Source organism: Drosophila eugracilis, unplaced genomic scaffold (assembly GCF_018153835.1).
Source record: "Drosophila eugracilis isolate 14026-0451.02 unplaced genomic scaffold, ASM1815383v1 contig_75, whole genome shotgun sequence".
Taxonomy (NCBI): Eukaryota; Metazoa; Arthropoda; class Insecta; order Diptera; family Drosophilidae; genus Drosophila; species Drosophila eugracilis.
This window is the reverse complement of record NW_024573645.1, coordinates 192,211-328,850: the sequence shown is the minus strand read 5'-3', so window position 1 is coordinate 328,850 and position 136,640 is coordinate 192,211. Positions and strand designations below refer to the sequence as shown.

Here is a 136,640-nt window from a genome sequence, read left to right as displayed (position 1 = left end):
TTTGAAGTGAAAATCGCAGGGGATTGGAAATCGTCAGGCGAAAATTCTTCTATTTTTTTGCTGTTATGAATTCTATGCATATGTTTGTGTTTGCGAAGAAAGAGCGAGAATTCTCTGTCCGGATAACGGATCTTCGATCTCTATTGCGTGTGCTTGTGTGTGTGTTTAGCGTAGTGTTTTCGCAATTTAAAAATCAATAAGAATCGAGGGAAAAGCATTATGTAGTGTCTTTAAACTTTAACTGGGCAAAAAACGGAAAAGAAAAGAAATGCATTTGTTCGACAGCCACGTACACACATTGTACCTGCACTCAGCCATACAAACAAACATACGTATATGTATATAGCGGCGGCAGCGACGCCGGCAGAATCAAAGCAGAGCGCAAATCGCAATCCAACAAAAACAAAAGGAAAAAAACACCTTTTCCACCACGTTGAAATTGTTATTGTTTTTCGGCTTTCGGCTACTTCAACATAATATTCAATCGAAATCAACACATTACTCGCACCTTATTAAATCCACACAAACGTACATACATACATATGCATAGCGAAAAGTGACTGACCAGTAAAAAAAAGTAAAGAAAAAGACGACTGCGATAACCAATCAATAGAAAATAAAAAACCCGTCGGCACGTGTGTTAAACAAATTCAATTTCATTGTGCAATATAATAATAGTTTTGTTTCCCCTGCAGTCAATGTAATATACAAAATATCAAGTGAACTTCTAAACATATCACATACACAAATACATATCATCTATAATTAATAATATATTAAAAAATCAAAGGATAAAACGGATATCGCTGGTAAAACATTTGTGAAACAGTAAGTACATATTTATTTTATATATTAGAATTGTTAAAATAAATTCATTTTTAAAGAGCTGCACTCGTGATTATGCTAAACAGAAAACGAAAACTATCAAGTCAGCAAAAAAGTTTTTAAAAGAGTATTGAACTCAAAAACTATTTGGAAAACGATTTTTATGTTCTTGTACTTTAGAACTTCTCTTATACATTTTCTTTCTGTTTAAAATGTTATCTAAAGAAGTTTTGAAAAGAAAATATAAATAAAAGTATAATCTATCCTTAAAGATAGTGTTGTAGAAGTCGACTATCAATATTTACTAGTTTTCAAAGTTCCCCTAATAAATAATATTTTATTTAATACATATCTCGTAATCAAAGTGCGAGTATCTCTTACCAAATCGCGTTTGTTTCCAATTGGACTTGCAATTAGTCATGCTTTCATTATCTGAAAGTACATACATACATAAGTATATAATGCTTAAATTTGTTAATGTGAGTTTGAAGAAAACAATCACTCAGCGGTTTTGAATTAAGAATCTTGAATGTAGATTGCATATATATAGACACTTTTTCCAATGTGATCTATGGCATTCAAAGTTTTGTTTTCGCACTGCAAACTTTTAGAAACTAGAAAAGACTTAATTTTTGATCTTTAAATATAAATTTTGACAATGTTTTGAGTATCAGAATATTCTCAGTTCGCTGAAAAACAATCATTCAGCGTCGTGTGTATAGATTGTATCATATATAATTTATTTTTATTGCCTGCGAATTGCAATTTTGATTATAAAAAGATTTTCGTTTTGATTGGCTAGCTATAACTTTTATTAAAGAGTAAATTTTGTGATTTTGGAAAACATTTTCTTAATCGTTTTGAAGAAAAGCATTGGGGAAATGCATTTTGTTTTTAATTGAGATGTTTTAAGCTTTTGAAAAGTGTAGAATTCTTGGAAATCTTTAAATATCTCGTTCTTATAATTACGATGTCAGATTTAAAGATTTGGTTTCTATAGGTAGGTAAAACTTGTTTGTTTAGAACCCAACTTATTATTTTTGAAACTTCAGATCCAAAAAAAGTCTTTGTAGAATCCAAAAGTTCTCGACTTGGGCTGACTTTTTAAAAGAGTTTCGACAGTGCCTTCGATTTCTACCACACTCTCAGGGGGCTCTCTGTTGACCACGGCTACGGTAGATTATTCCATACTCACCTCAACCTTAAATTGTTGATTCTTCAACTTGTCAAACCGGCTGACAAACCGACCGTCGCTCGTCCGTGTCCGTGTGTCTGTCTGAGGTGCGCTTGTGTTGGTGTGGCGCCATTCCGACGACGCCTCTGCCGCCGACATCGTTACTATTATTTCTTTTATTACGTCAGTGGCGCCAGGCGCTTCCCTCTCGCTCGCACGCCCGCCGCCCTGCCTTTTTTTTTACTCTGCACGCAAGCATTCTGTAAGTGTGAGTGAGCGAGAGAACTGCGAGTGTGCATGAGTATAGGTGTGTGTTGGTGTTGGTGAGCGTGTTTGTGGGGCTGATTCGTAATTTTGTTGCTGTTCGCTGCTGTCGTTGTAGTTGTTGTTGTTTTTTTTGTTGTTGTTGCCGTCATGCCGGCGGCGCCACTTTTGTCGTCGATAAGGAGCACAAGAAATGCCAGCAACAAAATGGAAATGCTCGCATGGGCCACACACACACGTACATATATGTTTGTATTTGGGCTGTTAATTTGCGGCGCTCCTCGCTCTGTCCCCCTTTCCCTCTTTTCCCAACGTCTTTGCCCCTTTCCCCAACTATCGCTGTCTCCTTTCCACCGACAGCTGATGCTGCCGCACAGATCTTTTGCATATTGCACTGGCGTCGTCTGTCCGTCGGTAAAAGGAGGGAAGGGGACATTACTCACTCAAGCGATCCACAGGCAGATTCCTTTCCTTCCACCAGGGGCATAGGTATGGAAACCGAAAAAGGGGTGAATTCATTTTAATAATCTTTTTAACCCTGATTTCTTTGCAGTTAAAGTTAGGTTACATTTTTCCCGGTTATTTTATGAAAATAATTGATCAAGAAAAACAAAATAAAAAAAATATGTGATAAAAAAAGGAAGTGTGGTATAAAAAACCAGTAAACAGTAATCTAAACTTGTCCAAAACTATTTTAAGAATTTCGTTATCTGTTCATAAATATGTTTTCTTTACAAGTTATAAAATACCGAATGTTTATGAGGAATCATTAGCACCCAAACCCTCTTGTGGACTCCACCCCTGCTTAGCATAAACACGAGTGCATTTAACGATACTTGGAAGACCAATTAGGCCAGTGACTAATCAACATATTCCTCTTTTATTGCAGAGTGCACACCACTGGACAATACATATCAAACCCGTCGAAAGCATATCAAAGCCAACGAGTGATACGAGGAGTATAAAAGAGTTCCCAATAAGTTCCCGAAAAATTTCCTGGACCCCTCGTTTCCTTCGCGAGTAACCCAAGTTCCCAGATACTACCCACCCGTAGAAACGAACAGAAACTGAGTTAAACTACCGTGACTAGCCGGCCCCGTAGAGTCCGCTTAACAAGTTAGTCAACTACAAATAATGCGCATACAATAGGATCGATGTTACCGCAAAACTGTATGTCCCTCCATGATATTCCCACGCGAAAAGAAGAAAGATCTATGGCGTTATGCGTCCAGAATCAATCCGTGTCCGAGCGATGGGATGCCAACATCACCCCCCATCCAGCCGCCGCCGCCGTACAGTTCGATGTCCTGCGCTATATCCTGCACCGGCTCGGCCTCCCAGGTCGAAACCCTCTACAACAACAACAACAACAGCCACCCGTACCGCCGCCTGCCAAACCACAAGGATACGCTTTCGCCGCCTCCGCCAGCATCCGACCACTGGTGCACCGCTCCTTGTTGCAATTGCGCAGGCTCCGGCGACCACATGTTGATCGATGGAAACGATCAGGAACGGAATCCGGAACGTGTACAGGTTCAGCAAGTGGACCGGCGAATGTTGAGTGCCACCACATTTGCGACCATGTTCCGGAATTGTTGCGGCGGCTCCACGGATTCCACCAACGGATCCACACCCAAGATTCCAACCAGAGCCAATGCCACCCATCATCCACAAAACCAAATCCAGAATGGGAAACGGATTCGCGAGGATTTCGATGCTCTGATGAAGCAACTGAAACGCAAGCAGATGGCCGAACTCCTGCTGGCAGTCAAGAGTCGAGTGGATCCACCGGCCAACACGCCACGGGATGTCTTGGCCACCACCGCACCCACCTATCTGCAGTGCATATTGATACAATGTACGACGGAAACGGATCAGGAGCAACACGTGACCGCCAGCCGACTGTTTTTCTGGCCGGGATTAAGAAGTGGCGAGGAGCTAAAGCGACTGCCCATCTGTCCCGCCGCACGCGACTGCGTTTATACGTGTTGCAATCCGCTGCACTGGTACCGCATCCTGCAACAGCCCGAAACAGGTAGGAAATGGGTACTACAGTCACAAGTGGCTAAGCGTTATTCAGTTTCTAAATGGTTTTTGAAATAAATGTGAGAGTGTATTTTCAACTTCATAATTCTTCTTAATATTTAATATTTAATATTTATGAAAGATAGGATTTTGCAATTATTCGTCAGGGGTTAACGATAACGCAATCTATTTACTGAACTTTTCAAACCACTTCCCCTTTTTTAGACTAAATCAAAATTAGGTTTAGCTTGCCAAAATGCCAGACAATGCCCCTCCTTGTGATCCTTGTAAAAAATTCGTTTTGCTTCTTGGAAAACGTTAATTTTATTAATTTCGCTTTGGGAAAGGTAAGGGAGGGGAGTTTATGTTTATTTACTGGATTTAGATTGTTCAAAATTCATTTGCAATTGGTTTCTCCCCTAATAAATTCGTACCTTATCCGAATCTTTATGGCGGTTGGAAAAGCTAATAGCAATCTAAGCGCCAGCTGCCCCAATACTTGTGCCCACCACTGTAGGTGCCGACATACACACACAGACGCACACCAATGAATTGGGTGCGGGTTGTGCATGTATTTGGTGGCGCCAGGGCACACAGACAGGCTGCGGCGCACTCACACTTGCGAACTGACTCTGCGGCATGCGAAATCCATACGAAAATGCCGTCGCTCGCCAATTTTTGTTGTTGTTTCCTTTTATTCGCAAGCGAGCATGGGTTGCATTTGTGCATTAGTGTGGGTATTTGTATTTATGAGTGAGTGTTTTTTCGGTCTGGAGACCAAGAGCGTAGCCAAAAGAGTCAGATACAAGGTGCATCTGTATCTGTATTCGGCATTAAATTGCTCCCGCAGAAGACCGACTTTCAAGTTCCTGCACGGTAAAGAAACGAGCTATTAAGTCAGGTGAAAAATAAAGATATATATTGTTTTTTATCAGCTTGATGAGACGAAGATGAATTTCACATTTTTGCACGTACATATAAAGAGCAAAACATGCCAAAGAAATTCTTTTATATTTGACCTAATTTAAATATTGTTTTGATGTTTTTTGTTCAAAACAATATATAAACATCTGATTGATTATGATATAGGCTATATCGTTTAGCTTACAAGCTTTGAATCATGATATCGGAATGATTCTAAGCTGTTTACTAGGATCAAAAAACTTTTCTTTCTGTGTGCGCTCACTGTGCGCCGCCGCCTTGACTTTTGGCCAGACACAGACACAAAGCCAAACACAGACACCGATACCGATACTCACACACCCACCGTATCCGCCGCTCTCCGGCTCATTTATTCCGCTTTATCACGGCTCGCACACTCGAACACCAACACACAGGCGCACACGTGGAGATGCAGAGAGTGTGAGAGAGAGAGAGCGACGGAGAATGTGCGTGAAAGCGCCACGCAAACGGTCGGCCCAACATGACGGCGACTAAATTCTTTTCAAAATAATTTGCGTAAATTTAGAAACTGGCGCCAGGAAATAATCAGGCGTCGTCGCCAACGCAAACGCAAAAGCTAAAGCAAAGTCGGCGGAGTCCGTTACCCATTGCCCATACCCATTACCCATTACCCACAACCCGTACTCATCCAAGCACTCGAGTCATTCGAAATACAGTCCAACTTCTATGAATCAAACGATCGTGGCAAGCTATCTTATAAAGCTTAAGCGAATTTGAAATTCTTAAAACTTAATAAAAAAGTATTCCTCTTAAAACATGTAGTTTAGAAGCTTAAAGAAACGTTATTAAAATAAAGTATTTCAGGTAAAGAAAGTTAGACCACGATAATAATTAAATCCTGGCCTACCTTTTGGCGTTTATCCAAAGCAAATGGTCCTGGTAAAATTATATATGGCTTAAAACAAAAAAAAAGGAAAAACCATAAAAATCTTGTTTATTTAAAAATCGTTGTTTTTTTTTTGTAGAGAAAACCAAATTCTGACTTTTATCAACATAACAATATTAGTTGCTTAGCAACAAATTCGACTTAACGAAGCTTTACTGTAGCTGGGGCCCGCGGCATATCCGTCGCCACCAGCTAGTTGGCGCATCGTTTAGAGATCCCATTCGCACTATGTACATTCGGGCAAACATCGGAGCATGTGCATGTGCATATGTACATTACATACATGTGCGCTTTCCGATTTGTTTGTTTTTATTTTTAGCACGCGCATGCACACACTTCGTAGATCTAGCATTTGTATCTGTGAGTGCTATACATCGAATGCAGATTGAAAGATGCACCCTGCATATACATCGCAGAATTAACTTTGCATCATGGTTAGCAATAGATAGATAGATGAATGCAATTTATTTACAACCCATTATAACCCCGGCCACCAGTCGTAGTTTACTGGGCACATTGAACGTTATCTAGAACGTGCGTATTACTCGGCCGAGCTTACAACTGTATATGGGTATACGGATTGCTGTTCTAGTGTTAATCTAATCGGGCTATTATATCAGCACTAAACTGCATGCATGTAATGCTCCTACATCATCTGTGTGGGTTGTTTTCATCAATCGGCATGTCTAACCTCAAATAGAAACCAAACACCTACTTGAGCGCCATGTGCAGAAAGAAAATCGGGGGGTTTTCTAAGAAAATCTATAACAATTTGACTTATCAAATTCTGGAAAAGACAATTTACCTTTATCAACACAATTCCCCGAAACTTGTACACAACTTACGCCATAAATAATATTAAAAGTTTTAAACACAAAATAATTACAAATTGAATATTTATTACCTCCAATTCTTATCTTGCATTTTATACTTTATTTATTTTACTAACACATTTTTGTAGTAAAATGAACATTAAAATTAGTGCTAATTAAAACATAAAATGAAAATAGATTTAATATCAATAAAAATCGTTGTAGAAGCTATTAAAAAGTGTAAAATAAAATCCCTAATTAGGGTAATTCTAAAGTAAAAGAGGATTTTAAGATAGCGAACAAATTAATTAGGGAATTGCATACTTTTTACTCGCTGATGTTTAACTTAATAGCGACTAAGATTAAGATCAACTTGCGTTTTTTATGCCAGCATTTTCAGAGTCTTCCCCTAACCGATAATCACTGTAGATGTGATGGCAAAAAGGCATGTCTATACCGACATTCCTGTGCACAAAACACAATCTTTTGGGAAACATGAAGACTCTGTTCGTGCCGGTCTCCAGATACAGATACAGATACAGCCTCCCTTACCTGGCTGCCTTACCTGTGCCACTTTACCTGTGCCTGTGCAACAGGCAACAAGCAGCAAGCAGCAGGCACCAGGCAACTGGAAAAAGGCAACAGGCCTCTTTCTGGCTTTCTGGTTGCCTTCTGGTGGCTGTGTCATCGTCGTCTGGCTGGCGGATGGACGACGTCCCGACAGTGACTGGTTTTTTAATGATGGCGCCGAACACATTAAACAAGTCGATAATGTTATTCCATCCGCATCGGCATCGGGGAACACAATTCCAGGAATTGTAACGACGAGTGGTCCGACGACCGGTGCTTTAGTCTTTGGACATTGCGGCACCAACGACTCCAACGTCCCGTCCCTTCCTCCTAGCGAGGCACCCATAAAAAAGGATCATTTTGCGTGCCTCGGCCCCATCCATCCGATCTCATTGAGAGGTGCGGTTCTTGCCCATAAAGCTTGGCTTTCGTTTGGTTTGAGGTTTTTGTGTGTTCCTGGGGATCGGCTACACAGATACATGTTTATGTTTGGCATATTTGCGCTGGTGGAAACGTTTCGGGACTGTTCAATGATTTTCTAAAGGGGGAACTTCACTAATTACGTTGTGTGCTAGGCATAGTAGGAAGAGTTGAGGTTTTCTTCAGCTAAAACCATTATATCTTCGGTACTTAAAGTTGCCAATAATCGAAGGGAAGGAAAATAGGATAGAACGTAAACCAAATTTTAATTATTTTCAAAGAAGAACTATTGCTAATATGGTTTTTTGCCATTTAGGATTTTCCATAAGATCTATATATCTATATGCATATATTTTAAGATTCTAAAAGAAGTTAATGTAATATCCCTCATTCATATCAAATAACTAACTGCATATAAGATGGCAGCATAATTAGACTAATTCAAATGCAAAACATATTTCCGTATAATCAAATCCGAATCTGAATTAAAATCTGGAGCATGGGCGATAAATAAAGCCCGTGGCCACTTGGTGGAATTGGCATGCTTAAATTTCAATTACTGGAATCTGAGTCAATGGACGGGGCACTCTTCTGCCAGAACCCAGAACCCAAAATCCAGAACCGTGAATATTCAGTTGACTATTTCACCGACTGGTCATACGATCCATCCATCAGTTTGTTGACGGCGGCGCTGGAATGGTTGGCTCTCCCTTTGGTTTCAGTTTCGGTTTCGCTGCGGCGCTCGTTTTTTGTTTTTGTATATATAAATTTTTTTTTAAGAATTGTTAGATTTTCGACGTTGGCGTCGATGACGCGGCCGCTCGTAATCAGGTTTAACTGGTACATTGGAGCTGGGGGGGCCGGCAACGGCGACGGTGGCGGTGGCGAATCGCCACGATCTGGGTATATATTTGAGTCGAGCCGAGTCGCCGGGCGCCGTTGACGAGGCACATCAAGCGATTTATGCGCCGTCAGAATACCAAGAGCATTACCACAGATCTTCGATCCCCATAACGAAATCTGGGTTTACCTGTTGCACTTGATGGCTACTCCTGGACTTTATTGTCCACTTCTTCTTTAATGGCGATTTTTTGTTTGCTGAATCTTAATTTGCTTTAAATGTATCGCATTGATTTGCATTCAATTGAGGCGAAGTTAATCAATGCCATTTAGATGCAAAGCCGATTTCGTTTATATCTAGTTTGTTTTACATATCTGCTGCCGTGCCCCTTTAAGTCCAGCAAATTAATCTTTGACATCATTTTTGATAACATATTGGTTTTAATTGATTTTTCATTTGAATATTTTATACAAAAACGTAGAATATTCTATTAAGCACCTATATAAGCAGTTATTTTAGTAAACTTTTAAAAACATTTTATTATTTATGACCCTCTTGCCAGAGCTTAAACTTGCAAGTAATACATTAATGCAATGCTATTAAATGTTAATGCGACGTTTCATAAATTATTTAATTTATGGAATTGAATGAGAAATATCTCTCGATCTTGGCAGGCAATTCATTGAGGCTTTTGTTTGTGCCAATCTCAGCCAGCAAATACGACCTGTTCCGTTTGCTTTTTTGGGAGTGAAATGAGTAGAATGAAAACGGAGTAGAATGTAAGCTAAGTTATTAAGCACATCGCCATAGGAATTGGAGATCGGAGACCAGAGACCAGAGACCGGAGATCGGAGATTCGCCGCACATCAAACGATTTCTGCGCCAATAAAAATAAAATGTCCCCCAGTGCGGCTGCCTGATATGCAAAGATTATTTATTTTTATATTGCCGCGCTGATGTTTGGCTTGCTTACGCCTGGGTTTGTTTCGACTGCCTTTTCTTTTCCTCCTCTTGGCTTTTCTGCCCATTGTTTTTGTTTGGCTTTGTTGCTCTCTCTCTCTCTCTCTGTCTCTATATCTCTCTGTTTTTGTTTCGCTTTGATTTGATGTTCAAATATTCGAACACTACTAGTATGTATTAGTTTTGGCGAACCATGATCTCATCCTAAATGCGCCCCAACTAGAAGACGCGCATTTATAACTCGAACTTTTGATTAACTCGAAATTGTTGGTAATCATCCAAATGGGCATTGCCATTTCGAATTGGTTAAAACTGCATTCAGCTGATAAGGTTGCGATTAGGCTTTTTTATGTTATCAAGTATTTGTGAAGTTATTTCATAAACTTGGTTAATTTATTTTTTTAGTTATATTTTTTAAGAAAATCGAAGAGTTTAACGTTATCAAGTTATTAACCAGTTGATATATTTTAGAGCTTTAGCTGTAGTAGAAGACAGCTCTCATATTAAAATTAAGATTATATTAAAATCTTTATCCTAAAATTATTTAATATTTTGTGTTGAGAAATAAGTACAAAATTGAAATACTACTGATATTATTTATAAATTAGTTCTAACATTTAACTTGTAGATTGAGATAAAATATTTTATTTATGTTAAAAAAACGTGTTAAAAAATTATAAAACAGACATGCAACTATCCCACTGAATTCGTATCTTCAAGATATCTAATGCAATTTTTGGATTATGCCATTTCAGAAGCCCAACCGCCGCCATACCAACGCTCAAAAATGCTGAGACTGAGAGATGCAGGTAAGCCGGCTCAACTATATAGTGTTTCGATCCGGGTATACTGATGATCCCCGATTTTTGCAGATTCCGAAGAAGACTCGCAGAACGATGCAAAGTCGGCGGCGCTAAGCACGTGGAGTACCCAAAGCAGCAGCATTTCGAGCATCTTCAAGCCCGCTCTCTTCGAGTCGTTCACCACTGATGGAAAAGGTGAGTTTTGCATTTAAAACACCACTCTCTCTCTCTCTCTCTCTCTTTTGCCTCTGCCCCGCTTATCAGGTGATTGGGAGAGTGCAGAGAAAGAAAAATTGTATCTGATATTGAATAAAATGTTTAAGGGCTACAATATAATTTACAAATATCAATAATATAATAAGCAAAATTATTTGTTTTTTGCAAAAATAAATAATTAACTAACGTACTTTTTATTAGTACATATAAAACGGATTTTGTTCAGTGTAAGAAAGTGGGAGAGCAAGCAGTTTTGCGATTATTTTGCCATGTAGGTGTGTGGTCTTCGTGCGGTTGTGTGTGTGAGCGGGTGCTCTCTCTTGCGGACAAGTTGTTGTTGTATAGTGGCGCCAGCTTGCCGCGTCAGGTCGTCACTTTCTATATTGATATTAACTTTTAAGCGAAAACAGCAAAAACGAAATGAAAATAAATAATGAGCGAAAAACAAACACGGGCGGCGGCAGACCGACCGAAACAGAGAGAGAGAGAGAGAGAGTGAGGTGAGTTGGCGCTCTTGATGGCGCCACAATCTTAGTGCTAACTTACAAGAGTGCTTGAGATGGGGAAGGGGGTTAGAAGGGGTTCTACGGGTCCTACGGGGGCTATGATATCATTCACGGCATTACCATTACCCGGCAACTGAGACGGCACCGTGAAACAGAAACTGGCCAGAACTCACTCACACACACATACTTCTATACACCATCGTCCATTTGGCTTTTTTATGGCATTGTACTGGCGACAAAACGACGGAAAACTATTACATTTAAATGGACCGTTAAGTTGCGGCTTTACGACGATTGGGTGACAGGCCAGTTAAAAATATATTGAAATTCCAAATTGATTGATTCCCATCACAGTTTTGACAAGTAGACATTGTTTGCATACACTTTGAACTCGGAATGGTTGAATGTAGTGGTTTATCGGTCACGGTTATAGTTATATGGTACCAGTTCTAATAAATATAAGAAACAATTTGAAGCTTTAGAGCTTTACTGGGGAGTATAGGTTTTTAAGATACAAAATGCAAGTTTACTTTTATTTTTTTTTTGATTTAGTAAAGAACCAATTATCATTACTTATGAATATCAACAGTTTTAAATAATGCTGCATTCGAAATGAAAACTTCCATGCTGATTTCTTAAGCAATCGATTTAATTATCTAATTGCATTAATGCAACTTCATCGCCGGTGGGACTCTACTAAAATGGAGCACAGACACACACTCACACACACACAAGTCGAACATCCGTTTTTCCCCGAAAGGGGGATACCACACATGTGTGCCACCAACAAACTTACAGGCCACTGCCTCGACCCACACATGCACACAGATTGAAGATAAAATATTCTAAATTTAAAGATGATGTAGCAGCCCGTGGATTCGGGCATCTAACACAAATGCATGTACATTTATGTACCTACTTACATAAATATTAGCAAGGGGAATCAACAGCCATGAAGCGGCGCTACGAATTTTACAAATATGTACATATGTATGTAGTACAGGAAAAACTGCAGTAGGTGAATCTTTCAAGCAGAACCCTCCTTACATACCAAACGTTTCAGAGTTGAATGCGTTTCGCATTACACACATTTTCCAAATATTTCCTGTCATGTAGCACTAAAAACCCCTGAAAAGGCATATTGTGAAAACTTATATCCCAAAAGAAATTCCATATTTTTCCTATTTTCTATCTCCAAATAAAAATGCCTAACTTATTTATTTATCTACGAACAAAAATGATGAAAATATCGCACATAAATTGAAAATTATATGGCGGAACCTGCCGAAATTTCCAAGTAAATATTCGATTTGAAATCATTTAAGGTTGCGCAAAGGGGCTAAAATTATTTTTTCTCAATTTTCCATCTCCTAGCACCTATCCCGGATCAACTTCAATGGCCCACAATCTTGTCGAGTTCTCGCGTTCTCGAGCTGAGCGAGGTGGCGACGCCAGCCTGGTGGGGTAAACAATTTTTCGTGGCCATGGCGAGACGCGACGGAATCGCCGGCGTCGACCTAATTAGGTAAACATCGGACAGGCGCCACTTGCAGCGTCCAACGCCCCCGCTGGCCCCCGTCATTGCCCCCTTTTGCCACCCCTTTCGGCACATTCTTTGCCATGCAAAATTTTAAAAGCCGTCTACGGATTTATTGCGATATATTTTTACTTGGCGCCACTAGCCGCCCGCCTGGGCTTGGCCTTTAGCGCCTTTCGGCCTTTTCGTTCCGATTTATTCTCGGCGAGCGCGTGCTGTCCATTGTTGTTGGACGTTTTCCCTGCGATTTTCCCCTCGAATCGCTAAGCTGAACGATTGTTGTGTTTTGTGAGTGTACTTGCCGCCGCCCAATGCGCAACACCACCATTTCTCGAATTGGCTCTCCACGTTTTGGCCAACTGCACCAGCAATCGACTATCGACCCGCTGGCATTGTTGCAATTGGCAATTTGGCCACCATGGCGTATGCGCGATATTTGCACTCTGTTGTCTGACAATGCTCTTTATGCCATTGTTGATTGATAAATTCCCAAGACAAGGGTGTGTTTATGCTGACAATGGTGTCATCTGAAGTAGGTATTAACAAATATTTACCTAGAAATATATACAAATACATATATATACATTTTGATACGGTGGCGTATACGCAATGTTTGCATTGCTACGTCGGATTTTACGACTGCAAAAGTCAAATTCAGCGCATTTTGTTTACTAATTCCGAGATATTCATAGGTATATTCTTTTAATTAAATATAAAAATTTCTAAATTTATGAATGGTTTAATGTGGTCATAAATATCAAATAATTTGTACTCAAAGCCCACACATTACCAACAGATTCAGATTCTCGTGATGGCAAGGATTTCAAATAAAGAGTTGCACTTGTTTCTCGCTTTATTATTGGCCCGACACGCGTTCGGAATCGGAATATACAAATGAACCCATAAACAGACTCTGTGGGTTTGCGTACTATATACATACATACATATGTATATATACAGCCATACACGGCCGATATATGCGCGAATGAATACCACACATACACACACTCACACTTATACACATACCAAATACGCGACGCCGGTCTGTTTACGTAATGCCCTGGCGCCAAAATTATTACCATTTAAATGTCTGAGCACAAAAGTGAGTGTGAACGTAATGTGAATGCGCCTGTTTGAATGTGCGACTCGCCGTATTTGCTGTATTTGCCGTCGTCTCTTCGTTCTTTCTTTCGAGTATTTTCAAACGATATGGCAATATATATAGCCGTTAACTCCCCCGAGATCCCCTCAACGTAATGGACATTTTAAATCACATTTTATTGAGCGTCAAAAGAGTTATTACCGTTTTAGCGTACAATTTGTATGCGGCTTACAAGATTGCAATTTAAATAATAGTTATTAATGGGAATAATTTTATCGCAGGCATAGTTAAGAATTTAATGATTCGACTATCTGGCCAATAAATTAGCAAGTTAACTTGACATCGTAATCTTTAAGCATTTACTTGAACGCCCAGTAAAGTGACATGACAAGACATGAACTGTAGCTTCGTGGTAAATAATGTAAAAAAATATATATGATGAACTGTCTACAAACTTCCTAATGAATATACCATTCGATACTATAGATTAGCTATTAAAATTGTAATTAATAATACTTTCATCGATATAAATTATCTATAAACATTCTATATAATTTATCTAAATAATTTCGTTTTTCTTGTATTTTTAAGATCACAACATCAACAGTAAGGTGTGGTGCCAAATCGCCTACTGGGAGATGGCCCACCGAGTCGGGGAGTTCTTTCATGCCAGAACGAAAGCAGTCAATATCTACACGGATGGGATCGTAAGCAGTGAGGGGGATAGCATGTGCCTACGTGACCTTACTCCCGCAGGCAACCAGGTCCACTCGGATTCGGTGCAAACGACGCGACAGAAGGTCGGATTAGGTAAGAAGAGAGACTATTTTATCTAGGAAACATAAAATATAATCGGATTATGCATTCCAGGTGTCACATTAAGTCTGGAGAACGGCGATGTTTGGATCTACAACCGCGGAAATAACCCCGTTTTTGTGGATTCTCCCACATTGGCTGAAAATCTGGACCGCGTGTGCAAAGTGATGCCCGGCTACTGTTTGAAGGCCTTTGAAACATATAGGTAAGATGATTTTTTTTTACTAAATCTAAAATACGGAGACTAATTTGTTTATATTTATTTCTTTATAAAGGGCTCAAGTGCTGAGCATGAAGGAGCAAGGGCATCACCAAATGGGACCCGTCGATTACTTCAGCATAAAGATCAGCTTCGCCAAAGGCTGGGGTCCCGCCTACAAAAGACAGGACATCATGGGCTGCCCCTGCTGGCTGGAGGTGCACTTTAGCCATCTACGGTGACAGTACCTGCTGCAGGCCCTTTCGGTAGGACCTTATCCGTCATCCCAACACCGGGTAGAGCCATTGGGTTGCGGATGCGGTTGCGACCAAGTGAGCAGCTGGCGATCACGCCAACTGCTACGAAAGGCGCAGAAATTGCTGACCAGGCTGTGCAAACGGGTGTGCGCACTGACGGATTATCCTGCGACGAGGACGAGGTGGAGGTGTCTGGCGGGCAGGAGATCAAGCCGCCAGTTAACCATTAAACAACCAATAATTTGGAACAACAAAGGACTGCAAAAGAAATCATTTTAAATGTTAATATCCATAATTACGAAACAAGTTTCAATTACTGCTAGTAGACACATCGAAATTAATTTTAACGCATCTGAGTCGCATTAAGTGAGAGAAGGAGGAGGAGTCGAGAACTCGGGTCAAGTCGGGGCGAAATACATAGTAATTGATTGTTAAAAATACTTAGCAAAAATTGAAATCCTGTGATTCACACTATATATATATTATATACACATGTAGAATGTACCGACGCATGGGGCTAGAGGTCCATTGCCAGTAGCTATATGATATGTATAAATATTTAACTTATATATACATACTTAACAGAAGGCACATCAGGGTTAACAGTTTCGAGAATGGCAGATAGTCTAGTTACGATACAACATTCAGAAGCCACTACCTTTTCTATGCGACGTTTTAAAAAATAACCTAAGCCCATAATTTATACCCCACCCAAACTGAAACCAAACATCACTGAAATACAAATCTGTTCAGTAGAATCTGCATAGATGATCCTAGGTTAAATGATAAATGATACAAAAAACCCAATTAACTAAATTCAATAAGGTTTTAGACTCTAGCGCATTGGGATTCAATTTTTAAGAAAGCATACGTCATGCTCGAACATTATTTGTTTTATGTTGATATTTTGACTGTTTTCGTTCTCATAACATACCCCATTCATTGTTTAAATGTATAAATAGATACGCACTAAGTTACTCACAGTAGCTAAGTACCATTAAATACTTTTATTTAAATCAAAAATCATCCTTCGTCTATTCATCTTTTACAAGCCCCAACTTCGGTTGCATTTCCACCTGTAGGAAATGCCACTTCGAGGATTTGGTGTAGTAGTAAAAAATCCGTGCGCTAGTTTGTTTTAACCTCTGTACCAAACAAAGAACCGTATGTAGGCCAACCTAGAATCCCAGCCTGGTATTTCTTCTAAGAATAAATGCGATCCACGTAAAACTATTGTTACCATTTTTCTCACTGTTAAAGAAAGACCGTGTTCAGTAAAGTCATAAAGAAAATAGCTACGTGATTATTGTATGTATATTTTAATTCCAAAAAAGCACTATAAAAAATAGTAACAAACTTGAAACGTACTCATGAGCAAAGTTACTGGGATGATTTTAAAAATTTCTCCGCATGTAAAATTACATTTGTAAAGTGTTCTGTTCGTCAGGCATAAATACATACGATAGCTTCAATATGATCAAATATTTAATCAGTGCAGTTATACTGTTAAGTTTAAAAGATTGTAATAAAATTTCAATATATTTACAAAAACAATCCGGATACTAAATTACCTTTTTTTTGAAATGGCTGAAATCATCCAAAGTAATAAAGGGGGCAATTGAAGTTTCTTTTGGAGACATTACACGTGTCTATATTATAGTGTATTATCAACATATTTTTTTAATGATTAAAACTAATGCAGAATCTATTCAATCACATAGTCCTCATCAAAATCGTATTTTTCTGCCTTTTGAAGATGATGAACCTAAGCTAAAGTTGTCCAGAACGTCTGTTATTTTCGAGATTTTCTTCTCATTTCGAACAATCTGTTTCTTCTTTTGCTTTTGCAGTTGTTTGATGCCTTTATTCAGGGATTGGTTTTCTGCAATTAGGATAATATAAGAAGTTAATACCATTCCATGTCAAACATTTCTATTTGTTACCTTCCAAGAGCAGACTAGGATCCACCTTCTCCTTTTCTTCTTCCAGTTTTCGCTTGCGGCCCTTCGCTGGTTTTTCCTTCTCGTTTATGACCAAATTGGCTGCTAATTTATCGGCAGGATTCTCTTCTTCGCGCGGTTTTCTGATCTCGAGCGGCCCCGTAGACGTTATCTCCATAATGTCATCAGTTTTCACAGCGCAATGCTCTAGGATCTCTGTCTCCATGGACTTCGAAGTTCTCCACATCGAATTCGCGAGCCTCAGAGTGCACTATTGAGGCACTTATGTGCACATTTTGGGCTTCTTGAACTTCTGGAGGCTGTGTGCAGTATTTGATTTTGCCTGTGTTCCAATCATTTAACACGCTTCGGGCAGCGGCCACAACATCCGGAACTCCCTTTTTCAGGAACTTACCTGTAATTAGAGTAAAAACTTATTATCTACCATCTGAAATTATGTATAGTACTTACCCATTCTGGCTGCCTTTTTGGCGAAGAATTCTTCGAATGTGTCGTAGCTTGTAATATCGTACATGGTACAGAAATAATCCTTGCTGGCGCGCTTTAAAACACTCTCAGCAATTGTGAACGGATCTTTCACATCACCCACGCGCTGTGCATTCTTCAGAACAGCATGCGAGTTCTCAGATCCACTGGTGAACACGATGCCGGGGCAATCAATCAGTTTTATTTTTGAATCCAGCTCTACTTCTTGCATTGCTCTGAAGAAATTATTGAAAATAATAATTAATTATATGTAATAAATCAGAAACCATCAAAAGAAGCTAGAAAATTAAAAGAATCTTACTTTGTGACGCCTGGAGTGCTGCCCACCATGCAGGATCTGCCGCGTGTCAGCGAGTTAATGATGGAACTCTTGCCCACATTGGGTATGCCAACGACGCCCACGCGAATCGAGGTCTTAATACCTTTGTTGCGGCAGTAGTTGCCCAGCATAGACATCAGCAATTCGGCGCCAATGCAAACAGATCCCTGCATGGCCTTTTCGGTCTTCATCTCGCGCAGCTTTCGGCGTCCCAACCGGTTGGCCTGATCTTGTGTGGATGCCTTAAAAGCGGTCACGGGACCACTACGACGGAAGTATTTGATCCAGTTGTTCAGGTTCTCGCGTGGCACCAGATCGGCTTTGTTGAGCACCAGGACTAGACGCTTGTTGCCTGGAGCACCGCGAACTGCGCGCTCCACCTCGTTGCAACGAGTTCCCCAGTGGGTCACGTGCATCCACCACCTCCAGGACAACGTCAGCGTTTTCTATGACCTTTCGGAACTCCTTAAAGTACTGTTTTAAGGACTGCTCCTTGGTAACAGCATTCTTGTACTTTTTTTCGTCCTCGTCCTGGTCATCGTTTTCGTGCATTATACCGTGAACAGTGCTCCGCATGTCTGCATCCTCGACCATGGACTCCAGCGACTTGAACTTGTTCTGTGCTTGCTCGCGTTCCACCTTGTAGGCTTCGCGGCGGGCCAAACGCTCAGCCTCTTGGCGCTGTTTTGCCTCCTCCACTTCCTTAAGAATATCATCCTTGAAGGGACAGATGTTTGGGATCTGGATAAGCTTCTGTTTCTTGCTGCCCTTCTTCGGGTTCTTCTTGGCAAGACGACGTTCCTTTTTGTTGTGATCGCGCACCTTCTTCTCGATCTTGTGCTTGAGGCGACCGGTCAACCTCTTGGATTTTTTAGCTGCGAGTTAGTTACAAATAAGTCTAATTTTATTAACATAATTTATATAGGATATACTTACTCTTCAACCTTTTCAGAGCCATTTTAAACGAGGATAACCGGAATCAAAACCAACTTTAAACAAGAACACGTGAAAATACTCTTCCTCTTGGTTTGTTGGCAGTCACCACGACGCGCGGCCACTTGTTGTAGCGAGTTTGCCAACACTGACAGTGTTGCCGGACTGGCGGTGTGATGTAATTTGGTTATTGTCCACCGTCTCGGAATTAAATTAAAAATGTCACTTAAAACTGTTTTTTTAAGTGCTCTTAGGAGTATTACCTTGCCAGCTGTGCCGCTCCAGACTTCCAGGATTCACACGAGCTCGTGCTGGCGAAAGGCAGAGGACCGCAAGGAAATGCTGGCATCTTTACCGGCCAAAGACGAAGGAACAGTGGGTGAAAAGACCGTGGATATAGACACACTTATCAATCGGTGGGTAATTCACAAAATATCTATTAAACAGTAACTAATGTCTAGCATCATTTTCACAGTAAAGCCAAGTTCTTCCCAGATGCCAGCACCGCCACCCAGCTATTTAATGGAATACCCTTCAACGAGCTGCCCATCTGCAACATTCGTGTTTCGTCCAACAACACAATTATTTCCGTCACGGATCACAAAGGTTGCTTAAATTTCAAATAACTAAATCTAAAAAGTGGGTATTTATTAAAATATAAACTACTTTCAGGAGTCCTCCGGCTGATACGATCCTGTGGCATCGAGGGATTCAAAAACACTCGCAAGGGAACAAACATCGCTGCTCAAGCTACAGCTGTTACCATTAGTGGAGTAAGTTGAACCCAAAAAAACAAAAATATTTAATAAATGGTAATACTCATGTTGTATAGCTAAAAGAATATCATCCGATTGAACATATTGATTTGATATTGTTATCATATAAACAAAAGGATAAATATAGAAATATGCTTAAAAGCACATATTTACCATAAAAAATTGTAATATTTTTTTACAGAAAGCCGTTGAATTGGGTTGGAAGACAGTCCGAGTGAAGGTCCAGGGCCTTGGCCCTGGAAGAATGGTATGTTCATATTATAAAGTCTTCCTATCAATATAATTATTCTTATTTCTTACAGTCGGCTATCAAGGGACTTCAAATGGGTGGACTGAATATTGTTTCCATTACCGACAATACGCACGTCTCATTTAATCCCCCAAGACCGCGAAAACAGAGGAGTCTTTAAGCCACTACTTGTTAAGACCTTTGTTTATAAACAAAATACAAGAATAGTCGTTAAAAAGAAAATTAAAAATTTATCTTTGAAGTTAAAAAACGACTCCGTCATGATGAGTTAGTACTAATGGATGAAACTTGATTTATGGTCGACTTTCCAGTCACACGACTAGGGCCTAATTTTTGGGCAGTTTATTTACTGCGCACTTGTTAACTACATAATTTTAGTTTATACCAGTGCAAGTTATCAGTTTTAAACACTTTTGAATTAATTTTGTAAACGTTTTTTTTTTTATTATCTGCTTATATTATTTTCTCTTTCTTAATAATTACTATGGATGCACATAATTCCTTTGATAATCCTACACTTAAAAAAGTACAATACGCAAGTTATCAGTATAACTTTCCTTCCACTAATCAACTATTTACCCTAATCAATCTTTATAAAATGGGCTGACGAGCGCCAGTTAATGTTATGGATGCCATAAAATCAGTTTGAATATATATATTACCTAGCGAACACACTAGCAATATTTTAATGGAATGCTGCTTCTCAACATGGAATTTTAGGGAAAAACGATCAGGCTTTGTACAATGAATGATGTTTTTGGTTGTGGCTAAGTATGAGGCTCGGATTCGTATTGTCATGTTGATGCAGTGGTCAGTTTTCGCAGACGACCTTCGATGTGATTGTAAAATACTTTCCCTGCTGTGCTAAGTATACATGATCTTCGCGCTTTGTCGAATTTATGTCGCGTATCTAATGGGCCTGGCTCTTCCTGCTGAAAAGACAATGGCGGCGTTCTTCGAAATTGTTCCTGCATTTTCGCCCACGGGCAGCTAGGATTGGTTAGCTCCTCGGATCTGATGGCGGGAATTTGAAAAGAATGTCGTTCTATAGGAATTTCTGGCTTCACATCTATTTCAGAGTCACAATTATTGCACCCGTTCATTCCGTATGAAGTATGGAATTGCATATTGGACGCCGTTCCAGGATATTGTGGACTTCCCGTACCGCATGGATTTTGTGATAGATTCCCGTGCCTTCCCTCGCCGTTATTTCCATCCGTCTGAGGTGCATCGCTATCTTCGTAGTCCATAAACGTAGGGGAACATGCGGGCTGATAAATAACGGCCGACGCATGACCAGATCTTCCTGATTTCAAAGGCGTTCCCTTGGTCCAGGTGTTCGTTCTTGGATCGTAGACCTCAACGATCGACAGGAAGTTATTGCCATCAAATCCACCAATTGCGTACAGTTTACCGTCCAGCGGTGTCAACGAGAGAGCACTACGAGCGATTTGGATTGGCGCCACCATGTCCCAAGTATCGTTTTCGGTATCATAACGCTCCACGGTGGCTAGTTGCCGGGTACCATCAAAACCGCCCACCACGTAGATATACTGGTTTATTGCAGCCACACCTGATTGTAATTAAATCGGATTTTAGTCGAAGTTCAGATAACAGGATAGTTAATTATTCTTACCCGCTCCACTCCGACCCGTTTGTAAGCGTGGCAGAAAACTCCATTCGTTGTTCTCCGGATGGTAGCATTCAACACTGCTCAATCGCTCATTTCCATCGAATCCACCAATGGCATAGAGCAGACGATTTACCACCACCACACCCACACCCAAACGCTTGGCCTGCATCGGTTGTACGAGAGTCCAGCGATCGAGTTCCGGGTCATAGCTGAAAGGGAATATCATTATTAAACAATTTATACAAATATTATAATTATCTCCAAAAAGTGATTATATTCTGTTTTGTTAAAATACGTTCCGCGATATCGAGTAATTTAAAATAACTACATTAGGATCTATTAGAAATTGAAGAATAATACTCACTATTCCACTGTGTTGTGGTACTCCGTCCCGGCGGATCCTCCTACTGCGTACATTAACTCGTCCATTACGGCCACTCCCACACGATGGCGCGGCACGGACATCGGGGAACAGGGTCGCCACGTCTCGCTAACCGCACTATACCGATCAACCCAATCCGAATCGTAGGAAGAACCAATGTTGTTATTTCTTCCTCCAACCGCATAGAACTTGCCCTTGAGAAATGCGGCACCCAGGCCGGATCTTGGAATACGCAGATTAGACAGGGTCGTCCACGTCTTGTCGTCCACATTGTAAGCCTCCAGAATGTCCAACGAGTGTCGGAAGAAGCCACCGGCCACAAATATCATGCGAGTGGTGTTAGGTGTTCGTTCCTTCACACCCGGGCATTTGTGGAGAGTTAAGTCCTTGAAGATCTTGGCCAAATACTCGCGACAAGCAGGAACCTTTCGCAGAACGTCGCAGTTTTTCATCTGCTCCTTAAGGAAATTAGGTGTGAGGAACTGACAACGCACAGCGCCCAATATGTGCTCCATTTTGCAGTGTCGATTGTCTTCGTCGTACTTCACCCATTTGAGCACAGCGTTGTAGACCTCTCGCTCCTCCTGTACATTCAGTTCGTCCCTTCGGATTAAGGCTATCAACTGGTAAGCCGAAAGCTGGAGGAACTCCTCCTCTTGGCACACCTAAAAATAAATTAATAAATGTAGCTCGGTGATTAAGGTTCCAAGGGGTATTACTTACCTGTGTGAAATTCCGCTCTATAAAAACATTGGCTTTCTTCTGCAACTCGACACAGCCGTGTTGCTCCGCAAAGTGGGCTATGCCAATGGCATTTGTGGGGTCCAATTGGCGCTCAAGAAAGGCACAGCAGGCGTCGATTACGTTTGGCACTTGGAACATGGTAGCCGCTGGCAGGAGTTGGCACACCGTCACCTCAGTCACTCGAATTTGGCCTGTGTACATGAAGTAAAGGATGCGGGACATAGCCGTTGGACAGACCTGAAAAAGCGAAACGGACGAACTGTTCATCCATTAAACCAACCAATTGAGGGCCGCGCTTGAGCTCAACTTACCCCCTGGAGCTGAACGCGCGACATCTCCGACTCCTTCAGTCCGCCCGTAAACATGGCCTTGAAATATGGCGAAGCCGCGGACAGGACCACCTTGTGGGCGGGAAAAAGTTCCTTCTTTACTTCAAGTACCACGTCCGTCAGCATGCCATGCGATCTCATCATGTACATCATCTTCAATGCCTCCTTGGCATAGTTTGACATACAGAATGTCATGTCGTCATCCGTGGCATCGTGATCATCTAAGGTCGAGTGCACCGATCCAAACCGACCGCCACAATTCGACGAGATAGAACAACTTTCCGAAGTGTTGTTCATCTCAGCCTCTGGAAGGGCAAATTTTAGATTATTAATTTTTTCAATTCGAACATAATTTTAAATATTTTAAGGTATTTCAGGAGAAAGACATTTTTCAATTATAAATTAAATATGAAACTTATTCTCCGTTGTTAGGTAACTAAAACACACTTTACATCCGAGCCCTGTAACCCTTGTACCCCATCCATCGCAAATAGATCGACAATCAGCTTAGGCTATATATTCTATTATGTTATCTAATCTGGTATGAATTTGCAAAAACACAAAACCAAGATGGCACTTTAAAGAAATCCTCCAAGTGTGAAATGACGTAGGGTTTTATGCATATCTAAGATAGCTGAATGGTGAGATACGACAGACTCTAATACGTTCTAGAAGGGGATTATATATTTTGTATTTTAAAAGATGTATAAAAATATTGTTTAGGATTTACAATAAATAAATATCGACAATAAAACAAACAAGATAAGATTAAACTTAATGGTCGTTTTTGTTTAAAGAACGTTAAGCAAACAATACTTTTAGTTTTTAAAGTACACACTTTGGAGTAGTTACTATAATGCCATCCGGAATATGCATGGTAACCACAAACCAGTTTTCCCCGTACTGCTATCTTTAACAATAATATCCAAAACGACTTTCAACTGTCTCTTAATATTCAAATATTCAAACACGTACGCCAATGCAATTGCCATTAATGTCGTTTCAACCGATTATTTTAAGATCTCACGTTCTTTTTCAGGTGACTTCACTGTAAAACAATCTAGAAACGTTTCAAACATTTTCGCCAATCATTGTGGGCTGTTTTAGAGTGTGGGACCCACCAGAGAACTTGATTCGCGATGTGCACCGTCATGATCAGTGGTTTTTTTTCCCCAAAAGCCCGAGTAACAAAATTATCTGGCAAACTCGTTGCGAATTGAACTTGTACCCCCATCGTAAAATACAAAACAAAATATAAAAAAATACCAACCCTCTGGTAGGCGGGAGTATATCTTATGGTTGGGGATGTCGGAGATGTTATTCTCATATTGCATAGGACTATGCATTTCAGTTTGCATTTTAGCACAAGTCAGGATCTTTAGGAAGATCCTTGAAACGTTTTTTTTTTCAATTCACAAAAGATAGTTTTTGTTTTAATCAATAATTTATATGCACGCACTCCACTCGAGATATTCGAAATTCGCGGTTAAAGACAGTTTGAAAATGAAACGCACGATCGATCATCTGCTGCTCCGCAAATCCGCTCCGGCGATCATGCGTGCGCCGTGGAGAGAGCCCGTCAACTGACTGCTATGGTCTCTGCTCTAACCATCGGGAATCGGAATTGGAATCGAAAGCCCACAGAGACTTATCTCTCGGATGGCTGAGAGCGTTACAAAGAGCGCTATCATGCTTACATGTGACTCGGTTCTTTTGGACCCTTGTCTACAGGTGAATACTCCTTGTTGTGGCGATAAAAAGTTATACCATGAATGAACGAACGGCTTACGAGCGTTTTTTGGCCTATAACGATGATGTTCACAAATCGGTACCTTTGGTAAATACAATTGTCTGCCATGATTTTCCATTTCAGGTGAGAAATACCAAACCTGTCCAGCAGGTTTTTTCTTTCGAGGAGCATGAATTTTCAAATGGTTTTTATGTACCCGCCTAATTTAATTTTGTAGGGTAAATTGTGCGCCTAAACAACGATTTGGAAAACTTTACGCGCGTCATCCGACCATTTAGGAATTTCGTTTGTTTCGTTAAATTGATAACTAAAATCTGTTCAAAGTCCACACAAAATCAACGATTTGAAAAAAAAAAAACAAAAACCAAAGTGAAACACCCTACTAAAACTACATTAGCATATCAAAATTTTTATTGTATTTAAAGTATAGAAGATATTCAAGCTAATATTTGCCCTTTGTCCGCATTATAATAGTGATCGATAATTCTCTCTTTTGGGGATTCAAAATTTTGCGTATACCCTCTAATTTGTATGGATTTTATATGTGATTAGTCACCGTTACCAAGCAATCGAGTAGTGGCTATAAAGCTTGAAAGTATCATGTCATGCTCCCAAAATATTTTCATTTTATGATGCCCATTATCTGCATAGTGGTGGATATAATAATATCACACGATGCATTAGATTAAAAATAACCTAATTAATAACCTACTAACATAATTATGAAATTATAAAATTTTAAATATGCTAAACAATAGTTTTAAAGTAAGAAATGTCCTAAAGAAATATTAGATATATTAGCTTTAACCTTTAATTGTTCTTATAAATTTTTTTACCTATTTTAAATTATTTAATCTTAGATATGTCAATTACATTAAAAAGAAAGATTGTCCGAAAGCAAATCTTTTTCTTTCAGTGCAGTTATACCTATGGTTTTTTATCTGAATCACCAATAGATAGCGCTTAAAGGGACTTCCCTAAAAATCCCATATTTGTAATCAATTAAATGATATGGCACTTTGAGAATTAAGCTGCGTTCAAAACAAATTCTTTGTTTCGTTTATCGAAGTGCGGTTTTAAAATTTCCGCGTAAAGTGACGCTGACTTGTTGGTAAATGAATATGATAAAGGCAAAAACTGGGCGAATTAGTGCCGAATCATGGTGAGGAGGCAAAACCTTATACACGTTCACAATATATTTGTGTAGGTGAAAACAAATAGCGTAATCAGCACGGATGGTGACTGTCCAAGTGTGTGTGTTTGCAGGTACCGTTGAACTTTGCTTCCACATAAACAAATATTACTCACATTCCACACCCTAACCCCCTTCCACGCGCATACGCATTGTACATACTATTGACATACACAAACGAACACACCCGCACTTCCAATGCCATGTGCCAAACAGCTGATGGAGGCCATGGAAATGGAAACTCAGAAAGAAGGCCATTAATTGTGATTGTGAAAAGGCAACTTTGCTGTAAAAGATTGCTGCAATGCGGGGCAAACATTTACACTACACAGCCAGGGAATTCCAGATCTCACAGATACTGTAAATATAACCACGTATATATGTACATATATGAGATGGGAAAGTTCACAGTAAATTTCTCCCTTTGTTTCATTGAAGTTTTCACTAATAGATAAGCACACGCACGAAGGTAAATAAAAAGTTTGCTGATAGCTCACGGTACAACGCTCACATTATTCTTGATGTACAATATTTAATTTTAAGTTTTTATTTTTCATTTACTGCTACTTACAGCTTTATTTATTTATTTTGCCACTTGCCACTCCGATTTTTTTTCTCCTGAAACAGACGAGTGTTGGAAAACGCATAGTCCTTAACGTGTGGGATCTGAAAAGCTACCAGATGAGTGGAAATAAAATAATTTTACCAAGAGCTTAATTTACTGTGCTCATTCCAAAACAACGATACTATTAAAGAAAAAAGGTTTTAATCTATTCGAAAGGGAAAAACAGTGCGAGATTTTAAAGATTTGTTAGTTTCCATATTTGAAATATCCAATACTACCACCTTCGTAAATAATCGATAGTTTTTCGGCACTTTCATATCTAACGAAGGGAAGATATTTTTTGATGTATCCAGCTAAGGTCACACTAGAGCGTTGCTTTTAATTTGTTTGTATCGGCGTCGGTTGGATTGAAAATTTATTTGTCGTAAAGTAATTGATAAAAAAAGATATTTTTGTCTTGCTAAACCAAGAAAAGAAGAGGTGGGTGTTCTACCATAATATTAAGTTACTGAAAATTAAAAGTGCGTCGAATTTGTAAGGATTTAAACGCGCATCCTTTTTAATGTTGCGGTAGGATTGTGTAGGTGTACATAAATTTTTGCGCGTGCAACTAAAATAATTTCACAACTACGAAAACTGAAAAATAATTAAAAGCAGGTACTGCAAATCGTGGTTTTATAACCCCCCCGAAGGGTTTTAATGAATCTCTGGTCCAAGAGTTGATTACATTTTCTTTTCCCATATGCATTATCGCCAATTGCGGCTGTCGCGCCGCCATTTTAAAAAATGAACGCGGGGTCTGAGCCTCCGACAATTGCCTGGTACAGTGGTGGCAAAGCATAAAAGGCAAACGACAACCAACAAAATAAAAATAAATATTTTAACTTAAGCTACAGGTGGGGCTTTCATGTAATATCCGTTTAAATTTAAAAATCTGAGTAAGTGATATATAGAGTGATAGAAATTTTTAAATGCGTAAAGAAAAATATATTGAAACGGCTTCTTTTATCACTAAAAACAGTTTTATTAAAATAGTTTTTTAAATGTCACGTTGCGTTATGATGGTACTGTGCCCAATATTTTTCGCGCGCACTGTTAGCCGCCTTTTCTAACCCACACAAACAGACTGTGCATACGAGTATGTGCGTTGATTCTTTTTTCAATTCCTTCGCATGTTTATGTTTTTTGCTGATCCGATCGCAACTCGTTGAAATTGATTAAATAGGCTTGGAGTGAATCTCCATTAACCACTCGACCATATAAACTGGCATTTATGCTCGCCTTGATGCCGAGTTTAATCAACTCCACGAATTTAATGCCAAAACAAACGGCGAAAAGGGCATTACAATAATGATTCCAACAACAAAGAGGGTTTGGCTATAAATACATATGTGTTTATGTACATTCATATCTGTGTGCCACAACCCACACAAAGACTCATATTTGCAGTTTGTCGTTGCAATTGTGTGCAATATTTTTTTTTTCAGCATCGTTCGTTGTCCGCGATTTTCAGCATTCGCAATTTCCACTTTCTAAAAAGAAAACTGCTCAACGCAGTTTTTTCTAAACGAATTCCTCTTACTTTTCTCTTCCCTTCGCATCGTCTAAGTGAATGCACCTGGGGTGCAACTAGTTTTGATACCCTTATAAAGAGTATGCTAAATTTAGATATAAAAAATATAAAATTACAAAAATTATGTTAGTATCCTGTTAAATCCTTTGTCTTTAACTTGTAATGATCGTTTTATAGATGATAAATGTATAGTAAACATATCTTACTTTATTCTCTACCAATTCCATATATTATTTAACGCTTTAGATCCAAAAAGCGCAATACACTAGGAATTTGAATAATAAAGGACTGTTTTTGGCGACAGTAAAGGTGCTTCATTTAAAAAATGTTAAAAACACGTGTTTTTTTATATACATTTTTGAATCTTTTTTTTTAAGAGTTGTTGACTATTCGGCTTATCTCTAATTCCCATGGCATTTATCTGACATCGAACTGTCTGTGCAGTGTATGTCGGCCTATGACAAGAAATTTTCTCTCTCTTGGTATGTTTCGCCTTCTTTGTTTTTATACTATTTCTTCAGTTCTGCCATTCTTACCCTTTAGATTTATTTTACTTGCAAGGCAAATGAAAATAAATACAAAAAGCGTGTTTGCTTCAGCTTTGCGTGTCGAACTGTATTTGTTAAGTTTGTGTTTCACTTTGTTTTAAGTGCATTTCATAGAACGGAAGCCAGTTAACAAAAATTGGGGGAACAAAAAATCAGTCAGGCAGAACAAAAAGGAGGGAAACCTAAAAATACCCACCCCAAAATCAGCGGAATACTTAAACAAGCATTTTCCTGCATTTAGAGAGTTGGAGGTAAAAATTAGCATATGTCACTGTGCAATTGCTTATTCCTGGTAATTAACGCATCCTAATCTGTGCACATATGTACATCATAAAAAGGCAGCTGTCTCAGCAGGTAGATTCTGCATATTTCTTCAGCTGATTAGTGCTCCGAGTACCTGAACTTATTCTGATCCTTTGATGAGCTACTTAAGACGGTGCAGGCTTGAAATCCTTACAAGTTAAGCTTGAGACTCTCAACCGTCAGGACGTGCTAACAAATCCGAAAGATAAAACGCCAAGCGTTAAGCGTTAAAACAAAAACCTACTGTGATTATAAAATTCTCATGCTGAACAGCAAAACTGTGGTAAGGAGGTGGGGGTTTATAATTTCAGAGCCGGTTCTCGAGAGGAATGTGGTGTAAACAAACCGCAAATCAATCTGTGTTTAGTTTTCCATTTCATTTTCATTGCACTGGAAGAATGTAATCAACTAATAAATTATTCTACTTGTTTGTGCCTCTTACAGAGATCGTGCAACACGTCGAACAAAACCCAACCAATGTTAAGCAAAATGGCTAGCAACACAAGCAGTGGAGGAGGAGGCTCCGGAGGCACTAGTTCGGGACGTCGTATACCACTCTCGCTAAGCGGTGGCTCTACCGTTTCCCGCCTTCAACAGTCATCAGGCAGCAATGGGCGCTCGAATAGTCCCCAAAATGGCAACAAAAAGATCACAGAGTCTTTTCTACCGGTGAAGAAGACCAACCAACCGCGAACGTCATCCACCAGCTCCTCTTCTTCAAGCGGATCTAACCAAAACGGTGCCAGCAAGTCCAGTAACGGCAAGGAGAAGCCTCAGAACGGTAGCTCCACCAGCAAAGACCAAAAGGAACAAAAATCAAAGGATAAGGTTCTGGAAAAAAAAGATGTTGACGAGAAGAAGGATAAGGAGGTGATCGATGAAAAGAAAGAAAAAGAGGTGGTATCTGAAAAACAGAGTAAGGAAAAAGTAGCCGAGAAAGAGGCTATAGAGATTTCCTCTGAGAATAAAGAAAGCCAGGAAGAGACCAAAAAGGAAGCTACTGCTGAATGTATCACACCCGCTCCTCAACCAGATACGGATGTTGTGGTCATTGATGATGAAGTAGAGATTATTCCAGATCTTAGCACTCCGACAAAGGAACGCAAATCCACACGCAAGTCGGGCAGCCACCAAAAGTCTCCGAGCAGCAACCCAAGTCCCTGCTTCGCCGACACAGAAGAAAGAACCTGAAACAGCTCCGTCGTCGTCTGTTGGCTCTTTGACTCCACAGGAGGATGTGGAAATGGAAACTCTACAAGTCGATGCCTCGCCAATACGCAGCGTCCACGGCGATTTGAATGCATTGCCGGCAGCTACATCCACCCCAGGACGCCGTCTTTTCAGTTTCCGTGGTAGCAACAAACAGACCAACGAGGTGGAGCTGGCTACCCAGACTTCCAGTTCGCCGGCAGGAACTCCAGCCCGCACTTTTGCTCAGATCAGCGGCAGGCGGAGCATACGACCCATTGATTCGTTGACGCCATCAAAAGTAGGTACCTACAGGTGCGGTAACAGCGATTTGGACACCTCCAACTGCACGAACGCCAGCATGAATGCCACTGTAGGATCGGAGATTCCCAACAGCTCTTCATTTTCGTTCTCATTCTTTGGACGTGGACGCAAACGCGAGCGCACTCCACCGCCACTTTCGGCATCTCAGTCGACCAGTGATATTGGCCAGGACGTAGAAATGTCGCCTCCTAAGCGCGCCCGCTTCGACTTGTTCAGCCTGAATTTGGCATCGCCATTCAGTCTGTTGCGCTCAAGATTCTCCAAGACGACAATCAGTTCTCCATCCCGTGTGCGGCTGGATCTGAACGGTTCCGGTGTGGAGGAGCAACAAATAATCACATCCGCGAACAGTGTGCCTGAAGAGGTTGAAGTGGAGGAAGAGCAGGCTCCCGAAAATGTGACTGTGGGCCAGGAGGCCGGTGTAGAGACTCCCAAGAAGGGCGGCTCGCCCATTAAGGAAATCCCTGATGAGAAGGATGTCGAGGGCAAGAACGTCGATGGCCAGGATGTCGATGAAAAGTCTAGCGATGGGGAAAATGTTCCCCCCGTTGGCGAGGTAGCCGATGTGGCCGGAACTGAGGGCCGATCCCGCTGCTCAATTATGTAATACGACAAAAAGACCCCTCCCTTAGTTCATAAGTTTATGTCTTACCATATCCGTTTCGCCCTCTTTTTGGTAATTTGTGTTCAGACGTACAGAGTTACATGTTAAGAGAGTGCTGCCGCAACAACGTTTGATAGCCAGGTCTGTATGGGTATTTTCTAATAAAGAAAACCCTGATCAGGTCCCAGGTTTTATGTAATTTGGCAGAGATTCCTTGCTGGTTGGCTTATCTTTGTGAATATCAAAGTCGTAGTCAACCATCGACGAATCGGATAATCAGTACCCAGGCAATTTGGGTACCAAAACCGAAAAAAAAACAATATTTGTAGAAATCTGTGTAAGGACTTTTATATGCTAACACATAGTTGTGAAAATTTGTCATCTTTTCGCCAATAAAGTACTTTGTTTTAAATATTCAAAAGAAGAAACTCAAAAATATTTTTTATTTGTAAAAATGTAACACATATTTCATAAATAAAATACATTTAAAACGAAAAGTGGTTTGTGAATGGTATTTTATGTAAAGGATGTTTTTTTAGAGGTACAGAACTTTAGGTTGGTATTACTGTTCAAGATGGCGACGGATTTAACAGTTGTCAAGTGATTTATTTTCAGTTAGGTCGACACCAGCCTCGATGAGATTTTTGGCCTGGGCACCATTTCCTCCTATGACCTGGAGCTCGGGATAGGTCTTTCCTTTTATGTCTTCATCATCTCCATGCCTTGGTAGACGGAGTTGCCTTTGCGGGGAATCAAGAACGATGACGTCCACGCCGTTGGCCGGCCAAAAGGACCAGTCGCGCCTTGTCCTCGGATCTGGTTCCAATGACAGCGCCGACGAGAAGCTGCTTATTGGAATCCTTAGAAGCATTTGGGTAGGAACGAGCCTTCTTCAAATCCGTCCTGGCAATCATGGCCACCAGTTCACCGGCCTGATTAATAATCGGCAGCTTTCCTTGCCTGGCGGCAAGCTTCTGGGCATGGTCACATCCCGAGACATTGACTCAACTCAATGTCTCGGGATGTGACCATGCCTGATGATGTCCAGGACGTTACAGTCAATGGTGATCGGTATAAAGTCATGATAACTAACTTTTTTATTTCTAAATTCAACAGCCAGGAGCTGAATTTCCAAGAAGACGACGCAAACATGTCACACAGCTAGCGTATTGAAAGACGCGTTTGGTGACCGCCTAGTTTCACGTTTTGGACCTGTGAATTTGCCTTCAAGATCTTGTGATTTAACACCGCTATCTATTCGGATAAGGCACAAACCCTTGACCATTTGGAAAACAATATTTGCAGTGCTATTGCCGATATACGGCCACAAATGTTGAAAAAAGTAATCGAAAATTGGACGTCCAGATTGGACTACATCCGAGCCAGCCATGGCGGTCATATGCCAGAAATCATATTTAAAATGTAATGGTTATGTCAAGGTTATCTTTCGAATAAAAAATGCATGTCAATCGAATAATCCATCGTTTTTTTTTTATTGAAATTTAAAGTTCTATACCTTTAAAATAATTTATTTGGGGAGTATACAAACTTTGATCTTAACGTAAATTAAAGCTTCAATTAATTGTAGACCTACGAAAAGTGTAATAAAAGTATAATTGCAATTAGAAAGTGTAAAGAACATACAGTATTACATTTAATAATTGTAATTTTTGTTCATTAATTTTTTTTAATATTAATTTATATAAATATAAACGGCAACAATGTTGAAAAGTAAAATTAAAAAGGGATTTCTGTAGTAGCAATGTTGAAAATCGTAAGAAAACCTGAGACTATTTATAATATCAGTATTTTCCGTATTTCTACTACGCTTCTTCGGCTGGTCACACTGGCAAAGTAGCCAGAAAAAAAGAGAGAGATTTCTCGGATTAAATGAGATACCAACGAAAAAATTATTAGTCAAGTGTCCCCGTAAAGACGCAGAGCCATCAAATAGCCCGTAGAGCATTCCAGTTCAGTCGGGTACAATCCACGCCAGTCGAGAACCAGCGGAACAGCAAGGGAATCCGGTAATAGCGAAGGAGGAGGTGGAGAGCGAAGAGCCACGAAGTGGGAAGAAGTAACTAGGTAGCCATCATGTCCTGGACGGAGAAAGTCGATCCGGAGCTGATCTTCACTAAACAGGAGCGAATCGGCAAGGGCTCCTTCGGCGAAGTGTTCAAGGGCATCGACAACCGCACCCAGCAAGTGGTGGCCATCAAGATAATCGATCTAGAGGAAGCCGAGGATGAAATAGACGACATTCAGCAAGAGATCATGGTGCTGTCGCAGTGCGACTCACCGTACGTGACCAAGTACTATGGTAGCTTCCTCAAAGGCACCAAGTTGTGGATTATCATGGAGTACCTGGGCGGTGGATCCGCCCTGGACCTCATGAAGGCCGGCTCCTTCGAGGAGATGCACATCGGTATCATACTGCGCGAGGTGCTCAAGGGCCTGGATTATCTGCACTCGGAGCGGAAACTGCATCGCGACATCAAGGCGGCTAATGTGCTTTTGAGCGAACAGGGCGATGTAAAGCTGGCGGACTTTGGAGTCGCCGGCCAGTTGACCAACACCACCTCCAAGAGGAACACCTTTGTCGGAACGCCCTTTTGGATGGCACCCGAAGTGATCAAGCAGTCGCAGTACGATGCCAAAGCTGACATTTGGTCGCTAGGCATAACGGCTATAGAGCTGGCCAAGGGTGAGCCGCCAAATTCGGAACTGCATCCGATGCGTGTGCTCTTCCTCATTCCCAAAAACAACCCGCCGCAGCTGACGGGCAACTATACTAAGTCGTTCAAGGACTTTGTGGAAGCCTGTCTAAACAAGGACCCGGAGAACAGGCCCACGGCTAAGGAGCTGCTTAAGTACCCGTTCATCAAAAAAGCCAAGAAGAACGCATACCTTATCGACCTGATCGATCGTTTCAAGAAGTGGAAGCTCTCCAAGGGTGACGAAAGCGAAACGGAGTCAGAGAACTCCGACTCGGACTCGGATGCCAAGCAGGGTGGCAGCAGCCAGGACGAACCATGGATCATGACCGTTAAGGGACTGCACATTAACAGTGCCCCGCGAGCGGGCGTCAACAGTTTTCAGTTGCAGGAGCACGAGTTGACCATGCAGAAGCTAATGCAGACCACACACTCGCCAGCCGGCGGCGGCGCAGGTCAGCCATCCCCCACCTCATCCGGATCAGCGTCCTCTGTGTCCGCCGTACAGGCATCAGCTTCCTCTGTGTCCGTTATCACAGCCAACGAGGCTGTTTCATCCGCATCCGCCCTGCCCCCCCAGAACAGCCACGTCCACAACAACATTAACAACAATAACATCAGCAACTTGAGCAACAAACACGCCACCACCACCATGCTGAATGCAGCTCCTCTTCCGAGCAGTGTCACCAGCTCCTCGTCGGCCAATGAGTTGCAGCAAAAGCGTTCCAGCTCCAAACCGGAGCTGCGCCAGTCGCGTTCCGCCGCACCCCTGGATCATGTAGAGGATCGTCGTGCGTCACTGGGCCTTCCGTTACAGGCTTCGGTTCCGAACCCATCGCCAACTGAGCAGCAGCAACGCCGCAGCAGTCAACGTGAATCATTCCATGCAACTAACGCTGCCCTTGCCGCCAGCAGCAGCAGTAGCAACAATCACAGCCACGAGGAGCACGTGGCCCCCAATCATGCCAGCCATGTCAAGCACAGTGGAGCGGGACAACGCCTAGTCCAGACAAACAGCGCCTGTCTGAACAACTTCCTTTTCCCCGTGCTAAGCGATATCCAGCGGAAGTATTCTGGTGGAGGATCTGGAGGCGGAGGAGGATCTGGTGGACGTAACCTGGGTGTGGGCAGCGACATCGGTGACCTGAAGTCCGTGTTTGAATTGGCAGAGCGCTCCAGCCCGGGAGTAAGTGATCTTTTTATGAAGGAGCTAATCCACATGCTCGTTCCTGGTTATTCTGAGACGCGCATTAACACGATCATGGACCGCGCCATACGTAACCGAAAGTAGCTGGCGCAGCTGTAGCCAATTCCGATTCCAAGCAGCCTACTTTACTATAAACACAACATTAATAACGAGACCGAGACAAAACAAACTGAAACGCTGGAGCGAGACATATTCCGACATTTAAGTGGCCAACGGAGGAGCGGGAGCTATGTATATGTATTTCAATTGAACAGTTATTTAAGCATACAATATGTATTCGTTTGTTTATCTGCAATATTAATCTAATGTAAAACATATATAACTTCAAAATAAAAACCCAACAAAAATTAACAATTGAATTTGCCGCGCATATTCTCCTTGGCAGCACTGGCGATTTGGTATTTCTTTTTGAGAACTAATCTGAGAAGGTAAATTTCAGAAATTTAAATACCAACAATACAAACAATTTTTTTTAACTACCTCTGCGCTCTGAAAATCAAAATATTTTATCAAAGTCAGATTATAGATTTAAAAATAGTATCCAGTTAAAAAACTAAAAAATATATCAAACGCAGAAGGTTAGTAAATTTTAATACCGGATCGTTTTAGTATATTTTGGCGCTCTGACGACGACCACACTGTTAGTAATACCACAGCCATTTTGCATTTTATTATTCTATTTATCAGTTAGTTTTTAATTTTCTTCGCTTTCAAGCAGATATTCAGATAGCTGGCTAATCCACAGCAATGTCGCATGCAGTGGTGAACGAGGAAACGCTGGAGGCTATGGTCTACGAGCGTTCTAAGGTCTGGTCCAGCCTCATAAAGGTGACTAACAAGAACCAAGAACCAAGTGGCGTCTTTTCTAATTTCCATGTTTTTGCAGAATGTATCAACTTTTGACGATGGACTTGATATGTTAGTATCGGATTTTGATGACATATTTCAAGGCGAAGACGAGAACTCGGAGCTGAAATTCGAGGGGGAGGAAGCCGAGGAAGAAAATGTGCCTGAAGCGAAGCTAGAACAGGGACACATCAATGCCACCAGCATTGCAGAACTGACGGTGATCTTGTGCCCGGGTGAGGATAATGCGGGAAAGGCCGAGATAGAAGAAATTCTTAACCAAACGATGCCGGTCGTCGAAAAGCATAAGCGCAAGTGGCGGGAGGCGGGTTTGGAACGCGTTTTAAACACCTTCGATGAGAAGCAGATCGAACGCCATGTGGGCGGCTGGATGCGGCGCCACAACGGCGTCTACCTAGAGACCACACCGCCGAAATACCTGCATCCTCAAGACCATTCCATTTCGGACTATAGCGACGAGTCGCTACATTCAATTGATACAGCCCGCTACATCCAGCAGAGCCGTCAGCGCAACACCCACATGAATAACAAGAGCTCTAACATGACAACAATTAAGATGTACCGAAAGCACTCCCACAAACGAGACGAGCTGAGGGCCAAATATGCCTACGATGACGAACAGGAGCACCGCCACCACATGCAGGCGCTGCTGCATCGACGGCGGGAGAAGGAGCGAAAATTGGCCTACCTCGCCTCCTCACCGATGCGCTGCATCCACTCTAGCAGTCATCACGTTAGACGCAAGCAACTTCGAAAACGGCGCGCCAACTCGTGGATGTTTGATTCAGCGTCTAGCAGTGAGGACGATCCATCGCTCAGTGGTTGCGACTGTCATACCTGCCGAAGACACGCCCTGTCCAAGAGTGCCTATCAATGCTGCTCACATGGTTCGGATCAACGCGATTATCACCAGGCGGCTTCGATGTCCATGCATACCATGCGACGACATCATAATTGCGATATGCAGATGAACCGGCGTCCAAAGTTGTCTGAGAGTGATTGCAGCTGCTGTAACAGTGACCGCTTTTGCCCCAATATCGTCCAGGTTGCCAACAGCTCCACCGAGCAATGGCTAGTGCAGAACCGAAGCAGTAGGAAGCATAAGCAGCAGCTGATGGCTGTTATAAAAAATAGCCCGGAACCTGTTCGATATAAGTGCCATGACCACAGATTGCCGAAAAGGAAAGCTGCCTCTGCTTCTAAATTGGTTAAGTCTAAACCTAAATACGAGAAAATATCCGGCAGTGAAAGCTCCGATGAAGATAACGCCTTCGCGAAAAGGGCACTGTTTAGCAGTTCTCAGCGAAAAAGAGGAAATTCAGTACCAACTCCGAGGGTGTCAGGTAAGACAACAACGGCTAGGAAAGTAGTTCGCACAAAGGGCTTGCCACAAATCTTAGAAGAGGGCCCTCGAGCAATTGATATGCTCAAAATATATCCCTCTGGGAGAAACAAGGATCTGCATACTCCGAAAGGTGAATCTTCTACTGAAAGCGAAGATGGGTTCATAAGCAGGAGTGGTTTATTGAGTTTCGTTGAAAAAAATCAAAAAACTAAAGAAATTTCAACAGACGTAAGGGCAACAGAAAAAGCTATTCCAAAAGAGGACACTTTGGCGCAATTCCACTTGCCACCAATCAACGAAAATGTTGCGACAAAAAAAACTCTAGTTGAGAAGAAAAATGGCTTGATTAACCCAAAAACAAGTCATCCCCCTGTCGAAAACAAATCGGCCTTTGACATTGAAGCTAAGTCAAACTACTCGATTCAAATTCCGGAAATGGAAGAAAAAGAATCTGCGTCTATTTTAAAAAGAGCGACTAAAATCGTTAAGCCCATACGGGGGGTAAAGGAAACAATAACGAATCCCATGATCAAAGAGAATATCCAGTCCCTGGAAGGCAACAATTTAGCTGAAAATGACAAAAGGTGTGCCAAAAAACATATACGTGTCGAAAGTGAATCATCCGATAAGAGCAAAGAAGAAAACGATGAAAGAAAACGCATTGCGAGTTCCTCCTTAGACAAAACCAAATCAAAATGTTCTACTGCTAGGAAAGGTGTTAAACCAACTTTGATTAATTCCAGTTCTTCCCAAGTTCACAAAGTTATTACGAATACTGAAGTCCCGGAAGAAAATAGCCCTATCTTAACTTTCGATTCCTCTGCAAGCTCAGCATCAAGTGTAAAAACAGTTGCCTCGGTGGAAAGGCGAAGGAAGATCTCAGGAAAGGCAAAGACAATCGATAAACCACCTGAAACTGAAAAGAGTTCCGGTACTCCGATAGTAAAAAATTCAAAAAAGAAAGAAACCTCCATTGAAGCTCCAAGTTTGCCGGAAATCAGGGAAGAGGATTCTAGCCAATCACCCGATTCCCAGGAAAAACCTGAACCGAATCCGTCTATTAAGGTTCCAAAGAAAAAACATCCCGGAAGACCAAAGAAGATTTCCCCGAGAGTTGACGAGGTTCCCGAATTAGACGAAGATTTCCAACAAGCTGTGGCCTTGTCGTTAGCTACCTTTAAGGAAGATCAACAGAAGCGCCGGAAAACAAAAAAACAAGGATCTAAAGAGCAAATCCAATCTCCTGTCGAGCAATCAACGGTGGTATTTAACAACCAAAGTGTGACATGCAACTCTACAGCTGTGGCAAACGATACGGCCAGCAGCCGCGTGTTGGCCAAGAAGCTAGCGGTGAAAAGGGTTGCCGTCGTCAGCACTACAGAGGATCAGACAGCGACGAATAGCTCCAGTTCCCCTGAAACAGCTAGACCCATGGCCGGCGATCTTGACTGCACGGTGGTAACGTCAACCACCTGCTGCGAAGCACCTGCAAGTGATCCGATGCCACCACCTCCCAAGCTAACCAAGCGCGGCATCCTTTTGCACAGCTCCTCGGATCAAGGGGCAGGCAACTTCACACTGACTGAGCAGGGCCTCGGAAAGTTCATTGGTGACCGTTTGGCCCGAAAATATCTTAAATATCACATCGGCAGTCGCAGCTTTGATAGCCGTCATTCGGTTTACTACCAGCCCACACCAGAGTTGGCTGCCGCTTTGAGTTCTCCGATCGATGCGCAGAGCCTCGCCAACATCTCGACCTCCAGTGCCAGCGATGATGACATTTTCGACCAAGTCAATCGATATGGTACAATTTATAGCGTTCTCGGCAAGAAATCTGATTAGGTAAAATCGTTTCTATAGTGACCTACTTTTAAATATAAAGTTAATTTTTCCTGCGGTGTTAAACACATTCTTGCTAAAGGAAAGTTATTATAAAACATAATTGTAAAGTTTATTTTTTGAGTTTTGATTTATTTCACGTAAATTACATGATCAATAGTGATAATAGAAAACATAATACGTCATAATCATTATAATCATCATAAATTTTCGCTTAAGTATTAAATAATTGTTTAAGAGATTTATTCGCATTGCAATAGTAATTCTTGTGTGTCGAAGTTGTGCTTAAGTTTGTTTCCATGAAGTTTATCAAAATTCATATCGGCTATTGTTAATTTTATATATTCACAAGAAAACAAATAAAACGTAAGATCAATTTTAAAAAAGAGTGAAAATGGCGCGTCGAAAAACAGAAGCAACTTCCTTCCATGTATGTACAAATAACAAAAACTTACCTAAAATATTTTGATAAATCAAGAAATTAAAATTAAACAAAGAGCGTTATGATGAAAACAAGAAACACACGACTTTTGACCCTGGAACATGCGCGCCAACACACACACATACACATGCGAAAGCATATATCTACACGTACACATATGCCTGGCCGGCTATATAAGCGCCCTCCTCCTTCCTACACATCGATTTGGAATGGGGAGCCGGGTATATGCTCCTCGCCCCACTTGATCAGGAGCACGTACTGGCCGCGGTCGCGCACCAGGTACTGCACATTGTAGTTGTTGTGGCCAGCGTGCTTAACGTGGAACTCCTCACATGGTCCCTTTGGTCCGTACATTCCCACGTACAGAATATTGTTGCCTAAGATAAGCGATAAATTTAGTTAAAATATTTACTTCCCATTAAGCTAAGTTAAGATATAACTTACCCGCATCGGTGGCACAGATGCTGAACTGGTTCTGCTTGCCAATGTAGGCTTTCTTCAGGCCCATGCCCTTGGACACCACTTTGGTGGCATCCGACTTAAAGGTGGGCAGATGGACGCCCGTGTTCTTGCCGCCCTTGGCAACCTTTTGCACCGTCTCCACGATCACAGTTGACGTCTCTTGGGCGCCCTCATCGGCTAACTTGTCGCCAGTGGCGTTAACCTTGAATGGCGAGCCCACGATGTGCATATTGTTGTACTTAACCGTTATGTAGTGCTCGCCGGGCAGCAGAGGTGTGTAGCGGACTTTGTAGCCCTCCTCAACCTCTGTGCAGTCCATGGCCACCTTGGAGGGACCGTCAATGGAGACGGCCAGCGTACCAACGCCAGCATTGCAGGTATTGATGATGAAGTCGGCCTTGTGTCCAGTCTTCACCTCATCCAAGCCATTGCCGCTGGCGTGAACGGCAGCCGGATCGGCCACATCCTTGCCTACCTTGATTCTGAATGGGGAGTCGGGTATGTGCACGCCGTTGAATTTGACATGGATGGCGTGGATTCCATTCTCGCGAGGGTAGAAACGCACGGAGTACATCTCGCCGTCGATCACCTGGATGAAGCAATCATCGTCCGTTCCAGAGGGAGCCACAATCTTGGCATCCAGCTCACCCTTGGCGCCGTTCTTGCGCACCATGAACTGGTAGGGGGCGTCAGCCTGGATGTTGCCCTGAGGGAACTGCTGAACCTCCAGCTTGTGGGCATCTCCAGCGTCAGGAGAGACGTACACCTTGAAGGGCGAGTCGGGTATGTGACGGTCGTTGAATTTAAGACCCACGCGGTACTCTCCTGGTTCGGTGACCTTGTAGGACACATCGCAGCTGCCGTCCTTGCGATCCTTGAATTCGATGTCAGCCTTGCTGGGACCCTCCACGGAAATGGCCAGGGAACCGCCACCTGCCTCACGAGTCCAAACATTGAACTCGGCCGCCTCACCGACTACACCGCGTTCCAAGCCAGAGCCGCCAGCCTTAACCAGATGGCTTCCGGAATCGCGCAGTGGTCCCACAGTGAACTGGAACGGTGAGCCGGGTATGTGCATCTCGGAATAGCGCACCGAAACGGTGTGCACGCCCAACTCCTTTGGCACAAAGTGCACTGCGTAGAGGCCATCCTCAACCTCTTGGATCTCTGCATCCTCGGTCACGTTACTGGGCGAGGTGACACAGGCGGCCAGATCGAACGAGGTGATGCCGGGCATCTTGAAAGTCAGTTTGCACTGGCTGCCGATCTCGGTGATGGGTACAGCATCTCGCTCTCGTTGGATCTTCTCGCGCTTACGGTTGCTGCCCTCGCCGGCAACCTTGACGGTGAAGGGAGAACCCTCCACGTGGTGATCGGCGAACTTCAGGTTGACAATATAGTATCCCGGCTCCGTGGGCTTGTACGAGATGTTGAGAGTGCCGTCGTCCTTGTCCGTGCACTGGATCTCAGCCTTGCTGGGGCCCTCGATGGAGACAGAGAGACCACCGAATCCAGCGTTACGCGTGTCCACAGAGAAGATGTTGTCGGCATGGGTGTGGCCCTCCTTGAGGCCAGCACCGCTCACCTTGACCTTCTTGGCGTCGCCTACCTCGCGCTCGCACACGGTCACCTTGAAGGGTGAGTTGTTAATGTGCTTTCCCAGACGCTTCACCGACACCAGGTGCTCGCCAATCTCACGGGGAGTGAACGAGATACCAATGTTGCCTGTGGGCATGCGCTTCAGGAAGCAGGGTTCCTCCAGGCCGCTAGGCGCCTGAATCGAGGCATTCAGAGCACGCAGATCGTCGTCGGTGATGTCGCCGGGCATGGTCACTTCCGAGCAGGAGCCCACCGAGATCTGGTTACGCTTGCGACCCTCTCCAGTGATCTTGGCAAAGTAAGGCGATCCCTTGATGTGCTTATCGCCGAAGCGAACGGACACCTGGTACTCGCCAGGGGCAGTGGGCAGGTATTGCACGGAGACGGTGCCGTCTTTGTTGTCATGGTAGTTGATCTGTAATGAAGGACTTCATAAAAAAATGGTCTGGGTTCTGGAAAAGAATTTTGCTTACGTCAGCCTTGCTGGGTCCTTCGACGGCCATGGTTAGGCCACCGGCGCTGGCTCCCTTGGTGGAGATGGTGAAGTTGGCGGGCTCACCGGTGACACCGTGAGTCAGACCAGGTCCATAGGCAGTCACATAGCCGGAGGTGATCGAGTCAACGTGGAATTTGAAGGGAGATCCTGTTCACAAACATCAGTTAGCGGATGTAGGAAGAAATTCCATTACAGTCACTCACCTTGCACGGGTTCTCCGTTGTATTTGACCACCAGCTCGTGGGATCCCTCCTCACGGGGATCGTACTTGACCGAGACGGTACCATCACGGTTGTCCTGGATGACGGGTTTGTCTACTTTACCGCTTGGCATTCTGACTTCAGCTGAAGAGATGAAAGGTAAATTATTATTTTTTAGATCCTGTTATCTGAGTTTTTTCATATTAATTATCTTTATTTAACAAAAACCTTGTTCTAATCAAATAAACTATTAAATGTGGCAAAGTCCGATTATATTTTACCAGCACAAACTAGTTTCCTATTCATAAGTATTTTGAAAAGTACAGTACCCAAAAAACACAGGCAATAGAAAACTCTTTTTGAAGACCATTTAATGGATGTGCTTTGTATACGCTGAATTATGTCACCAAAAGCATTTTTCAAATAATTTGCGTGGGCGAGGGCCACAAGTTTGAAAAAATCATAATTTCATTTTTATGTTCGAATCTGCGTGCCATTTTTTATTCAACAATTTCTATTTCTATTTCTGTTCTCTGCACAGATCTAAAGATCGAAGTCGATGTTATTTTTGTGTCGCACCGAAAAGTAAATTGATTGGACCAAATGTTCTTTGCCTCAAAAGAATTCCAAGAGTTCTTAAAATGTTTTCGTACATGATACCGTATAACTATGGAGCACTTCTTCCAATAATTAAATAAACCTAATTTAATTATATTACACAAATATTCCACATACTTTTCCTCTGCTAGAGAGACACACCCACTAATATATGTATATAGGTTAGGGAAATTCTTGGTTGGATATGTATATCCTTGCTTTATAATCCTTGGTAGTCGGGACCCGGAGTCCAAATCACTTCTCAACTGAACGAATGCTGTGCATCGACTGAGTGGCTACTAATCTTTTGTCTTTCCAAAGAAATTTCCACCAACGCCTACAATTGCTTTTATACTTTCCCACGCCATCAAGCTCGAAAAATAAAAACAACTTTCGTTCCTGAATTTCGTTGAGGTCAAATATAGGACACACACTCTATGTATTTCCCAGTCACATATGTATATTCTCTACATAGAACATAATATATAGCTCTTATAGTTCCCATCCCTCCGTCAACATATACTCTGGATATGTCACAAATGCATAAAACCTATTTATAAACCAATATCTTTCTATACTCGTATGCTGGAACGATAAGTTTTAGTCAGACTTTATAATGCACGTGTCTGAATTTATATTTAATTCGGGATATTTTTGAAATCGGGAAGAGGTCTTCTATATAGAGAGAAATTCCAATGGCTTTTTGCTTGCTGTCAAAAAATTATCTCTTATATACTGCCAGGCGGAGGATCATTAGTTAGAAATGAAAAGTCTGCTGTTGTTGACAAAAAATCAAAATTATTTAACATAGAACAAAAAAATGATATAGCGCATGGTGAATCACCTTTTAGTTCAAGTTTACTATCAAATTTATTAATTGCCAAATATATTTTAAGTTAATTATAGACATATGCTGACAATCCACATGATCATTGTCGTAAATTTTGTTTTATTAAAAAACATTTAATTTCCCCGGGAAATATGTTGTCGAACCGATCATAAATATGTTCAAAGAGACCACTAAGCTTTCCACTTTCATCGGAATAATATTCCGCTTAGCTTTGATCCATCAGAATTAATGAGTTTTTCCTTCTTTTTGTTTTCTGGCGGACCAACAGTTTAAACAAAAAACAAAGTCGGTAAACATAGATAAATCACAGGAAAGAGTCGCGTGCCCCACCAAAATTTAGAACAAGGCACTATTTGTGAGAAAAAACTAAACACCTCAGGAAAACCCGAAGACAATGGGCTGCCAGTGAAATATGCGATCGTGTCTTTGAAGAATCTGCCAAGTTTTAAAATGAAAAAAATATATAGCCAACTTATGGGCTGGCCAAAAGGCAAAAGGAGAACATCTTCAGAATGCAGAACAATTAAAGGAAATATGCAAGAACCTACTTGAAAGACAATGAAAATTCATATCAAATAAATATTTTCAAATTTATAGAACAACATTTTTTGCATATTTCCAAGAATACTCAGCTGTTCGCCTTTCCGAATTTAATGACTTGTAAAACTCAAAGAGGAACTCGAAATATTTTTGAAAAATAGAATTTTTAGCAAATTAACGATCAAATATTGGGTCGAGTGCAAAGGCATTTGATGGAAAGAAAGCTTTTTCATAAAAAAATTCTTTAGAAATTAAATTTATTAAAAAGCGGCTGCCAAGACAACTTCATCCACTATGCGTGAATATCTATCTCACCAAAAAAAAAAAATTTTTTTTAAAAAAAGAAAATATGATTATTTATGTTTGAACATTTGCTGCTGTCCGTCGTCCGCCGACCCTCTCCTAACCCCTCTGCCCTCGATCACCTGCCAGCGCCGCCCATTGAAGCATGAGATACGACTGCCGCTGAGGACGGGAATCGAAATCGGAATGGGGATAGGAATGAGGATGAGGATGAGGCGGTGGCCACGACGACTCGGAGATCTTTCGCATCTAATGGACGCTGGCAATACAAATGAAAGATTTAATGACTCTCAGGCCACTATGGGCAGGCCAGCGATGGTTTCGATATATCAGCGAGAGTTTGCCATTTGCGCGTAGCGAAAAAAGTTTGACACTGATCAGCAGGGAACTAAGTTCTATTGATTATGGGATTTGGGAAAATATAGTTAAAAATCAAGTAGTAAAAGAATGGCAGCAAAATTCTTTACTTCTTAAAGAAAATATAGTTAAAATTCTGAAAATTTAAAGTACTAATTGAATAGAAGTTCCATGTAAAGTGATTACTAGCCATCCATTATTAACTACTTCTTCGCCTTATCTATGCTGTAAACTGAGGAGTAATAATGATAGTTTCCCTAAGTATTATTATTATGTTATTATATTATTATATTATTATTGAAAAATGATTTATTTGACGTTAACTTTAATAAGTAACAAAGTTTGATTTTTTGGTAGTCAACTTAAAACAGTTCATTCATGAATTGGTTTAGAACTTCTGCTATTTTACAAAAACTACTTAACTTTATGAAAGACCTATAATTCCCATAAAAACCAATAACAAGGTAAACAGTGTTCTCGGCCAAAAATAGACCAATGTTGATCAGTGTAAACTATCATCACGGTGCCCAATACGCAGCCATTGAGAAATTGCATGTGGAAGAAGCCAAACGAATTTTACGCTTTGTTGCATATTCTGATAATAAATCATAGAAAATAATTTGCAGACAAATGCCTATGGGGCCTTGGTGGCCACCAAAGAGGACGACATCCATCCGGGGGATCTTTGGGTAATAATTCAAAATTCTTTACCCCAAGTCCCCCCAGTGCTTGCTGTGTGTGCGTGTGGGTCCGCCTGGCGCTTGACCGCTCTTTGAATTGAATTGAAAATGTAAATGTGAATGCAAAATGCAAAAGGCAAATGCGAATATGAATTTGGTGTCAGTTTTGTCATTAACACAAATGAAAAATTCTTTAAGATTTAGTCAGGATTTTGTGCTGACTGCATGTGACATTATAGACGTCATTTCGTTTTTGGCAATGCGTCAAGAAATTAATGTTATCCACTGCCATCCTTTTAGGGCTCCATGAAATGAAAGTTATCAGGCTGCGAATTTACCTTGATGTGTTACAATTGAAAACGATGATTTGAAATTCAATGGCATAAAATCTGAACCATTTAGTCCTTGATTCTCCTCTATGATCGTCTCATTGAAGTACACGTGCGTTCGTTCCGGATGATCGCGCTCGGATACGGTCACCTTATAGTATTGCGGCCGGAAGAAGTACGAGTGATCGGCCCAGGTGGCTAGCGGCGTGGGCGGTTTTTCCGTCAACCAACTGAAGTGCATTTTCCCGTAATTCGATTTTGATTTTTAGACAGACAAATGTGTGTGTTTGTGTTTCAATTTAATCGGCCAGAGAGCGTACGCGGCGATTGGTTTTTTTTTTTTTTGCAAAAAAAGACACTTAAAATTTATAACAATTTAATTTAACAACGAAAGAAAAACTTCTTGCTTAATCAGTTTGGCCAAGCAAACAGCAAGGATATGCAAGGAAATTTGGAAATTAAAATTTAATTTTCTATAAAATAGATAACATATCCTTGCTGGCTAAAACTGAAAAGACTCTTGTAATCGAATTTTAAGAATGGAAAATTATTGATTTGGACACTCACACTTGGGCAATCGACTAGAAAGGTTATATAATAATTGGTATTTCGAATCTTTAACGGCTCTTTGAGCGAATGTCCTGCACTGGCTAGAGAGTCCTGGCAAATCGATTGCTGGTGCACTTGAATTATTTGATTAATTAATGGGACATTCGTCTGCGAACGAGTTTGTTTTTTTTTTTTTCTTTTTCCTTTTTTCTTTTTGGTCTTAATGGCCAGCGACGGTTTTCTTTTATAGGTCCACGCGTTTCCACGTCCCGATTTCAAGTGAACATCGACAGTTCCAAATCGAAATTAAGGCCAAAATATGAAAGCACATCGGTTCCTACCACCAAGATGCGTCTGCTGCCGTGGACCAAAAGCAGCGCAGCAGCAGCGCAGCATCCCACACACCAATACCAATAGCAATCGAAAATATGGCCGTCTGCTATAAAGGCAGGAGAGATCGGACCAATGAACGACATATGAAAGATAAAAAGATAGAAAATTGGAAATATTTGCTATCCCCCCCATTCGAATCTATGTGCGGAGGGAGCAGCGCTCTCTATATAATTTATATACAAGTATTAGCATAAATTTTAGCCCGATCTGCTGGTATATGTTTAACAGAATTGCCATTTCGAATCTTTCGAATTCGAAAAGGTGCAAAAATGAATCAAAAAAAAAATAAGAGGACTTCAGGTTAAAAACATAGGTGTATAGCTGGCTATATGTGCATGGAAAATCGTTGGCGAAATCAAATTTATTACTTATTGCAACTCAGACGACATAGAATTTATTATTATATTTAAGCATTAAACCGGCGAGAAGCGGGTTTAAAAATAAAAATCGAACAAACATATAGACAATAATTCTATATTTTATTTTATTGGCGTGAAGGCAGGAGGCGGCGATTCGGCCATAAAACCCATAGAATACAAATATAGTCTTGTTGGTATGCCGAAAATGTGTTAATCATTTTCGCTTCTATATCCGTATTATGTCGTATTAATCGTTAAAGTGGAAAACATTCCACATTCGATCAGCCGCACGCGTTTATCCAATACTTATGTAATGGCCCCTTGGCAGTCGAAGGAAATCGTTTTGAAAATTGCAAATGACCAGCTAGATGGTTGCTATACAGCCGAACCAATTGGCCAAAATCAATCAACATTTTTGTTGATCTTTCAGATGAGTGTACTTGGCAGCGATTATTGACTAATCAAAATTTACATACGCTTGTGAAGAAAATAAATAAGTGATTTATTATTAGGTTTGCCGTATTCTTCGAAAAAGTTAAGACTTTTCCAGCTTATAGAAAAAGGTTGAACTCTGATTTGTTAGTTTTTAATTATATAAATACCATTTTGCCCCTTTCATTTGACGGGCAATGAAAAATCAATGCAACAAATGCGCAACAAATCTATGTCATTTGGCCAAAACGAATCATTTACAATAAACCATCTTCAAAGCAAATGGAGCGCGACATAGAAAACTAAAACCCACAACGAGGCGTGGTCCAGATTCTTATGGCAGAGGGAAAAAACCAACAAATGAAACGTGGCGCGGCTTGTGATCTTAATGATGAACAGGATCATCCCCATAGTTCCTCCACCTCATCCTCAGTCTAGGCTGGCCTAGCCAAGCGGCGAAAATGCTTGAAAATTGCATGGAAGCGTGAAAAATCGACCAAATATTTGCACGGAGAGGAAAGTGCAAAGTGCTGTTCATTGATTTGCCTGCCCAGGGTGGAAACCTCATTAATCATGTTGGAAATGTTCATTAAATTGCGGTGCAGCAATTTGCAACTCGTAAATCGCTCGTCAGTACCAAAAAAAAAATGGCCAAATAAATTTAGGTAATTACCAGACCGGGTTTCTACAAATTTAAATACCCAATTACTTTCCCACGAGTCAGTCACAAGTGGCCAAGTCAATGAACGTGTCGGAATGGAAAACAAAAGAAAATCCCCATCATGAAAATGTCTAGAAATTGCAGCCAAAATAATACTAGAGACCTCCCAGAATACAGAGAGAACTCTGAGACCAGAGGCATTGTCTAATTAAGTTGTCGCCTGTCAGCATTTAGCCTGATAACCCGTCACTCGTCCGTCTGTTTTTACCCCATCCGAATCTTCGGGTGCGTTGTCCACTTGTCCATGGTGTCCCATCCCAAATGCGCCGCATCGCCGAATATATAGTTGAGTATTTATATTTCTCTTGTATACATTTCACTGATTTACGACACACGAATATTTTTCGTCTGACAATAGTCCAACAGCTTTTTGATATTTATATTTTATATCTTACCTCTCAGCTTGCGCTAGATTCTTGCAAAATATCAGATTTTTGTTGCCCGCTTAAATGGCGCATAAATACTTTTTCTAGATTAAATAAACTATTCTACATTGTGTTTTAATTAAATGCATGGCTAGGTGTTGTTCTTCGCAAATGATTAGCTTTGCTCTCATGCTTGATTTTATCATTTTAAATATTATTTTTAATGTATATTTTTATTTTCAGGATTTTGCATGGCACATACCTGTTACGTTGCCGCCTGTGGTGGGTAGTGGTAGTTTCTCAAATGCTACACTTCGGTACGTGATCTCAGATTTTCCGTTGACAAGTTCGCTCTGTAAGTGTTCAGTTTTAGGATGTTATTTATGCTAACTAATATTTTCCGAAATTATTAACTTTATATAAAAGAACGTTATGATATACTTTGCTTTTCTTCAAATAGATTCTTTCTGAATCAACTTTTTTACATTCTTAAGCTATCACTTTCTTATTTAACACAAAACTAGAATATGCGCTAAAATATGAAAGGAATCAAGTTTAAAATTGAATTTTTAATTTGATTATATATTTGAGAATTGAACTAAATCTTTTCCAAATCCTTCTTAAGGACTAGAACTATCTTCAACCCAACTTACCTGCGTCGTTTGCTGAACCACTTTGGTCGTGTGCTCCTCGATGTATTCACTATGCGAGTATTGTTCGATACTTTCGACAGCCTGAGGTCAATGAAAATAAAATTGAAAATTAAGAATGCCGAAACTTGTTGCGATCGAAAATTCAAAATAAATAAAACAAAAACACACTCCAGCCAATAGATCATTAACATGGCAATCTGCAGAATGAAAACAATGTCCGCAATGGGTTACTCCCTCAGATCCATTTACTTTGCACTTGGGGGAAGGGGAAGAAGATTGAAGAACTGCCGCAGGGCTATATAGAACGATCTGCTTATTATTAAAACTGGACGTATTGAGTGATATTTGGGAAAAGTCTTGAAAGTGTGAAACTATGGAAGCCAAAAAGTACAAGGAACGAAATTATTAGAGAGGAAGTGAAATTGATTGACGCTGGCACGATTGTGCAAAAGAATTTCCACAATTGCAGCTGTTACATAAGCAAATAATTATATTTATATACAACGTTGTACGAGTATATATCGAAATCATTTCGTATATCCGTGGCCAAATCGAAAAAGTCAAAGATACAAATCGCTATAAAATATTTGAGCTATTAATAAGAAGTACGCCAATGCACGGCCAATCAATAGACCAGCAAGGAAAATCGAATTGCCAGTGGGCGACAGTTTGTGGCTCCTCCTCTATATATCTGAATCTACATATCTAAATCTGCATCCGAATCCATATATTATATTTTGCTGGATCCCATTGACGGGAAATCCATCTTAACCCATCAAAATTTAGTTGGCGAAAATTATGAAAATCTTCCGCACCGATTTGTAGTTTTTGAACTTCCAGTTACCGCTGCGACACGATCACGACAACGACCAGTACAGGACAATCTATGACTAAGACTAAGACTAGATCGGCTAGCTAGCCAGTGCCACTAGTGTCGGGCCTCCGGTCTTCTTCTAGCCACACTTTATGGCGCCTTCCACTGGCGTTGGCAGCAGAAATCAGCACAACACACTTTGCGCCATTTTCATTATACATAATTTCATTTCATTTTCCTATTTTAATTACTTGCGAATTTTGTGCGCTAGCTGGCTAGCTGGCTGGCCATACAAATTCATTTTCATATGCAGTTTGCAGTCGTCGGGCCAGGCGGCGTATACTTGATTTTGTTGCAACCTGCCGAAAGCATCAACGACCAGGCAACACTATCATAAAAACAGCGAATAGAACATGCTGATTCAGCGTGGGATGTCATCATCATCATCCTCATTGCCCCTCATCCCGAGATCATTTAGTTTGCCTCTATACTTGGCAGTGGCGTAGATGGAAAAGTCTTTAGGATGAGTTTTTGTCGCGCAACAAAGTCTAAATTTAAGTCTAAAGGAGCACCCTGTATCAACAAAGATGTCCTACAATGAATATAAATATTTCGAAATGGCTCTTCAATAACTAAAACTATTTTGTACTATTGTTCGAAAGTGATTTTGTTGGCGTAAATAAATATGGTTGAGAAATGTCTCACTCTAGTCTGGGTGTAATAAATCACATTAATTTTTCACCTTTTTCTTAAAAGTTTCTACATTTTGCTAATATGTCAACGATAAAATTTTGGCATTAAAAATGTTTTCCACAATTATTATAAACAGAGAAAGCAACCTGCTGGCTAGCCTCAATTTATATCTAGTTTAAAAATTCTTCCTAACAGAGAAAAAAGTTGTTTAATTTTTAATCTTTAACAACCGCAAATGTTTGTCTCTAAAAAACATATTTTTGTTTAATGTCAACGGCTGTTTGGAAGATTCCAAAATAAACATTTATGTTTCTTTTTTCTGTGCGTGCCGCAGATCACGTATACAAGTTGATGGTCCCACAATAGTGAAGTTGCTTTTGCCACAAATAGAGGCGAACAAAGTTTCCCTTTTACAAAATGAATAATGTAGATAAAATTAATTTTTGCACTCGGCTAATTGTGCATATCTGTTAAACATAAATTTTGTGCGAAAACAACAGACAACTCAATTAATCTTGGGTTTACGATTCGAGCAAAAAAGTATTTCACTTTTGGGCAATATGCCCGAAAGCCCCGGCTCTTACGAGCATTGTTCTTGCTGGCTGTCAGGTCCCATGATTCTGGGCCAGTATTTATGACACTTCATTTTTCTGGCTGTCAGCGCAGATGGCACGTGAATGGTTTCGTCGTTTCACTCACAGGACAAACCACTCCCCTTTTCCCGCTGAAATATAATATTTTAGGCAAGTGCAAAGTAAAGGCTCTACAAGGGTTAGGAATATTTGTTGTTGTTAAATTAGCAATTATTCAGAGATTAATTAACATTTTTGTTTTTGTTTTTTTTTTGGTAAATTTGTGCTCAAGCGTCAAGTGAGTGCGACCAGTATTTGGTTTTCAAGAGGTTGCCGTTTTTCAGTTCACATTCTGTTAAGTGCGTTCGGGATCAGTCTCAGATCAGTCAAGTACAGAAACACACACAAACAACTTACATGGACTAGAGCTAGGCTGGCTTATTATAAACAAAAAAGCATTAAGAATAATTGTTCATTAAATGCATAATGTAAAACAAAGCGCAATTTGGCAGTGGAGCATAGCAGAAATAATTTTGAGAACGAAACAATTTTCATGCAATTAATTTAAAAATTTTTGATTTTTGTTTGGTGGGTAAACCAAAAGTTGTTTCTTTTGTTTTAGATTTCTTTGTTTTTATTTTTGATGTCATGTTTTACAATGTTGCACTTAAATCGTATTCTTTTTGTTTCTTCTTGCTGAGCAGCACTCTTAGTTCACATGTGAAAATTGTTTGCGTGTTTTTCATTTCGGGAAAGCCCAATTAAAAATTTACACATAAATTTCAAGAACATTTTGAGGGGACGCACGGAACACGAACACAAAACAATGACAATGGTCTTGACTAGAATAGTAATAATAATGTAGATGCGGCTGAGCTCTAAACGGCTTCAACCTGGCTTAAACGACTAGAGAAACGTTTAAAAGTATTGATAAACTTTAAAATAATTGCTAATTTCCAACAAATCCCATTGGTGACTAGACTAGATTTGGCTGTGTCTGTTTTTTTTTTTGTTTGGTTAAATCGAGAGTTTCGAAAGAAAATGTAGTTCAGGCTACCTTAATGGAGAAGCTGCCGTTCGGGATGTCCTTGCCACCAAACTTAACGTTGATGTCATAATCTCCGGGATCGTTCAGAGCATACAGAATGTCGAAGAACCCGTCCTTTTCGATCACATCAATGTCCACAATTTCACTAAGAGATTAAATGGATTTATGTTAGGTACAGAAAACACTCAATAGCGAGTGCTATCCTTACCTTCCCGCCTTGTTGGTGATCTTGCAGGTCACTGCTCCATCTCCCGCCTCACGGGCATCCACCTTCAGGTGCGACTGACTGCCCGATGACTGGATCTTGGGCGCCTGCTCCACCAGCTTACATTTCTTGGCCTCGCCGGTGGGGAATGCTTCGAGTTTGAAGGGCGAGCCCTCGATCTCCTTGTCGCCGTACTTGATGCTGCACTGGTAGGTTCCGCACTCATCAGGCACGAAGGATACCACATACGTGCCGGTGGAGACTTCTTCCAGGCGCGGCTGCATGGGCTTGCCCTTAGGGTTCTTGATGGCCACATTGATATCAGCTTGGCCAGCCTGTTTCGTATCGATTTCAAACTCAGCGGGCAGGGAAGCAGGAGTTTTCTTCTTCTCATTGACACCCTTCACCTTCACCTTGGTTGGCTCCGACTTGGGGAAAACGGTCATCACAAATGGACTGCAAGGATTAGAGATTTATAAGATGATGAGGATAAATTGGCTTATAAAACATAGAAAGTTTGTAATCAGATTAACATTCGATTCGCCACTCACCTACATGGCACCTCCACCTCGGAGAACTTCACCTGGCAGGTTAGGACAGAACCCGCCTTGGGCGGCACATAGTGCACCGCGTAAATGCAATTGCCCTTATCCTCCACGCGCAGATTATCTACGGGTATGCCCTCGGAGTTGGTCAGCTTGACGGCGATGCGGCCAGGACCAGCCTCGCCAACATCCACATTAAAGAAGGTGGGCACACTCTCGCGCACTTGACCATGTTCAATGCCCGGGCCATAAACCTTCACCTTGCTGGGGTCCACTGTCTCCTCGACGAGCACGCGGAACGGAGAGCCGGGTATGTGCTTGTCAGCAAATCGAATGGTAATGTCATACTCTCCCGGATCGGTGGCCAAATAGTCCACATCGCAGCTACCATCGCGATTGTCCGTGCAAGTCATCTTGGCCTCCGAAGGACCTTCAATGGCCAGCGAAAGGCCTCCATTGCCAGCACCCTTGGTCTCCACCGTGAACTTGTTCTTTTGGTTAGTCAGACCCTTCTCTAGACCTGGTCCATAGGCCTTGCATCGTGCCGGATCACAGCCACTCTTTACGTTCACCACAAACGGAGATCCCGGCACTGGGATGTTGTCGTACATCAGCTCGATGGTATGACGACCAGCCTCGAAGGGGGTGTACATGATGCGGAAGATGTCGTCGGTCGGTCCCTGCACAATTTTGCTGGGCAGTACATGACCCATTGGGTCGAAGATGGCGCAGGACAGCTTGCCGGAGTCAATGTTGCTGCCCACCTTGCTCATATCAACCATAAAGTCCGTGGCCGCATTCATGATTACACCTAAAGGGAAACCGAAAAATTAGTAAGAGGCTATAACTTTGCTAAATAATAAACATCAAGGCGAAACATTAACAATATTATGATGCAATTAAAAGTGATGGAATGGGTATATTTGGTAACCTAGGTGCAAGGTCTGGAAGGGTAAAAGTAAGTCATCTAGGAGAGATATTCTTCCTCCTAAGATATACCTATCTTTGCACCTAGTTACTCCCCATCACTGACTGATTAGTGGTTTATGGTTTAGTTTAAGTCAAACAAACAGAAGGGGCATCACAACAACAAGAAGGCATGGCGAGGCGATTGCAACAAGCAACCTTGGTCAGGTGGTGAGTAGAGCGCAAAGGATTAGACTTGTACGGCAGCAGGAACACTCGGAACTGGCATTTGGCAACTGGTAACTGGAACTCCTCATAGCCTACCATGCGGCTGGATGCCGATACCACTGACGCGGGTATTTTTAAGATTTGGTACCGGAACTATAAGTGGTTGGAAGGGCGAGCCGTTAATGTGTCGCTCATTGAACGTTATGTTGACGGTATAATCGCCCGCTTCGGTGGGCAAATATGCCACGTTACAGGTGCCGTCTCCGTTATCCCGGCAATTGATGGCCGCCTCGCAGGGACCTTCCACCGTCACTCCCAATCCGCCCTGCCCAGCGCCACGAGTATCGATCATAAACTCAGCGGGTTGCCCCACAATGCCACGCTCTAGCCCAGGCCCAAAGGCTTGCACTTTATTCGAATCGCTGCCCGTGAGGCACTGCAGGCGGAAGGGACGTGGTGTAATTGGAGTGCCGCCAAAACAGATGCTCAGCAAGTACTCTCCCAGCTGAGTGGGCGTAAAGTTGACCAGAAAACCCTCTGCCGTGGGTATGATGTGGGCCTTCACCCGATTGCCCGACGGACTGGTGATGGTCACTGCCAAGTCTGCTTTTGGCAGGCCATGTGTGATGATCCGGAATTGCTGCAAACTGTTTAGGGGCGCGGCTTTTGTTTTGGGTGAACGAAATAATGACTTGGACTTAGACCATGATGGACTTAAGATGGGCATATTAGGTAATTCTACTGCTTTATCTAGAAATACTTACTGGGTTCAAGAGTCCGTCAACTTTGATCTTGGACACATCCACTGTCTGCTCCACAACGACCTTCTGTCCCAGAGGAACCCGCTGTCCGCCATAAGTCATCGTGGTGGTGTAAGCACCCTTGGATGGTGGGATCACTTCGACCGAATAGGTGTTGTCCTCGTTATCGATAATGCGGCAGGGCACCTCGATCTTGGTCTCCTCATGAATGACCTTTACCTTAAGCTCAGCATCGCCGGCCTCGCGGGCATCCACATTGAAGTGGGTGGCCACATTGGGGCGCACTCCGGGTTGCAACCAGGGTCCAAATGCCTGTACCTTGGCTGCATCTACCGGTACTCCGACGTAAACGCGATGCGGCGAGTTGGGTGTGGAAACTCCGCCATAGTTTACTGGAAAGTAAAGTTTAAAGTTATTTTTAAAATATAGATTAAAGAATATATGGCAGAAAGCTCTTCAAACTATTGCCAAGACCTACCTTCCACGGTGTGCGGAACTCCTGAAGTAGGCGTATAGGTGACCTTCTTGGTGCCATCCGGGTTGTTCTTTAACTCTACTGGCAACTTGGTACCGTAAACATCCTGAACGACAACGTCCAACGGGGCATTACCCGCCTTGCTGGGATCCACAGTAAAACTGGTTGGCTGGTTGATGGTCACGCCATTCTTCTCCAGACCAGGACCGCTGGCCTTGACCAGCTCGGGATGGAAATCAGTGCGGGGCAGGATTTGTGCAATGAAGGGGGACTTGGGGATGTCTTCGTTGTCGCACAGAATGTGCACGGCGTACTCCCCAACAGCAGTTGGATGATACTTGACCAGAGCTGAGCCATCGCCATTGTCGTGGCACTCGATCTCGGCCTGCGAAGGACCGGCCACGGTGAACCCGAGGGCTCCAGTTTCGCCATTGGTCTCCACCACAAAGGCAGCCGGGTAGCCAATAACGCCGCTGCTCAGTCCAGGCCCGTAGGCCACAATCGAAGACTCCTTCTTGGGGCCTACCTTCACTTCGAATGGAGATTTGGGCACTTCCTGGCCAGCAAAGGTCACCATGATCACATAGCGTCCCTCTTTGGTGGGGTAGTAGTGGCACTCGTAGGTATTACCATCCACCTTCGATTGCATGACATTCTGGTTCATGCCACCAGGACCAATGACGCGCACCTCTGGCTCACCCTCGCCGGCACCCTCGGTGTGAATCTTAAAGTCGGCATCGTCGCCAACACGAACGCCAGTGGCCTGCAGTCCACGACCGGAGGCACGCACCTTACGCGCATCCGACAGCGGAGCCACTTTCACGGGGAACGGACTGTTTGGAATGGGTGTGCCGGCGTAGAATACATTCACCGAATGCAGACCCTGCAAAGCGGTCACATACTCGCAGCGCCATGTATCGTTCTCCAACTGACGCACCTTGGCAGCCACAGATGTCTTGTGGTTAGCGGGATCAATAATGATTACCTCAGGAACTCCGCGACCAGCATCCTTGGCAAGAATGTCAAAGAATGTGGGTTTCTTGATGGTCACTCCGTTGGGTTGGATTCCAGGACCTGTAACCTTAACCTTGGAGGCATCGCCAGCATGTCCTTCCACCTTAACGGGGAATGGCGACTTGGGGATGTCGCGACCGGAGAACTTAACGGCCACCTTGTGCGAACCCTCGGCTTTGGGTATGTACGAAACGGTGTACGTGAGGTTCTTGTCATTGTTGAAACGCACATCGGCCTTTTCGATCTCGCCATTGGGTCCCTGGATGTCGACATCCACAGATCCTGGTAATATTACATTACTAATAATATTTTCTTTACTTAACTGGAAATCTGGGAACTCACCTTTGCCTGCGGAGAAGGTTTCGACGGTGAAATTGGCTGGGGCTCCCACTACAGGACCAATGGGTTCAATACCAGGACCATAGGCACGGACTCTGAGGAAGGAGAAATAAAGTTCGGTCAGTATATTATTTAAGAAATAGCTTTAAGAGCTCTACATAGCCAATTATGGTACATTAAAGTAACATTCATAACACAGACAGCTTAGCTGAATTTACATTTTTTAACGGCCTTGCAGAAAAAGTCAAATTATTTACAAAAAATTACGAGCTATTAATAATGCGTAGATAATTTAGATAAAAAACATCAATACCTAAACAAAGTTTTTAAAAATATTTTTAAATATTGTTTTGAGTGGCGCCACTGTATTCAAGAAGCGGTACATTAAAGAACTAATTTCACAAACACTTTATGAAGCATACTTTTTGGATTTTGTATAAAATTAAATTGAAAATTCAAATATTAATTTACTCAAAGAAACATTTGCTGATTTTTTCTAATAAAGTACATATATAAAACATTTTAATATATTAAAAAATTATTGAAAATTCTATAAAAAGTATTTAAATAACAAATGACTATTTACAATGTAAAAAAGAATAAAAGTAATTAACAAAAAGAAAGAAAAACTCCGGAATATCAGCTCTGATCATTATGTTATATCCGATATGTCCCCCAGTTGTGTGAGAAGTTTGCCCAACGTGTAATCAAAAATCTTGGTAGCTTAACAAAGCGGCAAATTAAATCAGCGTCGGCCAAGATGAATGCGTTTAGTGAGCGCTAATTGTAGAGAGCAATAAAAGCCGCCAGCGAGCGAGCGATCGAGCGCAAGAAAAATACAAACAGGAAAGCAGCGGCGTTGAAGTATCCATTAGATACGGATCGCTCTGGGCTAGCGCGCGAAGCGGAGAGCAGCCAAACAAAAGTTATCGAAACTCATGGAACCGAACATTTAAATCACAAAACACCATAAGAAGTCAATAAATTAAAAACCGAAAAATCAAGCGGATAACAACGTTGGCCAAAAAGAAGTGGCGGCCAAAACAGATCAGAACGGAAAAGAAAGAAAAAAGAACGATTGGTGGCATGCCGAAGAAACTTACCGCGGCGGAGGAATGCTGAGTTTTGCATTTTGAGGCGTTTAATAAATATATATATGGGTTGGTTTTGGTAGTATATATACATAATATGTATACGGAGCGGATAGGGAAAACAAGAACAATATCCAATACATTAAAAACGTTGCTCAAATATACACGGAGGAAAAAAGATATAAAAAGATAAAGAGAGAGAGAGAGAAGAAAGATAGATAGAGTCTAGATTAGAACCAGTGAAATGCATTAGCCAAAAGAAACAGACGGAAAAACTAAATAAGATACAACTTGAATTCGGAACAGAGTTCAGTAGAAAGTAAATCGCTGGATTCAAATAAAATACTAAAAAGTTAAACTTTTCTAACTCGAACTGGAACCATTTCAGATTTTCAACCATCAAGTCACGAAACAACTTTCAAATCGTTTCTATAAAACTTAAATAAAGCTTCATATCATTTCTCAAATTGATTTTTGGAGTTTTTAGCTTAGAACCTCGGGTTGGCCATCAACCAACTTCATATTTAAACTAAAGAAAGTTGACTAATAAAAAATCAATGAATATTTCTAAAGGTGCTCAACCTTTTTCAATAGTAATTTACGAAAAGAAAACCATAAGATAGAATTCAAGTTTAAAGTTACGAGTTAGAAAAGTCCATCTTAAAAAAAAAAACCCTCACTCACCTGTTGGGATTTGTCTTGGGCCTCAGAGGAGCTCCGGTCTTAAGCTTGGAGTTGGGGTACTGCGACAGATAAGTCATCATGGACTGCTCATCCACATTGGGATTGACCAGCTCCTCGGGCTTGATCAGCTGGCGAACATTAAGCCAGTCATCGGCCAGACCCATGGCCTCGGAGGCATTCTGCACGGCATCCTTGGGATCCCAGAGTTCCCAGTCCGGGCAGAGACCCGGAGCACAGGCATCGACAAGGGCGCCCACCGCCTTGCCCGTGGTCCAGTCATTGGTGAAGTTGTTGATGGGCAAGTCGGGTATCTTGGCGTGTATCCAGTTCAGCAGGCTGTCAAAGAAAGAGTGATTTAGTATTGGGCAACCAGAAACCAAGTAGGCGTAGACGTCACTTACCGCTGCTTGGGCGTGTGGCCCGAACCGTTCAGCTGCTTCTCATCCTCGCCATCCCACATGGGCATCGATATCGAGTAGTGCAGAATCAGTGTCCATATCAGACCCAATATCAGTTTCAGCTTACAGTCCACAATGTCCGAGGAGTCTGAGGATCGGAAAGAGATGAAGAACTCAGATTGGATTACACTGTTGTTGCCAGGGTAGGAAAAACCAGAACGCGCACCGTTACCAATGGTATGTATGTACTTAATGTATCTATTAATTGTCCCGACAACTTGTGGCAGCCACTGCAACGGCTGCAGGCATCATCTGTCACTGGCAACACTTTGCTGCAAACCTGTTGCCATTCGACAAGCTGCCAATTATGGACAGAGATGTCCGCTAACTGTTACAACCACTTTGCCTCCTGGTCAAGTTCAGGGCTGATTATGCACGCAATCAACAGGTCTTGCCGGTTTTTTTTTTTCCTTTCTTAATCGTCGCCGTCGACCTTAAACTTGGCCAACAAAGCCTGCGTTTCAAACGGATCGTCTTTTGTCATGCTAAATAATGTTAAGGCATTGCTGGGGTTTATTGAACCTATGGGATAATGGGATCTTCTTAATAGCGTAAAACCGCAAGGTGAAAGGCGTGGTGATCGTTCTGATTACCTATCGCCGATTAGTCAACACCTGGGCCCTCGGCAAATGCATTTGGCACGCACTGAACCATGACGCCAATGGAATTCCGCCTCCATCACGGGGGAAAGTTGCCACAGGGAAAACTCAGCCAGTGGCCAGCGATGGTAACCGAATATGCCGAGTGACGACAGCAGACAGCTACGTCGTCGTCGACGTCGTCGTAAACTGACGTACTAGATGTTCTACATTTCTTTGGGTTTTTCTGCCCCGCGAGGCCTTTCTAGTAGAACCCGGGCATCGTTTTGTGCTTTTTGGCCTGCTCAACGAGCCTTTAAACGATTGCTGATAGAGCCAGCTCTCTTACCACTTACTGCCCAACACCCGCAACAGCAATAACCACTTTTTTTTGCTAAAAACAAAAATAAAAAAGAATTTGCAATTTGGCTTTGTTTACTTGAGTAGCCGGCCACTTGTGGCCCGTGGACAGGGAAACCGGCTGGATGGGTTAGCAAAATAGCAAAATAGCGAAATGGCCAAATGACTTTGCTTTGTTGGTCGCATGGCCTCTCCTAAAAGCCATCAAATTGCCGGCCATCTCTGCGTTTGGCCGTTTAAAATACTTTTACGGTCGAGTGATGGCTTGACAAATGAATTAGCTGCCAATCTGTAAACCCAGCCCGTTGACATATTTATGAAAAATACATCGAAGACACTGAGCAACAACTTTATTCGCCAGTCAAAAGAAAGCAGCAATTAAAACGGCATAGAAAAACTACATAAATAGCCAGAAATGATTTGGCTAATTAGGTAGCAGTCGGCATGCCAATCGCCTAGCCTTGGTAACTGTCTTGGCCAAAACTCCACGCCAACTGGATGTCTTTGTGGAGCTCAAACTGGTTGCTTGTCAACTCCAAAGACCCCAAAGTTTGTTTTTGGCACGGCAGCGCGAACAAGAAAATGCGCTGTAAATTATATAGAAATATGCTAATGTCTGGAGAGAGGGGCACGAGATGCCATAACTGTGATAGAAATATGTAATGCATATTAACCAGACAAACTCCAGTCGGGGGAACATCTCTGCCATAAATATGCATAAGTGTGAAGATCCCGGAGAACAAGTAAAGAAGCTACTTTGACTCTGTGGATGTTCCTCAGAAATGGGAAATCTAATCCATCTTTGGAGTTGAAAAGAACTCTTGGCATTCTCGATGGGTGAATGATCAAACTAATAAGATTCGTGGAATACGGGAAAGGCAACCAATTTACCGCTTTACAACTCAGATTGTAAACTGCAATAATAATCATTTTTAGATAATGTTCTTTTACAATTCAATTAGTTAACAATTTAGGGTATACCTCTGAAGTGGTAAATGGTTGCTGTCTAAGTGAAAAGTCATGACCATAAATAAAGATACAGATACATATCATGATATAACAAAAAGTTATCTATACTATACCTCTTGTATAGCAGAAATACTACTTAAAACTTTTAGCACAGATAAGTTAACTTTCTAATCGGAACGAAATGTTTAATATTATCTGATTTTACTTAAACATTATATTGTCATGAAAAGGTCTTAAAATAATTGGTCTTTGTCTTTCAAATGTCACCAAATATTACACTTTATCTATTAATATATACTCTTACTTATACCGTCTAATAAAACAATTTTACTGACACACATTTTGCTCTTATAATCTTATCTGAAGACAAAATTCGCCGCAAAACATTATACTGACGAACTTTACTTTCTTTGTTTAGCAGTTTCTAAGTTAAATGACGAACTTTCAAATTTCATTTTAAATTATGTCTCACTCCTTAAGAATGTTACCTGATATATGCTCTTGTTATTCTACAAAACAAAAATGTAACCTTAACATTCAAGATTCTAGCCAATTCGCTTTCAAACAATAAAGATAAACTTATAACATTGTTAAAAGATAAGTTTATCTGTATATGATGTTGCCATAGAAACCCGCAATCTTTAAACTAGCTAAGCACTTGTTTTTAAAGATGCGGCATTTAATTATAGAAATAACGATTGGAAAGTTCTGAAATCTCTATGCTACGATCTATCATAATTTCGCTGTCATTGTCCCAAGAAATCGGATATGTCCACCCAATAACTAGAGACAGAATCTTTAGCCAGAGACCTGTTACAGAAGCCTCGAATCGTTTGGCCATGTCAAATGATGACTTGACATGATTTATGTGCAACGATTCTCGCCTCGAAGCGGCCGTAAAGTTATTATGATGTTAAGTGCAACGGCAGAAAAGTATTTAACATTCAGATAACAAGAATGCTGAGGCTGCAACAGCAGCGGCAGCAGCAGCAGCTCAGATTCCGAGGCCACAATCCCGGTCGCAGTTGCAGTCACGGGTAACCGGCTTGGGTCACCAGACACGTTCTTTGAGCGGCACGCGCATACCAGAGCCCCAGAGTTGGAGTCGGAAAAGCAGCCGCCACGATACAATGGAACGTCTGGAAAGATTTTTCCAAACGGAAAAACCAGTTTCCGTTCGGTCTGGGGCCAATCATCCAGACGTCTAACTGTTGCTCGGCTAATTAAATTAGAGCTAGGGCAGGGCTAAGCTGCAAAAAATCGTTGACATTGCTTGGAAAGTCTGAGTCTGGCTAGGCAGGCTTACAGACTTAAAGCCGTTTCGAGCTCCATTTTGGGCGCATTTCTGATGTGGGTTGTCCCACATTTTTGTGGTGTTGTAAGCTCTGAAAAGTTTCTGTTATTTTTCACTTGTTTGGGGTTAATTGAGCCGGGTCTTTCGATCTCTCTTTGGTAATTTGAATAATTGACTGAATGCTTAGTCAGGGAATCTCGACATTCCATTGGTTAGTTGGTAACGATGTTAATAACAACTTAATCTTATCACAATTGCCTTTTGGAGTATGACGAGGAATGCCCATCGTATCACTGTTATTTTTAGTCAGTGGATCAGAGGGTTAGCCTTAGCTCAACGATGACGTGTTTGAAAAACGATGGCGTCATGTTAAGCCATTGCGAATGATTTATAAAAACACCGGTGAATACGTGCCAGGTGATCAATGCATGTATATTGATATTCGTTCGTGTCATTTTTTGACCGATTCAGCTGAAATTCAACGGAAATTCAACTGATAGTGTGGGCTTTGCATATTTCCTTACTTTAAGATGATTCAACATCCGAAGTTTAGCTAAAAAAAATAACTTGGGAAACGGAAGCTGTTAAGACGAACCAAAACAACATTCCTGACTTATTTATCAAGAATGTTAGGCAAACATATTATGGGGAATTCTAAAAAAAATATTGATAAAAGTGGACTTTAACCGAATGAGTTTGCCATGAAGTTAATCTTAAGCTAAGCTTTAGAAATGAAATTTTTAAGCGTCATTACAACATAAACATTTCAATTAGATTCTTGCCTCTTTGGTAATCAACACATCATGGGCAAAATCACATAAAAATTTGAACAAATTATTAACAAGCACACAAGAGAAATGAAATTGGGTCAAATGGATGATCAAGAGGCTTCCATTAAATGAAATATGCATTCATGTGCTTGACTCATCGCCTGGAAAAATCTTCGACGCCCTCCATAGATGATTTTAATGATGTTTGGGTGATGATGATGGCGTCATCAATAACAATCAATTGGCTGTGACAAATTGAGTCTTACACTATAGGAACACCATTAGGTTTGCTTCTGTTGGAAACTGAAAGTTTTTTGGTTTTCTAAAAACTCCAGGCAAAAAGTTTATTTCTACCCAAATCCCAAAAACCAGATGATGTCATGGAGAGTCAACTGAGCGACTTTATCTCTACTCTACACAGCACGTATTAGGTTTGTTCTTCCCTCTGCTTTGTACTTTTAATTTTGTTATTTTTATTTGTTTATTTTGTTGTTGTTTTTTTGTTTGCATTTTATTGCGACCGCCCGAGAGGCTTTATTATTGTTTTTTTGTGGACTTTTTAGCACAAACATTTGTAGATACGAACCAGCGGCGCTCCATGGAAATCTACAAACCCACTTGGAGCCGGGTATCTGGACGTAGAGACAAGCTCTTGAGCCAGCAGCTGCGTGGTTTTTCGGCACACAAGTCCGACACACACATAACTTCACGAAATTTCGCGCTAATTCAATTGACAGCACAAAAGAAGAAAAAATGCTAGGGAAGGAAATATAACCGAACAGAAATGATCTCTGGCCATACAGTGGGAACCCAAAATGCTGGTCTGCTAATCTCTTCGAACACTGAGAACTGAAATTTCACTCGGAAGCTTTCACTGTACCAATTTCAAATTGATTGAAACCACAAAAATTGGAAAACAGGAAGAGGTGCGGCTCGTTAAATTAATTAACAATCTTTTCTTATAAATTTTTCCTATTTGTGCAACGATAATTGCCGAAATGCGTTATCTGTTTTTATTTTTTGGAATGTTTGCCAAATTAAACAAGCAATTAATGTTTGCATTCCCGTGAAAAATGTCATTTAACCATATTAAGTTAATGACTAAGCTGATTAAAAAGATTCAAACTGAGTAAATAAATGAATCATCCTACCTCCTTGCCAATACTTTTTTAAGCAAAAACCGAATTTAAATTGCGAAATTTGAGTTTCTAGCTCTTAAAAATTTCGAGTGGTAGATATGAAAGCGCCTTATCGCTAACCCAAGTCCAGAATGGATGATATTTTTTATCGCAAGAAAACGAAAGTGCTGATAGCTTTAAAAATACATACAACAAATAACTTGCGATTGTACTGCCAATCAAAAAATAAACGTTAACAGAAACTCAATTTATATTGGTCTCAAAATTGCATTTACTTAGCTTTCAGTGAACGAACGCGCTTGTTTAGCTTTCATTTTTTCGTATCTACATTTTAAAGTCAGCTCCCCTCCTTTTGGGCTGATAATAAATGTGTACAAACATATCTGTAAACATTATTTACCTAGCTGTCAATTATTGACAAATAGCCGGTTTTCTGGAACATTTAGATACTGAAGTTGTTTATCTGTTTTATATAGTAGCAGTAGGGGTAGTAACGAACCTACCGAACGATTAAATAATTTTTTTAAAGCATTCTAAGACCGACAAGTCTTATCAATAACGTCACGGGGTCACTGGAAAAGCGTACAGGGTAAACTGATTACATTGTGAATGAAATGTAAAACCCTGGATAATCATCCACAGACCGACTGATGCTTGAGTTAAGGCCACGATTGTGAGTCATAGAACACCGTATCACATGCTTCATCTGTATAGTTTTCAATAAAACAAATTAGCATGATGCAGTTAGTTGGCCATTGATATCGGGTTCTGTTACGCTCGTGATTTGGCAATGGAAATGGTCTCTGAAAGCGATAGTGCTCTAATGAAATTAACCTTCCAAATTGTCCACGCTTCGCTGGTGCTCTCTTGTCTAAAGGTATAGTGAAAATGTGATATGATAGCTTTAATATAAAAGTATATGTCTTAATCCCATCAACGTAATCGGGATAAATCAGCTTATGTTGTGATAGAAGTAAGTATATTTCAGTCATATTAAGTTGTTCTATGCCCCTTAGTAGATATGATCTATCAGTCAAACAAATGTATGTTTAAAACTTCCCACTAGCCCAATATACCCTTTTTAAGGCTAATCAACTGAGTACTGTGCAGGTACTGCAAATTGCTGAATACAATCTTGAATTATGCATATAAATACAAATGAAAGTAAAACTCGCATTGAAGCTGGCGCTTTGAATAAAAGCGGCAATGACATCATTTTGTTTTGTAGTCTGGAAGCGATTCGTTAAAGGCACAAATTTCGAATAAATAATACAACAAAACCGCATGGGACCGTGCGGCATGCAGCGGGCAGAGGATCTGGGTGTTAAACCCGAGACTCTTTAAGCGTTGGCGGCGCATCTTCAGTTGACTTATCTCCCTCACTCAAAAGAGCAAATTATGCAATTTTCAATGGAATCATTTTCGATGGCCAACGATGCGAGCGCTTCTAATTAATTCATAAAGTTGATTCACGACCACAATTGTGTGGTTGCTAAAACTATTAGACAGAGATACGTGAGACCCAACCCTAATGCTGTGCTTTAAGATAATCCGAGAATTCTGGGAATTTCAAATATATGTATACAGACATATGTGTTACTTACCAATGTTAACGATTTTGATACCCTCATCCTGAAGGAATTTCAGGGCCACCGAGACGTTTTCCAGTTTCTGGCTGCGGAATGTTGGGCGTTTGTTGTACTTGGGCATACGCTTCTGGGACAGCACCTCGATCAGAGCGATCAGTCGGAGGCCATCGGACAGATCCGTCTCCAGGTTGTTGATCGACCGATCGATCGTCTTCAGATGCTCATTGGCCCATCGGGTGAAGGTGTTCTGTTGGATCTTCTTCCACTGCGCATCCTCGGCTAGATCGCGTTCAGCCTCCATGTCCTCGTCGAAATTCTCCTCGTACTGTTCCGCCTGCTGGCCCTCCTGTCGGGATTGATAGTAGTCGTTCGTCTGTGGGTTAACAATTACGCAGAGATCAAGTTAGCCGGTTGGTTTACATATGGTTTAGATGGGTGTGTCCCGGTATATGAGTGTCTTAATGTCGGTGTGTGTGTGGGATGTCGTTACTTCGAAAATCACTTAGCAACTATGCAAAAAACGATCTCCATCAAAAACCGTCAACTCCATACTCCTGGTGCAAAAGAGCAAATTGATTCGAATGGCTACGGGATCCGATCAGATCACACAAGGTGTGGCGTAGGCCAAGACTTGTTCCAGTTTCGTATGGGCTAGCCAAGCAGAACTTCAGTGTCGTATCGGTGGAGTGGAGTGGACTGTCCACTTTCCACACATGTCCCATAGCCAAGTGGCAGTCAAGAAGAATCAATGAAATATCAAGTGCAGGCGACATTTGAATACGCTTTTTAGGCGAAGAATGATTAAATTATTTGGCTTTTATTTAAAACTTTCAAAACTCTAAGGTTTAAAAAATAAACTTTACATATTTTGATTACCTAAAATCAAGTTTCTTTAAAGCTTAATGAAAACAAAATCTATGAATTTTGACTTTTTTTTAACTTTAAAGATTAAATTGGTTTAATTTTATTAAGATTCCGTTTTTAATTAATGGCCAAGTAATATCGAAAATATGTAAATGAATTTTTTAGCGGTTCAAGTTGAAAAACTCCGTATTTTTTCAAACATGTGAGTCGGCCTTATCTTTTAACCGGCGAAACAAGTTCCCAGGTAACTCCGCCTAATTCATTGTTTACCAACTTGCCCGAAAAGTTCCCGAAAAGGGTATACAGACAGAAATGCCCGCGAAAGAGGAGCACAAAGCGGAGTGATCAGAAGACGACGGACAAGGGAGTAAAACGGAGTTCGCGTGCCACACACAAACACAAAAGCACAGAGCAACAACAAAAACCGTAGACGTCCCAAAAAAACCAACAGAAATATAGAAATAGAGCCCCCTCAGCCCTCCCTCTATCAATCGTCTGGGCCTGGCCAGCATGGGAATATGGCCAGGAAAAGAAATTGGTGCGGAGTGCTCGAGTGCGCAGCGTGTGAAGTTCATTAACATTTTCATTAATTGCGAAATGCCGCGACAAAACGCAACGTGAACTGCAGCAATTAAAAAAGGGCTTGAGTAAACTACAGTACAAATTTATGAAGGTAAAATTTTACTAATATTAAAACAAAATCTCTAAAAGCATATTAAGTGCAAACCATAAAAAGGTGGTTATTATTATTTAAAAACAAGTTTGTGGCTTCAAAATTTGAGTTTAATTAGAGAATTTTATAACTTGAAATTAAATAAATTTATAGAGAACCAAAGTTGTTATTCCTTATTTATATTTTAAAAATTAAATATTATTACTATTGCTTTACTAATATAATGGAGAAATATAAGACAATAAACTGTAAGTCCTTACAAACAAATTAAATACTCTTCAAACTACACTTTTCCTTTAACCCTGAAATTTACTTTTTGTTAGATCTTTAAAATAAACTTCTTTGAAGTTATTAGGAAAAATATACAATTTCTCGCTAAATTAAATTCTACTTAATATTGATTTTTTTTTCTAAGAAGTTCAACTTAGTGAAGTTGGCCTATAGCTCACGCACACTCCTTCAGTCCCTTTACACACTCACACACACCTGTTGATGGCAAACGTCGTAGTATGCGGCTGGCTGTTGGGCGTAGAAATTTAAGTTGCTAAAATTCTGCTCCAAATTGTTGCTGCTGTTGATATTATTGTTGGTTGTATAAACACACGCGTTTTGCTGATTTTGATGCGAATTTGGCGGGTTCTTTCTGCCGTGACTATTGTTATTGCTGTTGTAGTGGTTATTGTTGTTGCTGAGGAATATGGTCGCCTGCGTCGTTTGACCGTTTGTATAATTCGCGTTTTGCACCAATTCACCGCCGTGCGTTATATTTGTCGATTTGCCGGGACCGTCAGCGTTGTTACTCTTGCGCGTACCACCGTTAAATAAATTTTTATTTTGTCGACATTCGCCGGCATTCGCATTTGCTATCGCCCTCTCTGTCTCAGCCATCTCTCTGGCTCGCTCTCTCTCTCGATCGCTGTACATTATGCGGCCGGTTTGTTGTTGTTCAGCTGCTCTCTCTCAATCTCTCTGCTTGTTTGTCTCTCTTTTTGGCTCTCTGGCTTAGTTTTTGTTTTTTTTTTGTGTTCAGCTGTCAAGTTTGTTTACCGCTCTCTCGCGCTTACAATGTTTGGCGCTCTCTGAGCACGAAGTTCATGCGTAGAAGAAAACCCGTTTTTTGTTAATACATTCAACATGAGATTTAAGTTCAGTGGGAGAACGTAAAGTTAAATATTGTTTTTAAATTATTAAGTACTTTATGAGATTTTTCGTTGAGCCCCAAAGTATGCACTAAGCTTTGAACGACGCTTAAGAAATACTAACGCTTTTTCTAAGAGTGGTAAGCCAAAAAAGCTTTTTTACTTTTAACTATTTTTTATGACAAAAAAATTCGTCCCAATGATTTTTAAATATATTTCTTTATCAGATATCAAATATAAGTCATGGAGTTTATAGATAAACTTTATTAGTCGTTTATATGGGTTTTTTAACAAAACAAACATACATTTTAAGATCTCCAAAAAAGTACGAGTATTAGTCTAAGAACCCTTCCATGAAACTAACAATTGCAATAAAATTAAAAGTAACTCTTAAAAACGTTATTCATCAGTATTATGATGATGTGCATTTTAAAAAAATACAATGACTAATAAACGTGTCATCGAATCGCACGATTAATTTAACCCGTTTGCTATTTGATAACAAACAAAAAAAAACTTGTTTTTATCAAGAAAAAATAAGAAAAGTATGACATTGAAACAAATATGTGACCAAGCCCTCAAAATCTTCAGATCCCGACCCTTTTTTAAAAACAGAAAACCAAAACGGAATGCAAGCAAAAGAAATGATTCACAAGCCGGGGAAGAGCAAATAATTCTGGTAAATATTTGGCATATTTGTGGATTGCTTTTGGCAATGCCTTTTTAATTCCACTCCCCCTTTTTTCCGCCTGATCAAATGCAAAAACGAAAGGCAGACACAAATGCACGCCGACGGCCAGACAAGTGAATGAGCCAAGCAAATGTGGCTGACAATCAGCGACCTTCTCGATATGGTTAGGAATCGTTAATTTTAGCCAAATGAGTCAAAGTCAAAACGAGTAGCTCTATGTGAATACGATGATCGATGGCAGATCGATGCCCGGTGAGTGGGTAATGCTTATTTTTTCGACAAACAAAATCCTCGAAATTCCCCAAGGGAGCTCTCAAGATCCTTCCCTATATGGGCTTAATATTCCAAACTCGATTTAATTAACGCATTGCTCTAAATATAGAACTAACACGTTTCTAGGCAAACAGCGGAACAAACTTTTCCATGACTCTAGAGACCATATAATATGTTCTCTATTATTTGCTTAATTCTTTTTTATTTATTCTTGCGATTTTGTTAGCAGAAATCTCTTGCATTTGTATCAATATTTGACTTGCCAAAAATATTAGGTATAAAACTGAGCAATTTTGTTACCAAATTATCACTTTCCATTCAGAGATACCAATATGAAGTTCTTTGCCATCCTTTTCCTTCTGTGCGCTATTGCAGGATTTGCGTCCGCATCCACCTTTGCGGAATCTGATTATGATGAAACTACTACTACCACTACCACCTCTGCTCCTACCACAGCAGCTCCTCCGGCTCAACCTCCATGTGGAAGCGGACCTCAAGGACCCTGCGGACAAGTTCCTCCCCCACTGCCACCTTGTGCGGCCGGTGCTGGTGGCCCTTGCGCCAAGAAGCTTTACTTTTTCTACTAAATAAATTCTGAAATTTTTACCGAAAAATAAAATATTGAAAACAAATCTTAAGCTTGTCAAGTTTTTAGAAATCAAGGAAATAACACGGTGGTCACTGTCTTTATAAAGTTGCACTTCAAATTATCAAATACTTAAAAAATACATTAAACTAATATAATTTAAGGAATACTAAGTTGTTAATCGATTGCTAATACTTGTATTATATTTTATATAAATTATATATAAAATGTGTTACTCAATTTTACGAGTCTAAAAATACAAGCAAGTATTTTGCACCCTTACTGAGGACAAACAAATATAGTTTTTGCAAAGCAACTAGACTATTTGTTCAAGTGTTTAATTTTTGTTTAATTTGTTGGATTCTAAATCAATGTTTAGGCATCTGAGTCAATAAATCTCATGGGTAAAAATGTATAAAAGTCTAAAATTGACTAACATATACTATCAGTTTTCTTAGGAAGTTACCAATATGAAGTTCTTCGCTATTATTTTCGTTCTGTGCGCCATAGCAGGAATTGGGGGCGCAACAACAACCACAACACCCACAGGAACAGCCACAACATCTATGGACGGGGACTATGACTCTTCAACTACCTCTACCTCTGCACCTACCTCTGCCACTACAGCAGCTCCTCCAGCACAACCTCCATGTGGAAGCGGACCCCAAGGACCCTGCGGACAAGCCCCTCCCCTATTGCCACCTTGTGTGGCCGGAGCTGGTAGCCCTTGCGGCAAGAAACTTTACTTTTTCTACTAAATGAATTTTGCAATCTTTTTGTATGAAAAAGCTGATCATGTTTTAAGCTGCTTTCATTAAATTAGAAATTTATATAAAACAAAAAGTTTTCGGAGTACAACCTTCCAAAAATCATATATATTTATAAAGTTTTTAAAGTTTTTATTTTTAAAATATTTAAATATTCAAATGTTTATTATGTATCGGTGTAGTAAAAATGAAGCTTAACAAATCAGAAGAGACAGTTAAAAAGCTATTGTTTTTATTTGATTAGGTGTTTCTTTGCTTCGCCTTAGTTTTTAACAGAGTAAATTAAAGTTATATATTAACCAATACACGTTTTTCAATATAATGGACAAAATTGTTTCTTAAATTTACCCCTACAAATAAATATTTCGCACGTGTAATGAGACAAATAAATAAAGCTTTTATAAAATAACTAGACTATTTGCTCAACTGTTTAATTTACTTTATTCTTTCTAAGCAAAAGTTTAAAAGTTTGGGCATTTGTGTCAATAAAACTTGCAGTAAAAATATATAAAAGGGTGAAACTTAACGAAAATAACTATCAGTTTCCATAGAAAATTAACAAAATGAAGTTCTTTGCTATCCTCATGATTGTGTGTGCCTTGGCTGTGGCTGCCTTTGCCACCTCCACAACATCGACAACCACAACAACAACTGAATCTGCAACAACTGGAAAACCCCCATGCGGAGGAAGTGGACCTTGCGGACAAAAATTGTATTTCTTCTATAAATAAATAATTTTTTTGAATGAAGTAATAAATATTTTGGATTAAAATGAAAAAATTTCTTAAATTTAATCCTTTGGATTTAGTTAGATAGCCCAGCCGTAGGAGTTTTGGAAACCCCATCCTTCATCACATTCCTCAAGGGAGTACTACTTTGGATTCCTGACCATATAGAGTAAGTTCATCTAGCCTGAGTATACCCTTTTATGGAAATAAATGTTTTTCGTATCGGTCCAAAAACGGCGACTACGTGAGGCGCCACTTGGCTCGTTGGGGGGGAAAATCGCATGAATCAGCGTCGCCGAGCGCCGCCAATGAAATGCTAAATAAATTTTCACTTCCATTTTAATTAATTTGAATTTATTTGAAACTAAAATTACACCCAACATTTACACGCCGAAGGCGCAAGTGAGCGAAATTGGCCCGCTTGTTTGACTAAAAATAAATTGACAAATATTTTGTTTTTATGAAAAGGTAATGAAAACCACATGTCCTCCATTTTCGTCGTAAATATAACGTAAATATAAAAACCAGCAAAATGGAAAATCGTGTATGTGGGTGAAATGCAACGATCGCCGTTGATCAGATAAGGGTTCAGGTTCATATCAGATGCATCATTACATCCAAACTCACTTTTCGGGACGCCATATCGATGGGTTTAGCTGTTGAATGATCTCAAGTCTTAATACTTCAGTGGGTGCTTAATACTGATCACTTGATTGCCCGCTAATTACACAATTTTTTATGTGCCAGGCACGTTTATTCTTTTCTCTTTAAAACACAACACAAACAAACGTGGAGGAGCCCTTCTTTTTCGTAAACAAATTTCAGAATTTTGAAAATATATACACGAACTGAGCGCGCTGCTTTCGATTCCTTTGGTACTCGTATTCGTACTGGCCGCGACAATTTCTCAACTCGACTGAGTTGGGTGCGCCTCCTTGCTCTAAGTTTTTATGCAGCCAAATGCTCGCCGCTTATTTCTCAATTTCTTTATTATTATATTCTCAGATAAATCATACAGCCTAGGATGGTTAGATAGTGGAGATGATGATCTGCTTAAAAAACTCCGTTTTGGTGTTTGAAAGAAAAGTCTTTCAGTTGTTATATCTCTTATTTTTTTTTTATAATTATAATGACTTATGGGTTTTGTTCATAACCTTATGGTGACATAGTATATGAAATTCTTATACTTGTCATATTTTTATGAATCACTTAGAAGCCTTTCCCAAGCCAAAACACACAACGATAAATACTTAAAATTTTTTGAATGTGTCACATTTTAGAATATTATTGTGGTTTAAAAACTTTTACATTCTACACTCACAAAAATGTTTATAAATTTCATAACTCCTTTCCAATTTCATTTCTAACAAGACTCTAACCAACCATCCTCGACTGTGCAACGTCTTCAATACATAATTTGTTCAATATTTATTTTGCTTTATGTTTTGTGTTGTGTTTTTGGTATTGCATGTGACGTTGACTTGACGTCGACGTCGACTGCACTCTTGACTCTGTTTGGCAGGTTTTTGGCGACGCCACTATAAGGTCCCCCGATCCCCAACCCACCAAATCTTTTCCCCCTCCCTCTCTACTCATCGCAAATGTGATTTTCGACGCGCAGCTGATTTTGTTGTTATTCTATTCATAGAACTGGTTGTGGTCTTTTGTGTTTTAAATTTATTTTTTTTAGTTTTTCAGTTTTCTCTGTTGCTGGCCACAATTGAAAGTGGCTCCTGCGAAAATGATTCGCTTGTGGCCATCACTGGCGGTCGCCCCAAGTACATTCCGCATTCCGTGTTCCCCCGCCAGTTGACTCACGAGTCGCGAATAAAATATGTTTAATCGGCGAAGATAGGCGAACGCATAAAACTCTTAAATCAAAAGCATATGTATGTAGATACTAGATACTAGTGCCGGTTGTTTAGTCTTAGAAGAGATGACTAACTTGCTCTGCCCAAAATCAGCTGTCATAAATTCCTTGATTTTATTTAGCTGAGGTCGGAAAACTCTCTAAGTTTATGTATGTTTCTAGATAAAACTCAGCAAGAGACCGATAAATATATCGTAAATTTTGTTTTGATTACGTGATTTAACAGCTCTGATACGGCCATAAAATATAGCTTAATTCAGGCAATTGGCAGTGATCTTTTTTCTTTATGTTAAAAACATTCTTTAAATCTATATGGGCAGATAATCAGAAATTAAAAAATGTTCCAAAAAACCCATAAAAGCATTTCCGTTATAATCATACATTCTTAGAACTTTGAAGTCTGAAGTTACTGAATAACAATAAAAAACCATGATAGGGGCTTGTTTTGTTTTTAATGAGTAATGTTAAGATACTTGATGTTTACCCAATGGAAATGGTTTACAAAAATGTAAACTGCAAGAAGAGTATTTGATTAGGTATTTTCATAAATGCTAATAAAATAAGAAAATTATAAAGAATCAAAAGCATTTAGTAAATAATTTAAAATCCGCTGCCTCATCCAGAGAAACTCTCCCGAAAATTCCCCTAATTTAATTAACCAATTCATTTCGATGTAGATTTTAGACGCGTAGCGCGTGTGCTTTAAAACAAATTTTATTTGTATTGGTTATCATTATTCACGGTGTTTGAATTTATCCAACAGCTGCTTTGGCTGTTAATATTTTTTGTTGCGCATTCGCCCCGTTGCCGACAAGTAATTTCACGTGCCAGCGCTTTTTTTGCTTTCCCAATTCTCAGGCCTCGCTGCTTAGATACTTTTCTTTGAAAATGAATGGCATACAATTAACAATAGCTCTGCGGGATCCAAAGAGGAATAAAAAACAAAAATATGAGCATATTGGTTAAAGTTTGCAAAGCTGGTTTTATATTTTCAAAAATTTTTAGTAAATACTTAAATTTGGCAAAATAATTATCAAAATAAATATTTGTAGAAGTAATTCATCTTTTAATTATAATAGAGCAGATGTTTTATTAAACAATTCAAAGCAAACAATATGAATAGTATAAATTTGACGAATATATATCATCGATTTATTAGTTTGAAGTAAATTCTACAAAGATGAAGTTCCTAGCGATCATTGCTCTTGTGTGTGCCTTAGCAGGCATGGCCACCACATCTGATTGGAGCCAAGATTCGACTACTTCGTATCCTTACTGGACGGACACCACCACAGAAGCAGCAACTACTACTACTACGGCACCTGTACAACCACCCTGCGACGAGAAGATCCAAGGACCTTGCGGCAAACTACTAAAGGGTGCCCAGAAAATTTACTTCTTCTATTGAAATCACGCGAAATTTGTCAGAAAAACTTAATAAAATCATTTGGAAAAATCAAGTAGCCCGATTCCCGAAAATACCGCAGGTGCGCCGGAGCATACAATCGAGGCTAAATTAAGATCAGAGGCGGGGTTAACATCTGGCGCCCAACATATAAATGCACTTTACGTTCTCACAGCTGAACATTTAATGGTTCTTCTGCTGGGATCCAGCGAAAAAGAGACCTTTCATCGGCGAAATATATCACAAAATGGCAACGCCTTGTACGCAATATTTCAACCAGAAATTCACATAACATCAAATTTTTTCAGAATCTATTATATTTTTGCATATATATATTTATATTTATTAAAGATGTGTAGTTGTAGTTGTTGGCCGTACACTTTTGGCCGGATTATTCATCACTCTTTGTAGATATATCGTAAATATCTTTCACCGCGCATTTGCCTTTATTGGAGACAATATTTCACATACTTTGGCATTTTCACTTGTTTCTGAACAATTTCCACTCGATTGTGCACAAGTTGCGAAATTTCACTTTGCTATATATTTTTCGGGTATATATATAGAAAATATGAGCGACACACGCCTCTACATATAGATCACGGATTGCGTATACGCCGCGTATTCCAAAAGAAAATTCAAGACCCGCACCCGAACACGTCCAAGTCAATGCAGCAACTGAAAATCTTTTCGAAAATGCCAAGACACAGCCCACAACTGAGTGTTTTTCCTGCTTAATATTCTTTTTTTTTGTAGCTGAATGGTGAGCGGCAAACACAAAATATATTTTCAGAATTTCCATGCGCGGTGAGCGATTTGTGTCGAAAATTTTCTCAACAACTCAAAACATGACTAAGACCATAGCTGTCTGGGTCTACCTGTTTCAAATTAGATCAGGGCGACACGTGTGGCCAGTGCGACACTTCCCTGTCTCCGACATAAATCAGAAATCTGAATTCGGAAAACGGCGGGAGGATGAATCAGACCGTCAGACATTCCGGCTGTCTGTCTGCACAGCCTTCTGGCCGTTGGCCAAGATTTTCTTCTGCTTCCAGGAACATTCAAATTGTCCACATTTAATATTTACTAAAAGAAAGCAAATATCTTTAGTCAACTATTTAAGATAAGTCCTAGGATGTTTTATGGGATAAATACGCATCCGAATATTTTTATGTTTTTTTAGAATCTTTGGAAAGTTTGCCCGTATTGTAGACAAATGAGCAGCTATAACAAGAGATAAATACTAAATTTTATATAATAATAAGGCTCTTGTCATGAATGAAATGAAGACGAACCAAAATTTTAGGTTTTTAGCCATTTATTATCTGCTGATTGACCTGCGGGCACTTGCCATTGCCACTCATCGTTTGTCTTATCCAGTCGTAGTAGTACATGACATCCATAAACACATCCGGCACTCCCTGAGCACAGGGTACGAAAAAGTTTAGTACGCCCACCAGAGTACCCTGATGAACCAATGGACCTCCAGAGTCACCGTGACAGGCTCCAATGTTGGCCTGCCGATAGGCACAAATGTGGCAGGGACCCAGTTCCAGATCTTCGTAGACTACTAGCATGGATTTGCATGCCTGACTGCTGAGATGTTGCTGCTGAACGCGTTGCAATTGGGATGGTAAGCTTCCAGCCGCCGACTGGGATCCCCAGCCGGTGAAAACTAGATCGGAACTGCCTCGAGGAAAGGAGGTAGTTGGTAGCGCAACCGCCTGAGTTAAGGCATTAAAGCTGATACTCTCGTTTAAGAACAGCAGGCCAATATCATTCTGATACTTGGGAGTATCATAATTGCAGTGTAGATAAATGGCCTCCGGATAGTACACGGCTCCTGGTTGGGCATATCGAATTGTTCCAGTTGCCACTTGAAGTCTGCTGGCTGGATAACCTTTGACACAAAGACCCGCTGTGAGTATCCAACGATCCGAAATGATGGCGCCACCGCATAAGTGACTACCCAAAAGTGTTTGCAACGAGACCTGATAGGGGGCATCTCCTTCAGCGGCATTCTGCCCACCCACAATGAAGTGCTCCTCCGCCCAGAGGTAACCACAGAATAAACCAAAAAGGTAACTATAGAAAAGGAGGAACCGTACAAACGCCATGGCTGAAATGCAATCGCAGACTGAACTAGTCTGGTTTTACCCTCCGCGGTTTTGATTGAACTATCATAAAGCCAAAATGGCTGGCCAAAGGTTCCACCAATCGTGCCATAAACTGATTTTTATCTGATTACGATAAATGGTCAAGAAGGCAGACTGGGTCTTAGATTGGAGACATTCATTAGCTGACCAGGCTTGGAACCAAGATGTCGGCAGTGGGATTGATATCGATTTTAGTTTCACTTGCAGGATTCTCCTCCATCACAGCCATACGAGTAAAAGGGAACTCCTCAGAAGCAGGATTCTTTAAGGATCAACGAATTATTGGTGGCGAGGCGGCTGACGATGGCTTTGCTCCGTATCAGATATCCTTGCAAGGCATCTCTGGCGCCCATTCCTGTGGCGGAGCTATCATCTCTGAGAAATTCGTCCTGACAGCTGCTCATTGCGTGGAAAATGCCAATATCCAGTGGCTGGTAGTTGTCACAGGCACTAATCAGTATAACCGACCGGGAGGCAGATATTTTATAAAAACCATCCACATCCACTGCAACTACGACAACCCTGAGTTGCATAATGACATCGCCCTACTGGAACTAATTGAGCCGATTGTCTGGGACGAACGCACCCAGCCGATTCCTTTGCCATTGGTTCCCATGCAGCCGGGTGATGAGGTGATCCTTACTGGTTGGGGATCAACAGTTCTTTGGGGGCCAGTCCGATCGATCTGCAGGTACTGTATCTTCAATATGTCCCACATAGGGAGTGTAAGGCATTGTTGAGCAACGATGATGACTGCGATGTGGGCCACATTTGCACGTTTTCGCGTCAGGGAGAGGGTGCCTGTAATGGTGACTCTGGCGGACCACTGATCAGCAATGGTTACCTTGTCGGACTGGTCAACTGGGGATGGCCCTGCGCTACGGGAGTTCCGGTAAGTGATAAGGAACTATCTGATTATCTTCTTGAAACTTAACTTACTGGAAGTTATCTTAGAATAATAGAAAAAACCTTGGGGGCGAATTAATAAAACACTTTAGATAAAGAAATGCTACGGAAGACTTTTGCAGAATTCCCATTAAACTAGGAAACTGCATTTTTCATAAATTCATCAAAATGTTGATTATATTTTCAGGATGTCCATGCCAGTGTATTATTCTACCGGGATTGGATACGCAATATCATGAGTGGAAACTCGAAATGCACTGGCTTCGGCTCTTACCACGCCTAAAGGTTCCGGGTTCTGTGGCTATCATTGCCCATAAAAGAGCCCAGTTTATAAGGCCACGATAAAATAGCCCTCGATAAGACCGGACAAGTTAATAAAGTTTTGTTAGCCATCAAGTTGAGTTTTAGTGTTCAGTACTTGGCCAAACCTTCGAGATGCAGCTGCTCTACCTAAGCTCTCTGATTCTACTGCTCCTGCAGCCACCCAATCCCTGCGAGTCTAAGCGCTTGGTTGGACCCATTTCTAGGGGTCCATCGGGTAGGATTAAGGGTGGTCAGGAGGCTGAGATTGGATTTGCCCCGTATCAGGTTTCTCTGCAACCCATCGTGGGTTCCCATAACTGCGGTGGTGCCATCTTGAACGAGCAGTGGATCATAACCGCCGGTCACTGTGTGGAGAACTATATTCCGGCGCTGGTCAACGTGATTACGGGAACAAATAAATGGGCAGAGCCAGGAGCCGTATATTACACCGAGAGTATCCACATGCACTGTATGTACGATCAGCCCTATATGCATAACGACATCGCCCTGGTGAAGCTCACCCAGAACATTACCTTCAACGAGCTGACCCAACCCATTGCATTGCCTACAAGACCAGTTCATTCCGGCGATGAGATCGTCCTTACGGGTTGGGGTGCCGAGGAAGCGTACGGTAGCTCCGTGGAGAATCTGCAGAAGTTGACCCTGGGATTCGTTCCTTTCGAGGAGTGCTACGATATCTTCAACCAGACCAGCAGCATGGGTGTGGGTCACATCTGCACCTTTTCGCGGGAGGGCGAAGGTTCCTGTCACGGCGATTCCGGTGGTCCGCTGGTGAGCAATGGCAGTCTGGTGGGCGTGGTGAACTGGGGTCGACCGTGCGGGGTTGGATTTCCGGATGTTCAGGCAAATGTCTACTATTATCTGGACTGGATTCGCAGCAAGATCAGCGGCAACAGCTTGTGTTACTACTAATTTACTTACAAAACTAAAAAATTAGTTAGAAAAACTAAAAAAATTGCATTAAACAGAAGGAAATAAAGAAAAGCTTAATCTTATTATTAAAAGGGTTTTTGGAGAGGAGGTTCTTATTTTTTAACCAGTTATTATGTTCGAAATTAAGAAAAGAATAAATTATGTTATGATTCATAATGCCTGATTACCTAAATAGCAAAACAAACTTTTGATTCTTATTATTACACGGCGTTTGCCGCCTTTTGACTTTTATTTAAACAAATTAGTTAAAGTATTACCTTACCTAGGCGATTTTTTGTATCTAAGTTGATCGAGCAACTTAAACGTGTTCCTTTACCATCATTAATAGTTGCTGGCGTAGCAGTGGCAGGTGCTGCAAGGTCCCGAGATCATGCTTCTGATCCATTCCCGATAATAGTAAACGCTGGCGTGGCTATCGGGATATCCAAGGGCGCAGGGATAGCCCCAGTTAACTAGTCCGTAGAGCACTCCATTTGAGGTCAATGGACCACCGGAGTCGCCGTGACAAGCTCCCTGTCCACCGGACGTCAGAGTGCAGACATGGCAAGGCCCATTCAGGGGATCGTTGTCCATCATCTCCTGGCAAGTTGGGTAATCCACATGCGTGAGGTACGCCTTCTGCAGCACATCGGGGGTATCGCCCCACAGTTCCGTGGATCCCCAGCCCGTGAGCAGCAATTGCGTCCCATTGGCCAGCGGCGCAGAGGGCAGCTCTGCTGGTTGAGTGTACTCATTGAACTTTATCGTATCGTTCAGCCGAATCAGAGCGATATCATTGTAGTACGATGGACTGTTGTAGTTGCAGTGTACCCAATACTCCTCTACGAAATACATGGCATCCGGTTCGGCCCAACGAATCGTTCCTGTGGCCACTCGCAGGTAAGGGGGATTATATCCATAGACACAGTGGGCCGCCGTCAGGACATGTCGTTCATCGATAATACATCCACCGCATATGTGACCGCCGAACATTCCCTGCAGCGATATCTGGTACTTGGCCTCGCCCAACTCCGCATCCTCGCCATTAATTACACGATTTTGGAAGTTAACTCCTCCCGATTTCGTTATCCATTCCAATTGCTTCTCACTAAGTTGCGCCGATCGAATTGCAGAACTGGGATTATAGGCACTGCAGACCAGAAGGATCACAAGGATCTCCAAAAGACCCAGACGAACCATTATCGTGAGTGCTTGAGTTTCAATACGACAATTAAACCTGCATATGGGTCGTGATTTTGCTTTTATACTCGATCAAATCGGTTTTATATCGTAAGTCTTAAGGTTTTATCGTAAATCGGAAACGATGTTCCCAGCAAGTTGTATCTATGCCATAAAGTCTAGTATCGTAAAAAGATATAGACGCACACTGATTATGATTTTGTGACATGGCAATCAATGCCAGCGCCGTGATAGTATAAGAATAGGAACTAATGGACATTCCCTGGACATTGGCATTGGATATTATCCAAATCTAGGGCTGCAATCCTCTTTTTAAAGATTTTTAGATATTTGAAAATATATTTTATTAAAGGAAAGAAAAAAGGAAAAGCCTAGTGAAAGTATATTTCCAATTTATGATAAAGATTTAGATCGCCAATTACAGGTTTCTGTTACAAACAGTCCCATGTATTAAGTCCAACTCTCTTATGATAAAGTTGAGATACCTTAATATTCTTTAATATTTTATAGTTATTACTTAATTTGAATCATCTCTCCTAGAATGGCAGCACAAATCTTGTTAGGTCGCTCTACGCCATTTCGATCAACAGCAGTTAAGAGGACTTCAATCTTATAGCGACCAGGCTTAAGGGTAGCATCTAGGCCGAGTTTGATATCGAAATAAAATGTTTTCATTATAAGTACTGTCTGTAAGAACAACAATAATTTCATCATTATTATAGTAACCACTAATCAAACACTTACACCTGGAGTATTAACACATTTTTCCTTAATTTCCTCCACATTGATTACGTTTTTAAACCAAAAAGTGTATATATATTGCCTTTCATCGAAGATGTACTGACACATATTCTTTGGCGATAGATTTAGTATGGTCGGTACCCAAGATCCTCTTCGAAAATATTGAAGACTTATTCCACCCTAAAAAATAAACTAAAAATAACTTTGAATTTTCCTAAATTTTTGAATTTACTTGAATGATATCCGTTTTTTCGATTTGCCAGGAAGTGGTCAAATTCCCACTATGGCTTACTCCGTTTTCAGTCATAGTAAAAGTTGAATCGGAGAAATTGTTAAACAGGCCATTCATGTTTTGGGATCCTGGCGGGGGATTCGCGCAATCCGAAAATATCCTTTCGTCCTCCAAAAGGAACTCATATTCAAATTCCATTGAGTCATTGACAATACTTAAAAGGATTAGTATAGTTAGTAGTTGATAATTGGGCCGAACCATTTTGATGGTTGTAGTTCAAAGAGAGAAATTCCAAACTGCGGTTTCTACTAACATCATGAAACCTTTATAGCCATCAGTAGACCTTCTAACTTAAAGCGTAATAATATAATTATATATAATTAATTTATAAATTATATGAATTTTTAACACGGGCGCAGAAATAACCTGAATTAAAACTGATCTAAGATCGTTAAATTTGCTATGTTATTAAAATGGTGTATGATGGATTGATTTAATTAAGATGTAACAAAAGTTTGATAAAGTAAGCTAATGTTCCATTTCTCATTATATAAGTATTGGCAGAATGGAAAAAAGTGATTGTATTTTTATGATTAAATATTTTGTTCTGTGCTTGCTAGTTTTGGCTTTACATTTTATATTTAAATAGAATTCTTTTTCATAATTTCAGTTTAAACTAGTATTATTTAGCATTTAAAACATTTTCAGTTTAACATTTTTTCAGCTCTAGCATTACCAACCACTATCTCATGTCATAATATGTTAGCAAACAGATCCATAAAAGCATTGATTGCCCACCTAAAAGCAGGTAATGACCAAATGACTAAGTGGTATACGCGTTATCAGCGTTGTTTTGATCAATAAATATATTTCACATTCTCATGTCAATATACATCATTGTAATTCCGGTTAATCTCCATCTCCCTTGATCCCTTTCAGTTAACACGATTCTGGCATCCTGTGTGAGTCCTTCGGATCCAATCCTGATAGTAAACGGTGCTGGCATACCTGGAAGTAAAGTTTAAGGATTACTTCATGATAACCAAAAGAGTCCCTTAGCTTGATCTTACATATCCGGCATGCCCACAGCGCAGGCTCTTCCCCAGTTGACCAGACCCACCAGTTTGCCCTCCCACATCAGCGGGCCTCCAGAGTCCCCAGAGCAGGCTCCCTCGCCCTCTCGCGTAAATGTGCAGATATGACCAACATCGATGCCATTGTGGTAATCCCATCTCTCCCTGCACTCTTCGTGAGCTATGATGGTCAGGTTTATGGTCTGCAAATACTGCACCGTGGGAAAACTACTTTCCGGAGCACCCCATCCCGTCAAGGTGACAATGGAACCCGCCGGAGGATTCTCTGTGCTCAGCTCAACGATCTGAACTCGATCGTTGAAGATAATCGATTCGTTGACATGGATCAATGCTATGTCATTGTTGTAGACATAAGGAACGTCGTACATGCAATGGATCAGGGCCTTGTCCGGAAACAGAGTCTGACCAGGAACCAGGCGATCATTCGTGCCCACAATAATCCTTAAGTCCTCAATGCTAAAGTCCAGGGCACAATGACCTGCTGTTAGAATCCATTCTTTGTCGAGGATGACGCCACTGCAGATGTGTGTTCTCCAAGTGGTCTGAATGGATACCTGATAAGGTGCCACCCCGTCCTCTGCCTCCTGGCCACCCACAATACGATTGTCGGACAGTTTACGATCCAAGCGTTTGCCGCGCGTGACGTCAATGGAAGTGCCCAGCAGAAGAAGCCAAATCAAAGACAAACGGACAGCCATGATCAGAAAGTGACTCCGGAGACGAGGGACAATGCCGGACAGCGCGAATTAATGGCCAGCAATGGAAAATTGTATGACCCAACTGGGCGTTTTTATTTCGATTCCATATAAAACCAATTTTATCGCTTACCTAGGTTTTGCCCACTTGGGTTATTTTTTTTAGCGGCCAAACTGACCACTGGCTAGCACCGAATCTTTATGGTCATTGGTACCAGTCGGGTATCTTTACGGCTTTAAGGATAAAACCCAATCGGTAATGGCGGAACGTTCAAATTGGAGCCGTTGGTCAATAAACCGGTGGACTGTATGTGACACTGCAAATCTCGGCGCTCTATAAATGCACCGGGCAAACTTGCTGGTCAGCTCACAATGCCCATGGCCACAAGGCAATATGTATGCGAGTTATCGGCCCCTGTGTCCCATAAATTCCCTATTATCCAAAACTTGACCAAACATTGGCGATAAGATCGGCTATATGAAGTGTAATTTTAAGGTGCTACGTCGGTGGGGTTTCAGTTTCGATTGTACCGTGCATATACCAACGATGAGAAGTAGGTGGAACTTTACGGGACTACTGCTGGCCCTGATACTTCTCGCTCTTCAGGAGCTTCCCACGGAAGCCATGAGGATGCGTGGGGAACCGTATCCGGGTTTGGTCAATATCGATAGGCATCGATCAAGTGAAGCTGTACCCCAGGGTCGAGTGGTAGGTGGAACCACTGCCACCGAGGGCAGATGGCCCTGGATAGCGTCCATTCAGAATATCTACTCGTATCATTTGTGTGGAGGCGCGATCATCAACGAGCGCTTTGTGCTAACAGCGGCCAGTTGTTTGGCCGGGCTAAGAGCAAAAAACGTGCTGGTGGTCACTGGAACAACGGATTGGTGGGATCTATATGCTCCATATTATGCCGTGTCCAAAATCCATATCCATTGCAACTTCGACAAGCCGTTGTATCACAATGATATAGCCCTGTTGGAATTGTCCTCCGATATCGAGTACAATGATGTTACAACGAATGTTACTTTGGCGGATATTGATGAATTGCAGGAGGGTGAAAAGTTGACCTTTGCGGGATGGGGTAGCTCAGAGGCCATGGGCACATATGGTCGGTATCTGCAAGAGGCATCGGGAACTTATCTCCCGGTTGAGCCGTGCCGGGAGAAGCTGCAGAATGATGATGATGTAGATTTGGGTCATGCCTGCGTCCAAATGGACGTGGGTAAGGGCGTTTGTCACGGTGACACCGGCGGACCACTCATCGATGAGCAAGAACGCCTGGTGGGCATTGGAAATTGGGGTGTGCCGTGTGGACGTGGCTACCCGGTGAGTACTCCAACCATACCGTAGAGTTCTATATGTATTATTTATTACCCTCTTATTTCCACTAGGATGTGTATGCTCGTATCGCCTTCTACCACGATTGGATTCGTACCACCATAAATGGGTGTTCTATAGCCTAGACATTGGCCACCTCTTATCTGTACACTGAGAGAAAAATGATTTATTTGTTTTGCAATGGATTTTTATATAATATATCTTTTATCTGAAAATCAATGTTAAATATGATTTATTCATTAAACTGTGCGGGATCTTGGGTTTGAATTGATATCTTGGTCTTTCTTCTTTTAGGTGATAGGAAAATTCAATTTTTGGGTGTTAAGATGTAAATCTTATTATTTATTATTTTTATTATTATATCAAGGTTCTATTATATTATAGTTTACTATTTTAGAAAGCTGACTAACTAATTCTCTTAGTCCCTGCATTATTTGGGATCAGCTAATTGTTGTTTTTCAATAACCAAAAATCATGAAGGAGTTTATAGGCTTCAGTGTTTTCTTAATGGATTAATTCATTAAATTTTGGTAGTTAGTAATATTTAATATATTTTAATGTTGTTAAAACATAAATTAATCTACTGATTAGATATAAGATATGGCTACAAACTATTTGGAAATTAAGTTGAAAGTCATCCAAAGTTTATAAACATTGCAAATGTTTTTCTTTTTCTGTTTTTCCCCAAGTGTAGACATAGCCAGTACTCATGATTTTTGTTGCTGATTTAATAAATGTTATGGGATTTTTACGAGGGGAGAGTTCTTGGTTTTTGCTCAGGCTGACCATGATTGGAGATTGCACAACCTTTATGGCGGCTCATTAATATCACGCCTAGCTATCTAATATCGTATATTGAATATCGTTTATCGGAGGTTTCTTTCCAGCTGCACTCCTTTGCAATTAGTCCAACTTCAGCTGTTCGTCCAAGATGTCTTACCAAATCAGAACGGTCTCCTTGTTCGTCCTCGTCCTGCTGGCGATAACCTTTTCGCAGGCTATTGAACGTCAACGGGCTTTTACCTCCGACATACCCAGTTCCGCGGCTAAATTTAGCTCACGCATCGTTGGAGGTCAGGAGTCTGATGTCCTGGCGGCTCCCTATCAAGTTTCGCTACAGAACTCCTATGGGTAACTCAAGTTGATCTAAATCTACAAGATAGTGAAGGTTTTTCCAGGATATTCTGGAAATAATGTGAAAAATCTTTAAGGAATATAAGTTTATGGTTACTGAGAAGGAAATTGATGGGATTTCCAAATAGATTTTTACAAATATTAATATTTTGATTTTTACTAACTTGTATTAAAGATCTTGTATTACCATATCCTCATTACTCTTATAAAATAATTTAAATCATTTCAGCAACCACTTTTGCGGCGGTGTCATTGTCCACAACCAGTACGTGGTCACCGCAGCCAGTTGCGTTGCTGGATTGCGTACCAACAATGTGAAGGTGGTCACCACTACCTACAATAACTGGGGATCGGCAGGCTGGGAATACAGCGTAGAGCAAATCATCTCACACTGCAACTTTGATAAGCCGATGTATCACAACGACATTGCCCTGATCAAGACACATGCTCTGTTTGATTACGATGAAGTGACCCAGAATATCACAATTGCTCCATTGGAGGATTTGACGGAAGGTGAAAAGCTGACCATGTACGGATGGGGAAGCACAGAGATTTTGGGAGATTTCTCTTGGGAGTTGCGACAACTGGACTTGACCTATGTCCCTACGGAGAAGTGCAACGCCACCTATGGCGGTTCGGCAGATCTAGATCTGGGCCACCTTTGCGCCGTTGGAAGTGTGGGAGCCGGAGCCTGTCACGGTGATGCCGGGGGACCCCTTGTTGACAGTCGGGGACGCCTGGTGGGCGTTGGCAATTGGGGCGTGCCTTGCGGTTACGGATTCCCTGATGTCTTTGCTCGTTTGAGCTTCTACTACAGCTGGATTACATCGACGATCAATGGTTGTGCTATTTCTTAATAAGGTATTAGATATTGTAACATCCTTAAATTAAATACAGAAAGTGTACTTTTTAATCAATAAAATAGTATAAAATTTGTTCTCCGTTTTTATGTTTTATGTATTTTCCTAGAAATTATATTTATTTTATCTTGGTCCTTCCCTTAGATAAACCTTGAAATTGTGTCAGGGTCCAAAATCTAATTGATTAATTTGAAATCTTGATAATCCCCAAACCAGACGTCTACACGTTGTTGTAATTGTGAGTGATAAGTGGGTTTCATTGAAGTCATAAAAAGTAATTGCTTTTTCGCAAACAATATAACACCCTCCAAACATGGAATATTTTCTAGTTTCAACAAGCAAAAACCACAACTATAAGAGGTGGTATTTTTATCAAAACAAGTAGTGGTTTTAATTGGCTTTTTATCTAAAATATTTAAACAAAAACCCATTTAATTCTGTTTACAGAAGCCCTATCTATAACCTAAAATAGTTCCCTCGAACTTGTTTACCCTTAGGGTATGCCAAGTGCTGTATCTTTGAGAGGTCTTCAATCATTTTGCAATTATTCCATCTATATTTCGAGTAAACTTCCATTCGATTACGTTCCTATCAAACGTCGGCGTCTGAAGATCTTCCTAGTATGAAATCGAGTTATGAACAAAGTCCAGCCTACATTGCGTATGAGTAATCTTATTATTGGTCGTACGCTAGTTGTCTATCACTCATAGTCCAAATGACTCGAGAATTCCCCCATATCAGGTACCATATATTGGCTATGGTAATTGTCACTATCGAAGCTTCCCACGAACCAAGTCGCTTATCGCTGGGACATATTCAAAAGAAACTCTCGGCGCGATAAGGAGAATTCGCAGAGACTTCGGGGCTATAAAAGCGATTCCAGTGCCGAAAAGTGGGCAAAGCGCTTACGAAAGTTGAAGACAACGCAGCAATTAAAACAAAATATTTATAAAATTTATCTTGCAACATGAAGTGGCTAGTACTGATTAGTGTTCTGGTGTTCCTGTCGCAGTGTTCGGGGAAGAACATTAAAATAACCCGCCGTCCGCAGTTAAATCATCATTTGGGATATGTCAAGCCAGAGACTCGGGTTATTGGTGGCGTCGATTCCCCCTCTGGCTTTGCACCCTACCAAGTGTCCATCATGAACACCTTTGGCGAGCATGTCTGTGGTGGCAGTATCATCGCACCAAGTTGGATCCTCACAGCAGCCCATTGCATGGAGTGGCCCATTAAGTATCTAAAGATCGTTACTGGAACGTTGGACTATACAAAACCGGGAGCAGAGTATTTGGTTGATGGATCCAAGATTCATTGCAGTCACGACAAACCAGCCTATCACAATGACATCGCATTGATCCACACGGCCACGCCTATTGTTTATGATGCACTGACTCAACCGATTAAATTGGCACGCAAGGGTAGTCTGCCCAAGGTGGGAGATAAACTAACCCTGACCGGTTGGGGCAGTACGAAGACCTGGGGAAGATATTCCACCCAGCTGCAGAAGATCGATCTTAGTTACATTGAACACTCAAACTGCGAGACCCGAGTGCGAAATGCCAATTGGTTAAGCGAAGGACATCTGTGCACCTTTACCCAGGAGGGCGAAGGATCCTGCCATGGCGATTCCGGTGGTCCTTTAGTGGATGCCAACCAAACCCTTGTCGGTGTGGTCAACTGGGGCGAGGCGTGTGCCATTGGCTATCCGGATGTCTTTGGTTCAGTGGCCTACTACCACGATTGGATCGAGCAGATGATGACCGATGCGGGAACCGCCTGTTAAAGGCCTAAAAGTCACCCAATGGGGGTCATAAAGCCAAAATACGAACAAAAAATTGCACCTGCCATTTAATGGCTTCTGGCAATTCGAACAAATTAGCCCGTAAATTTTATCACTCAGATATCTTTGATATCATAAAATATTTATGAACAAATAAATGAGCAATTGCGCTTCAGTTTTAAGTTAACTTTCTTTTATGTCATCGTTTTTACTTTGATGTTCGGTCTATTTTTACTCTTCAAATGGTTTATAATCTTAAAGACTCTTTAGAAGAAATCCCCCACTTCAAGCTGCCCAGATAGTCATGTCAGCAATTTAAACGATCAATCATGATATTCAGTTCGAAGAACTGAGTCAACAAACAAACGAGCGCCAGTTAGGAAGAAGTGGGATATCAGGAAGTATTAGTTATCACTTTGGCAGTTACTTAATACAGAGATAAGAATTAGTGTTAGTTACAGAAATAAATATGGCTTAACTAAGCAGTTTTCCAGAAGTTTTCTTATGATAATATTGTTAAAGAAAACAGTGACAGTGTTATTTCCCTTTTGAAAAGATCTTAAAATTTATTTGACAAACTTTTTAAAACTCTCTACCTACTTGTGTTAAACACTCTTGTCAACCTATTTTAATTTCCTGTTATTTAAATTCAAGTTCATTTGACGGCTAAATTTACTTATCAGCCTAACCTTGTTTGGGCCAAGTGCCTTTTTAATTTTGAGGGTTCTTCAGCAACTCAGCTGGACACTTTTCAGCCAGGGAACGTGACTGAATTGCTAAATGTTAATCAAAATCTACCTATAAGAAACATGGCCAGAAATTCAGTTCAGTCAAACAAAAGTGAAGCAGTCATTATGTTGCACATCGTATTACCAGTGTTTCTGTTCTGCTCTTTTGCCTCCAGTCAGATTCTATATCCTCCTCAGTATACCAATAATCGCATAGTGGGCGGTGAAGAGGCTGCTGAGGGTGTGGCACCATATCAGATTTCCCTACAAGGAGTAGGAAATGGAGCACATTCCTGCGGCGGTGCTATTATTGATGAACGGTGGATTATAACGGCTGCTCACTGTACAAGAGGAAGGCAGGCGGCGGCTTTTCGTGTCCTCACAGGCACACAGGATCTGCATAATAATGGTTCCAAGTATTATTATCCTGACAGGATTGTGGAGCATAGCAATTACGCGCCTCGCAAGTATCGAAATGATATAGCTTTGCTGCATCTGAACGAGTCGATTGTTTTTGATAATGCCACTCAGCCGGTGGAACTGGATCATGAGGCTCTGGTTCCTGGATCTCGACTTCTTTTGACCGGCTGGGGAACGTTGTCCCTGGGCGGAGATGTCCCTGCTCGTCTGCAGAGTTTAGAGGTCAACTATGTTCCCTTCGAACAGTGCCGGGCAGCCCATGATAATAGCACTCGGGTGGATATTGGTCATGTTTGCACCTTCAACGACAAGGGTCGTGGAGCCTGCCACGGGGATTCCGGAGGCCCTTTGGTACACAATGGCAAATTGGTGGCTTTGGTTAACTGGGGGCTACCCTGCGCTAAGGGTTATCCAGGTAAGGGTTACCTTAATAACTTAATACTAAAACTAACTAAGTATCCTTTCCAGATGCCCACGCTTCTATTTCTTACTATCATGATTTCATACGAACTCATCTTAGTCTCTCAAAAACTGACAGCACCGATGATAATGAGGAAGAGATGATTATCAACAAGAATTAATGTCTAGAAAGTATGGTTAACAATCTGTAAAATATGATTGAAAACTTTGTCTAAGAAGTCCTTTCTATCAGTAATCCAACTACCTTACTGATCAGAACAAGCTGGAAATTTAGTGTAACAACGTTAGTTTTTTAACAAAATTTTGTAAATGTATTTTTAAAACTAAAATAGAAAATAAATTGGCAACCTGGAGAAAAAGGCGAATTAACCAAATGATTTCCATCCTTCGATAGTATTTTTGAACAACACAACAAGACAAGATGGAGTTCCTAAGAAAAGGAAAGTGCCTTTTTAAGTTGGCGAAGAATACGGCTAAGCTGCAGACTCGAAATACACTCTTCAAAATAATGCTAACCTCAAGCTGTAGCTTACGCTCCTATAGCACCACTGATGAAAACTCTGATCAGCCAAACCTATTGAAGTACCATGTTTTACCCCTAGAGGAAACGCTTAAATCGTTTTATGACCACTGTAGAACCATTGCTGACACCCGATGAGCTGAAAGAACAAGAGGATATCACTTCTAAATTCCTAAAGAAAGAAGGTGCGGAATTACAAAAGATCTTGGAAGAAGTCGGTAGTCAGGAAAAGAATTGGTTAGCCCATCGCTGGCTAAAGGTTGGCTACTTAAAGTTTCGGTCGCCAGTCACTGCCTTTGTAAGTCCAGGGATGACTTTTCCCAAACAAAGCTTTGAAAATCCAAACCAATTTGTGGACTATACGTCCAGAGTTATCTTTGGATTGGGTGAGTTTAATGACTTGGTTCATGCCAAAAAGATTCCGATTGTTAAAATGGGAAAGAACGAGTTGGACAACAGCCAGTTTGGCAAAGTATTCGGAACATGTCGAATACCCAAGAAGGACCACCGACGAGATCATCTATAATCCCTGTTCCGATTATGTGGTGATAATCTACAGGAATCATTTTTACAAATTGAAAATATATAATGAAGAGGGAAAACTGATTAATGCTCCATGTTTGGCTGCTCAACTCGAAGAGATCATGACGAAGGAGAAGAAAATGGGAGTTCCCTATGGTATCATGACCACCGACTCGAGAGACAACTGGGCGGAGGCCTATGGCCATTTATCGAAGAGAGCTCGTAACAAGGATGCCCTTAAGACCATTCAGAAATCTCTATTCACTGTCTCTCTGGACTGTTGTACTACTCCAAAAGAAGGTCAGGATGCCGAAGAGTTGATTCTCTCACTGATCCATGGAAATGGCAGCAATTCCAACAGTGGTAACCGCTGGATGGATAAGACGATTCAACTGGTTGTTAACCCCAACGGCAATGTGGGATTCACCTACGAGCACTCGCCAGCTGAGGGCCAACCCATTGCAATGATGATGGACTATGTGGTGAAGAAGCTGAAAGATGATCCTAGCTACGGGGAGACCGGAGAAGACGACTTTACTCCGGCAGAGAAAATACAATTTTGTCCACTTAGTCCTTGCGAAGAGCAATGGTTGATTATCGCCCAGAGGAACATTGATAAACTGGTAAAGCAGCTTCAAATGAAGGTTCTCAAGTTCGACGGCTATGGAAAGGATTTTATCAAGAAACAAAAGCTTGGCCCCGATAGTTTCATACAGATTGCCTTGCAATTGGCCTTCTTTAAATTGCATAATGAGCCAGCTGCTCAGTATGAGTCCGCCCATTTGCGGATCTTTGATGGCGGTCGAACTGAAACTATACGTTCCTGTTCCAATCAATCTTTGGCCTTCTGTCTTGCCATGCAAGATCCGAGTTCCTCAGTTCAAGATCAGGCTAATAAGCTGCGTGAGGCTGTAATCTGCCATCAGATGTATGCCAAGCTAGCACTTCAAGGAAGGGGAGTTGATCGTCATCTGTTTGGACTGCAGCTAATGGCTAAGGAAAACGGCTTGCCCATTCCGGAGTTCTTTGATTCGCCAGGATATGTGAAGTCGTCTCATTTCCGGGTGTCAACCTCTCAGGTGGCCACGAAATATGATGCTTTTATGGGCTATGGACCGTCGACTGACGATGGATATGCCTGCTGCTATAATCCACGTGATTGTGACATCATTTTAGCAATTTCTGCTTGGCGCCACTGCCAAGCAACAGATCATCTGAAGTTCGCCAAGGCACTTGTTCAGTCCTTTTCTCAAATGAAGGTTGTTCTAGAAAAATGCCCAATGACAGGGAAGCCGCCAGAGCCTAAGTGCAATATTTGAAAATCTTTATTATTAATATATGGTAAATTTGTATATATTTTGTATATATATTTGCTGATATGAAATCAATAAAAAGAATAAAAAAAACAGGAACTTTTAAGATTTACACTGTAAATATGCAGTCATCCGTGTTAGGGCGCCATCTGTCGGTAAAATATTACTTTAAGGTGGATTTATCAACCATTTGAAAAATTGAGCAACTTTTCTTGTATTTACATTCTTACTGATCAACTGATTAAAATAGCAATTAGAAAAGTTATCCACACAAAAGTATCTTTTTTTTTTTTAAATTGTATTTTAATACGGAGTTTGGTAACAAACAAGAATCACTTAAATCTAAGAGGTATTGATGACAGCTAACTAGATCTGGATGTGGCAAGCAATGAAGAATACTTAAAACTGGTTCGCGGGCAGATAATGGTTGCCGATGGGACCTACGCCAGAATTTCCAGCGCCGTTCTCCACAAAGTGTCCTTCGGACTGCTGCTGCTGCTGCTGCTGCTCCTCCTCTTCCTCTGGGGGATCCAAAGAACCAACCACAGAGGTAATGGGGGCCACACCCTCGTCGGTAATGGTGGAACTGCCTCCCAAGGTATCGTATTGCGACTGAATCTGGCGCTGGGCATTGAGTGCCTCTTCGGGAGTTCGGTACTTGATGAAGAACACCTCTGGCTTGTTGATGTGCTGAGGGGTTTCGGCAATAGCATCCTGGAGATCGGCGGCAGTAGTCTTCTTGGCCAGCACATAGACCACAGTCTTCTCCTGCTTGAGAGTCTTGGCCAAGTTTAGAGCGGCGGCGCGGTTAGTCTGAGACGGAGTCTTGACAAACAGGACATTGTAGTGGTTGCGTGGCTGTTGGGCCAACTGGTTCAGTTCGTCCTGGACCTCATCCTCGGATTCCTCAGGTGCAGAGTGGATGAAGAAGTTCTTGGTCACAATAGGACGCTTGGGAATCCTCACACGCGGACGAGCACGTCGCTGCTGCTGGATGGGAGCGGTCTGGAAGTTGATTGGAAAGCCGGTGGGCATGGGAAAAGATCCGGTGGTGGGACGAACTGCAGGTTGGGAATGAAACTGGCCACCGCCAGGTGGCAGATAGGGCAGTGGTAGGGGAGGTAACACTGGGTGGGAGGATTGCTGGGGCTGGAGCTGCTGCTGGAGCTGTTGGTTGAGCAGATGGGCCACTACAGGGGGCTGCTGTTGCTGCTGGATGCGATAGTTGTAACCCGCCTGGGTCAAACTTATGTCAGCGTGGCTGAGGCCAAGGCACATGGCCCCCATCAGAACCGTCTGAAAAGGAAGTACTGTGATTATAATCCGTTTTTGTGCTAGGGTAATCCAAGGTTGAACACACCACAAATATCTTCATGCTGTTGCTTGGGTGGTTGTCTCTCTGCTGGTTAGCTGTCTTTAGCCGGATGCTCCCTCGCTGGCCGAGTTTCTTATTGCTGTGATGATGGGTCAACCGGGCACCGTGGCTTTTATACCAATCCTCAGTCACAACTTGTTTATAATCGGAAACAAATCGTGAAACAGCAGCCAACACACAGTTGCAACAGTCGGTGGGGTCATAAAACATTTGTTATGCATGGCGAAGAGGTTGTTTGGATTCATCTGGCTGGGTGGCAAGTGGGCTTTTGTATTAACTTTACAAGGGGTTCCACGAAAGTCGAGCGAGTGGAAATCTTAACAATGGGTGATATACATAGGGGAACACAAATCTGCAATCTTTGTAAACAAGTCAGGGAAGTTGTAATCAAGATATTTTGAACATTCTCCTTACGATATTTTTGATTTATTTTCTATTTTAGATTTCAAATTTTCTATTTAGATTCAGATCCTAATAAGTATAACAAAATTGATATACCTTTGAACTGTTGATCTTGAGACATCAATGTTGGGGACACTTATTTTTGGTAAAAAATTTGTCTACTTAATTAACTATCAACCACTTAATGTTTATATTTCTCAGACTTTGCCAATTTTTAGTAAGCAATAAGATATCTTAGAGACTTTGGTGCGAACTTAACCATAAAAGCCTCGTTTAAATTAATATAAAAGTATTGTCTTGGCAATTTTTGCAGATCAGTTGAATGCCACCGATCGATATGTAAATATTGATGACGAAGATAGGCGACGAGGTTACAAACCTGACTTAAAATGCACTTTTGTCTGTAGGACCATTGTCTCTAGTTTGTTTTATTGTTCGAAACTTGAGCTATCAAATGGAAATTGAATTGAAAACTATATATTTTTGGGGACTTCAGTATATTCGCATCTGTTTTAGTCAGGCCCAAGGTCTAGGTCTTTGTATCCATTCCAAGGGGCGTAAATATATTGGGCGATATGTTGTCAGCTCTAAATGTGCCAAATTGAGACAAAATGCTCGTATATTTGGACTTGGAATTGGTATCGGTTTTCGAACTAAAGAAGTGAAGGTAAATCACCCGATAAAATCGAAAGTGTAGCTTGTCATCTTGGATATGCCCAGCTTCCAGCGGAAATTGAATGTCATAAAAAATACAAAACAGATGCATACGGAATAAGTTTAGATATAGGCCTTATAGGGCTAATTGGCAGCCTTTTTAATATAAAGTGAATGTAAGTATGCTGTAATAGAGATAGGAAGGCTCACAATTTCCTTTCCAAATTTGATGTATTCATTCACCCACTTAATATATGTATTGCAATATCTTGCGCATTCAAGTGAGTGCATCTCATTAGCCGGGGGGAAATTTTGCCCACAAATCAAAATAAACAAGCCAAGGGCAACCCAACCGTCAGATGATAAGTTAACACACATTTCTAACGGCTGTTATCTGGTGGAAACCTAAAACAGGTTTCATACTTTCTCACGCCAATTTCGTGAGCCGTGAAAAAGAGCAGCGAAATGAAACAAAAATTTGTTTATTTTTCGGTTTGAATATTTTGTTTATGTGGGAAGAGGGCATCAGAGATGCAAAGATCTGTCAAAGAAATATACGATAAATTTCCGTTTGTAATGGGAAACTAAAATTACTTTGTCATTAATTAATAGACCCAAATGCATTAGGAGAAAAGTGGCAAGAAAAAAACACACACAAATGGAAATGTAATCCGAGCAAAAGCGAAGCCCTGTGATTAATGGGTGCCAACTATGTATTGCCGCACTTTGCATATTTTATGCAAAGCGAATAAGTTGCTAAAATCTATTGAATGCAAAACACTCGGTGCACAGATTAGCCAAAAAAGCATAAAAGTGAATGTTGACGGGACACAAATTATGATTTGCGTAACAAAACTATTTTATTTTAATTTATTAATTCACACCATGAGAGATTTGGACATAGGCGGCCTTTGTCTATTTCTATATGCATAGCATTAGCAACCGAATCCGATCCCAAACTCTGTCCGCCTGCAAATCCGTCACATCGAATTGATTGGGCGATAAATGTGCCCCTGCGAGGCCTAACATCTACTAATAATAAATGCATTTTTAATTATTGGCCTAAAAATGATTCAAAATTAATTATAGGACACATCGAGTTCACAACATTTTTCGGGATGCCCACGAATATGAAGACAAAACTATGATTTCCATAATAAGCATGTGGAACGAATCGTCTGTTGTCTTTCCTGCGCGTAAGCTGACAGTTTTACATGGGCTCTGGCACAAATATTGACAAATGATTTAGGATCAATATCCGAAACAACTTAAGTGGTTGTTTTTTAAGCTTTGATATCAAACCAAAATTAATAAATAACGATGGAAACAGAGAAGGAAGTAGTTTGAAGTACGAGTTTTTCGTTTTCTAAGACTAACGTTAATGCTTTACAAAAAATGTTCCAAGATAAGAAAGTCTTCTATGACAGGATGAAGATTATGTTATTCCTTTGATATATATATATATAATAACCACTATAGAAAAGAAGTCATTCCTGAATATTTGGAACTTCCACCCAATATAATACGCTTAAGTCCGATATCTTGTCCTCAAGTTAAGCCAGAAGTTTCTTCAGCTTACTTGAGAACAAGCTATCGATCCTTAACCATTTTATTGACAGTAAACTGTAAACTATTCAATTTATTGATTAGATTGCGTTTTACTCAAAATTCAGTAGATAATTATTCGATCCGGCTTATGCAACACGTGTGCTATACGAACTCAATCCATCGGTGTCACAGAAATGGTTGTTAAAATACTTGCTACTCACATACATGTAGTAGATATAGGTCTAAAAAGCGTGGTAGTAATAAGAAGTTAAGGGACAAATGCTGTCGAACAGATTGAGTGACTTTGGCCCTCTCACAAATTGCAATTCACATTCAGTTATCGAGTTCGATTTTAGTGTTTCAACAAGTGTTCAATTAGTTATTCTAGTTGTATGTATATATATATATATATTTATATAGTATATATTTAGTATATGTTTCAGGCGTAATTGTATGTATGTAGATAATGTGTAAACTGTATTGGCGTTACAATGAGTTCCTCTCTTTAGGAGCTAATAATCAAACAGATGAGCAGAATTTAAGTACAAAGATCCGCCCATTTTGTAAGTTCTCTAAAATATTAATGTTTTCGATACACACTCTATATATATATGTAGTTTTTAATATCACGTTCATCGTTTACACTTTTTGCTTGTTCTGTTACAATGTTTTGTTCTGATTCTGCTTCTGAATATTACTTCTGATCTTGATTGGAGTTTTAAACTACGTTAAGCCGATTTAACAATAGATATAGATATCTGTAAATATGTATTTAATATATAGAGCGGGACAAATTAACCGACACTGGTGAAATTTTGAAAATTTCGAAAAGGGATAATCATCTTAGATTGAAACGCCTTTAATTTAGACATAAGACATAGACATTAAACACGCTTCTGGCTTCGATTTAGCGTCCAGTTTCAGCTAAAATACCACCTTAGGGTTCGTGGTTTCGGACGAACTTTTCAAGCTGCCTGTGCAGCTGATTGTGGTAAGGTATCCGGTGTTTGCTTATTGCCGTCGCCGCCAAACACTGCAGCGTAACAAAGTTGAGCAGCGGAATGGTGCTGGTGGGATTTGAGGCTATTAAGTCGTAGGGCCGCTTGTCGGCGCGATTCGGCTGATCGATGTCCGCTCCGCACTTGAGCAACAGGTGAACAATCTTTGGAAAAATGGTTTTGTTATAGAGTTTATACATTTGTTAACAACTTAAATGTTTTTTTCGCACGACAAATACCGACAAAAACAATGTATGTAAACTATTTGCTGACTTTTAAATTTAGGAAATAGTAGATTAACAAAAATTCTTATAAGAGTTTTAGTTGCCCTACTTAATGACTTACCTCATTGTCATAGTTGTAGGGCTGGCAGGCTACGTGCAGTGGCGTAGATTTGGCTTCGTTCTTGATGTTGACATCGACACCGCACTGGATGAGGAGCTTGATGACATCCGCATTGGGGAACACAGTCTTCTAATAATGATAAATATAGTATTTAAAAAAAAATTTAAAATGGCAAATAGTGCTACGTACATTGGCAAAGTTGTCATCAGTGATGTAACCGCTCTTAATGACGTTCAGACGCGAGGCGCAGAGATGGAGCATTGTATCGGCAGTGCTGGCACTACGAAGATTCCCCACCACCACCGTCTCGTGTACCGCCTGGCAGATGAGTTTATTCTGTGCCTCTGTATGGACGGTATTGATCAGCAGATAGATGAGGTGAGCTAAGCACCTCATCACCCTGTCGTAGTTCTCCTGTTGCCTCCTGAACACTGGTCTCAAGAGTAGCAGGTGCTTCACCACAATGGCGCTTTCCGCCAGCGTTCGAAATACACCGAGCACATCCTCAAATCTGGGCAACACTTTATCCTGATGCACAAATCTGGCTCTGGCATCGCTCCTTATATGACTCGAGTTCTGGACCTGCAAGTCCAACATCAAACGTACCAGCGCTTGCGCCGCGAAACAAGTCTCAAAGTGCAGGATGGACCAGTTGGACACACGCACTTCCAGCAGGAACCGCCACAGATCAATGCAGCGCTGAAGCTGAAGTGAATCCGCATATGATGCGCCCCTAAAAGAGACAAGCCAATATGATTCAAAGGGCAAATATTATAAACTAAACAACTCACCTGAAAGTTAAACGAAATAGCATGTCCTTGTGGGTCAGTCCAAGAACCCGCTCACAGATGAGCAGGCTCTGCGTTCTCATTGCATCCATATCCGTGGCAATGTTGTCCAGCTCCTCCAGCGTGCTAAACTCCACTGCGTTCTCGTAGGCAGTGCGCAGAGGAACCTGCGGTTTCTTTTCTATGTACGGCGTATATGCTGCCCGAATGTGATGCGCTATGCGCCAATGCAATATGCACACCCGTGACTCATTGTGCTCGTCCAGGAACGTCGATCCCATTAACTCGTGGGCCTCCGCCAACCGTGCAGGCAAATAAGTCAGCTCCTTCTTTAAGAAGTCGAAGATATGATGAGCTCCCTTCAAGCAGGCGGTGCGAAGGGCATCGTCTCCATATCGACTCTTTGCAAACGGGTCTGCGCCCTGTTCTATCAACATCTTTGTTGTGTCCAGTCTGTGCTCCTGGATAGCATAGTGGAGCGCTGTCTTATCCTGAATATCTCTGGCATTAATGTCCGCTCCTTTCCGCACCAGATATAAGCACAACTGCACCGATTGCACTGAGTTGATCAGACAGGTGCCACCATTAATGTTCGGCCGCTTGATGTCCGCTCCATTCTCGACAAGAAATTTGACTGTGGGGTTGAATGAGGATTTCAGAAATTAGTTAAGGCATTATTTCCACATTTTAAACTTAACTTAATCCCTGCTAAAAGAGAATATCAAAAGTAGTAAAGTATACCTATTTAACCACTAAATAGAATAGATATATCTGACTTTGCCAAATCTAGCACGAGTAGCTTTCACTGACCTGATTTAATTAGGTATCTTAGTGGTAAGCAAAACGCTAATATTATTCGATCCCCTTTTGCTTATTAACAAAACTAGTCAAACAAAGGGCAAGACTTGATTATGTAAAATTTAGACCACGAAGAGTGCTAGTTTAATACCACATCTTAACGATGTATTTTACATTAAATTTTAATTTTGTTAAGAGTGAAAATACGTTTTAATAGTGGGATCAGCCACCTGTTTTTAATGCTCCTATTGGGGTGTACTTATTGCTGCAGATTGTTCCAAAGTAGGTATGTGATTATAAAATCAGAAAGTTTGAATTAAATAGACAATGTGCGTGTGAAGAAATTAATTGGAAATAAGGCGGAATGAGAAATTACACTGAAAACCCTAATCTACTAGTATAGTTAAGTATTGGCGTTTTAGAAAGTTGTAGTATTTAGTTTATACATTGAGTTGCATAAAATTCTCACCGATATCAACGTGTGTCATGTAGCAGGCACTCCTCACGGGTGTAGATCCCGAATCGGAGGTGGCATTTATGTCGCAACCGATCCGCACCAGGTACTTAACCATGGACAGTTTCCCAGAGACGACGGCTGCCCAAAGTGGAGATACATAGTGAAAGCTATTATCCTCCGGCACCTCAAAGTGACCCATTTGCTCGATGTCCGCCTCGCAGATTGTGATCAGATACTCGGCGATGTCCACGGCGCCTCGTTTGCAGGCAATGAAGAGAGGAGCGCAGCCATTTCGCTGCTTTCGTACCAACTCGCGACGTGATTCGCGGGGTAGCCTAAAAACATATCAAGATTGTACTATTAATATTTATAAAATCAAGAATTATTTGCAGTGCAAGGTTAAGGGTAAAAAATCGGAAGCACGTGCAGGGGCAATGATTTGGTGGGCACATTGATAAGATGGCCGTTTAACGACGCGACGTCATTTCATCGGGAACTTTTAGCAGAGAATTGCTGATAAGGTTTGTTCCAAGAATGATTAGGTAGGAAAAAGAAAAAAATCATGTTTTTAACTCTCTGTAATCCTTTTGGTGTAACTATAAGATTATCTAATAAACATTTGAAACATTTACTGCCAGTCATTTATCAGATCTCTAAAATATCAATTAAAAGAAAATGTACAGAGTAAAATACTATAATTAAAAATCCATCATGACATCTGTATGCTCGATTCAAGAATCATGTGGCGTCCCTGTATATATCATACTTAATTATTCACCACAGTCAGGCGATTCGATTAGGACAAATTATATTTGGCTGTGTGTATAGCTATTTAGAAGCAATCAAAATAACGCTTCCAAAAATCGTTTGCATACACTGTTATTTTCTACCATTATATTAAAAGTGGAATCATTTTAACTGTAGAACTTATTCTGTGGTCAAAATGGGGACTTCAGCTTTTAAGAAAGTTACGATACAAGAAGTCTAGGAGTGTGATAGAAGGTTGTTAGCTCAAAAATTATTAAACAAATTTAGCCGGATTGTGATATCTTACGTTAGTTTGTGGGTCGGCGAATAATTGGCTTCTATTAAAAGGCTTTAGACATAAAATAAATATAATTATTAGATTCTAATATAATAGTTGATCTAACGGACTTGTAAATAGATTACATAATTAATAAGTTGTATTCCTTTTGTCGATAACTTTTAGAGGATTGGGAATACCCTATTAGGCTTATCAGAGCAGAAAGAAAATTATTTTATAGAACTTTTGTTTGATATTCAATAGTACTTTGAAGTGGGCTTTAAAATGGCCAAACTAGACTATATTTTTAGGACATACTTTTCCAGTTCATGGCGTAGGTGGCGCGACAGCAGTGAATCTTCCTGGCTGCGCTTGCACTCCTCGATCAGTTCGTGACTGAGCTTTGTTAGCTCCACCTTGGGACTGCTCTGCTTGCGTTCGTTGGCCATCGATGGCTGTGGGACAGCCAGCTCCTGCTCCGGGTGAGGATTTCAATCCTGATCCTTGGCTTCCAACTCCAGCTGCAGCTGATCGACTGTCGATGGCTGCATTCAAGTGAGCGCATTGCCAGCGCACCGTCTCATTGCCAATTGAAGGGTGTCTGTCTCTATATCCTTTGCAGTGGGTGTGGACTGTGGGTGGTGGGACTCCCGCCCGGATGTCCTTGGGCCACTGCCCCCTTGCAAAAACGGTGCGGCAGTGACCTACTGAACCTACTAGCCTGGGCTACTTAATTGGGTTCCCTCTCGCTGCTCCCGTTTTTCGCCCAAGGCCGTCCGAACACTTTCTTTTTTCTCTCTCTGTATCTGCTTGGTTGCTTTTCCTCCTTCTCTTCGAATCAATTTCTGTGCAGCGTGCAACTTGGGTGCATAATCTGTTGGGCTCCTTGGGCGATTTTCGCAATTCGAAAATGCAAAATTCAATAACAACAAGAACGAGGGCGGTGTGTGCGTGGCCGTGTGTTGGTGTGTGTCTGGCTCACGACTTACACCATGTTTTTCTGTGTTTTCTGTTTATAAATAAAAAGTCAGCAAAACTCTTAACGTCAAAACAGTGTGTACACAACTGGGGGATGACAATAATTGAAACAGCTGCTGCAACAGACTACTGTTAGTGGCTGTGCTGCCATACTTTGGCAGCTGTTAGACATGGCATTAGTAATCGATTATTTGATTTAACTATCGTGTAAATGATAGGCTATTAAAATCACTACAATCACTATAGTAATATATACAATACTAATATATATATATAATTACTAAATTTTATAATTAATTAAAATCTGTTACTATAATATTACAACTCTTGCGACTCTTGCGATGTTTTTTCTCGTTACTTAATCGATATACGTCCTGAATCGATACTTTCAGAGGTAGCTGCCCTAAACTTATCGATATTTTCAAATTGCTGTAGCAACAACGACGCGCTGTTTAGAGCCATTATTTGTATTTGTGTTTATAAATTGTAAATTAAAATCAAATGGAGTCCCCCGTGGCTAAAAATATTGCAGAGTGCTTGGGTGGTGAAAAATTAGAGTTATTCCGAAAGCTAAATCTCCTCGAACAGCATCGAGTGGAGAGCTTCAAAAGTTGGCCATTCCCAGATACCGCTTCCTGCAGCATTGCCAAGGCAAGACTAAATTATCTATAAAATTGATGATTTTCTTAAATAAGTTTTACTCAACCAGATGGCAGAGGCGGGATTCTATTGGACGGGCAACAAGCGTGAAAATGACACGGCAACTTGCTTTGTTTGTGGGAAAACCCTTGATGGTTGGGAAGCCAAAGATGATCCATGGTGGGAGCACCAAACACATGCACCTCAATGCGAGTTCGCAAAGCTATCGTGTGCGGAAAAGGATTTAACTGTGAGTTTGCAAAGTCTGTGAAACCTAAATAGCATATTGTAACTTGTGTAATCCCCAAAATAGGTCTCGCAATTTCTTGAAATACTTGGACTCGTTGCTAAATGCAGCATGGGGAAGACCTGCAAGGGCTTCAAAACGAGCTTTGTGCGGGAGAACGAGGACCGTCTAAAAGAGTATACGCAAAATCAAAAATAACTAATTTTTAAACTAATAAATTAAATTTTAAATGCTATTTATAAAGAATTTTTAATAAAACGAAATGTTAAAGCCAACACGAATAAGATAAATTGCCTGTAAGTTATTTATTAAATTAAATATTTATGTTATTCAAGGGTAATATCTTAAAAATTGTAAGTATTATGGCGGTAGGCTCTAATCCAAAATCAAATATACGTCAAACGTGTTTTATGGTCATACTATGTGGCCATAACAGCTGATTTAAAACAACAAAAGCAAGATAACAAAAAATCAAAAACAATTTAAACGTCTCCCCGCTTTTTATCAATTTTTAAATTTTTTTACCGGTTAAATAAAGCGCTATGTTAAAGCGTAAACTGAATCAACAAAAAGACAATCTGGAGGATGCGGAACCCAAGAAATCAGTTCCGAACGAGGAAAGTACATCGTATTTCTTCGTCCATCCACTTTGGTTGAAATTTTATAAAACAGAAGTTAAGTTAAACGGCGAGTTGGATAAATTGACACCTCCTCCAAACATTATGTGCGTCTATAACCCGATAGTTTATGCGTCACAACTGCACTGTGATTATATGCGACTGTATCTGGATGGTCCCAAAAAGCTGGTGTTCATTGGGATGAACCCGGGACCCAATGGGATGGCACAAACAGGAGTAAGATCCGTTTAGGTCGAATTATTTTAACTATTTAAAATTTTAAACTTCAGATACCCTTTGGTAATGTGCGAACTGTAAAAGTATTAATGAAACTGGCAGGATCGGTGGATCAACCTCCAGTAATACATCCCAAACGTCCTATCGCAGGCTTGGAATGCAGGATTGAGGAACCCAGTGGTGTTCGTCTATGGGAGTTATTTTTGCGATTAGCAGGAAACATGGAAACCTTCTCCCGGCAGTGCTATGTCCACAATTTCTGTCCTCTGGTTTTTTATGATGAGGCGGGCAAGAACCTTACACCCAGTGAACTGAAAGGACCTTACAAAAGTCAAGTCCGGGATTTGTGTTTGGGTGCTCTTGAGGAGCAACTGATTCTACTTAAACCAGAAGTTATTGTGCCTGTTGGGGAATATGTTCATGCCGCATTGAAACGTTCGCTCTACTGCAAATCGAATTCCGTTTCTGTGCTTCGGCTGCCGCATCCAAGTCCTCGATCTGTTAACAATACCGATTGGCCGAAAAGGCTAAGAGATTCTTAGAAGATAACAATTTAATTCGTTTTATGCAGAATGAGGCTTAAATTTCCAAATGCATTCACTGGGTATTTATGAATGTTACAAACAGTATTTGTATAATTTAAAAATTTAAAGTACTCAAGTCATTTTTTAGTTTAAGAAAGCAAAGTACAAATTTTCTAATTCGTCAATAAGGAGAGAAATTTTTCATTTAAGTTCTTTTAAAAATGTAAAATGTATTAATTTACTTCATTTTTATTATGGCTTATTAAAGACCATATATATATAATTTCCATACATTTTATTTGGATCCTATTAACAAACATAAGAATACCCCGAATATTGGCGAATGTTAATGTTCTCTTGCACTGTAACGTGAAGTCACTGTAAATAGTGACCGCCAGCTGTTCCTTAGTGTTGCAAAACACTGCGATAGTGAGAGCTACCTATTGTTTTTGTTGACCTGGTCATCTCATCTGTGTTGTGTGCGGCTTTTCACCCAGTTCGCCCGAGTTTATTTCCATGCCAAATGGCCGCCTACATGGAGGACGCGTTAGTGGAGGCACGGCGGGCACGTGACGCTGGCGAGGTGCCCGTGGGCTGTGTATTCGTTCATGGGGACAGGGTGGTCGCACGTGGCGGGAACGAGGTGAACGTCCACCGGAACGCGACCCGCCACGCGGAGTTCATTTGCATCGACGCTATCCTGGCAACCTGCCGCGAAAAGCGTCTGCCGGCCCGTCAGCTATTCAGCGAAATTACCGTGGTGGTCACAGTGGAGCCTTGCATCATGTGCTCCGCCGCCCTACATACGTTGGGTGTAAAGGAGATCATTTACGGTTGCGAGAACGACCGGTTTGGAGGAAAGAACAGTGGTGGACGTGGCCGCTGTCGTTGGCCAAAGAATAGAAATCACCGGTGGCGTGCGGGCGGATGAGGCGATGGCGCTTCTGAAGGAGTTTTACAAGGGTGACAATCCGGCGGCACCGCCACAGGCCAAGAAGAAGAAGTAGGATCAGTCGGAGATTATACTACGTTTCGGAAAATATGGTAAGTTATAATTAACAATCTAAATAGAACTAGATAAATTCTACTATTTTCAGAAGCAGAATAAGGGTATGAAGATACCAACTGATCCTCAAGTAAAAACGAAGCTACGAACGAAGTTCTGTGGAACGGAGAACTTTCGAGAAAATGCTTGGTGTATAATTCCTCTTGAGTAGGTAGTAATCAACGGAGGTAAAAAGGCTAGGAAGTTCAGAAACTTACAATTATAACCTTTCGGTTAAAATTTTTTTTACGAAAAAGTACTGGTAAACCAACATTTTTTTTGAAACCAAAATGGAAACTTATACTTTTACCTTAAAAACTGGACACACTTATTAATTTTACAAAAGAGTATTCCGCCAAATGTTTCAAAAACTATAAACTTTCAAGAGTGTAAAGGAGATAAAGAGGTCAAAGGAGAAACAGGAAATTATTCCTTAAAGTAAAAATTAAAATTAAAGTAGTTAACAGAAGAAAAAGAGAAAAGAAAATTTTTTAAAGATCCAATCTGCATCCTTGAAATTATTCCCGAAAGTTAAACAAGTTCCACTGTAACATTCTTCGACAATTTATGTATATGTTTCAATTTATTATAATCTTTAAGCATAGTCTAAGATATATATATATATATATATATGTATATGGCGTTCAGAACGTATGTTTAAACTCTAAACATAAATACAATTACTGCGTAAAAGCTACAACATGTACGTGTTTGTAGTGAAGGCTGTGCCTGTTTCCACTATAGGAAGACTACTCAAAAAAAAACGTTTGTTTCCTTTTAAAACGCGTAAAGTGCAATCTTGCAGTCCGACACCAAGAATCTAGTTAACCATCCAGCAACCAAAACTTTTTGGTTTTGGAGGGTTAAACCCGGGCTTAACCTAATGTAATTTCCCTACGTCCTAAGCTAACTCTTTTGTTCGATCGTTTGCTGTGCCAGCAAAATACCTCGGCTTGATTCAGGAAAATGCTGGCGCAGCAAACAAACAATGGCGGCGACTAAGCGAATCTAGACTAAATCTAATTAAATGCGCATGCTGCGGCGTCTATGGCCAATGTTGAGCCACTCTAGTGGCACATTACCGCCTACATTGTAAGTGGTTGGGGTGCAGTTAAGCAGCTTCCTGGCGGGCTCACATCGGCGGCTCACGTTCCAGTAGGCGAAGCCTTGTGGACAGCGGTGGATCTGTCCCTCAATTCGTCCCGTCACTTCGGAGAATCCGCACTTGACGAACAGCTGGCCGCACTGGTCATCGTTAAGGGCGAAGTGACCCTCATCTGGGCACAGAGGTGCCGTCGTACTGATTTGTACCTGTTAATGGAACATGGTGAGATCATAGTGCACATCATATCTTAAATATATATTTTCTAGCGTTGGATTTGTTTTCAGCTTACCACATTCTGAAGCTTGGTTTCCTGATCGAAAAAGTTGGTGGTCCTCTTCATATTCTTAGAGCATTTGTCACCCTCCTGGGGCTTGCCACAGCTGCATGTCTTGTCCTGGTATACAGTTCCATTAGGGCATTGGAAGACCACAATGTTTAGATCGTTGCTATCAGCACTCTCGCTGCACTGATAGAACATGCCACACTTCTCGGGATGCTGACGGAAGCCAGTGGGACAGACGAACAAATTCTGTCCCGGTCCGGTTGTGGGGCATGGAGCGCTGGTGTTGGCCGAGGGTGTCGGGTTCTCAGTGGTGTTTGGTGGTTCTGTTGTTGGCTGATTGGTTGTGGTATCTCCCCCAATAGTGGTCGTGGTTTCTGGCCTGGCTGATGTAGTAGTAGTTTCAGGGGCTTTAGTCGTAGTAGTAGTTGTGACAGGGATTTCTGTAGTAGTTGTTACTGGGCTAGTGGTTTCGGTGCTTCCAGAAGTAGTTGTTTCAGGGGTTGCCGTTGTTGTGGTGATAGGAGATTGTGTAGTTGTTGTTTCAGGGTATGGTGTAGTAGTGGTATCAGAAGATGATGTAGTAGTGGTTTCAGTGGCTCCCGTTGTTGTGGTGGTTTCAGGGTTTCTGGAAGTGGTTGTTTCAGGGGTTCCTGGACTAGTAGTACTTTCCGTCGTACCCGGCGAGGAAGTCGTCTGTCCAGATGAGCAATTGCCCGATACCTGATCGGCAAAATTGCAAGTTTCGGTGGATGTATCCCAAACAGTTCCATTGCCGCATTTGAAAGCGTAAACCTGGTATTTCCCATTCTGTGCCCCATCTACACAGCGATAGTAGCGATTGCAGTCACTGGGATCGGGGAAGAATCCCTCGGCAGTGCAGTTATAGTTAGGCTGTGGTTCCGGTTGCGTAGTGGTAGATGGACCTTCTGGTGTGGTGGTCTCAGAGTTCTCCGTAGTGGTTGTGGTTTCTGGTTTCAATGAGGTTGTGGGTTCTTGAGTAGTGGTTGTTACAGGTAAATTGGTTGTCGTTATAGGTTCTGTGACTGGTCCAGTAGTTGGCTTATAACCAGGAGTAGTGGTTGTGGTTTCAATTGGAGTAGTTGTGGTTGTTGGTTCATAGCCGGGAATATTTGTAGTGGTAGGTCCCTGTGTAGTTGGTTTTCCGGGATATTCGGTAGTTGTGGGGTTTTCTGTCGGCTTCCCTGTTGGCTTCTCTGTTGGTTTCTCTGTTGGCTTCTCTGTTGGTTTCTCTGTTGGTTTCTCTGTTGGTTTCTCTGTTGGTTTTCCTGTTGGTTTCTCTGTTGAAGGTTCATCGGTTGGTTTTGTGATGGGCTTCGTAACTGTTGTGGGCTCGTCCGTTGGTGATGGAGTGGTACTTCCAGGTTCTTTGGACTCTTCACTTGGAGTTGTAGTCTCCGGATCCTTTGTGGTCGGTGGTTCTGTTGGTAGCTTCGAACACCTCGGGATATTCTGCATGTAATCACAGGTCTGCACATCTTCATTCCATCCTGTGCCCTTGGGACACGTGAAAGTGTACTTTCTGTAGGAGGCTCCAGCGTTGATGCATCGATAGTATTTCCTACAATCTTCGGGATCGGCCATATAACCCTCACCAGTGCATTCAGTGCCAGCTGGTAGGGGTTTCATTGTGGTTGTGGACGGTTTTTGGGTGGTAGTTTCCGAATTCGATGTGATCGTTGTAGTTTCGGTTTCTGAGTTGACAGTTGTGGTAGTACTGGGTGGAGCTTCTGTTGGGGTAGTGGATGGTAGGCCTGTTGTAGTGGGTGGTAAACCAGTTGTAGTAGTTGGAGGCAATCCAGTTGTTGTTGTGGGAGGCAATTCAGTTGTTGTAGTGGGAGGAGATCCAGTTGTCGTAGTGGGAGGTAAGGTGGTTGTTGTAGTAGGGGGTAGATCAGTAGTGGCTGCTTGTGTTGTAGTGGTTAAAGGTGTTGTCGTTGTTCCATTGGTTGATGGCTCGCAAGGAGGTTTTGATGTAGTAGGATCAGTACCAGTGTTGCAGTTGTTGAAATTGTGGTTGCAGGTCTGCAGATCTTGATCCCAAACGGTACCAGCTCCACATTGGAACGGAATTGCAGTGAAGCTTCCTTTGTTATTTTGAACACAGCGATAGAACTTTGAGCAGTTGCTGGGATCAGCCATAAAGCCCTCTGAGGTACACTTTCCATTAGTGTTGGGTGGTTGAGTAGTAGGAGATGATGTTGGAGAGGATGGAGATGTGGAAGAAGAGGTAGAGGAGGGAACGACATCAGTGGTTGTAGATGGGCCTGACGGTCTGGATGTGGATGACTGGTCTGAAGGTCTGGATGTGGATGAAGGACCTGAAGGTCTGGATGTGGATGAAGGACCTGAAGGTCTAGAGGTGGTTGTGGTTGTTGTTGAAGGAGGAGTGGTTGTGGGAGGAGCTACGCCTCCACATTCCTTGACAGCCCAAGCATGGTTACAGGCCTGAAGCTGGGCATCCCAAACAGTGCCAGGTCCACATTTGAAGGCCACCATATTAAAGCCTCCTCTATCATTATCAACGCAACGATAGAACTTGGCACACTCCGTGCGATCGCCAACAAATTGTCCATTAAACTTGCAGGTTTCAGAAGGATTTGGTTTGGAGGTAGTTGAGCTGCTGCTAGATGAGGATGAACTGGAGGAGGATGAAGATGAACCTTGATTGTTGTTGTTGCTTGAAGAGGATGAAGATGATGATGACGAAGAGGTCGATCCATTTCCAGATGTATTGGATCCTGAAGAGGAACCACTATTGGATGAAGAGCCTTGATTTGACGAGCCACTACTAGAAGATGATCCACTGTTTGAGGACGAAGATCCCGTATTAGAGGAGGAGCCAGTGTTCGAGGATGAACCACTGTTTGAAGATGATCCAGTATTGGATCCTGTGCTGGACGATGAACCACTGTTGGAGGAGGAACCGGTGTTTGATGATCCTGAATTGGAGGAAGAACCACTGTTCGATGATGATCCACTGTTCGAAGAAGAACCACTGTTATTTGATGAACTGCTTGAGGAGGAGCTGCTGCTGCTAGTTGAAGATCCGTCTTGATTGACCACTTTCTTACACTTCAAGGGCTTGGTTTGGATCTGATCAGGATGGTTGCAGCTGTTGGCCTCAGGATCCCATAAAGTCTTTGGTGGACAGGTGAATGATACTTTCGTAAATCCACCCTTACCATTATCCACGCAGCGATAGAACTTGGAGCAATTCTCGTTGTCGGCTAGGAAAGTCTCCTCACTCTCACATTTCTCGGCAGGCCTGAATGGTTTCTGTGTGGTGGATGATGAAGATCCTTCAGTCGTTGAGGATGAAGTTTGGTTAGAAGACGACGACTGTTGAGATGATGAGGACTGGTTGGAGGAAGATCCTTGGTTGGAGGAAGATCCTTGGTTAGAAGAGGAACCCTGGTTTGAAGAAGATCCCTGATTAGACGAAGATCCTTGATTGGAAGAAGATCCCTGGTTTGAAGATGATCCTTGGTTGGAAGAAGATCCCTGGTTAGTCGATGATCCTTGGTTTGATGATGATCCTTGGTTAGAAGAAGGAACTCTGATTTGATGAAGAGCCTTGGTTGGATGACGATCCCTGATTGGAAGAGGATCCCTGGTTAGACGAAGATCCTTGGTTAGAAGAAGATCCCTGGTTAGACGATGATCCTTGGTTAGATGAAGATCCCTGACTTGAAGTCCTTGATTAGAACCTGGTTAGATTAAGAAGAGGATCCCTGGTTAGACGAAGATCCTTGGTTAGATGAAGATCCCTGACTTGAAGAAGAACCTTGGTTAGAAGAGGATGACGACCCTTGATTCGATGACGACCCTTGATTGGAAGAACTTCCACTACCATTGGCCATTGCCTTGCACTGCTTTTTTTGCACATCTGTGGGATGGTTGCATCCCTTAGTATCTGGATCCCAAACTGTTCCTGGGGAACAATCAAAAGGAACCTTACTGAAGCCACCATTACCATTTTCTACGCAACGGTAGAATCGGGCGCAATCCTTCTTATCTGCCAAATATGTTTCCGTATCTTGACATTCACCATCGGGATTGGATGGTTTTGGTGTGGTCGATTGAGTGTTCGTACTATTGTTGGACGAATTGTTGCTGGAACTCGAGCTTTGATTATTCGATGAAGATGAACCTTGATTGGATGATTGGTTGTTAGATGAGCCTTGGTTGCTGGATGAACTTTGGTTGCTGGATGAACCTTGGTTGCTAGATGAGCCTTGGTTGCTAGATGAACCTTGGTTGCTGGATGAACTTTGGTTGCTTGAAGAGCCTTGGTTACTAGATGAGCCTTGATTACTGGATGATTGATTGCTAGATGAACTTTGATTGCTTGAAGAGCCTTGGTTACTAGATGAGCCTTGATTGCTGGATGATCCTTGACTACTGGATGAACTTTGGTTGCTAGATGAGCCTTGGTTGCTGGAAGATCCTTGAGTGCTGGATGAACCTTGGTTGCTAGATGAACCTTGGTTGCTGGATGAACTCTGGTTGCTAGATGATTGATTGCTGGAAGAGCCTTGATTGTTGTTGCTGGAGGAGCTTCCACTTGATTGCTGCCCAGAGTTGTTACTGCCACTGGATGAACCCGATTGAATGTTGCACTTCTTCTTTTGATCTTCAGTTGGCAAATCGCACACCTTATCTTCCTGATTCCAAACGGTGCCGGGACCACAGGTGAAAGGCACTTGTTCTAATTTTCCGTTTTTATCTTGGCGACATCTGTAGAACTTAGCACAATCTTCTTTGTCGGGTATGTAGGTATTCTCATCCTCACATTCTGTGGGCACAGGCTTATTGGATCCACTGCTCGTTTGGTTGCCAGAAGAGCTCTGATTGCTGTTAGAGCTGGAGGATTGGCTGTTGTTGGAACTCTGGTTACTGTTAGAGGATTGATTGCTGCTAGAACTTTGACTGTTATTCGAGGATTGGTTGCTGCCAGAGCTTTGGTTACTGCCGGAGCTTTGGTTCTGGTTGTTGCTGGAGTTTTGGTTACTGTTCGAGGATTGGTTGCTTCCAGAGCTTTGGCTGTTGCCCGAGCTTTGGTTGCTGTTACTGCTGGAGGATTGATTGCTGCCGGAATTTTGGGAGCTTGAGCCTTGATTGCTACTGGAGCTCGTGCTGGATTCCTGATTATTACTAGATCCGGAGCTGGACTCTTGATTATTGCTAGATTCCGAGCTGGACTCTTCATTGTTGCTAGATCCAGAGCTGGACTCCTGATTGTTGCTAGAAGTAGAGCTGGACTGCTGATTGGAGCTGGATGTAGAGGACTCCTGCTGACTCGAGCTAGAGCTAGAAGTGGAACTGGACGTAGAACTAGAGCTTTGGGAGGAATTCGATGAACTTGTTGATGAGCTCTGCTGGCTGCTTGAGGTAGAGTTTTGATAACTGGTCTGCGAGGATTGTGTTGACGTTTGGCCGGCGTAATAACCATCGTTCTGTGGAACCGCTTGATTGCGGCATCCTCCGTTGGCACGTACGTCAAACATGTGGTTGCAGGACTGTAGGGATTCATCCCATGCCGTGCCATCGGAACACCGGAAGCCGATTTTGTTATAGCCTCGACCGTTGGAGATGCAGCGATAAAACACGGTGCAGTCGTTGGGATCGTTCAGGAAGCCATCATCCCGGCATATTACCCCCGTACCGTCTTCCGTCTCTTCCGCTGATCCAACAGCTCGCAGGGATGATGAGCTGGAAAAGGATATGACAGAGACACCGCTGAGACCTGCCAGGCCATAATTCGTGGGCAGCCGATGGTTGGACGCATAGGTTCGCAGCTCATTGGCCGCAGGTGTGACGGCCAGGTTAAGCATCGCATTATGGTCATTCTGTCCATAGTCGTCCTGCTCCCACTTCTCCATGCTGCCACCGTCCTCCACCTCGTTCACCTGATCCACACACTCATCCCGTCCAGCCAACGCTGGTGGCATACACATTCGCAGGGAACGCGAGAAGACCATATCTTCGGGACAGCTCAAAATGTAGGGTTGTATGTATTGGTCCGAACGCCGCTCACAGCGGTAATAAATCCAGCAATCATAGTCGTCCGCAAACAGACCTTCTCCTGGACAGTAAAAGGCCACGTCTGTCTGATCCATCGGCGATGGAATATCTGCAATGAAATGCGAAAGAAGATGACTTTATTTTTGGATTATCTTAATTAGGGTTATTAAGAGAGAGATATGGCCTATATGATTTTCATTTTATCAAAATTATATAAAAATAAACAAAGTCCAAATCTATATCATTATTCTTTTGACCACTAAATGGCAGCCAATTTTGCAGATAAAAAATGTATTCCCCAAAGGTTCTCTTATATGGAGAAAGTTTAAAAAAACTTCATTTTAAAGTTAAAAAACTTTATTCTCTTTTACTAAAGTAGTTCCTCCAATAAAAAACTGCACTTTTGGCCCTTTCCCTAATTTGTTTTCAAAAAACCGAAGAGTATCAATCTGCAAATTAGCATAGTTTTTTTTTGAAATGTATATATATGGACAGGCAATTTGAAATCGCCCGCCGGAACAAACCATTGAACTGAAACTTCCTGTCACAAATTCTCTCAACTGCATATATTACAAGCATATAGTACATGAGCATGTCGAATACATCGATCTACATATATTTTGCTCAATTTCGTTTGACATTTTCCGCGCTCGTCTTTCGTTTTTCGTTGCGGGATTTTTCGCGCTGTCAAAATAAAATTGATAATTTATTGTCATTCAATGTGCGAGAGTCCTCTTTTTCAATATTTTTTGTTTTTTTTTTTTTTTGGTTTATTTGGTTGTTTGGGGGCATACGCAGACTTTGCCTTCCAATAAATTTAAATGCATTTATGGCCGTTACAGCGGAACAAATTCATTTTCAAAATGAATTGTGAGTATGTGTTTTTTTTTCGTGTATGTTTTTATCCAGCTTTCCCCATTTTTTGGTGGTCTTTCCTGGTTTTTTTTTCTTTGGTTATTGGTAATAAAGGAGGCTGTGAACATTGTAAATGCGCGGCTAAAAATTAGACCGGGTCTAGGTCTCTGGGCATAAATTCACATCAGTCACTGACTAATATATTTGATTTGGCTTTTTTTTTTGGCCGCCCCTTCCTGTTTTTATTATTATTATCACAGTGTGTAAGCCTTGGCCAATGGTTTATGGTTAGAATGGCCGGAGGCCATATATTTCTTATGAAAATTGCCAAATTTAATGGCCATAAAATTTAATTATGCCAAATGTGGTTAGGCTCTGTCGGGAAGAAAACATTTATTTGGGCAAATGTGTGTTAGATTGATAGAAACTTTCAATGTTAGGCGGGCAGGGATTTTTGCAAAATAAATTAGGAAAGTAACTTCAATTATTGATAGGAAAAATATCTGAATAAAATTTATTAAATTAAAATAAAGTCTCTTTTAAAAAGTAAAGAAAATATTCAATTATAAATAAACCAATTTCCTTTTTTAAAAAGAGGAAAATGTTGAGATACCAAGCAGTTTCGAATCAATTAGTAAAATATCAAAGTAGCATTGCTAAAAATTGTTATTTTTTCATATTAAACTTTTGGTAATGGAAAATACCTCTTTAATACTTTATGACCTCTGGTATTTACACGCCCATTTGCATCGATGGCAAAGCGCTTAAATTTTAAATGTAACCTCTTGCCCGGCCGCAACCGAAAATCCAGTAAACTAATTTAATAGAACGCCTCACAGCACACGGCTTGGCTCGCAGCTCGCAGTTCGCTGTGTGTTGGCAAACAAACATAAAGTTTCAATTTGTACACGAAAGCCCAAAAATGCTAAACCCATTACACAGATGGCGGCGAAGGATGGAGATGTGTGCGGTGGGCTGGGCCAACCGGAGGATCCTAGCTCCGGCGTCGTCCTCCATCCAGCGTTAAGGGAAAATTGACCGTTTTACGATTTTAATTATATATGATGTGTACTTTAGAACTTATGCAAAATGAAACGAAAGGAGAGCGCGGCAATGCGACCGCAAACTTATGCGTTGCTTCCCCACCAAAAACCCAAACCCCTCTCTCTCATATATATAAATACATATATATATATATTTATATAGAAGTATACATGGCATCTGGCAACCGGGAGCAGGCGTAACATGGTTAGCCACAATCTGACCGCAGAGCATGGCCGCAAATAGTTTCGGATATGCCATTGCCATTGCCACCATTCACCACCCACAAGCCAACACACATTAAACCGCCCAAAAACAGGCACCGACAATCACCAAGCCCAGTCTCGCCCATTGCATTAAAATTTCAATTTTCAACATTTAAGCACGTTACGGTTTATGAAAATTTAGTTATAAAAGCATGCATAAGTACACGTGGCTATAAACTGTGTGCAATTTTCCACTTTTCCTTTATTTTTATTCCTTTTTTTTTGGCCCAACATAGGCATAATTTTCGTGGGCCAGCTGGCTTGGCTGGCTGGTTGGCTGGAAAAATGACAAATAGTGATTTCTATTTTTCACTCTATTTTTCCTTGATAATTAAATATTTATTGAGCGGCTGGTTTTGTGCGGTTTTATATTTCCCAAATCTCCCTGTCATTGGGCTTGCTTCGTTGGCTAGCAATGTCTGTTATTTAAATTTTCATTTGATAAATAGAAATCTTCCCAAATGACCAATTGAAGTGTCTAGTTCTCTTTTTTTTAATAGTTTTTTGTTTTGGAGGTTTTCACAAAATGCCAACTTGGGACATTTAAGCGCTTTGGGCTGTTTTCGGTGTGTGTGTTTGTAGTTGGTTGCAAGAAGTCAGGGAAAATGTCCCTTAATTAGTCATTAAAAGTTTCGTCATTATATTCTGTGTTGGATTTTGTTGCCTTGTTTTTTGATATAGCTACCGCAGGGGTTTTGTAATTTTGTAACTTGTCCAGATAGTGAATTAAAGGTGTGAAAAAGGGGAAATTTTTGAAAATATTCATTCTGAAAGCCTTTTAGGGCAATAATGTACAGGTTTTTTCCCTTTCAAGTAGTTTTATTTACAATATTACCCATCAAACTCTTCAAGTTTAACCTTTAATATTCTCTGCTATCTGCATAAAGAGTTGTTTTTCCAGTTTTTCCCTTCTAAACTTTAAGCTTTACCAACTGTTTTTAATGATTTTACTGACTTGATTCCATTACTTGGCTTACAGAGTGCAATACATAAAAAAAGAGAGAGGAATTCAAATGTCATTTAGCAGCTTGACATTAGTCGCCTGTCGCATCCTTTAATATCCTTCATTCCTGGTCTGTTTTTCTCTGTTTTTCATCCGCCTTTATCGCTGTATTGCCATACCACTCCATCTGGAAAACTCCCCCGAGGGACTTGTAGTTGCAAGTTGTAAATATGATATTTGGATTTTTGAGCTTTTGCCCATCGTCGGGTTGGCAACTCGGCGGTAATTTCATTTGCCTCTGGTGGCATTTTGCGCCTGTGCCTTCATGTTGGACAACGAACGAATGGACGTACGTGTTGGCTAGACCGGATAGCCTGGAGAACCGTATTTTCGTTTCAAGTGCATGTTTATGCCACGCCCATTTCATTCGGTACCGCCTGCCACGCTCAAATTTCATGGTGGCAAATGACCAGCTACAGCAAATTCAATTTATTATGCAGCTTGACAGTTTTTAGCCATTCTCTCTCTAAGATGACAGCTGTTTCTACTGCTCTAGCTAATGCACTCGGAAAAATAAATATTCATAAATAATCATAACTATAAAGTGCTACTAACAACTAATGATATATTTCCGCTGAAGTAATAACTGAATAAAAATAATGTCTATAACTTCGTAAAAGAACTTCATACCTGTTCTACCAACTAAGATACTTTTGTTAAGAAAATATAATCATTTGACCTCATTTTTAGTTCAGTAAAACACGAAACATTTCTCTTCGTGCACTAGTGCTTCTTTTCCTGATCCTGTGCTACTGCTTTCTGACAGCTTTAGTAGATGAAAATGAAACAGAAAATAAAAATGAGCGAAGTTCTCGCTAATTCTGGCATCTGTCGGGCTTCATTTTGGAGTCTCCTTTGAATTTTTTTCCTCTTCCAACACCGATTTCGAATGCGATGCGCCAGATGCATTTGAATTTCGCGCTGCGCTGCGCTCGAGCAGATTTTAATATTGGCAAACGTCCTTGAGGGCATCGATTGTGTTCCCTTAGATTTTCGCTTTGGCCAGCAGTTCCAGTCATTACTCATACGCAGCGTGTGACACAATCGCCACTATGCATTATTCATGGCGATGCGGCTACGCTGGATAAACTTGTCGGAAAAGCTGCCGACAGCTGGCAGCAAAATGTTAAATATTTAAATGCCTTTGCCACCCCAAAAAGCCCCATCCTCTGCCTCTGCCCTGAAAACCATCACGCTGGGAATTGCCTTTAACTAGGAGCAATTAATTTGAATTTGAACTATTTAGAGGCACCCGAACTCATGGTAAGAGGAGGCAAGGAGGTAAGGGAGAGTGTCGGATAGGAGGGTTTGGGTAAATGGGTTCCAGAACTTGCCATCCTGCCGGTAAATTAAGCATAAAGCGCTTTTAGTTACAATCACGTTCGTCTCAATTAAACTACATTAAATTCAATTAGCAGGCAACAGGAACACGAAATGAAAGCAACATTGTCATTACGGTTACAGGCAAAAGCATCTAAGGAACACTGAGAAAAGTGTGTCTTTTTGATGGAATTAAGGATAATGTAGAACCTTTTGGATATTGCTGAATGTACATCCAAGCAAATCTGTAATTATCAGTTTTAGGTTATAAGTTTCTTTGATATAATTCCCCTTTGCTTATAATTACTTTAAAATATTTTCCTCTCAGTGCAGCAACGATAAGAGCAGCGTCTTCTGGCCAAGACGAATAGACTCAAGACGCAGGACACCCAAGGAGGTGGGTGGCAAAAATCTAGCGATGGCCTGACTGACAATTGACTTTCATTATTTCTTACATTCCTGGCTGCATTATTGAGGCCTGGTGCTGGGCATATTTGACAGGACGAAGGAGGTCCTTTGTGGAGCTCCTCACTGGCACAGCCAGTGCCTTGGCGTGTTAGTTTCCCAGTGTAATTAAGTTTAATATTTAATTTAATTGCATAAAGATACACGCACACAACTACAACGTAACCGGTCCCCATAAAAGGACACGCGCAGAGAGACAATGTTGGCCATTTTGCTACTGCTGCTAACTGAAATTATGATGAAAGCAGCGGCAAAAGCCTTTTACAGCGATGTGGGGGAGAGTAGGGGGCCACAAAACCCGTAAAGGTGAAGGTCAGTCCATGGCTTCCTCGAAAGTGGAACGTGCTCGTCTTAGCCGGGACTTAACTCGATGTCCGGTTATCCAGTCCTTTTGGCCAGTTACCAGTTTACCAGTCACTTGGCCAAGTTACTTCATTTGACGCTGCTGACCTCCTTGGGGCTGCATTATTATCATTGGAGTTTTCCTGCCCCTACTTATATTATGTTCTTGCCGTAGGATTATGGCGTGTTAGCAGGTAGTTCGTGCCCTCAACCTGCCCTAAAGACACATATATATATACTCATATATATAGTGGTGATCTGGCGGTGAGGTGGTCATGTAATGAATTGTGTGCCAGGCAGCTTGATGTTTTGTTTGCTGCTCAATTTACTCAGACAGTTAATCACATTGCGTGAAAGCTAATGTCATTAGAAGAGCTTCGTGCTCCGTTTACACACCCACATACTTTGTGTTTTTCCTTTGCTAAGGCTTAACGAATAAATTTGCCATCAAACTCTGTGTCGATGCCTCAAATATCGTGACTTTAAGGAAGTTGGAAGATATTTTATTTTGCATTCTAGATATATTAGAAAAACTTTTCCTTTATATGATGTTCCCTTTCTTTAATATATAAACCCATTTAATGGGTAACAAATTGAGGACACTTTCTTGACTTGTTAAATCAAACAAAAGTTTCCTAAAGTTGCCTTAAAGAAGGGAAAACATATGGTAAAGAAAGTCCTCCGCCTCCGAACCATTGATCAACTTTCTAGCTATTGTATTCATGTATCGGAGTAGGCCGACACCCTTTCATTATTGGTAGCCATACTATATACCCCTTTTCATGGTCCTAGTTTGGTTATACTGCAACAATAGCCTCCGGATATTGGGCGTATAAAAAGTTACATATGTATAGCGCAACTTTAGTTGCCAATTGGAGGAGTGTGTTCGCTTGGCCCCGGGGTCCTCAATTAATTTCATTTAGGGAGTGGCGCACAAGGAGGCCCCCGGCTATAGCTAAACACATCCAAACAAAAGAGCCAGACACACACATACACACATACACATACACACAATATTTTCAATTAAGATGCTGCAATACCAGCAGAATAATAACAATTACAACATGTACGGAGAGTAGAAGTAGAGTGGCGCGGTTTAAAGGAAAGGAAGTCTTCTTGAAACAGAGTCTGGCGTCCTTTCTTGGAAAAGGTTTTCCTCCTGCACTCTCTCGATTGTCGATGAAAGCAGTGAACAAAATTAAAAAGCTTTGCCAACATTTAAGCTGGATTTAATTAAAAGATTTCCAACTAAAAATGATGAACTTGAAATGAGTTTGAAGTTCATTTAGATTGAGAAAAGATTGAAATTACAATAAACTTATCACAATCTTATAACTAAACTATAAACTGCCTAAGTCGGAGTTAATTTGACCTTAAAATCCTTATTTGGTAAACCCTTCCCTGAGGCTTCTTAAGTGCCAAGTTATTTATAAATTCATTGACCTACAGAAATCAGAGTAAACATTGAAATAATATTACAAAATCCTTGTTCTAGCCAAGGCTGCTGTTCAACATCAACGGAGAAACAAGCCACAATTGGATGTGGCAAATAGGTGATGTAGGTGTAGGTTTGAGAAAGCTGATACATTTCTGCTGTAGCAATTACAGAAGTACACGACAAAGGAGTGGGGCAAAGTTACGTACAGTTCTGTAAATGAATTGCTGACAATTAGTTGAATTTGTTGGCGCAGTCAGCTGTGTGGCAAGAAACTGGAAAACTTGTACAGCGACAATCAGAGCAGCTGCCACAGCGGGCGTCACTTGATGAGACCCTAAATCCTTGTCCATAACTGTAGGAATTGGAGTTGTTCTTGTCCTGGTTATGGTTATGTCGGACCAAACTTTTCTATTGCATTAGTTTTGTGTCAATAATAATAAACATTCTCACTGCAGACTTAAGGGCCATATCCTAAACCAGTCCTCGTATGTTGTATTTTAGTGATTTAATCAAAGTTTTTATAAGAAAATATTAGATTTTAAAATGTCAATTTTATTACTAGCATTTTAGCTATTAAGAATTTACCTAGAAAAAAAGTACAAATTGAGTTTGAAGCGCTGTCATTCAACACTTTTGCCCAATCAAATATTTATGTCCCTCGAAGAGGTCATTAACATTCATTTAGCTGGGAAAACAAAGCCATGAATAAACAATTAAACACTTTTGACAGTCCAACGCAGACGGTTGAACTTCTTGAGAGAAAACAAAAGCACCACACTCGACAAGTTTACGGAAGTGCTTTTATTTAGCTGCTTTCCAGGAAAAGAATAGAATCACAGCATCTTGAGTTCCCCCAACTGGACAATCAAAGAGTCAACAGCTTGCTATGAAAAAATAGAAACAGCCCAGTCGCAAATTGCAATTCAAACTATGCACGTGTTAATTATTTATGCCCAACTCCTTTGGCCAAAAGAAATTCCACGCCCGAAACGATAAATCAGTTGGCCATAAGAAGCTATCGCCTTGTAAATTCCACCTTTTGCCATGGAAAAGAGTTCCTAGTATAAATTATACAAATTATTATTTAACTCCTAGTTGCCCAAACGACTTTGGGATACGAGATTCATAGGCAGTGAGAGAAAATCATAGCTTACTTAAGTTTAAGTTTAAGTTTTTCTCTCGTTTTGAAAAACCTTCGAAACATTCTTAGATATTTGTCAAGAGTCATTATAATATTTACGATTACGCACATACGATTATCACATTTTAAATTTACTATTTCTGATCATTTTTTCTCTCTGTGCACTTCTTGGCATGTGGCTTGGTTCTTGGTCTTGGGCCAAAGTTATGCACAGACAAATCGCTTATTTAGATTAGAGCTGACAACCGAGGTGGGGGAAGATTGCCGAGGAAGCCAGAAGAAGGAGCTCCAGAATACAGACGCGGATCGGATACTTATATCCCCAACTGGTTGCAAGATCTTCATTCTCCACAATTTGCTGGCTTGTTTGTTTTTCCTCGAAGAGGAGGTGTGTGCGTGTGTTTATGCTGTTCAAGCGAGTAACAAACTGTCTACTTAGTTTAAGCCAAGCTAGCAGGTAATCGTGGGGTGAATCCGCAGGTAACCGGTGATCATTTTCAATTAGAGAGCCCAAATCGCGGGGCGTGATTTAAAAGCTGTTGTGGGTAAGACTGGTAGCTTGATACCGATTATGGGATAAGTGCGAGAGCATCGTTTATAAAGCCAAAGCTAACGAACCAATGACTCGAAGGACTTTTGCAGATTGTTGTTAGATTAGCGTTCGTAATAAATGAGGCATCTGCTTGATGGAAGGTGGAGCCTGGGTGTTGTCTAGACTTGTGATTGCAAAGCAGCAAGTTTAAAAAATAAAGAAAGAAAGTCCCTACCTGACTCGGCGCATTTGTCATAATAAAATTAGCATTTTCCTGGGTCAACAGGAGACGCAGGAGAGCAGGACACCGGGCCAGAGGCACAGGATGCAGGACAACTTGAGGATGGTGGCCAGTGGACAGTGAAACTTATCAGCGTGTTGACAGTCTTGTCGACTAGAGAAGGAAACAACTAGGCAACTAGGAGATATTGATGTGAAAAAGTAAGTCACCCTTTACAAAAAGTGGCAAATATTCTTAACAAGTTTTTGATGTAGAAAAAGGTAAAATAATTGAAGGTGGGACAGAAGTTATATCTCATTAAAAAGAGAAAGAAATCATTAACTAAAAATAGTGTTCAATATTTGAAACAAGTTACATATTCTTAAGATAGGATATAAATCATTCGTACATTTAACAACCATCTTTCTCCATTGACCTTTTTCCAGTTGCTGCTGCAACTTTATTTCTTTATCCTTCATCCCGAAGTGAAAGGATGTAAAAGCCTTTCCTGTCTGGTCGATAAACATTCGAGTTGCCCTTACAAAATATTAACGAAATGGCCAATTCAATTGGAACTCTATTAGCCCTCGCATTCGATATCCATTCGATTCCCATTCGCTTTCGATTCACTTTAAATGACCAACAAAACGCAAAGGAAAATCCATCAAATTCCTGAAACTACTGAATACTTTTGAGTTGCCAGCGGCAATATTGTGCTGACTAAACGGAAAGAGGGCCCGGCATGTAAAGCGAAATCAAATCACGTACAGTGTCCGTTCCTTTACTAGCCAATATCTGCTGACCAAATTTCACGCAGCTGCAACAAATCAAAGAGCAAAATTCTGGCAACTGAGGAGTAGACCAACTGCCGCCACTTCGAGTGCTAAATAAATTGAAAATTCTAAAAATTTTAATAAAAATTGTCGCAATATTGCAATGAAATTCGCATGATTGCCGGCCGCGTTCTCTACTTCGATTCAGGAGGAATTCAGATTTTTAAAACTTTCCATGGGTATCACGTGCAAATGCAATTCCAATTTTTTTTCCCTTTGCAACCGTCAACTGCAACACCATTTTGATAAATATATATATCTGGTGAGATATATACACTTTGTATATGTCAGTGGAATTGGTGAAATTTTTTTGTTGAGTCAGTTTTGGGGAGAAGTGCTGTCAATTCATGGAATGAGGATCCTCTATCTCTGTTAGGAGGGCTTTTGTAACTTGTATTCTACCTTTTGAACTTTATTTGGAACTTGTAGATTTTTAAACATTGTATACGACTGAGTGTCCTGTGCTGTACATACCATTAAAATTAAGATTTTCTTTTTAATAACTATCTTATAATTGGTTTAGGAAAATATTAATAATGAATAAATAGGATTTATATCGGATTATCTAAATATTTATAAGCAAGTTAAATATCTATTTCAGACTCTGTTTATTTAATCAATAAATTTAAAGTATTTGTTTTTAAATATATTTATTTAATCCAAAAAGTCTTATCTAAATCCCATAATAATTATAACATTAAAATGCGGATTACTGAAAAACTCGCTTTAATATTTGTTATTTATATATTTCCCTTTCAAAAACCTGTGTCGGTCGTTTTCCATGATTTCTTGCCCGCACCCAGAAAATAAATTTAATTGAATTTCATGGCGTTTTTAAAGAGAAACTATCAGATTAATTAATAATATTTATGTGCGGTATTGTGCACGTTGCACACGCCGAAACAAGCGGAAGGCATTGTTTGTCCGTTCGATTTTGACAGATACATAATTAGTTTTTGCACACCATAAGGCCGCAGGTGCCGTTTCTGTTTTCATTTGTCCGATGCATCCAACTATATATCTACATATATAACTTTATATATATATAAATATATGTATTTTTTCTAGCCACAATAGCTATCTATGCTGGCGCATTTTATGCGCTAGAGCTGCGAATGAATTTTGTATAAATGTTTATGGATATTTACCTCGAGCGGCGGCGGCGCCAATGCAAAAGCCGAATGCCAGCAGGCGGCAGAGCCAACTGAACGTGGACGAGGATGAGGATACGGATGTTGATGTGGATGTCCTTGTCGCCATTTTGTCGAGCTGTGAAAATGGCGGCGTCTTTGGCGCCATTGCGTTTTTGCTTTGCCAAAAAAATGTCACAACAGCTGCAAAGAGAAAGAGCGAGAGAGTGTTGGAGAAAAATAAAACGTTTAGAAGTGTTGAGATATTTTCTGGAATTATTCCCTGTCCCATTGCAAAAAAACAATTTGATTTCTTAACAGCATTGACTGTATTTAACGAAAAACATTTACTTTCAATTTGGTTCTGGCCCCTCTTGCTGTTTTTAAATGCGTCCACCCACACTTTACAGGCAGACCAATTTTGCGCGCCATAAAATTCAAATCAATTTCCCTAATTAGCAAAAGTCTCAAGTAATCAGCGAAAGTCTTTCGGAGGAGGTGACATTGCACACTGGGGAGGGAAATGTGTGGAAAATAAAGACAAATGAGAAGTGTATACCTTAAGTTTCCTTTTCCCATGACTTTTAAAGTTAGCATCCTTAACTAAACTATATATCTAAGAAGTCAAACCCATTAAATTAAATTATCTTAGTGTAGAGTGGGCTGTAAGATATATTGCATCTAAAAATGTTCCCCTTTTTTCACTTTTTCCCACCCTGGAAACCATCTTTACGCCTCGTTCGGTTTCATTTCCACAATTTCCATGCCACCATACCCTTGGCTTTTCTCTTCGCCATTTAATAAGTTAATTGTTACTGCCGTTGCACTTTTGCCGCTTTTGAATTTATGATTAGCCACAACCGCCCAGCGGTCGGCAATCAGAAGCCAAGTATTTAACGCTCTTCAAGGACTTGTACACCCAAGACTTGGCTTACTTCCTTCTCCTGCCATTCCACACAAACCCCCACCCAACCAAGCGATCTACTTCAGTACCCGCTCCCCATTTGGCCAACCGTTTTGAGTTGGCCAAGTTTACTTTAAGCCAGCAGTGACAGTTCCACATAAATGTCAACTGCTGCGGTCCTGCTGAGCTTTATGCAGTCCGACTTTTATGCATTTCTAGTGCTTCCCCTCCGATAGAATTCATAGCTGCCAAGGACTCCACATAGTCCCGTTTCCCCGTGGCACAGGCAGGACCTACTCCTTCTCCTACTATAACTACTACTACTACAATTCCCTTCCTCCATCCATCGCATCTTGACTCGTCCGAGTCATTATTGTCGTCTGCTTTTTCACTGGTCGCTGTAACTGCTGCCTGACTTTGTGTCAACTCCATAATTATAGTTTCTGCTATTTTCTTATAGTTTTTGCAACAAAAAACTTCCAATGAGCTGGCCACCGTGGTTTTAAATTGACCAAGTTTTTTGGTTTCTAGTTAGTTTTAAAGGTATTTGTTTTAAGTTTTTAATATGCTTACAACAATGTCAACAATATATCAAGAACAATAATTTCGTTTTATAGTAAGTTAATGTTTCCAAAAAATGTATATTTTAAACTTAATTCTAGGCGTGAGTTTCCATCAAAAGAGAAAAAAAGTAAGTCAAAGCAAGTTATTTCTATGAAAATTGATTTTACATTTTCTTCAGATTTATTCCATCCTAATCCATTTAAGAAGTCTAAATCCAAAATGATCCCACGGTTATAGAACTTAAAGTTGCTCTACATCGAGTGTGGCAGCAGCAGCCATACACATAAAACTGCTGAGATTCTATTAACCCAAGAAATTATGAGAAATGAAAACTTATTACGAGAAGTCATTAAAATTCAAAGAATTAAAACTTGAAAAAGTAAAACTGAAAATGAAGCAAAGCCAAGGCGTTGTTGCTACCGATGTTGCAGTCTCTACTCCTCTACTATATATATATATATAAATGTAACTATATATATAGTATTATAGTAGTTTGTGAATCGGGAAAGTCGGGCAGCCGTACAAAAACTGTCGACGACTTATGACAAAGCCGAGGGGTTGGGTTGGGGGCTGGTTTTGTGATAAAGAAAAGGCAGAGCCTGCGTCACTGGCAGAGCATTTTCCTCCTTTTAAGTTTCAACTAGTTGGGCGGCAAAGGAAAGTCATAATTGTTAATGGGCTTTTAGCTTAAACGAATTTTTACTACGAAAATGCGTCTGCTTTTCTGTTAGTGTATAATACCGAATTCTGTTTAAGTTTTAATTAGATTTTTAATATTTGCAGATTGTGAAATATGGCAGGCGTGTGCAGTAAGTCTGATTAAAAAACTTTTCTCTCCGTATGATGTATGTTAAATCATTTTTCTTCTTTTTTTTTTTTCCTTTGCACTATTGCATTGTGATTTTTCATTTTCATTCATATAATTTTCATATTTTTTTGTTGTTGTTTATTTCATTTTTTTTTTGTTAATGCACGTTTGGTTTAATGAGCCGGCTATTAAGGCGCACCATCATTACGCAATGTCAGTTGGCACTTTTATCAATGTTTCCTGTCAGTTTCGAGAACTTTGCGCCGCGTCACGACGTCACGAGAGTGTCAGCGCCAGCGATTTTCATATTCACTGTGCATTTTTATCAGCCATTTGCCGACTCATTAAGCCAACGTCAATGTCCCGCCGCCGACCACCGTCGACCATCATTTCTGCCACCGGGGGCCTTCGTTCTGATTCAGTTTCTGATTCTTCTTGATGATGGCTTGGTTGCATTTAAAAAACGTCATTGCCGATTGAGTTTTACATGCTTTTAATTGACGTCGTCATGTAATGAAATTCAATTTATACTGCTAGCCATTAATAGTAATTCATACGGAATGCTCTGAACTATCTACTTTGCTAATAAATCCAGAGTTATCTTTATGATCTTTTACTAAATCAAAGGTTTTTTTGAAGATTTTCGTTTTTAATCCATTTGATATCAAAAGTATTCAATAATATTTATTAAAATTAAAGAATAAATTGTTATATTTTTACCCTCAAAGATTTATTTTACTATTTTTATTGCCTCTCATAAATAAGCAATACCATAACCATTATCGTTCTAATTTTGCCCCTGTGTAAAGAATCTTTACCTCAACTTAACTGCAGCCAAGTTGACATGAATATGCAGCACGTGAGCAGACAAACACGTCCCTTTAAAGTATATAATAAAAATTCTATATTTCATGTAAATTGCGTTATAGAACAACATCAGCCATTGAACAAGAGAGTGAAGTGTCGGACAACTTCAAAATTGAAAATGCATATCCATGGTTGTGTTTTCTCCATTTACAAGTTATGTTATGTTATTTTCGCTTGTTCACATTCTCTACTATGGAATTTTCATTTCGAAAGCTGAAATAGTTTAACATTAATTGTTGTGATATTAGCTTGCCGAGCAATAAAAGCTACATAAAAGTGGAAGTGCTTGAATGATTTTCACTATGAACTGCTTTAAATAGATTGAATCTTCGAAATTTTAATATTTTCTAAATGATGTGTCGCTAATGTATAATGAAATTGTGTTTCCAAATGTTTTCCATTACCATTTTCCTTATTTGCTTGTAATATTAACAAATAATTCCAATTTGCATTTAACTTCACCCTCAGTTCCAGCCAAAATGCAAATCGGATTGAAGCAGAAACAAGTTTCGTCTGATAAAATTAAAGTGAGATAAACAGCCACTTAAGGCTTATATAATTTAATGGGCAAACATTTTTCTGGTCATTACGACCAAGTCTGGTAGCTGGTTTTTTAAAGTCGCGTGCCCGCAAAAAAATGAATATATATTAAAAAAAGAGAAATACAAACCAAGAGAGAGAGAAAGGAATAAAATCGGTTGTCACGATTTCAATGAAAATTAAAAATCCCAGCATGCATTGAAAACGGCGGCGGTCAAAAGCCTTTTAATTAAAGTCAAACCAGCAATACAACGGTCTAAAATTGTTGTTGCTTTCCATTGGACAAAAATATTAATTGACTTTTCCGACTGGCCGTCGAGACGGGGCCCGAAAACATCATTAACGCAAATATAATTACGTGACAATTTGATGCCTTCGCCCAGGCATCAACAAATCGCAAATCAAAAAGCGAAATTAATTATACCCATAGAGCTGGCTTGCTGGCTGGCTGGCCGTCGAAATCGAGGCGTGCTGAGCCACCCAAGGGATCAATCAGTGCAAAGTCGCGAAGGTAAACAATAAAGCAGCTCCGGACGCGACATTCATGCAAACATAGCTCTGCTCCACAATTCCCAGTGTCCAGTCAAGCGGCGTCCTTTGGCGTTTCAACAAAAAAAAAAAAAAAAAAAAAGGGTCGCCGACGCTGTTTAACTTTGAAAAATTAAAATCCACTTGGGCCCCCATTGCGCGCCAAACCCCTACGAAAAAACCAACAAAGGGGCGCAAAAAATTCAACCCCTCACGGATAGTCTCGCATTTTTCAATGGCCAAATAATAAAGTCCCCAAATGTCAGTTGGGAGTTATAATCTGTTTGCCGCTTTTTCATGGTCGCCATTTGACTGCCCAGCAGCGGGAGAAAAGGGTATGTTATGTAGGGAAAGGCGTTGGCAGTGCTCATGAGAAATGTTGAGGGAATAATCTGACTAATTGATAATGATAGAACTCGTAAAGAAAATAAATATTTATATTTTATTGTTATTAAACGTAAGACAAACTTGTAGCTTAAGGTCAATTTTTGATTTATTCAAAAATTTTGTTTTAAGAAGTTTAAAGTTAAGGTTAAGTTAAGGCTGAAATCTGAAAGGTATTTTAAGATTAAAGTTAAGCTGTTGTAAAATCTGAAAGGTATTTTAAGGCAAGAACATTTCTTTTAAAGTTAAGCTTGTCATGTTTATAGTTCTTAGAAAGGAAATGAAGGTGACATATTTCCCAATTTAACTACAATTTTATCTCGTAAGAAATCATATGTTATATTTTTAGTTTTTCGCTTAATACCACTTTAAGATCTTATGAATGTAAAGGATATTTCCTTAGTCGACCTTCTCCACTACCCCACAATAATCTTGTTGTTCGTTTTGCCTGCTTTGCGTACCCTCTGACAATGCCGATTAAATGAAACGTAAATTTGCAGCAATTACGAGGGTAAATATGCATTAAAATAAATTTGCATGCAATTATTTTTTGGCACATCAAAGTCCCATGGAATCCATCAAATTATCTTTGTTGCAGATTTATTGCTGTTGTTCTTGTTTTTTGATTTTTCCTTTCTGTCTAGCCTAATTACTAACTAAAACAATTGCAAATTAGATGGAGGGGGGAAAACTTTTGATGTTGTCTCTTATTGTTTTTCTTTTTCTGGCCGACGACTTCAATAAACCAATTTGTTATGAGATTCGTCGAGGTGTTAAGACTACAACGGAAAATACTTTGGCTGACATCTCGTTTATCAACTTGAAGGCATAATCTTTGAATTTGGTTTTGTCCGCATATCGGTGGCATTGTGTTGGCATTTTATGATAAATGGCTGGGAAATGTGAAAGCGGATTTCTGGCTTTTGTTTTTTCTGGTTTGGGGTGTCGAGTGAAAAGCGGCTTACAAGTTGTTGATCTAAGTTTTGGCCAAAAAGGAAACAGAAAGTGAAACATTGTCCTTGCTAACCTAATTTCCAGAGCTGCTATCCAGCTTCTTTCTTCTATAAATAATATTCCCTTGGCTCGCTTAGAGAACATGTGCCTCATTTTAAATAAACATTTAGCATTTTCTGTGTGCATTTTTCGTTTATATTTCTTCTTGATTTCCCTGGCCCTGTTTTGCATACATTTTCCCAGCGAATTAAAAAAGCGCACAGTTTTGTTGGAGATAAGCTACTCAAAGATTTACGACTCTCTTTCTCTCTCATTGTTGTTGTTGCAAATTTCGGTAGCGAAAATGGGGAAAATGGTGAAAAGTGGGAGCGGCATGAGGGGGGGTTTGGAATAAACAAGGCCAAAGCGTTTCCAGCGATTTGGCGTGACAAATCCGGCACGATTTTGGAGCTATCCGTGGCAGACGCAACTTTGTCGCAGATTTATATGCAATGTCAGTGGAAACGGTTTATCACTTTGGCCTAGGCCTGTTCGTACCTTTTTGATGATGCCTGGCTCCCTGTCCCCCCTTTGAAATCCCCTTCGAAATCCTCAGAAACCCCACCGAGCTTGGGGCCAAAAGGTTGAAATTTTCTCAAGACAAATTCCCCTTAGATTTAGTGCAATTTCATTTACTTTTGTCTTGGCATTTAGTGAGATTTGTTAGCCAGTTGCTTAAGACGCTTGTCAGATAGGATGGCTTGAGTTTGGGGTTGGGTTTGGGTTCGGTTGGACTTTCATTTAACACAATATTTGATTGCCGAAAAAGTAAAGAAGAGAACTGTATAACCTTCTTTTGTCGTCCCGGGAAACCTAAAGAATTGTTTGCGTTTTGATGCCGCCTTTATATTTTTAAATTACCTTTGAACAAGTGTCGAGAGCGTTGTCCCTAACAACTCGTGAAAAGTATGGGTATTTCCCCTCATCTCTAGGCGGCTTTATTTTTGTGTATCATTAGTGAGCTTAAGAAACTTCCTTTTGAGGGATTTTCAAGTGCGGACATCTTGGAAAACCGCTTGGAAAAACTGCCCTATCATTCAATCTTTTAGCTTCGACTGTTTAAACTTTGGCAACAAGTTTGGGCAAATTTACAAATTCCTAATGAATGCAAAGTCGTACATATGTACACTGTGGGAAAATGATAGAGAAATGTTATACAAATTATGAAAAATGTTTAGGTTTTTAAACTTCAAAGTAATAATGTGCCTTTTGAGGTGGACTTGATCGATATTATTTACAATTTACTAGTAATCATTACTATTTTTATGCTCGGCTTCTATTTAATCTTCATGTGATCTAGATTTCTTCCAAGTGCAGTTAGCATTCATTATTTTATCTGCCCATGCCGCTCTAGACCTTTTTGATGTCAATCACTCAGGCGCTTAAGGAGCTGTCATGCCCGACTACTCCCAATAGGACACCAACGCCACAGCCGCCGTCGGTGGTTGCGTCTTTGGTGGTGCCGAAAGAATTTAAATTAGCCAGGCCAACTGCCAGTGGGTGCAATAGACGTGGCTAAAAAGTTACCCACTTGCTTTCCTCTGACTTTCCTAATGAATCATGAATTTCTCAACACCATTTTTCCTTTCTTTTTTGCATCAGTTGGCTTTGTTTTGCTTTTGGTGTAATAAGCGTGAAACTTTTTGGCAGCCTTAAAAAAATGTTCTTGCCTGTTTCTGCTCTGCATTTCAACCAATTAGTTGGTTTGTTTGGCTTTTATTTTTTGTTTTGCCTTAAAAATACGACAAAAAAAAACAACAAAAAGACGGCGCTGATTGACAGTCTCAGTCTCGAAATCGTTGCCAAGTGACGAGGGAGCGAATGCCGAAAGACACTCCAACTTGGCCGGAATCTGTCAAGGCGTGACTAATACCTGATCTCTTTTGGCTTGTACACTGGAAAGAAAACTTGAAGTCTGTTGAAGAATAAATTGACTTGCTTTAGATGTTCAGTCTTTGAATGCTAAAAAATATTTTGCTACAAAATTGGATTCTTACTGAAATCCATTTTTCTCTCTCTGCACTTTTGATATTTGCTTTCGCCCATGTGCCTCTTTTTTTTTTGTCTGTTTAAATTGGGCAAAGTTTCTTCCGACAGCAATTGAAGGACTTGTCCAAGAACACGCCCTGCACACACTCACACACGCCCCTTCAATTGTCGTCCTGAAGTTTCCCTGTCGCATTTGACATGCGTGTTATGTGTTCGTAGGTGTAAGCGTTGCCGAATGACAACTTCTTGCAACTTGGAGCAGGTATTTTTCGGGTGAAGAAGCTTCCGCTGAAATTGAATGGTAGTTTTTCACGCCATCGAAGTAGCCATTTTTTATCTTTATTTTAGTCTTTAGACTCAATAACTCAATTTATCGTTAGAATTGGTCAAAACTATCTTAGAAATCTTACAAAAACAGAAGGAACATTCCATTGATTTTGTTCATTTTTAGACACTAGTGATTGTTTCTGTAGTTACCGCTTTTCAGTTTTAAAACTTCAAAATGGTGTATAAAATGACTTTAAGTCGGAAGTCGGAAGCACCTAAGAAGATGATGTAATTTTCAATCTAAAATTCAATAATGATAAACAATTTCCAAATTTTTCAGATTTAATCAATCATCTTTTTCCCTTATATTTTTGCTTATAAATTGAGACTTAATTCTTCGAATTAAGTTTCACCTGCCACCTTCAATTATGGCCAAATCACAGGCCCAAAGTTGGCAAAGTTGAAGCCACCCAGACAATGGCCAAGTGATTTGCTTAACTGGGCGGATCCTTCACACCTCAACGCACCGCCAGCAAGTGGATTAGGTCTGTTAATGATGGGGATTCATTCCCTGATTTGCCGCAACGAACTTCGAACTTCGCTTCCAGAATCCTTGGTTCTTGTTTTTATGAGTTCATGCCACACCCACCCACTCATTTCTCCCCCTTAAAGAAGGTGACAGTTTTTGTCAAAATCGACATTACGTATGCGGAAATCGTTTCGCGAACATGTTGGCTGACAAGCGATACGAATATATTGCCGTTTGCCTTTGTCCTGCCGCCACTTTTACACTGCCGTGTGCTGCTGGTACAACAGGGCGTATGATTTTTATAAATGCCGTGTCGCTGTCGCAACAGGAAAAACCAACTCACAAAAGCCAGCCGAAATATGCTCTTTTCTTTGCCGACCCGTGAGTGTGTTTGAAATATGTCCAGGGATTTTAAACAGTCAGGGGAGAAATTATAGGGATGAAATGAAAAGTTTTAATTTTTAAAAATAAAAAATTTATTAAAAATGTGATAAAATGATAAAAAAACGTCTTTAGATCAATATTCTCCTTTTTTTATTATAACCTAATTGCCCTATTTTTCTGCCCGCAACTGTTTGAATATACTATATATAGTGACTGGCTGTGTGGGTCTTTTTTCGTTTCCCCAAAATCAATCCGGGCCTTATATGAATGAATTTAGCACGGCTTCTATTTTTTGGCATCGAGGTTCGCCCTCTGCCCCTAAGGAATTTTCGCCAGCTCCCCAATCAATTCACTTTTGTGTGGGTGAGTTTGGCGTTTTGTCATGCTGCTTATTATAAAAAATACCAGGAAAACTGATTTGTCAAGGCCATAAAAATATTTGCTCTCATACAACATTAAATGAGCATTTTTGGCTTATTGCACGTGTGTTTAGTTCCCCATTGGGCGATGATCAGGCAAATGCTTATAAGTAAGGGGAAAACATAATGTAATATGAGGGTTGTTGGTTGTTGGGCAAACTTTTGGTGACTTGACAGTATTTTTTTTTTTTTTTTGGATGTCTGCAATGGAATGCTGTCGATTAAGTTGATTATCATGATGAAGGGGCAAAGTTTAGTCGAGTGTCGGTAATGGAAGTGGTCTTGGAGGGAGGATAACTATTGGATAAAAACAAAGGAAAGAAGAACTGCAACCTGAACTGATTGTTCATATTTGCCAACTATTTGTGATTTGCATTTTCAATCAAAGTGTCGGTGATGAACGAAAACAATATTGATATCACCAAAGGATATTGATGAGTTTGATGCCTAGGCTGTTAGACAAAAACCAAGGATTTTACACGTGGAAAATATTTAAAATATTTTAAATTAAAAGTTAACTTTATTTAATTGTAATTGTTATTTCTAAGAGAAACGAATTTAAAGCTTTATATATTCCCAGATTATCTGAGTCTTAAAGTTTGCTTTTAAAATATCTGATTTTGTTTCACCATATAGAAGAGCAGTTTTGTTAGGATTTCTGTGATACAAAAAACATACTCTTAGACACCTTTCCTATGTTGATGTTTTCTCGAAGTGCAATCGCAAAAACTGAAGGAAGGCAGTGTGCGAAATAAGAGCTTCAAGTTATGTTTGTTTGCAGAGAGCTGAAGAAAACTCTTCAAGCACGAATGCCCCACAGTCACACGTTCAAGATGCCGGAGAGGGAGAGAGAACTGGAGAATTTTCACTCGGCACCTGTCTGCAGGTGGGATGTGCTTCTGTTCTGTTGTCATATTTTCATCACACTTCAGGTGTGAAATAAACACACATATAGCTGAGTTCCTTGAAGCTGAAGAAACTTCGTGCAGCTCAAGAATATTTACTCACATACTCATTTCTTTTTTCTTTACCTTTTTTGGTGGCAACAGCTTAATTTCTACGTGGCAGTGGACAAACTTTAAGTTTAATTTTTGGTCTCCATTTACCTTAACAATTAGTTGGGGTTGCTATATATATATATATATATATATCCAAGTGTGTTTTGCATAACTAATGATTGGCTCTGGTCAGAGGGCAACTTAAAGCTAAAGGCTGTGCTAAATTAAATGGAAAAACAATAAACTCTTTATTATTAAGCCATCGCTTAGCAGCTGTACTTGGGCATAGAAACTTATATGTATATTTAATTAAAAAGTTGTGGGCAAAAACCAAAGGATGCCCAAATATTTGCATAGAGTTGTGTGTAATTCTGCCAAACATTGCGTAAACACAATCAGCCACTTACACACACACACACACATGCGAACCCTTATCCAGACATAATATCCGATTTCAATTGGAAGGAAAACCTATTAGAAATTATTTCCCTTCACTAAATATTTGCTCGATTGTGTGCGCATCTTTGTTATTGTTGTTAATGCCATTGTATTCAATGAAATGCTAGGCCCCTCTCTGCCCCTTTCTGCCCTCCCTGCCCCTCTCTACTACCCTCTTAGACCCGAAAAACATTTCCCATAATAATTGTCAGTCTGCTGGCCTCACAATCGCAATCCCTTTATTTGGTTAGATTTTAAGCCTTGAATTTTCGTGTCGGGTCAGCGTTTGTGTGTGCGTCGGTGTTGGTATGTATGTCTTTGGCACACATGGCGTATGCGTATTGTTGATTTAGTTGATTGGCTTAAAGGCGTGACCTAACCAATGCTGGCAACAATAATTGTCCGGATTCCTGTTATTTGCTACCGCCCCAACCCCCAACCCTCTCAATTAGCCCCAGTTAACTTACCTCTTTGGGCCTGCAACCTTGGGAGTTCTTCAATTTCCGACACCTGAAACGCAGAGGAAATTCAACTGATGAGTTCTCAACGTAAAATTACATGTTTCGTTTAATCAAGCGGTTTGCATTAGACATTGTTTGCTCAGGCCGAATTCCAGTAAATTAATAATCAAAATCCAGGTTAGGTATTTTCTTGCCCTACCTATATTGGTATGCTTCAATTAATATGTACTCTAGATAAGTTATGGGTTTCTGATGTATGTCAAAAATATCGAATTTATAGCTAGCAAAATGTTCGCGTTTTCCTTGAAAACTTTTTCTGCAGCCTGCAAACTGCAGCTGGAATTTTTGGTTTTTCGAGGGTTTGCTTTGTTTTGAGGCATCTTTTTTTTGTGCCCGGTTGTTTATGAAGTGTCCAAAAGTGTGCGCTAGCCTGGCTGCCTGTTTGTTTGCCTTTCATGTTAATGGACTTTACGCGCACATGGACACTGCCAGCCAAAAGCAGCAGGAGCAGCAGAAGCATCAGCGAGTTTTCCTGAACAGCGGCTACCATTTTTTTTCCCTATTCTGCAGCTAACTTTTGGTGGATGGCATAGAGACATAGATAGGCGTGTATATATACAGAGAAAGAAAAGATTGTAAGATATTTTATTGCTGATAAATCATCAAATATGTTAAATTTAACTTTTAGCCATCAAACGTTGATTACTTTTTAAAGAAAGTGGTAAAAAGAAAGATTTCGAGACAAAAACTTTTAAACTTTTAAGTTTCCTTAGAATTAACAACATTCAAAGTTTCTACGAGATATTTCTAAACTAGATAACAACTTCTAATACTTTATTTAACAAATCAAAAGTTAAAATCATTTTCTTTCGGTGCACATATATGGGCAGCACAATATATGCATTGAGTTTGCCATGTTCGCCCAGCTGTTGCCGTTTGAATTTTCCGGAAAACTAACAGCGTTCGGTTTTTATCGATGGTTTATCGTTTAAAGTTTTCCATCAGCATAAATTCTGAAGTGTTCACTTCGCACAAGGCCTTGAGCTATTTTTCATTAGTATCTGACGTGACAATGTTGCGTATACTTAATATTTATCTAAGTTTCTTACGACAATCGTAAATAACCACAGAGAGACACACACATTCACGCGTGCAACATGCTGTTCGACAATTATTTGTGTTGCTGCAACACGCTAAATAAACATTTTTTTTCGGGTCTGGGGAGGGGGGTTGTTGTATGTTGAGTGGGTGGAACTGAGACAAAAGTCAACATAAAAATGAAATACAAGGCAATAATATTTGCTCAACATGTGTGCTTTCTAGGGGTTGCTCAGATGCCACCCCCTATTTGTCTTGTTCGTGCGCGCATAAGTAGGCAACGATTTCCGTTGGCTAGGGAAATTAATAAACTTTTTTTGCACCTTCAAAGTTGTTATTTTTTCAATAAAATACTTTTCAGGCTGCATCTCATTATGTATTATTAAAATTCTTTCGGTCTTTAACTATCTGGCCAGCAGCTGTGGTTGCCCTTTCGGTTTTAATGGGGCCAGCGAAACTTTCCATCAAAACTGGAATAATAAAGCTCTCTCATATGCATATGCGTTTATAGAAGGGAAATACAAACATTGAACATGCAGCTATAGGTTTCGAAACGCCATCCATCTGGCGGAATAATGAAATTTCTTTAATGCTTCGCTGGCATACATTTTGCCAGGGGGTCAATTTTAGTAAACATTTATAGGGTAGGATCACTGGGGAAAAAAGGAATAAAACCTGTACCATTTCCACAGAAAGCAAAAAGGTATTGTTAACCATGATTTTTTAGATCGTACTTTCAAAAACTTTGAACTTTATTTGCCATATTTTATAATAAAAAACATTTTTTACATTTTTCTTTACATTGAAAAAATGAAATATTTACATTCTTAAAGACATTTTTTCTACGTGCACCTGCATAACAGTTCCAGGCACAATTTTTAATTAAAACCCACCAAATGGAGCTTATTAAAAAGTTGCAATGGCCGGCCAAAGGTGATGAGCAACGTAGTGACCTCGGTTCTTGTGGGCTCTGGCCCAGAATCCGGGAATTAAATTGCTGACCTATGCGTTGGTGAAAGTTTGCCAACTCTGCCCGGTGATGCGTTGTCATAATGTCAAATGGATCGAAGACCAAACGGGGCCGTGCAAACACACAACACAGTCGGAGTAGGATATAATAACGGTTATCCGGCAAACAGCGTGACAACTGTGTGCCATATCGTTCTCTATCAAGGCAAACCCCCCAATCATTCAACCCCCAACTATCCAAACCCTCCGGCTGAATGGGCCACACATATTGCCATTTTCAGCGACCTATGCAATTCGACGGCCTTGTTGACATTGTCCGGCAACTGTCATCGGCTATCGGGTGAAAATATTAACAAATACTCCCTATATTCGGGCCTACAATAGTGCATCTCCCACGCTCACGGCAGTTGGGGACCATTGTGTATGGTTCGGATGGAATGAAGGACATTTTTTCCCTGGTCATTGAGTACATAGAGGGAAAAGTATAACCATAACTGTTAATTAAAGTTTTCTCTATCAGAAAAAGCACATAAAACTCTTTAAAAGGGGCTTAAGAAAATAATCGAAAATAATTTAAATTATTTTCACAAAAATACCAAAATTAATCCAGTAAAGCCCAAATGAAACTAAAACTCCAATT

The 136,640-nt window shown here is 40.7% G+C and overlaps 28 protein-coding genes across 40 annotated transcripts in view; 18 read left to right on the top strand and 10 right to left on the bottom strand.

Moving 5' to 3' along the window:
• LOC108117140 (mothers against decapentaplegic homolog 6) overlaps window positions 1-16,736 on the top strand; it is a 17,315-nt gene extending 579 nt beyond the window's left edge. For 2 of the 3 annotated variants that reach the window (XM_041819551.1, XM_017229399.2), the window contains exons 2-8: window positions 696-828; window positions 3,153-4,298; window positions 10,496-10,549; window positions 10,613-10,738; window positions 14,496-14,714; window positions 14,775-14,925; window positions 14,996-16,736. In XM_041819551.1, the coding sequence (XP_041675485.1) occupies window positions 3,446-4,298; window positions 10,496-10,549; window positions 10,613-10,738; window positions 14,496-14,714; window positions 14,775-14,925; window positions 14,996-15,161 (1,569 nt within the window). In that variant the 5' untranslated portion in view covers window positions 696-828; window positions 3,153-3,445 and the 3' untranslated portion in view covers window positions 15,162-16,736. Of the gene's footprint in view, window positions 829-3,152; window positions 4,299-10,495; window positions 10,550-10,612; window positions 10,739-14,495; window positions 14,715-14,774; window positions 14,926-14,995 lie in introns of all 3 variants that reach the window. The other variant, XM_041819550.1, reaches the window with a different exon arrangement.
• A 64-nt stretch (window positions 16,737-16,800) lies between these two features.
• LOC108117139 (guanine nucleotide-binding protein-like 3 homolog) lies at window positions 16,801-18,986 on the bottom strand. Its single transcript, XM_017229398.2, is given in 8 exon segments — window positions 16,801-16,926; window positions 16,928-17,058; window positions 17,120-17,345; window positions 17,347-17,531; window positions 17,588-17,838; window positions 17,925-18,340; window positions 18,342-18,817; window positions 18,879-18,986. Coding segments are annotated over 8 exon segments (1,752 nt in total). The 5' UTR covers window positions 18,901-18,986; the 3' UTR covers window positions 16,801-16,881.
• Window positions 18,987-19,024: 38 nt separating this feature from the next.
• LOC108117141 (30S ribosomal protein S11) lies at window positions 19,025-20,151 on the top strand. The gene is made up of 5 exons (XM_017229400.2): window positions 19,025-19,291; window positions 19,351-19,481; window positions 19,548-19,648; window positions 19,833-19,898; window positions 19,954-20,151. Exons 1-5 carry the CDS (start codon window positions 19,095-19,097, stop codon window positions 20,059-20,061), a joined length of 603 nt encoding a protein of 200 aa, XP_017084889.1. The 5' UTR covers window positions 19,025-19,094; the 3' UTR covers window positions 20,062-20,151.
• Window positions 20,152-20,454: 303 nt separating this feature from the next.
• Window positions 20,455-26,588, bottom strand: LOC108117138 (kelch-like ECH-associated protein 1B). Of its 3 annotated transcripts, none has more exons than XM_017229396.2 (6): window positions 26,503-26,588; window positions 22,972-23,294; window positions 22,640-22,897; window positions 21,899-22,581; window positions 21,538-21,743; window positions 20,455-21,474 (listed from the first exon to the last, which is right to left on the bottom strand). In XM_017229396.2, exons 2-6 carry the CDS (start codon window positions 23,284-23,286, stop codon window positions 20,696-20,698), a joined length of 2,241 nt encoding a protein of 746 aa, XP_017084885.2. In that variant the 5' UTR covers window positions 23,287-23,294; window positions 26,503-26,588; the 3' UTR covers window positions 20,455-20,695. The 3 variants fall into 3 exon arrangements, with proteins under 3 accessions (XP_017084885.2, XP_017084883.2, XP_017084886.2); XM_017229394.2 differs by lacking the exon at window positions 26,503-26,588 and adding an exon at window positions 24,260-24,824; XM_017229397.2 differs by lacking the exon at window positions 26,503-26,588 and having other exon boundaries at window positions 22,640-22,919; window positions 22,972-23,063.
• A 2,500-nt stretch (window positions 26,589-29,088) lies between these two features.
• LOC108117280 (pre-mRNA-splicing factor CWC22 homolog) lies at window positions 29,089-31,464 on the top strand. Its single transcript, XM_017229633.2, is given in 3 exon segments — window positions 29,089-29,203; window positions 29,365-30,078; window positions 30,080-31,464. Coding segments are annotated over 3 exon segments (1,695 nt in total). The 5' UTR covers window positions 29,089-29,182; the 3' UTR covers window positions 31,040-31,464.
• Window positions 31,465-32,876: 1,412 nt separating this feature from the next.
• Window positions 32,877-35,316, top strand: LOC108117272 (serine/threonine-protein kinase 24). The gene has a single exon (XM_041819512.1). It carries the CDS (start codon window positions 33,131-33,133, stop codon window positions 35,039-35,041), a length of 1,911 nt encoding a protein of 636 aa, XP_041675446.1. The 5' UTR covers window positions 32,877-33,130; the 3' UTR covers window positions 35,042-35,316.
• A 268-nt stretch (window positions 35,317-35,584) lies between these two features.
• Window positions 35,585-39,327, top strand: LOC108117131. 2 transcript variants are annotated; one of them, XM_017229376.2, is made up of 3 exons: window positions 35,585-35,597; window positions 35,649-35,785; window positions 35,844-39,327. In XM_017229376.2, exons 2-3 carry the CDS (start codon window positions 35,705-35,707, stop codon window positions 39,009-39,011), a joined length of 3,249 nt encoding a protein of 1,082 aa, XP_017084865.2. In that variant the 5' UTR covers window positions 35,585-35,597; window positions 35,649-35,704; the 3' UTR covers window positions 39,012-39,327. The 2 variants fall into 2 exon arrangements, with proteins under 2 accessions (XP_017084865.2, XP_017084864.2); XM_017229375.2 differs by lacking the exon at window positions 35,585-35,597 and having other exon boundaries at window positions 35,614-35,785.
• LOC108117130 (filamin-A) lies at window positions 39,120-72,245 on the bottom strand. Of its 6 annotated transcripts, XM_041819527.1 has the most exons (18): window positions 67,891-68,470; window positions 65,883-66,240; window positions 59,112-59,256; window positions 58,711-59,046; window positions 58,039-58,053; window positions 56,939-57,030; window positions 55,586-56,878; window positions 55,107-55,499; window positions 54,443-55,009; window positions 53,219-54,023; window positions 52,671-53,123; window positions 52,472-52,607; window positions 49,336-49,416; window positions 48,945-49,035; window positions 42,211-42,351; window positions 41,985-42,154; window positions 39,895-41,926; window positions 39,120-39,827 (listed from the first exon to the last, which is right to left on the bottom strand). In XM_041819527.1, exons 1-18 carry the CDS (start codon window positions 68,326-68,328, stop codon window positions 39,643-39,645), a joined length of 7,731 nt encoding a protein of 2,576 aa, XP_041675461.1. In that variant the 5' UTR covers window positions 68,329-68,470; the 3' UTR covers window positions 39,120-39,642. The 6 variants fall into 6 exon arrangements, with proteins under 6 accessions (XP_041675461.1, XP_041675463.1, XP_041675462.1 ...); XM_041819529.1 differs by lacking the exons at window positions 58,039-58,053; window positions 67,891-68,470 and adding an exon at window positions 72,216-72,245; XM_041819528.1 differs by lacking the exon at window positions 58,039-58,053.
• On the top strand, window positions 69,778-70,094 carry LOC108117133. 2 transcript variants are annotated; one of them, XM_017229381.2, is made up of 2 exons: window positions 69,778-70,019; window positions 70,074-70,094. In XM_017229381.2, the coding sequence occupies exons 1-2, from the start codon at window positions 69,840-69,842 to the stop codon at window positions 70,092-70,094; spliced, it is 201 nt and encodes a 66-aa protein (XP_017084870.2). In that variant the 5' UTR covers window positions 69,778-69,839. The 2 variants fall into 2 exon arrangements, with proteins under 2 accessions (XP_017084870.2, XP_017084869.2); XM_017229380.2 differs by having other exon boundaries at window positions 69,778-70,094.
• LOC108117016 (salivary glue protein Sgs-3-like) lies at window positions 70,558-70,889 on the top strand. Its single transcript, XM_017229184.2, has one exon. It carries the CDS (start codon window positions 70,564-70,566, stop codon window positions 70,849-70,851), a length of 288 nt encoding a protein of 95 aa, XP_017084673.1. The 5' UTR covers window positions 70,558-70,563; the 3' UTR covers window positions 70,852-70,889.
• A 2,393-nt stretch (window positions 72,246-74,638) lies between the features above and the next one.
• Window positions 74,639-74,866, top strand: LOC108117021. Its single transcript, XM_017229189.1, has one exon. The coding sequence runs from the start codon at window positions 74,639-74,641 to the stop codon at window positions 74,864-74,866; it is 228 nt and encodes a 75-aa protein (XP_017084678.1).
• Window positions 74,867-76,168: 1,302 nt separating this feature from the next.
• Window positions 76,169-76,985, bottom strand: LOC108117081 (chymotrypsin-2). Its single transcript, XM_017229254.2, has one exon. It carries the CDS (start codon window positions 76,978-76,980, stop codon window positions 76,174-76,176), a length of 807 nt encoding a protein of 268 aa, XP_017084743.1. The 5' UTR covers window positions 76,981-76,985; the 3' UTR covers window positions 76,169-76,173.
• A 198-nt stretch (window positions 76,986-77,183) lies between these two features.
• Window positions 77,184-78,318, top strand: LOC108117069 (chymotrypsin-2). The gene is given in 3 exon segments (XM_017229242.2): window positions 77,184-77,688; window positions 77,691-77,911; window positions 78,113-78,318. Coding segments are annotated over 3 exon segments (822 nt in total). The 3' UTR covers window positions 78,209-78,318.
• Window positions 78,319-78,345: 27 nt separating this feature from the next.
• On the top strand, window positions 78,346-79,354 carry LOC108117036 (chymotrypsin-2). Its single transcript, XM_017229205.2, has one exon. The coding sequence runs from the start codon at window positions 78,361-78,363 to the stop codon at window positions 79,159-79,161; it is 801 nt and encodes a 266-aa protein (XP_017084694.1). The 5' UTR covers window positions 78,346-78,360; the 3' UTR covers window positions 79,162-79,354.
• A 13-nt stretch (window positions 79,355-79,367) lies between these two features.
• LOC108117035 (chymotrypsin-2) lies at window positions 79,368-80,388 on the bottom strand. Its single transcript, XM_017229204.2, has one exon. The coding sequence runs from the start codon at window positions 80,359-80,361 to the stop codon at window positions 79,504-79,506; it is 858 nt and encodes a 285-aa protein (XP_017084693.1). The 5' UTR covers window positions 80,362-80,388; the 3' UTR covers window positions 79,368-79,503.
• A 336-nt stretch (window positions 80,389-80,724) lies between these two features.
• Window positions 80,725-81,610, bottom strand: LOC108117093. 2 transcript variants are annotated; one of them, XM_017229292.2, is made up of 3 exons: window positions 81,335-81,610; window positions 81,106-81,282; window positions 80,725-81,048 (listed from the first exon to the last, which is right to left on the bottom strand). In XM_017229292.2, exons 1-3 carry the CDS (start codon window positions 81,593-81,595, stop codon window positions 80,875-80,877), a joined length of 612 nt encoding a protein of 203 aa, XP_017084781.2. In that variant the 5' UTR covers window positions 81,596-81,610; the 3' UTR covers window positions 80,725-80,874. The 2 variants fall into 2 exon arrangements, with proteins under 2 accessions (XP_017084781.2, XP_041675457.1); XM_041819523.1 differs by having other exon boundaries at window positions 81,020-81,044.
• Window positions 81,611-82,130: 520 nt separating this feature from the next.
• LOC108117079 (chymotrypsin-1) lies at window positions 82,131-83,167 on the bottom strand. Its single transcript, XM_017229252.2, has 2 exons — window positions 82,405-83,167; window positions 82,131-82,342 (listed from the first exon to the last, which is right to left on the bottom strand). The coding sequence occupies exons 1-2, from the start codon at window positions 83,124-83,126 to the stop codon at window positions 82,270-82,272; spliced, it is 795 nt and encodes a 264-aa protein (XP_017084741.2). The 5' UTR covers window positions 83,127-83,167; the 3' UTR covers window positions 82,131-82,269.
• A 469-nt stretch (window positions 83,168-83,636) lies between these two features.
• LOC108117066 (chymotrypsin-2) lies at window positions 83,637-84,736 on the top strand. Its single transcript, XM_017229239.2, has 2 exons — window positions 83,637-84,453; window positions 84,519-84,736. Exons 1-2 carry the CDS (start codon window positions 83,671-83,673, stop codon window positions 84,588-84,590), a joined length of 855 nt encoding a protein of 284 aa, XP_017084728.1. The 5' UTR covers window positions 83,637-83,670; the 3' UTR covers window positions 84,591-84,736.
• A 658-nt stretch (window positions 84,737-85,394) lies between these two features.
• LOC108117070 (chymotrypsin-2) lies at window positions 85,395-86,533 on the top strand. The gene is made up of 2 exons (XM_017229243.2): window positions 85,395-85,596; window positions 85,829-86,533. Exons 1-2 carry the CDS (start codon window positions 85,397-85,399, stop codon window positions 86,454-86,456), a joined length of 828 nt encoding a protein of 275 aa, XP_017084732.2. The 5' UTR covers window positions 85,395-85,396; the 3' UTR covers window positions 86,457-86,533.
• Window positions 86,534-87,373: 840 nt separating this feature from the next.
• Window positions 87,374-88,429, top strand: LOC108117054 (chymotrypsin-1). Its single transcript, XM_017229226.2, has one exon. The coding sequence runs from the start codon at window positions 87,427-87,429 to the stop codon at window positions 88,243-88,245; it is 819 nt and encodes a 272-aa protein (XP_017084715.2). The 5' UTR covers window positions 87,374-87,426; the 3' UTR covers window positions 88,246-88,429.
• A 667-nt stretch (window positions 88,430-89,096) lies between these two features.
• On the top strand, window positions 89,097-89,971 carry LOC108117318 (chymotrypsin-2). Its single transcript, XM_017229686.2, has 2 exons — window positions 89,097-89,805; window positions 89,859-89,971. The coding sequence occupies exons 1-2, from the start codon at window positions 89,097-89,099 to the stop codon at window positions 89,969-89,971; spliced, it is 822 nt and encodes a 273-aa protein (XP_017085175.2).
• Window positions 89,972-90,020: 49 nt separating this feature from the next.
• On the top strand, window positions 90,021-92,373 carry LOC108117316 (carnitine O-acetyltransferase). The gene is given in 3 exon segments (XM_017229684.2): window positions 90,021-90,420; window positions 90,422-90,823; window positions 90,825-92,373. Coding segments are annotated over 3 exon segments (1,938 nt in total). The 5' UTR covers window positions 90,021-90,231; the 3' UTR covers window positions 92,172-92,373.
• A 92-nt stretch (window positions 92,374-92,465) lies between these two features.
• On the bottom strand, window positions 92,466-93,636 carry LOC108117317. Its single transcript, XM_017229685.2, has 2 exons — window positions 93,526-93,636; window positions 92,466-93,461 (listed from the first exon to the last, which is right to left on the bottom strand). The coding sequence occupies exons 1-2, from the start codon at window positions 93,538-93,540 to the stop codon at window positions 92,565-92,567; spliced, it is 912 nt and encodes a 303-aa protein (XP_017085174.2). The 5' UTR covers window positions 93,541-93,636; the 3' UTR covers window positions 92,466-92,564.
• Window positions 93,637-96,750: 3,114 nt separating this feature from the next.
• On the bottom strand, window positions 96,751-101,639 carry LOC108117267 (protein fem-1 homolog C). Its single transcript, XM_017229622.2, has 6 exons — window positions 100,873-101,639; window positions 99,543-99,865; window positions 98,279-98,909; window positions 97,677-98,220; window positions 97,488-97,616; window positions 96,751-97,306 (listed from the first exon to the last, which is right to left on the bottom strand). Exons 1-6 carry the CDS (start codon window positions 101,001-101,003, stop codon window positions 97,082-97,084), a joined length of 1,983 nt encoding a protein of 660 aa, XP_017085111.1. The 5' UTR covers window positions 101,004-101,639; the 3' UTR covers window positions 96,751-97,081.
• Window positions 101,640-101,944: 305 nt separating this feature from the next.
• On the top strand, window positions 101,945-102,708 carry LOC108117072 (baculoviral IAP repeat-containing protein 5). Its single transcript, XM_017229245.2, has 3 exons — window positions 101,945-102,183; window positions 102,242-102,421; window positions 102,485-102,708. Exons 1-3 carry the CDS (start codon window positions 102,034-102,036, stop codon window positions 102,614-102,616), a joined length of 462 nt encoding a protein of 153 aa, XP_017084734.1. The 5' UTR covers window positions 101,945-102,033; the 3' UTR covers window positions 102,617-102,708.
• A 159-nt stretch (window positions 102,709-102,867) lies between these two features.
• LOC108117067 (single-strand selective monofunctional uracil-DNA glycosylase) lies at window positions 102,868-104,031 on the top strand. Its single transcript, XM_017229240.2, has 2 exons — window positions 102,868-103,272; window positions 103,326-104,031. Exons 1-2 carry the CDS (start codon window positions 102,961-102,963, stop codon window positions 103,812-103,814), a joined length of 801 nt encoding a protein of 266 aa, XP_017084729.2. The 5' UTR covers window positions 102,868-102,960; the 3' UTR covers window positions 103,815-104,031.
• A 190-nt stretch (window positions 104,032-104,221) lies between these two features.
• On the top strand, window positions 104,222-104,933 carry LOC108117247 (tRNA-specific adenosine deaminase 2). Its single transcript, XM_017229592.2, is given in 3 exon segments — window positions 104,222-104,658; window positions 104,660-104,840; window positions 104,894-104,933. Coding segments are annotated over 2 exon segments (483 nt in total). The 5' UTR covers window positions 104,222-104,319; the 3' UTR covers window positions 104,804-104,840; window positions 104,894-104,933.
• A 113-nt stretch (window positions 104,934-105,046) lies between these two features.
• On the bottom strand, window positions 105,047-123,274 carry LOC108117022 (serine-rich adhesin for platelets). The gene is given in 5 exon segments (XM_041819491.1): window positions 105,047-106,152; window positions 106,236-109,799; window positions 109,801-109,956; window positions 109,958-112,383; window positions 122,879-123,274. Coding segments are annotated over 5 exon segments (6,708 nt in total). The 5' UTR covers window positions 123,153-123,274; the 3' UTR covers window positions 105,047-105,864.
• Between the last annotated feature and the right edge of the window lie 13,366 nt (window positions 123,275-136,640).

Excerpts from the sequence above, each read along its gene's own strand:
- LOC108117272 (XM_041819512.1), top strand. The coding sequence starts at position 33,131 with ATGTCCTGGACGGAGAAAGTCGATCCGGAGCTGATCTTCACTAAACAG.
- LOC108117035 (XM_017229204.2), bottom strand. The coding sequence starts at position 80,361 with ATGGTTCGTCTGGGTCTTTTGGAGATCCTTGTGATCCTTCTGGTCTGC.
- LOC108117093 (XM_017229292.2), bottom strand. The coding sequence starts at position 81,595 with ATGGTTCGGCCCAATTATCAACTACTAACTATACTAATCCTTTTAAGT. Across the intron at positions 81,283-81,334 it reads AAAAAACGGATATCATTCAA|GGTGGAATAAGTCTTCAATA; the intron begins GTAAATTCAAAA and ends TTTATTTTTTAG. Across the intron at positions 81,049-81,105 it reads AATGTGTTAATACTCCAGGT|ACAGTACTTATAATGAAAAC; the intron begins GTAAGTGTTTGA and ends TTGTTCTTACAG.
- LOC108117021 (XM_017229189.1), top strand. The coding sequence starts at position 74,639 with ATGAAGTTCCTAGCGATCATTGCTCTTGTGTGTGCCTTAGCAGGCATG.
- LOC108117066 (XM_017229239.2), top strand. The coding sequence starts at position 83,671 with ATGAGAAGTAGGTGGAACTTTACGGGACTACTGCTGGCCCTGATACTT. Across the intron at positions 84,454-84,518 it reads CGTGTGGACGTGGCTACCCG|GATGTGTATGCTCGTATCGC; the intron begins GTGAGTACTCCA and ends TATTTCCACTAG.
- LOC108117141 (XM_017229400.2), top strand. The coding sequence starts at position 19,095 with ATGTCACTTAAAACTGTTTTTTTAAGTGCTCTTAGGAGTATTACCTTG. Across the intron at positions 19,292-19,350 it reads ATAGACACACTTATCAATCG|TAAAGCCAAGTTCTTCCCAG; the intron begins GTGGGTAATTCA and ends TCATTTTCACAG. Across the intron at positions 19,482-19,547 it reads TTCCGTCACGGATCACAAAG|GAGTCCTCCGGCTGATACGA; the intron begins GTTGCTTAAATT and ends AACTACTTTCAG.
- LOC108117130 (XM_041819527.1), bottom strand. The coding sequence starts at position 68,328 with ATGTACAGCGATCGAGAGAGAGAGCGAGCCAGAGAGATGGCTGAGACA. Across the intron at positions 49,036-49,335 it reads TGGTTCAGCAAACGACGCAG|AGCGAACTTGTCAACGGAAA; the intron begins GTAAGTTGGGTT and ends GAACACTTACAG. Across the intron at positions 42,155-42,210 it reads CAACGGAGAACCCGTGCAAG|GATCTCCCTTCAAATTCCAC; the intron begins GTGAGTGACTGT and ends GTTTGTGAACAG.
- LOC108117318 (XM_017229686.2), top strand. The coding sequence starts at position 89,097 with ATGTTGCACATCGTATTACCAGTGTTTCTGTTCTGCTCTTTTGCCTCC. Across the intron at positions 89,806-89,858 it reads CTGCGCTAAGGGTTATCCAG|ATGCCCACGCTTCTATTTCT; the intron begins GTAAGGGTTACC and ends TATCCTTTCCAG.
- LOC108117079 (XM_017229252.2), bottom strand. The coding sequence starts at position 83,126 with ATGGCTGTCCGTTTGTCTTTGATTTGGCTTCTTCTGCTGGGCACTTCC. Across the intron at positions 82,343-82,404 it reads GCTGTGGGCATGCCGGATAT|GTATGCCAGCACCGTTTACT; the intron begins GTAAGATCAAGC and ends CTTTACTTCCAG.
- LOC108117016 (XM_017229184.2), top strand. The coding sequence starts at position 70,564 with ATGAAGTTCTTCGCTATTATTTTCGTTCTGTGCGCCATAGCAGGAATT.
- LOC108117131 (XM_017229376.2), top strand. The coding sequence starts at position 35,705 with ATGTCGCATGCAGTGGTGAACGAGGAAACGCTGGAGGCTATGGTCTAC. Across the intron at positions 35,786-35,843 it reads TCTGGTCCAGCCTCATAAAG|AATGTATCAACTTTTGACGA; the intron begins GTGACTAACAAG and ends ATGTTTTTGCAG.
- LOC108117070 (XM_017229243.2), top strand. The coding sequence starts at position 85,397 with ATGTCTTACCAAATCAGAACGGTCTCCTTGTTCGTCCTCGTCCTGCTG. Across the intron at positions 85,597-85,828 it reads TCGCTACAGAACTCCTATGG|CAACCACTTTTGCGGCGGTG; the intron begins GTAACTCAAGTT and ends AAATCATTTCAG.
- LOC108117067 (XM_017229240.2), top strand. The coding sequence starts at position 102,961 with ATGTTAAAGCGTAAACTGAATCAACAAAAAGACAATCTGGAGGATGCG. Across the intron at positions 103,273-103,325 it reads ATGGGATGGCACAAACAGGA|ATACCCTTTGGTAATGTGCG; the intron begins GTAAGATCCGTT and ends TTTAAACTTCAG.
- LOC108117072 (XM_017229245.2), top strand. The coding sequence starts at position 102,034 with ATGGAGTCCCCCGTGGCTAAAAATATTGCAGAGTGCTTGGGTGGTGAA. Across the intron at positions 102,184-102,241 it reads CTTCCTGCAGCATTGCCAAG|ATGGCAGAGGCGGGATTCTA; the intron begins GCAAGACTAAAT and ends TTACTCAACCAG. Across the intron at positions 102,422-102,484 it reads GTGCGGAAAAGGATTTAACT|GTCTCGCAATTTCTTGAAAT; the intron begins GTGAGTTTGCAA and ends TCCCCAAAATAG.
- LOC108117036 (XM_017229205.2), top strand. The coding sequence starts at position 78,361 with ATGCAGCTGCTCTACCTAAGCTCTCTGATTCTACTGCTCCTGCAGCCA.
- LOC108117081 (XM_017229254.2), bottom strand. The coding sequence starts at position 76,980 with ATGGCGTTTGTACGGTTCCTCCTTTTCTATAGTTACCTTTTTGGTTTA.
- LOC108117054 (XM_017229226.2), top strand. The coding sequence starts at position 87,427 with ATGAAGTGGCTAGTACTGATTAGTGTTCTGGTGTTCCTGTCGCAGTGT.
- LOC108117138 (XM_017229394.2), bottom strand. The coding sequence starts at position 24,347 with ATGCAAACTGAAATGCATAGTCCTATGCAATATGAGAATAACATCTCC. Across the intron at positions 22,582-22,639 it reads TAGAGCGGAATTTCACACAG|GTGTGCCAAGAGGAGGAGTT; the intron begins GTAAGTAATACC and ends ATTTATTTTTAG. Across the intron at positions 21,475-21,537 it reads AACGGGTCGGAGTGGAGCGG|GTGTGGCTGCAATAAACCAG; the intron begins GTAAGAATAATT and ends AATTACAATCAG.
- LOC108117133 (XM_017229380.2), top strand. The coding sequence starts at position 69,840 with ATGAAGTTCTTTGCCATCCTTTTCCTTCTGTGCGCTATTGCAGGATTT.
- LOC108117267 (XM_017229622.2), bottom strand. The coding sequence starts at position 101,003 with ATGGCCAACGAACGCAAGCAGAGCAGTCCCAAGGTGGAGCTAACAAAG. Across the intron at positions 97,617-97,676 it reads CTGATGACAACTTTGCCAAT|AAGACTGTGTTCCCCAATGC; the intron begins GTACGTAGCACT and ends TATCATTATTAG. Across the intron at positions 97,307-97,487 it reads CCTACAACTATGACAATGAG|ATTGTTCACCTGTTGCTCAA; the intron begins GTAAGTCATTAA and ends ATTTTTCCAAAG.